At 32.0% G+C, this 144179-nt stretch overlaps 8 protein-coding genes and 2 pseudogenes across 10 annotated transcripts in view; 5 read left to right on the top strand and 5 right to left on the bottom strand.

Moving 5' to 3' along the window:
• The window catches only part of LOC112726712 (replication protein A 70 kDa DNA-binding subunit D-like), a 5854-nt gene extending 1537 nt beyond the window's left edge, over positions 1 to 4317 (bottom strand). Inside the window, exons 1-10 of the mRNA XM_025776211.3 lie at positions 4016 to 4317; positions 3695 to 3823; positions 2545 to 2631; positions 2231 to 2375; positions 1870 to 2137; positions 1193 to 1289; positions 966 to 1093; positions 786 to 870; positions 550 to 682; positions 271 to 428 (exon numbers count right to left, since the gene is read on the bottom strand). Coding sequence (XP_025631996.1) covers positions 271 to 428; positions 550 to 682; positions 786 to 870; positions 966 to 1093; positions 1193 to 1289; positions 1870 to 2137; positions 2231 to 2269 — 908 coding nt within the window. The 5' untranslated portion in view covers positions 2270 to 2375; positions 2545 to 2631; positions 3695 to 3823; positions 4016 to 4317. The remainder of the gene's footprint in view (positions 1 to 270; positions 429 to 549; positions 683 to 785; positions 871 to 965; positions 1094 to 1192; positions 1290 to 1869; positions 2138 to 2230; positions 2376 to 2544; positions 2632 to 3694; positions 3824 to 4015) is intronic.
• Positions 4318 to 7441: 3124 nt separating this feature from the next.
• LOC112726711 (probable protein phosphatase 2C 52) lies at positions 7442 to 9245 on the bottom strand. Its single transcript, XM_072208671.1, has 2 exons — positions 8962 to 9245; positions 7442 to 8015 (listed from the first exon to the last, which is right to left on the bottom strand). The coding sequence occupies exon 2, from the start codon at positions 8004 to 8006 to the stop codon at positions 7710 to 7712; it is 297 nt and encodes a 98-aa protein (XP_072064772.1). The 5' UTR covers positions 8007 to 8015; positions 8962 to 9245; the 3' UTR covers positions 7442 to 7709.
• A 3636-nt stretch (positions 9246 to 12881) lies between these two features.
• On the top strand, positions 12882 to 15246 carry LOC112726710 (hydroquinone glucosyltransferase). Its single transcript, XM_025776209.3, has 2 exons — positions 12882 to 14237; positions 14496 to 15246. Exons 1-2 carry the CDS (start codon positions 13220 to 13222, stop codon positions 14918 to 14920), a joined length of 1443 nt encoding a protein of 480 aa, XP_025631994.1. The 5' UTR covers positions 12882 to 13219; the 3' UTR covers positions 14921 to 15246.
• An 18096-nt stretch (positions 15247 to 33342) lies between these two features.
• Positions 33343 to 35162, top strand: LOC112726709 (hydroquinone glucosyltransferase). Its single transcript, XM_025776208.3, has 2 exons — positions 33343 to 34240; positions 34383 to 35162. Exons 1-2 carry the CDS (start codon positions 33413 to 33415, stop codon positions 35052 to 35054), a joined length of 1500 nt encoding a protein of 499 aa, XP_025631993.1. The 5' UTR covers positions 33343 to 33412; the 3' UTR covers positions 35055 to 35162.
• A 39741-nt stretch (positions 35163 to 74903) lies between these two features.
• LOC112729629 (hydroquinone glucosyltransferase-like) lies at positions 74904 to 84413 on the top strand (annotated as a pseudogene).
• A 23603-nt stretch (positions 84414 to 108016) lies between these two features.
• LOC112726708 (peptidyl-prolyl cis-trans isomerase FKBP20-2, chloroplastic) lies at positions 108017 to 110914 on the top strand. The gene is made up of 7 exons (XM_025776207.3): positions 108017 to 108153; positions 108265 to 108340; positions 108418 to 108629; positions 108887 to 108996; positions 109712 to 109820; positions 109938 to 110014; positions 110551 to 110914. Exons 1-7 carry the CDS (start codon positions 108129 to 108131, stop codon positions 110668 to 110670), a joined length of 729 nt encoding a protein of 242 aa, XP_025631992.1. The 5' UTR covers positions 108017 to 108128; the 3' UTR covers positions 110671 to 110914.
• A 4407-nt stretch (positions 110915 to 115321) lies between these two features.
• Positions 115322 to 117966, top strand: LOC112726705 (uncharacterized). The gene is made up of 5 exons (XM_025776204.3): positions 115322 to 115852; positions 115999 to 116309; positions 116404 to 116460; positions 116624 to 116961; positions 117559 to 117966. Exons 1-5 carry the CDS (start codon positions 115353 to 115355, stop codon positions 117748 to 117750), a joined length of 1398 nt encoding a protein of 465 aa, XP_025631989.1. The 5' UTR covers positions 115322 to 115352; the 3' UTR covers positions 117751 to 117966.
• A 172-nt stretch (positions 117967 to 118138) lies between these two features.
• Positions 118139 to 125541, bottom strand: LOC112726706 (protein PIN-LIKES 3). 3 transcript variants are annotated; one of them, XM_072208669.1, is made up of 12 exons: positions 125370 to 125541; positions 124322 to 124431; positions 121748 to 121916; positions 121367 to 121446; positions 120769 to 120893; positions 120514 to 120635; positions 119591 to 119824; positions 119285 to 119380; positions 119054 to 119154; positions 118870 to 118922; positions 118596 to 118781; positions 118139 to 118508 (listed from the first exon to the last, which is right to left on the bottom strand). In XM_072208669.1, exons 3-12 carry the CDS (start codon positions 121880 to 121882, stop codon positions 118381 to 118383), a joined length of 1260 nt encoding a protein of 419 aa, XP_072064770.1. In that variant the 5' UTR covers positions 121883 to 121916; positions 124322 to 124431; positions 125370 to 125541; the 3' UTR covers positions 118139 to 118380. The 3 variants fall into 3 exon arrangements, with proteins under 3 accessions (XP_072064770.1, XP_025631990.1, XP_072064771.1); XM_025776205.3 differs by lacking the exons at positions 124322 to 124431; positions 125370 to 125541 and adding an exon at positions 122118 to 122283; XM_072208670.1 differs by lacking the exons at positions 121367 to 121446; positions 124322 to 124431; positions 125370 to 125541 and adding an exon at positions 122118 to 122164.
• A 9800-nt stretch (positions 125542 to 135341) lies between these two features.
• Positions 135342 to 138505, bottom strand: LOC112729626 (GDSL esterase/lipase 2-like; annotated as a pseudogene).
• A 924-nt stretch (positions 138506 to 139429) lies between these two features.
• Positions 139430 to 142598, bottom strand: LOC112729128 (GDSL esterase/lipase 1). Its single transcript, XM_025779484.2, has 5 exons — positions 142292 to 142598; positions 141834 to 141955; positions 140964 to 141200; positions 140626 to 140875; positions 139430 to 139881 (listed from the first exon to the last, which is right to left on the bottom strand). The coding sequence occupies exons 1-5, from the start codon at positions 142581 to 142583 to the stop codon at positions 139637 to 139639; spliced, it is 1146 nt and encodes a 381-aa protein (XP_025635269.2). The 5' UTR covers positions 142584 to 142598; the 3' UTR covers positions 139430 to 139636.
• Positions 142599 to 144179: the final 1581 nt, after the last annotated feature.

Raw genomic sequence — 144179 nt, 5'->3', positions numbered from 1 at the left:
ATCAAACTCAAAAACAACACATAAGATTCTATATTCGATCTGAAAACTCAGAAAGGGGAATTATCCAAGAGTCTCCATCCCACAAGTGAGAATAGTTTAAAATAATCCTTATTATATATAATTCATAAAAAATGTTATAAAAATACCTATTAGAATAATAATAATTTAATAGTGTATGAGCAAATAATACAAATGCATAGATTACACCATTATCTTCGAGGACAAAGAGTATATAATGTGTGAATGTTAAAGAAGTATCGTGAGTCATACCTTGGCTCATAGAACCCGTAGTCTCTAATGCAATTGGGACAAAAATATTTTTTATCAAGTTCCTTCAAGCCACGACGACACTTCTTACATCCTTTGTACCACCAACCAAATTCAGTCTCAACTTCTTTAATCGTCCCGGCTGTAACAAATACAGCATCCTAAAATCGATGGATGGGAGGGTACAACACATCAATTGAGATTATGATCCAACAAACATTAGAACTAATACAATAAAAAAATACAATAAAAAAAGGAAAACTAATAAAGAAAGAATTTTACCTGATTATGCTCCTTTATCTCTGCAATTGTTTTGTAAACTGACAGACGCAAAAAATCCTCCTCATCTGAAACAGGTTGACCACAGACCAGCGGCATTATGCCTTGTCCGTCAACAGGATCCAATTTGTTCACCCTTGCATTTTTAAATCAGAAATTATGAAATTTGTCAATAGTTTAATAATCAAAAGCATTGTATAAATAATCTGCTGACCACAATACTGATCTATACACTGTACCTCGCAAAGAAATCCCTGGCAGCTGGAAACTCAACATTGATAAATAGTTTTGAATTGTAGTTTGTGTTAGATACACCCATGACCCCTACAAAAGACATAACAAAACAAAGAAAATACCATAAGCATATGATGACAGAAAACATGCATTTAAATACCAGTAAAATAAACAAATAAACAAACCACTATAAAATTTCATCTTGCCCATTTGGAGAATAACCACATAGGTAAGACACGGGTGTTCCTCTAGATATTTGAGCAATTCAAAAGCAAAAGACTGCCACAACGTTACCCTTAATTTCTGTCCACCCCTATAAGAAATAGCAATTCTTGTAGATTAAAGAGAGACACAAAATTTCAAAATAAGATTTTAAAACAAAAGCCACTATAAAAAAGATATCAAGTATTACTCAAGATCATCAAGTTCTATGGTGATATAACTTGACGGCTTCCCGTCCCGTGTGAATTCGACCAAGTTACCCTTAGAAGCAAGCTGACCTATCACATCTACAAAATAAAAGCACCAATCTATTGATTAACAAAACTCTATATGCCCAAATTTTTCTCTTTGGAATCAACGCATTTTATTCATGTTGAAATCAGATCCCTTTAATTCTCTTAAAAATAAAAATAATAAAAACTGTTAATAAATAGTTAGGGCCTAGAAATCGAAGTTCCTGAAGAAACAAAATTATAGGACATTATAAAGATAATACACAAAATTATATAAATATTTTTATTAAACAAAATTCAAATGAAACAATATTTAACTGAGTTACAAATTATATTATTTCTTAATATAAAATTACAGCAAGGGAATATTTGTTACAGAAAGGGAATAATAAAAAAATTCTTCCTTAATATAATATCTCAATGAAACAAATTTTAGATTAATATTATATGAATCTACAATAGTTGAGACTTGAGAGGAATAGCAACAACCATCAATTGAATCTATATCTGTCCACTATATGCTCATAATAAAAAAAGACAGCAAATGGTGCAAAACAATATATAGGATTAAAAAATTAGACTTTAAAGAATTAAACAACACATGCATCATAGATTAATCTAACAAAGTACTTACCAACTAAATAACCATCTTCTTTAGACTCTGATTGAATTGTTTTGAACGGAACAAAATTAAATCCGTTCAATGGAACTGAAGAATCTTGTACCGGACGCACAATCGTGTCCCTCTTGAAATGGATCCTAAATTCGTGTCTAGTAGGCTTGAACTTGATGGTATTCAAAGCAACTCCAAAATTAGTGACCACGTACACGTTGCCCTCAGCGAGTAAGCCCTCGAAGATAGGAACAAATATGTCTTTTACAGTGCATTGAATTGTATCTCCCTGAATGCATTAATTTTATAGAGTCATAAATAAATGAGGTTTATTGCTCAGTCATTACCAAAATAAATCTGAAATGAAAAGAGAAAATTTTACCTCTTCATCAAGGACAACCATCTCAATAGGTGCCTTCATCCCAGATCTTGCAAATTGAGAAACGGTCCAAAGTCTAATGACACGTACTTTGAGCTTCCACACCTTATGCGCTGGACCAGCATTGATACACTTGATGAGATCATACCTAAAAATCAAAGACCTCATATTTAGTGAAAGATAAAAAAAAAAACTTATTGTGAAACAATCCACATGGCAGTAAACAGTCTCACCTAGCTGCCATTGCTACCTGCCACTACAAAATTACTTAAATAAACTGAATTTCAGTGTAGATAAAGAACAAATGTGGTGATCACCTATGCCAAATTTATAGAGTCACAGCATTGTTCAGCCCCAGTATTGGTAAGGATTGCAAGAATCTTTACGTTCCTATCAAAATCCAGCTAAAAAAAGGGAAAGTGTTTAGACTATTCAGGATTAAAGAATCTGAATCATATCAATAAAATCAATAAATCAATAAATCAATAAATAAAATAAAATTCAAAATTAGGTTAGAAATCAACGGCCAACATTTAATGTGTTCCATTTACATGGCAAACTGGAGTTTAATTCTGAAAAATCAAAATAAGAAGCAATATATGCTGAAGAGGAAATCACCATGTTTACATACATTAGTAATGTAAAAATGAATTTTCTACTTAATATACTAAAACTGAATAAGTAATGTAAAAATGAATTGTTTTTAAATTATATTAAGTAGAAAATTCTGAATAAAATATATTATATATTAGTAATGTAAAAATGAATTTTTTTTAAAATTAATTTTTTATTTAAAATTAATTTGGCTTATTAACCTAAACAAAAATTTTTTTTAATTAAACTTAGATTTATTTTTTTGTTAATCTTAACCATATGTATTCCTACATATTAATAATAAATTTAAAAATAAAATAATTATATTTATAAATTTTATTTTAATATAAATACTAATATATTTTTTTATTAAATTTTTTTGCCTCTTCAAATATTTTTTTCAAGTTCCGTCTGTACTCTTACGTACTCTCATTTTTTATTAAAGTAATTTGTATTTGATATAGAAAATTTGGAATCATAAGCTATTTTAATTTCAAGAGGTACAGACTAAAGGCGTTATGAGAATTAAATTTGATATATAGCACCAATTTTTTGTTTCCTAATCTGATATAATTCCCAAAAGATTTGTTATCAGTACCTTCCATATATGACCAAAGATTGTGTTGAGAGGATAGTATCATATTTTCTATAATTTAAAATCTGAGAAATTGATTTTTATTGACTCCAAAAAAAATATTGCAACATAAGACAAATAAAAAAAAATATATAAGATTTAGACAAAACAAAATAAATTAAGTGAAAAGACGTATTAAAAATAGGATCAATTGTATGATAAAATTAGTTACATATGGGTCGCATGCAATTTGGGATTAGGGTTTTAAATTACATTGATTAATTAGTTTAGAGACTTACCATGATTACAGCCAAGGTTCTGAGAACAGGGAAGGACCCAACCAAGGATTCATTGGGAAGCTGCTGTTAGGACTGGGCATGTTTGTGTGCAAGTGTTCCAAGTAATTGGTTTTTTTTGTTCCGTGTAATCTAAAACACAAAACACAAAACACACAAAGCAGCATCAGTACAACAGAGCCAGAACTCATAAATCAAATAATCGTTCAAAGATTTCAGCAAAACGCAAAACCCTATAATCATTCAATAAATTGTTGATTTCAGAACAGAAATTCAGAGAATAAAATGAAAATCGAAGAACAGGTGCACATCAAAGCCACTGACCTTCGAGATAATGACGCCGAGACGACGGCGACAAAGCGACCACGAGCAACAGGAAGAATCAGACCCAGTATGGGCGCCGAGTGATGAAGAAGACATCAAATAGGGGATCTGACCTGGAAAACACCGACAGTACATAAGAAAGACTCCTCGGACAGCCACGGACGGCGGCAACCAGTCACTCCGTTCGGCGGCGGTGGAGGCTAGCTAGGGTTTTTCCTTTTTGTTTTCTTTGAATGAAGAAATGACTGAAAGTAAGAAAAGAGAAGAGGAAGACCAGCAATCAGTAACGCACTAACGCGTTATTCCTCCCCCCACAAAACGACATCGCATTAGGCAAACCGAATGTATACCGGTCCGGTCCAATTAATGTATTTAAGTCAAAGGATTATAAATTAATGTTAATTGATATGTAGTAGATAAACCAATTTAATTAGAATAAATAACAATTTATTTATTTTATTTTAAACTTTTATTTTACTTTAGACTTTATAAATAAAAAGATTAATTCACTAATAGAACGAATTATAATTAATGTAGTATAATTAATTAAATAATATAAATGATAATAAATTATCTAAATTATATTAATTATAATATTTAAATATATAATTAAATCAAATCAAATCAAATAAATTAAATCGGGAAACACTCTCAGAAGTATGCCACGTCAGCTTCATCATTAAGTGCAGACATCCGATTTTTATATAATAGAATAGATCTTTTTCTTATCTAATGATTTTGCTAGTGTATATATTAATTTTGTGTTGTTTTACTTAAATCATGGATTATTAATTGAGATTCTTAATTACTTTTCTTTAAGAATGAAATCACATAGTTTTTATGTCAAATTTTTCTTTCCTTTTTCTAATGATATCATCAATTTTAACTATATATGAAATGCAAGATATATATAACTTTTCTTTATAAAAAAGACCAATATTCGACTACAAATGAAAATTTTTATTTTAATGTAAGTATAAAATTTTTTGAGATTAAAAAAAAAATTATTGATTAATACAATAATAAAGAACTAAGAATAAAATCATATCATATCTAATACATTAAGAAACAAAATATCGGTATAACTATGTAAATTACATTAATCACGAGATTTTGAAGCATGAATAAAATTTAAAATATTATTCTATTCTCAAAATTCAATCTAAAAATTATGTTTAATAACTTAATTCACTTAATTAGAGTATATTCATTAGAATTATTTTTGTAACAATAGCTAATGAAAATAAATTTATTCAGGATCAAGTTTAAAATAAAATAATAGCAATTAACGTGAATTTAATCAAGTATTAAAATAAAATAATGATAAACTATTGTTGTATTAATATAGTGACATCATGAATTTAATTTGTTTATAGATTTATAACTGAGTCAAGCAAGAACGATAGTCAACTCGAACTTACTTCGTTAACAGTGTGATAAGTTAAAGTGATAATATTGATGGCAGATTTTGAACTTATATATTAATGTGAATTTAATATGGTACTGAAAGAAAATTAAGATTTTTTTTATGACATAACAGATAGCCAAAGTAAGAAAAAGAGAACAAAAATTTCATATCTAGGATGAAGACTGAGAGACTGAGACTCAATATCATGTTTGTTAGTTTAGTACTAAAATTTTAGTATCTGTTCCCAAAATTTTAGAAGTACCTCCAAAAAGTGGGGACAGGAGACTGAAATTTGGTGGGACGAAAACTGAAACTTTAATAACATTTTACACCTAAAATATCATCATTTCAATTAATTAATTTCAAGTTTATTCCGTGTACAAATTAAATTAAAGCTTTATTCTTATTTTAGTCTCTAGCTTTCACTTTACACCAAATACAATACTGAGACTTATTTTAATTTCGGTCTTTCAGTCTCTGTCTCTCAATCTCAGTCTCTTAGTCTCTGTCGCTCTTCCAAACGCTACCTAAAATAAGCGCTGACGAAAACAATGGTGAATATTATCTTATCCGCACTGTCATCGCATTGGATAAGATCCACACTCTAAAAGGATCGGTGTGGTTGTAGGATGCGACAAATTTTCTGTTGGTCTAGGATGGATACCAATCTAGAGACCATTTTATCAATACTCTAAAAATATATTTGTCTCTTGAATATGATAGAAAAATAGAAAAAAAAAAGGTTTAAAATAAAGAAATAAGTAAAAAATAACCTAAAAATATAAGTTTTTTACAAAAAAAGATTAATATATATATAAAAATAAAAATAAAAATAAAAATTAAAAATATGAGATTTTATTAATAGTTATAATATTATATTCTTTTTAAAAAAAGGTAATAGGTCTGGGTTTGGTTTCTATAATTATGATTTTTTACTTGTTAGCATTCTCTATATTATACCTTAATGACATTAATACATGTTCAAAGTATAACTATTCAAGATTTTTATTTCTCTACTGTATGACTGAAGTTAGAGTATTTGTCCATTTCTATCACTGGATTCAAAAATTGTGTAAAATTGAATTTAAAAAAATACGATAAAAGACTATCGATCAGAGATATTTAATTATAAAAAAGACCTTTAATATAAAAATTATTAAGTGAGAATAATTTTTATAATATTTATAAAAATTAATTTTTTAAAATTTCGAATGTATTATTATTATTATTTCTTTGTTATTATAATTATTTATACATATTTTAAGTTAATGTTGCCAATTTTTTTGTAAGGATTTATACATATTTTTAAGTTGATTTGATTATAGGATTTTACAATGTCAGAGAGAATTAGTATGTTATAATTGAATTGAGTTCTTTTCATAATTTTCTAAAAATAATAAATAAAAATATATAATTTAGATGTAAATTTTGAATAAAAAAATACTTATTCATTAATATGTATTCGTTATATTTATTCATTAGTATTTAACTCTAAATTATAATTAAGAAAATATTAATTGCTACGTTTGATTATCTAAACCGATCAGTCGCGGATATGTACCTGTAGATCTGATCTGCTGGTCCACATATTCACACACCTAATAAATGAAGAGTAAATTATTTATACAATTATAGTATAATTTATATTTAGTATAATTAGTAATAAATTAGAATATTATCTTTTTCCGAATAATATAAGAGTTTATCTATCTTGTACTCATATTAAAGTTACAAAATTAAAAAGAAAATCAAAAGAATATCATATCCAATAATTAATTTGTTTAGATATTCAAATATTAAATAATTTAATATTAATATATGAATTGGTAGTATAATTGATAAATAAGACAAGACTATTTAATTTAATTTATTTAATATTAACTATATAATTTGATTTATTTAAAATTATAAGTCTTAAATGTTCTACTATTTTCATTCTATTATCATTATATTTATTTATTAGCATTTAATTTTAAATTATAATAGAGTTGTCTTAATTTAATTTTAAAATAAATGTATAAATAAAAAAACCACTGAAAGATTTTCCTCCTTGAATTCCCTGTTTTGACAAAAGTATTACAATGAAATGTTCTCATCAAACCAATAAATATTCTATGAGGCTTGCTTTTGCTTTTCCTCAGAAAATCTAGGAAATTGGATCAATGAGTTTACTCGGGTGACACCTTCGAAACCCGACCAATTTTGATCTTCAGCTGCTACTGCTGCTGAAGCTCCATCCTCACCATCAACAGATATTCCTCCATAGGTTTGATTTTCTTCCGAGGTTCATACAGTGAAGTTTCTGTGCAAAGAAGGCTCGGCCATTTGACCATCATCGGACTCAACTGGATTACCCGAATGGTTGCTTTGGATTGTTGCAGAAGAATAGCATTGCTCATCACAATCAGATTCCACATCCATTTTACCATCCAAAAAAAGGCATACAACAGCACAATCATCCATCTTTGACGTGGGATACTTGAGTTTCCACTCTCGGGCCGCAGAATCCACCAGAACCCTTGCTGCTGATGCTCGAGTCGGTGTCGTGGATACTATCTCAACCACCTCTTCATTGCTTAACATATCCCAGACCTGCACAAAATACCAAGATGGATATTAAGCATAAGTAGCCTAAAAAGAAACACAGGAACTAGTTAAAATTTTTCAAGTGTTGGATTCAAATTCACCATATCATATGTCTATTCACTTACAAAAGTAAGCATACACATAGATGAGAATGACATGCTTTTCTTGCTTACATGGGTAGAACTATTATGCATAGCAAAATTTTCCTACAGCAAGTTATGCATAGCTTAAGCTAAGTTACTTTGATTTGATGACTTTCACATGGACCAAAACAACAAAACAAGAAAAAACTATGCATCTAGGAAACAGAAAATGCTGCAAATGCTCTATGCTGAGAGACTTTAGCACACAATGCAATTGAGCTTAACCCTTGATATTATTAATTTATTTTATGGTTTCAAGGAACCTAAATAAACCCTTTTATTAGTATAACTTTCTTTTTCTCTGTACATATGTACACACTCAGAAGCTATCCATATTCATACTTCATTTATACACTGCTTTTGATAGAGAATTGAAGGATGGCAAAAAAACATAAGGATCCTGCAGTAGGGATCGATCTTGGAACTTTATTGTTAAAGCTTAAGAATTTTATCTTCTATGGAAACGTCCTAATAGCATTGAACTTGCAGGGAGTCGCTAAGACAGTAATAAAGCAAGAATTTTATATTACTGTTTCCCTTTCATTACTACTTATTTCAAAATCCATTTATTTTAGTTACCAGTTTTTTGCATAACCCATTTAATTCTGTTTGATCCCAATTATACAATTATTAATAAAATAGTAAAAAAACCCCAATTTTGGCTTCAATCATTCATACAGTTCATCTTTTTATGAATACCCATGTGCCCATATTGGTGATCTTCACTCAATGTGATTATTTTTGACAAAAAAATCAAAACAGCAACCAAACACAAAAGAGACGAACAGAAAATTTTTTTGAAAACTCACCAAATTGGGACCAGGTTGTGCGAAGGAAGCCGAGGAGTTGCTGAAGGCGAGGAGGAAGTCGGGGACCTGCTGCTTCTGTGTCGGCGTCGACGGGCGCAATGACGGCGCGCGAGACTGACTGCGAGGCAGTGACAAGACACGGAGCGGCGACGACGTCCAGGTCGGAAAGTTCCGGCTACTGCCGCTAGTGACGACGACGGCAAGGAAGGCACGCGAGATCGGAGACCGGAGGAGACCGACGACGAGCTTCTCGGATGATGCTGATAGAAGGAGAAATCTGGGCTCGCGTCAATGATATATGAGAGATGAGAGAGCTTCTGTGAAAGTGTGAGGTTGAGGGAGGAGAAGGGATTGTGAAATGACGTAGTTTGGTGGATGGAAGAAAAGGGCAAAAAAGAAAAAAAAATCGAACCGGTTTATTTAAACCACCTGAGTCAAATCGGATTTAAAGCATCTGGTTTAAAAATAAATTTTATTAATCGGTTTTATAATTGACCAATTACAAAGTGACACCTCAACAACTTTAAAAAAGTTGTTTTGACCATCTTTATGTGAGTCTCCCCCAATTAAAAATTCTTCTTGCTTTAACTTTTTGACCATATTCCACGAAAAGAATTATTTCTTCTATTTATATACGCACCAAATTTTTTAATTTCAAATTTTAATAATGAGAATTTGAACTTTCTTTCTTTTGAGAATCTGAACTGCTTAAATATTAATGTGCATTCACATTATTTTTATTACAACATTTCTTTTTAAATGACCATTTAAGATTATATCTCGTTAAAATCTTACTAAAGAAAAATTTAATAAAAAAAATTTTAATGAAAAAAAAGAGTACAATATCCCTTGTGATAAACACTGTTATATTACAAATCTTGTCAAGAAAAATCTAATAAGGAGAAAAATATGACTAAGGAAAAAAGAGTACAGCCCCTCCTCTTGTCGACATACATTATTTAATATCTCGAAATCGGCGCATCTCAATTTGATGTACCAATCTTTCAAAGGACGATTTTGGAAAGTGACTTTGTAAATAAATCTGCCAAATTATCGCTTGAGCGGTTTGTTGGACATTAATTGTTCGTTGATTTTGAAGGTCATGAGTGAAGAAAAATTTGGAGCTATCAATTGTTCTATCACCTTTGATCTATCCACCTTTAAGTTGAACAATATATATGCTGTATTATCTTCAAACAGAATAATTTGAGCTATTTTTCTATCAGTCAATCCACATGATGATAGAATATATTGAATTAAATTCTTGAGCAAAAAACACTGGCGACTTGCTTCATATATTACTAGTATTGTAGTATAATTAGAGAAGAGGAGTGCTAGGGGGCAGCAACTTTTGTGATTTGTAGCCATCAAATAATCATCAATAATGGTTTTAACGGTGTGAGATTGGTGTGAGATTTCATCTAATGGCTCACTTTTCTTTGCTGGTTATATGCTGGCCAAAATTTGAAAAAGTTGCTGACTCCCTAGACTTTTCCATTAGAGAATGTTGCTGCTATCGTCTATTTCATGGCCTCCATGATATAGCTGTATCACCATATGTAAATAAATATTCTGTTTGAGATCTTCTTTTGTATGGATCAGACAAATATCCTGCATCTACATAGCCAACTAATTATGACTTGGATTCATATGGATAAAACAGTCCCATATCAACTGTTTCATGAAGATATCAAAAGATTTGTTTGATTCCATTCCAATATTTTCTAGTTGGAGAGGAACTATATCTTGCTAGTAAATTCACGGCAAATGATATGTCAGGTCGTGTATTATTAGCAAGATATATTAGTGTTCCAATGATACTGAAATATGGTACTTCAAAACCAAGGATATCTTCATTTTTTTTCTTTAGGACGGAATTGATCATTTTCCACATCCAAAGACCTTACGATCATTGGAGTACTTAATGGATGTGATTTATCGTATAAAATCTCTTCAAGATCTTTTCTGTATATGTTGTTTGATAAATAAATATCCCATACTTTGTATGTTCGATTTGCAGGCTGAAACAAAATTTAGTCTTTCCAAAATCTTTCATCTCAAATTCTTCTTTTAGAACTTTTATAATTGTTGGAATCTAATGATATTTAAATCATCAACGCACACAACAATTATAATGAATCTAGATACAAATTTTTTTATGAAAATACATGGGCAGATATTATCATTCTTGAATATGTTTTTGGCCATATATTCAATAAGACGATTATACCACATTCTTCTAGATTACTTTAGACCATATAAAGATCATTGCAATTTAACTGAGTATAACTCCTGCGAGTATTTATTGGATAATTTAGATATCTTTAGTCATTCAGGAATTTTCATATAGATATCATGATCTAATGATCCGTATAAATAGGCTGTCACCACATCCATTAGATGTATATGTAGTTTATGATATGCGGATAAAATGACCAAATAATGCAATGTTATTGTATCTACTACAAGGGAATATGTTTTTTCATAATCTATACCGAACCTTTGTGAAAAATCTTGTGCCACAAGTCAAGCTTTGTAGCGTATAAACTTTATTGTTTTCATTTTGTTTTCTTACAAATACCCATTTGTATCCAACAGGTTTTACATATTTTGGTGTACGGACTACATGTTCAAAAACTTCACGCTTTGCAAGTGAGTCTAACTCAACCTTCATAACTTCTTCTCATTTTGGCCAATCATTCTTTTGTCGACATTTTTCGACTGTTATTGGCTCAAAATCCTTACTTTCATGCATGATGTGTAATGCCACATTATATGCAAATATTTCATTGACAGTTGTTTTATTTTGTTTTTATTTTTCTCCTATAAAGACATAATTTATTGAGATCTCATCATTTTCACAATTTTTAGAATTTTCAAGTACTTGAATATTTTTTGGCGTCAAAACTATATAAGAATTCTGGACAACTGCACGTGTCTTTACTATGTCTTTATCCTTTTTAACAGGAATAGTATTTGCATCTTTTCTTTTTCGAAGATTTTTGTCTTTGAAACCAACAGGCCTACCACGCTTCTGAGGTGAATTTGTTTTGGTGGTCATTTCTCCGATTGTCAATTTGAATAGGAACATTTTCAACTGGTATATAGGATGTAGTTATCCTTTTCGTATCAGAAAATGTATCAGGCAATTCATTTGTTATTCTTTGAAAATTTATAATATTTTGAACTTCTAATTCATATTGCCTTGATCGAAGATCTAAATGCATCAATGATGATGCATTCCAATTAAGTTTCTTTTCGAGAAGCTTATTCTCTCCTCTTAATGTTTAAAATTTTGATTCATCAAAATGACAATCTGCAAATCGAGCTTTAAACATATCATCTGTTTGTAATTTGTATCTCAAGATACCTCACTATAGAGAGAGAATCATATTCTACATAATTTTCTAATTTTCTTTGGGGTTCCATTTTGGTACGAGAATATAGAGCAATTTGAACATATATCGCACATTCAAATATCTTTCATATTATTTGAAATGTTCCATTTTTAATAGTTTAGTCCAATTTAAATTATTAATATTTTTTATTATTTTTAAAAAATATATTTTTGTATTTACAAATACATATATCTCTTTTATACGGTAAACGAGATATATAAAAATTGAAAAAATACACATATTTTATTTACACTATAAACAAAATATGTGCAAATTATCTCGTTTACAATGTAAACGAGATAACAGAGGTTGACGTATTTTTGTAAAATTATTTATTTCAATAAATAAAATATTTATTTAATTTATTAAAATAAAAAATCCTAAAATCAGACCTACTAATTTCTGTACTTTATTTGTGTGGTATTCAAAAAAAAAAAATTGCAAGTATAGCCTCCATTTCCATTTTTTATTTGACTCAACAAATTTGACCGTCTAATTTATTTAATAATAATTTAAAAAATTAATACCATATTAAAAAAAACACCAATTATTCCATTGTCATAACACATCATTTTCATTCATATTTAAAAAAAGGAAAAAATAGCCGATTTGCGAATCATTATTATACGCTTAATTAATGGAATGAAGAAAAGAACATACATAATTTGTCATCCTAATTTGGGTCCACTCATGTCATCTTATCTCAGCTCTGATCTTGATGATGAATACATAATGTCTTGAATCTACGCAAGAGCTTACATCATTCACTCTTTTCCCCTAATAATTCATTCACTCACTATAAAATCTCTCTTCATCAAATTAAATTTTCACATACAAGTTCCACATTAATTATATACACAATGGAGAAGAAAAATCCATGCATTGTTATGGTTCCTTCCCCAGGACTTAGCCATTTGATTCCACTGGTTGAGTTCTCAAAGAGATTACTATCATTTCAAAGAGAAAATTTGCATGTGAAGTTCATAGTTCCAACACTTGGTGCTCCTTCTTCCTCCATGAAATCCATCCTCAACAACTCTCTTCCACCAAACTCATCATTCATCATTCTCCCCCAAATCAACATTGAAGACCTCACTGAGAAATCTGATCCTGCAACTCAGATGAAAGAAACAGTGAAACACTCTCTTCCGTTCATCCATCAAGAACTCACCTCACTCAGTTTCACCAATCACCTTGTTGCTATCTTGTTCAGTCTGTTCTCAACTGATGTTATTGATCTTGCAAGTGAATTCAACCTCTTAACTTATCTCTTCTATGCAAGTGGAGCAACACTCTTTTCATTCTGTTTTCATTTTCCACAACTTGATCAGGAAGCTGATGATTCCTCTAAGAACTCCTTGTTGGAGTTAACAGATCCTGTTCATGTTCCTGGTTGTTCTGTTCCATTTCAGGTCAAGGATCTTCCTGATCCAGTTCTTTTTGAAAGATCAAGTGAAGTCTACAAATCATTTCTTGCTGTGGTAAAGAAGTACTCATTGGTTGATGGTGTCATAATGAACACCTTCACAGATTTGGAACCAGATGCAGTAAGAGCTCTACAACAAGAACAAAATAATAATGGAGAAAAGAATGTTCCTTTTGTTTACCCAATTGGACCAATCATTCAAAGTGAGACAAGTAATGAGGTAAACAAGTTAGAGTGTTTAACATGGTTGGATAATCAGCCACCAAGATCAGTGTTGTTTATCTCTTTTGGAAGTGGTGGAACACTTTCTCAAGAGCAACTCAATGAGATTGCGTTTGGATTGGAACTGAGTGGACACAAGTTCTTGTGGGTTGTGAGAGCTCCTAGCAACTTTGGTGGTTCTGCATATCTTAGTCAACAAAAGGAAGATCCATTACACTATTTACCATCCGGTACTTTATTTAAATTTGGTGAAAACTTTTCGTCTAAAATTGATAGTTGAAAGCTGTTACATGACAATTTAGTTAAACATATTAAACCATCTAATGATTATCAATTATCAACTTTATATAAAAATATGCGTGTGAGTCTTTATCTTTAAACTAACATTCATGATTTTATACATTTATTCTAAGACAATTAATAAATACAAAATATGATAATTTTTTATTGATTTGGACTGGTAGTTGAAAAATTTTTGTTACCATCAGGTTTTGTGGAGAGAACCAAAGGACAAGGCTTGGTGATTCCATCATGGGCCCCACAAATTGAGATTCTTGGTCATGGTTCCATTGGTGCTTTCTTGAGCCATTGTGGTTGGAACTCAACTCTAGAGAGTGTGTCACATGGTGTGCCTGTGATTGCATGGCCACTGTTTGCAGAGCAGAGAATGAATGCAGTGTTGCTCAAAGATGTGTTTAAAGTGGCAGTGAGGCCAGAGGCTAATGAAGATGGGATAGTCAAAAGAGAAGAAGTGGCCAGAGTTGTGAAGGGGATCATGAAGGAGAATGAAGAAGGGTTGGAAATGAGAAAGAGAATCAAAGAGTTGAGTGATGCTGCTGCTGCTGCACTTAGTGAAAATGGTTCCTCTATGAAGACACTGTCTAGTCTTGCACTGAAATGGCAAAGCATTTGAGTAACATGTTAGTATCAACAACAATAACATATCATGAATATTTGACTATGTTTTTTGTGTTGACTGTCTCTAATACAATCCTTTTCTTTTATCCGGACTTAGAACCGGCTATGTTAGCATCACGTGAAGATATTTTCGTAGATATTTTTTAGTTACTTTTCTCCGTGTGAACAATAATGATGCATGTAGCTGTCATGCAAACCATCCACTTCTTGAATAGGTAGTGGGATAATGCACATCCTAAGCATTTTTTCTAATAATGAAGTTTTTGTATTATTAGCTTATTAATTATCAATAAAAATAAAAGTTTATTTTCTTATTTCTTTGTAATTATATTCAACAAAGGATTATCGTAAACAAAGATGGCAAGTCTAATCAATTAGGAATACAACAATAAAATTGTAAACATAGGGAGGTTGGTCCAAACCACAAAGTTTTATTATTGTGTAACAAAAAATTAATGTATTTGATAATTATTTTATATAATTACATTTACATTTATATAAAAATGAGATAAAAATTAAATAGACCTCTTTTGCCTATTTTATTAAAGGTCAATTTGGATTGACTTTAAAAAAAAGTACTTTATTTTTTTATTTTTTTAAAAAAAATATTTTTTAACAAACAAAAATTATTTTACATTTAGATAGACTTTTTAAAAAAAATAATATTAAAAACGTGTTTTACTTTTATTTTTTTAAAAGTAAAGTATTGTTAATTTTTAAAAAAATAAATAGTTTATTTTTTAAATAAAAATATTTCTTTTAAAAGACGTATTTAAATAAATTTTAAATTGAATAAAAATATTTTAGTTTAAAAAAAATTTCTATTAAAAAAAAAGTCAATCCAAACAGTTCAGTATCTCTATATTATATACACCTTTTGACTACTGGCTGCTCCTAATAAATGACAAATCTCTCTTCTTCATCTTCAAGTTGCTCACCAGTTATTTCATCCACATTCAGGGACACTTTATTGACTTGAACCTAATCTTATGTATCATTCTAGACAAAGATTCATTCTACCTTATCTTATTATTTTTCTAATTGATTATACACAAACTTTCTTTATTCATGTTAAAGGTTAAAGGTGACCCTTCAACCACTACAAAATGATCATCAATTGGAATTATCGCTTAGCCTTTAAAGGTTAGTGACACTTCAACCACTACAAAAATAATCATCAATTGGAATTATCGTTTAGCCCTTAAAAATTTGTCTCCTCTTTGATAATTTTGTCAGTTCTCTTTCCGCACAATTGAATTGCCCCTCTGTCCCAAAAATATAAGCATATTCTCTTGTTATCACTGATTAACATGGCTAGATACAAAGTATCATTACAATTAGATGATTCATATATTATGATCAACATGAGGATACTTGGTCTAGATGTTATTTTATAGTTTAATTATTTTACTAATTTTTATAATTTTATCAAAATTTTAATTAAATTTTTATTTTTTATTTTTTCAATTGAATTTTTATAATATATCCTAAGTTAATATCTTAAATCCCGGTTTCAGCAGTCTACGTGTCACAACCCCAGCTCATGTTGAATGGATGCATTCTCCTTTTCAACGCCCGTGTTTCACCGGTCTGATTTTTCACTAATTCATCCAACTAATTCATCCTGTTGACTGTAAAAAAAATTATACAACTTATAAGCAAACTAATAAACTATGAAGTACAGTAAATTATTAATGAAATATAATAAATTATTAATTATTAAAAGGATTATATATCTTAATACCTATTATATACCAAATATATCAATATAGCTCAATCTATTAATCTATTAATGTATATCTATTATCTATTTGATATCTTAATATTTTTTATCTTAATATTTTTTGGTGACTCTATTATATATTATATATATAAATATATAATAAAAGTCATCAAATGTGATGAAACTATGAAAGATAAAAGTTCCCAGTCTTACCACTGGTCATGGATGGAAGTTTCAACACCTAATTAAAGTACGTTACCTGTTAGTTCAAAAAAAAAATAATAAATGTAAATTCAAAGTATCAGACAATTAGACAAGTGTGTTTGAAATTTGGTAATATCCTAAATCCCGGTTTCAGCAGTACACGTGTCACAACTCCAGCTCATGATAATTGGTTAAGAAAAATAATTTAATTAATTATAATATATGTAGATTTAATAATTCAAACAACACTAAGCTACACTATTATATTTGACCTCAACATTTAAATGAGCATCTTTTATAATTCACCAATATTTATAATATCTATAGAATATAGGTGATAAATTACATATAAAAAAATGAAAGAGTTCATTAATCAAGAACAAGCTATAGAACAAGCCAGAGTAGTTAGCAAAGTCAATCAAGTTTTTAACATAGTTTTTACAAGGTTAACACAAAAATTAACATCCTTTAACAAAGTTTAACAAAATTTTTAACCCAATTTTTACAAACTCTCACAATGATTAACAACAACAAAAAAAGCCCTAAATGAGGTAATGAGCACAAAATCAAGAAACTTTAACAAAATTTAACAACAGATAAAAAAAAGCCAAGCACAAGCTGGTAACAGTTATCAGTACCAGTTTAGCATCAATCAATGAGCAAATGATTAACAAGCTCACCACAATGAGCAACAACAAAAAAAGAAGAGCACTGAATGAGGTAACGAGCACAAAATCAAGAAACTTAAACAAAATTTAACAACCAACAAAAAAGCCAAGAACAAGCCAGTAACAGTTTATCAGTACCAATTTAGCATCAATCAATAAGCCAGTAACAGAGTTAATTAATCAAGAATAGGCTAGAACAAGCTAGAGTAATGAGCAAAGCCAATCAACCAAGAACAAGCACTAAGCACTGACAGAGCATCCAATTAACTCAAGCACAAAGTAAAAAAACAAAACAGCAACACATCACTTAATCAATAATCATTAATCAATGAAAAACAAAACACCAACAGTGAGTATTAAAAAACGACGATCACTAACCATCGAGGAACAAGCATGAAGAGGGTTTGGTTTCTGAACAGACAATAAAAAAAAATAAAACACCAAGAACAAGTACTAGCAGTGAGCATTAACCTTTGACGGACGACGGAGAGCGGTTGAGCGCAACGGACGACGGAGAGCGGTTGAGCGCAACGGACGACGGCGAACAGGCGACTGATGACAGCGAACAGGGGATAGAGAGCGAACAGGTGACTGATGAGAGCGAACAGGGGATGGTGAGAGCGAAGTAACGAACGCCGATAGCACGAAGGCGGAAGTTCTTGAGTGCGACGGAGGCAGCAGCAGCAGTCTCTCACTCCGACACACGGCGACAAGATTGGTGGAGGCTAGGGTTTGCTTTCTTGGGTGGAGGCTAGGGCGTTTTGCTGATGACTAAGGAAGGAGTTGGAAAACGGAGCCAAACGCGTGCAAACCCTTTTTCCCTTTCAAACTAACAAATTATAAATTTTTATGTATTAGAGTTGTATCTATTAATTTAAATTACATAGTATTTAATACAAAAAATTGATAATATTATAATTTAATATATCTTAAATAATACAAAAATATTTGTTAGTGATTTTTTATTTTTTATTTTGATGCTTTATTTTGTTAGACATTATAAACATTAATTTTTTTTTTGTTGGCCATTATCAATTTTGTGTTTAAGCAATTTTTTTCTTGAGCTCAACCTGATATTTATAAATTTTATTATTTGTATTATAAATTTATCCTTTAAAGTTATGTTTGGATAATTTAGTGTCAACTCAAGGATTTAATATTCACATTAGATAATTGGTTAAGAAAAATAATTTAATTAATTATGATATATGTAGATTTAATAATTCAAACAACACTAAACTACACTATTATATTTGACCTCAACATTTAAATGAGCATCTTTTATAATTTACCAATATTTATAATATCTATAGAATATAGGTGATAAATTACATATAAAAAAATGAAAGAGTCACCATATAAAAAATATTTATGGTAGTTAACTTATTCATGTAAATTTTAGGGTTCACCAATTGAGACGTACAGTTTATAATGAACATAAATATTGCGTTAATTGATCTCAATGTTTAAATCAGCATTATTTTAGAGTGCAGTAACATTCATTATATATATGATTAGTATTTATCATGTGATTAGTATTTATAGTATTTATCATGTGATTAGTATTTATGACCTCAATGTTTAAATCATGTGATTAGTATTTATGGTGGTTTAACTTACTCATAAATTTTAGAATTTATCAATTAAGACGCATAATAATTTTGTTTTTAAGTATTTTTTTTTTCTTAAGCTCCACATGGTGTTCACAAATTTTATTATTTTTATCATAAAATTATCTTTTAAAATTAACTTTGGATAATTTAGCATTCACCTCTAAGATTTAATATTTTAAATTTTGGATTCAGACAATAAAATATTTACATTTGATAATTGGTTAAGAAAAATAATTTAATCAATTAGGATACATGTAGATTTAATAATTCAAATAACACTAAACCACTATCATATTTGACCTTAATGTTTAAATTTGTATTTCTTTATACTTCACCAATACTCATAGTATCTATAAAATATACGTGATGAATTGCGTATAAAAAAATAAAAAAATCACCGTAATAATTAACTTACTCATGTAAATTTTAGGCTTCACCAATTAAGATATAGGGTTTATAATGAACATAAGTGTTGAGTTATTTGACCTCAAATTCGCATTATTTTTTAGTGCACCAATATTCATGATATATATAGAATATAGACTATGAATCGCATATAAAGAAATAAAAGAGTCTTTATATAATTAGTATTTATGATTGTTAATTTACTCAGATAAAATGAACATAATTGATAGGTTAATTGACCTCAATATTTAAATTAGTATCTTTTTAAATTGCACCAATATTCATAATATTTATAGAATATAAGTGATGAATCACATATAAAAAAAAAGTTGCTATATGGTTAATGTTTATTGTGGTTAGCTTAATCATATCAAGTTTAGAGTTCACCAATTGAAATATAAAATTTAAAATGAAAATAAAGAAATTTGCTCACAGGATATCCGAATGTTTAGTTAAAGAAATTTGTTAACTGGATCCTTAAGTTAGGTGACGGGTTATTAGGAGACAGTTTCGATGATGAATCGGTGATTAGGATACCGGAGAAGTTGCTATTTAATTTTGAGTCACCATCTCTTCACGATTTGGTATTGTTCGTTTATCCTGATATCTTACTGTATATTTATAGCGTGGACTAATTTAAGGACAAGAGTATATTGGCACCAATATCTGATGTTGTAACCGAAGTTAACAATCATGTCATATCTTTGCTTCCTGGCAATGAAAAAGGTTTACTTGAGGTCTGACACACTGCTTAATGAAGACGGTCACTTAGAATCTGAATTATACACAATGAGCACAGAGTCGTTGAATGCATCGATTTATTTTGGTATTCCACAACACAAGTTAGTACTTAAGATTGGTGTGCTTGTCATGCTTCTTCATAATATTCTCCAATCCATTGGATTGTGCAACGGTACACGAATGCAAGTTAGGCGACTTGGTGATCATGTTATTGAATGCGTCATCTTAGCAGGACGAAACGTTGGTCAAGTTGTTTTTATTCCAAGGATGAACATGATCCCTGATATTGAAACCTTACTTATCAGGTTTATCCGAAGGCAGTTTCCAATTGTGCTTTGCTTTGCAATGACCATAAATAAGTCCTAAGGACAGACACTCACAACTGTTGGTGTGTATCTTCTAAGGTTTGTTTTTACACATGGTTAGCTTTATGTTGCACTCTCTCGAGTCAATAGTATATTTGGTCTTAAAATCTTGATTGTTAATTCTGATGGAAAAGCCTCAAATCATACTCTTAATGTTGTGTACAGAGAGATTTTTGTCAATTTATTTTCTGTCATTCAACCATTACTGTAATATTCAACGTGGTTGATGCTATGTCTCCGTGCTTGGCACGGGGCGTAAAACTAGTTATAATTTATAACGAAGTCTCTGTCATCACAAAAACATTAAAATTAACTGAATATTCTATTAAATAAAATAGAATATTCAATCAAATCAATAAGTGACAGAAATTATTCTACCTGTTTTTAAATTCAGCTATATATTTCTTTTAAGTCAAAATCCGTATACATCTTGAATATGTAAAAGTAGTTCTAAATCGTTGTCTTGCCATTCCACCTGTTTAACTTGACTTATTGTGGCACTACAATAAGAGGTTCTACCCTACCATCCTCAATATGTAGAAGCAGTTAGTCGATCATATTAGTCGCTATGAAATAATTAGGATATTAATATAAAAGATATTAATGCCTATTATATACTACTTAGTCGCTATAAAATAATTAAGATCATACAACACACATTTTAGTATCAAATTTACTTTAAAATTAACTGTGTGGCTGGTTAATTTTATGTGTTTACTTTTTTTATACCGTTTAAATAATTTTGTTCTTTTTTTTATGCTGAATAATTTTGTATAATACGAACTAACATCTCTGTTAATTTACTTAATTAGATAATAATAAATATAGAACTAATTAAGATAATAAATATTTTATACTTTAATTAAAAAATTTTAAGTTTAAGTTATAAATTATATATAATAATAAAAAATAAAAAAAAAATTAGTATACTGAAACTCTCCTATATATATAGAATATATAGTAGAAGTAGCTGAGTTAACCAAATTGTTTTGTTGCTTATCTTAATTATATTGAGTAGTATTACCTGGAGAAGAGGAGAGTGGATAACATTAACAAAAGAGCAGAAAGCTTCAAGGCCATGGTTCCACTCTCACTCACACTGTAATTGCAACAACCCTTCTCTTCTTTATTACTTCTTCACCATTTATTTCATCCACTTTCATGGATACTTGGTTGACTTGCGGAACCTAATCTTATGTATCATTCTAGCTAGCATATCTTATTATTTTTCTAGTTGATTATACACAAACTTTCTTCATTCATATTAAATGTTAAAGGTGATCTTTCAACCACTACAAAATGATCATCAATTGGAATTATTGCTTAGCCTTTAATAACTTTATTTGAATGTTATGATAATGAATGAATTTTATTTGTCTTTACTTGAAATTCTAAGAAAGCGGTACTAAAAAACAAAAAAATCATTTATATTTTTTCCTTAATTCCTTTACTATTTTTTTTTTTTAGTTGGGCTTTATACCATTAAGAGTTTTGAAATTAAATGTATTTGGATCAAAAATTATTTTTTATCATAAATTGTTTTTTAGTGGGCAGAGTGGGAGGTCCATTACAAGCATGAAGATAACTTTTTATCCATCTTTATCGAAAGAAAGTGCAAAAATCTAAAGATAGAAGAGAGATAAATTCAATCAAATTGGATAGATATAGTGGTTAGCTTATTAGTCTGTTTAACTAAGATGTCATAATTAAATTAACTTGTATATGATTTTTTCTATCTCATTACTCTTCAAGATAATATTTACATACCCTATTAAAAAACTATAACTACTGCTATTTTTCTAAAACTTTCTGCTTAACCATGCAGTAGGAAGTAAATGACAAATTAAATTCACCAGAAGAAATTTCAAATTCAAAATATAACCCTATTATAATAGAGAGATTAATGATAGGACAGTTAAGTGTACAAGTATTTCGAACAAAAAAACACATTTCAATTGCTCCTGCCAATTTTTGTTTGACTAGACTTCAAAATTCATTAAACAAAAAAAACACACCTCAATTACTCAAATTCACTATAATTTAAAATTATATTTTACCACTTTTTCCTACTTTTTTTTTTTTACCACTACCGCCGTGCTCAATGCCACCCTCAAAGAAAAAATTTCCATGCATTTGTTGTTGCTCCAAAATCATAGTTTTAGCAAAAAGTGCTTTTTAGCATTTTTTTAATAATAATTTAGATATTTTCAAATGAAACCAACCATGCTACTATTACTCATGCTATTATAAATTTTGGTGTAAAACTCCTAGATATCCTAGTAAAGAAGGTTCACTAATCCCAATAACTAAAAAAATTAGAAATTGGGATTAAAAGTTTATGATTTAGATTTTAGAGTATAAAATTTAAGATAAATTAATTAATTTAAAAAATATAAAAAATTAATTTTTAGTTAGCCAATATTAAACTTTCCTTTCATATTAGTCCATGATAACAAGAGGGAAACATCATACATTCAGCTCAATCAATCAAATGAAATCCTTATTCATATCACGTTTTCATTCTATTACATTTCAACATATTGCATTCTTTCTAGAAACAAATTTTGTTACGATATCTCACTATTTGATAGCTAATAAGATCAATATAATGATTGTGTAAAGATTCTTCTGTTTTATCCATTTTACACACACAGGCTTCATGTATATATAGGAACCATCATTCTTTGTACTTTTTCAGTGAAAAATATTCAAAATACAACAATTTTTCATCTTTATTTCTTCATTCTTTTGAGTCTTATTATGGTATTAGAACTCTTCTTGAGTTCTATAAATATCCATATTTAAAACAGCCAACACCCTTTCCTTTTTACATACATCCCAATGAGAATCCCATTTCTGTCTCACTTCTGTGCTTACAAGAAACAACTATTATTGCTGGAGTCGTTCTTTAACCATGACCATAATCTCCAAAAGCAAACTTGGCTTCCTTACCGGTTCTATACCATCATCTTTACCTTATGAGCCCCCCTTTTTTTTAGCTTAGGAGCGTTGTAATAATTTTGTCTTGTTTTGGTTATTTCATTCTCTATCTCTATCCATTATTTAGAATGTCATCTACCTTACTACTACTTCCTCTATCTGGACTGATTTGAAAGAACGATTTTTTCAAGTGACTTTCTCAGAGTTGTTGAATTGCAAGAAGAGGTTTATGCACTCAGACAGGGTAACCTCTCTTTCACAGAATTCTACACCACCTTGAAGTCTCTGTGAAAAAAGCTTCATAATTATTGCCCTCTGCCTCTTTGTAACTGTCCTGCAAGAATGCATAAAACACAAGATTTCATCATTCAATTTCTCAAATGTCTCGATGAAAGGTTCTTATTAGTGGTCATATCCTAGGTCCTTCTTGGTCCTCTGCCACTGGTGACTCAAGTTTTTGTGCACCAGCAGCAACATCATGACCTGGGTTGGGGCCTTTCTTTGCTCCAACAACACTCTTTCAAGGCCCTTGTCAAAAAGGCTTAAGCTTCTTCATCAGAATGTAAAAACAAAAAGATCCAGCCTTCTAATGACCTTGGACTCTCAAAGTCCAAGTACACATTGTCTTTGTTCTTTAAATCCATTTGCTATTTTAAATCATTTTTCGCATCAAAATAATTTTTTGGACACTTGAATCATTGATTTTAGTAATATATATCACATTGTATTAAATTTATCTTAGTTTATTTTTATTCTAAAATTTCTCTCATTACTGTTCACTTACTCACTCGTGCACAAGTTATTGCCTTGTACAAAGGTGTTGTAAACTTTTTGTCGTCTTTGATTTTTTGTGATGTTTTTTATTTGCCTTCAATTTTAATATAATTTTAATTTTTAAAATTATTTTCATGTTCAAATGTGAATTCACTTTTTTATCTTTTTTTTGCACATTACAAACCAACAATTCAAAGACGATTGATTTAAGTAGAATAAGAGAGAAATTATATGTTTTTGAAATTAAAACACCTTCATCAATAAATCATCATCTACACACTCTATATATACCATTCATTTCTCACTAATCACTCTTTTAAATTTATGACATTTTCGTTTAGTACATTTTTTTTGGAAAAAAAAAGACTAAATTTTTTACATAGACAATTTTTTTTTTATTTCTATATACTATGATGAAGTTTGTAATATTTGTTATCTCTCTAAGCAAAAGAAATTTTCTTTTATCAAAGCTTCAATAAAGTCAATGCAAGTTTTGATTTATTACATTTTGATATTTGGAGTTTCTTTCGACAAAATTTTATTCACAATTATAAATATTTTTTTAACTATTGTTGATAATTTTAGTCGTTTCACTTAGATTGTTTTATTAAAATCAAAAGGTGAAGTTCAAAATTATGTAAAAAATTCCATTGCTTTGATTGAAACATAATTTAATTTTAAAGTCAAATGTATTCATTTAGATAATGAATCTGAATTCTTTTGCATGATTTTTGTTCTTCTAAAGGCATCATTCAAGACATTCATTAATATACTTGTGTTGAAATATCTCCAACAAAATGAAAGAGTAAAACATAAGTACTAACATATTTTAAATATAATCGGTACTCTAATATTTTAATCCAATTTACCTCTATCTTTTTAGTCTTATGCCATCATTCATGTCGTTTATTTTTTTAATCCAGTGCCGCTCTTCAACAATTAATTTTCAAACACCATTCTAAGTTTTATTTCATCATTCATTGAATTATCATGAAATTTAAAATTTTTAAGTGTATGCCTTATGTTTTTACCTCATAGTAGATAGATCAAAATTTGATTCAAAATTAAAAAAAAAAAAAAAACTATTTTTATCGGTTTTCAAAATGCATTCAAAGGTTACATTATTTATTTTTTAAATAAAAAAATTGAGATTTTCAAAAATATAGTTTTTTATAAATCTATTTTCCCATTAGTTCACAAAAATGCACAGCATACTCATCCTGCCGAACAAACCCGATTGATAGAATCACTTTTTCCTCTCCTATTAATTTTCTAATTGGCCACATCCACCACTTCTCTTAGCCCTTTACAACAATTTGAAACAACCACTCTCCACCTTAACCCAATTAGACTTTCAATTAGACCAATACAACTCATACCTTTTGATTCAACACATCCTCCACCCTCTCTTCCAGAAATACGCCACACACTGCCAGAGTTCTATCACTGACAGTCACAACGACACCATCAACCACTTCCTTACCTTTCAGATTATTTGTGTAATTCCTCTTTTACTTATGTAAATCCTTCTTCCTTCAGGTGCTGTTTTCCTTTAAACACTGTTATGTCTTTTTCTTTCCTTTCACCTTTCGTCATCAATTTATTATCTCTACATTCTGGCCTAAGCTATTAAGGATGCTAATATTCATTCAAATTGGCGCAGTGATATGAAATATGAGTTAGATGTCCTTGAGTTAAACAACATTTGGCTGCAAATGGTATATCGGAACGAGCGTAAGCCATATAGTTTCATTGATCGGTACAAAGCACGTCTTGTAACTAAAGGATTTACAGAAATTGAAGGTGTTAATTTCTTAAAAAACTTTTTTCATGTCGTCAAACATGTAACTTTCAGAATGGTACTTACTTTTGGCATCAATAAAGCACTGATTTATATATTAATTGGATGTTAACAAAATGCCTTTTTATATGGGATCTTTATGTTTAAGTTGTTTACATGTCTTTACCTCATGAAATTGTATCCACTCGTCCAAACCAATGCTGCAAATTGTTGATATCACTCCTAATTGTATGTGGTATCAATTTGGTGTTTGCTACGGTACAATTTTTTATTTTTTTTGATATGTTTTGCTTTGTTTTAGAGGAGAACACTAATGAGTAGGGGAATTGGAAAAGATGAAGAAAGATTGATTTTTAGTTTTTTTTATATGTTTTTGTTTTGTTGTTTAAATTATTTGAAATTATAAAATTAGGATTAATTGAATTTTAAAATTTGATTAATTTAAAAGGGTATTTTTGTCTAACCAAATAAGGTAAGAATATTTAAGATTTTTTATAAAATTAAATAAAAAATATATTTTTATTTTTATTTAATTAAAGGGGTGTATTAGTAAAAGTAGTGATATAATATATATTTAAAAAAGAAAAAATTAAATGGTGATGTGGAAAATAAATTCCATGTGGCTTGTTATTACTTATCTATATTTTAAACGTATCGGTACATATAAATTTATCATCGTACCGTAGCAAACACCTCAAAAATTTTATACACTCTTAATTTTTCATGGATATCAACTGACAATACCATATTATAGTTTATTTGTCAAATTTATTCTTCTAGTTTATGTTAATGATTTAATTTATACAGTAAATTTAATTTAATTTTTTATCTTGCTGCCACTAAATCTATTTTGCACCGGCATTTTAGAATTAAAGTCTTAGGTCCTTTAAAATATTTTTTTGACATTGAAGTCTCAACTAAGGGGATTTCACTATCACAGACAAAATTTTATTTGGATCTTTTTGAAGATGGTAATTTATGAGATGCTAAATCGGTTCTGTTTTTATAGATAGCACCACAAGATTATATTAAGATAATAATTTCTTTTTTTTCAATACTTTTATTTATCATTATTTGATTAGTTGTCTCATCTATTTTACTATGATTCGACCGAACATTATGTATGTCATATAACAATTGAGTCCATTTATGGTAATTCTCACTCAATCCTATTTCTAAGTCACTAAACGTGTATTGAGAGAGAGTGAATTTTCTCAATTTTGTTTTTAATTGTTTGGTAAAATATAATTTTTTATCATTTAATATGTTCTCTCATATATTTTTTCTTAATTCTATTTAAAAATTATAATGTGTTATGTGAGAGATCACACTTTGTTAAATAATTAAAAAAAATTGAGAAAATTTATTCTTGTATTAAGATATTTAAAAAACAACCCTAAAAAAAAAGATTTTTTTTCTCTAAAAATTCTGAACTTCAACCTTTTTATTCTAATGACTCTGATTAGCGGGATATTCTGACACATGAAGATCTTTGATTAATTATTATTTTTTTTTGGACTAACTCTTTAGTTTTTTGGAAAATCAAGAACACCGTTAGGTGTTTCTCCGTTGAGGCTAAATATCTAGAGGTTATTGTCATTTGATCAGACAAAATACTTAAATTAAAATGATAAAACTTCTCCTTGTTTCATCTTTTAGATAATTCACTGACCTTTTCACCAAGACATTATCTCTTCAACTTTTTTATCTCAATATTTTTAATGGTATTATACGGAAACGTATTAAACCTCCATTCCACAATATCCCACAATAACAAGAAGGAAACATCAAAACAAGCTATACGTTAAGCCCAACCAATCACAGAAAATTCTTCTTCACATCACTTTTTCATTCAGTTACATTTCAGCATATTTGCACTCCTTATAAAAATAAAGTTTGTTATGGTGACTCAAAACAGCTAATTAGATCACTACAGTGATTGTGTAAAGATTCTTTTATTTTATCCATTTTACATACACATAGACTTCATGTAATATAGGAACTACTATTCTTTGTAATTTTCCGGTGAAGAATACTCACAATACAATAATTCTTTGTCTCTATTTCTTTCTTCTTTTAATTCTTATTAGTCAATATTAGTCAATTTTAAAATTTATATTTATAATTTAAAAGTTAGAATTTAAAATAAAAAATAATTTTAAAACAATTCACTAATAATATTAATAAAAAAATTAATTTTTTAACATTATATTTTTTAAATTGACTAATATTAATTAAAAAATTAACTTTTTAATATTACTCAGCGTAATTATTAAATCTTAAACAAGTTGCCACGAGGGTAACGAGATATATATTATGGAAAATACTAGTTGTACAATATTAATCAGCATTTAATCAGTTTTTAATCAGATTTAAATAATATTTAATTATTTTTTTAGTGTAACATGTTCCTATTTTATAGATACATATCTATAATTAGATTTTAATTTAAATTTAAATTTTAAGACCCACCCACTTCATTGGTGGTTACTATGACTTTGCTTTACTTTCGTAACTTCACATAACAAATACAGTTTTTTAAATTCCTTATTCTACGGGACATTCACACGCATTAGTGAATCGTAAACCAAAAAGGAAGCTACCAGCTGAATTCTCCATCTCGTCTTCATTGGTGAAGACTATCACCACCTTCCAGCTGAAGCACTATCTCAATTTACATTGGTAAAATGTATCATTATTTTTCACACATGTGTTTATGTAATTTGTTAAGAAATATCATGTTCAACATTTTTAATTATATTTTAATTTAAATATAAAAACACTGCTGATTTAATTGAAACAAGGTTGATCTTATTTAATTTTATTAATAAAGTTGTTGCAAATAAAGTAAATTCTACGTAAGTAATTTGAACAAAGAAGCAAAAAAAAATATGGAGTTTAAGAGAGAAGATGTAGTTGATATGGTCACAAAAATTCTGTTGTTATTTATCAATTATAACACATGTGATAGTATGATATTTTATTCAAAATATTTTTAAAACACATCCAAAATCAGGCTAACCTTAAATATTTAAATTTAAACGTTAATAATACAATTAATCTTTTGATTTTTTATTCGATCAAATGAATATAATATTTATTATTTAAATTATTAGTTGAATTTTTTTCGATACTAATTAGTTTTCAAAATTATTATAATCAACAATTAATTTAAAATTGTGTTGTTATTTTTCGATTATAACACATCTGATAGATTTTTACGATTTTAGATGTGTTTTAAAATATTTTGTATATAATATCATACTATTAGATGTGTTATCATTGAAAAGTAACGAACAAATCCAACCAATAATTTAAATAATAAATATTAGATGCATTTTATCGAATCAAAAATCAAAAGATTTAATTGTATTATGTACGTTTTTATTTAAAAACTAGAATTTAACGATTTTGAAAACGTTTATATCTAAAAACTAGATTTTTATCATTTTAGATGTGTTTTAAGAATATTTTGTATATAATATCATACTATTAGATGTTTTATAATTGAAAAATAAAAACACAATTTTTTATGACTATATCAGCTACATCTTCTCTTGTAAACTCTAGATTATTTTTTGCTTGTTTACTCAAACTAATTAAGTACACGTCCTGAATCGTAATAATCCACGCTAATTACTTGTACAAGTTCTTATTTTTATTCTCATCCCAACAAATAGATGTATTTCTTTTAATCTCAGTGTAACAAGCCCATGCAACCAACCCAACAAGCTAATTGACTATGAAAGCTATGCAACAAAAATAACATCTTTCTTAATCCATTCTAAAAAGTAAAAAACCTTTAGAATTTTAAAAGTTAAATTTTAAATTTTGAGTAATTTGAATTTTAAAAGTGTATTTAAATTATAAAATATTATTATATTAAATATATTAAATTTAAAACAAAAATTTAAGATTTAAATTTTAAGTGTTGGTTTGATTTAATTTGAATTTTAAATATGAATTTAATTCTTAAAGACACTAAATCTATTTATAATTTTTAGATGTGTTAGTTTTATTTTTTTTTGAATTACTGTAAGAAAAAGCTAAAAATTGTACCATATTTAAAGGATACCTAGTTGAACCGATATTTATAATGTTAAATTGAAGAGACAGAAAGTATTATAAAATAGCCAACGAGTAATAGCTCAAATGGCATAGTCTCCTCATACTCAATTAAGAGGTTGGGGGTTCGAGTCTCATATCTTTGGTAAAAAAAAAAAAAAAAGTATATAAAGTAGGGTTAATTTTCTCTTTATAGAGTGGTCATCACTCATCAGTAGCTTTTGCCTATAAGGCCAAAGATAAAAACGTACATTTCAAACTATTTACCGTCCATCAGAGAAGTTGATTGATACAATCACCTTATAATATGTATATTATGTGGAACACCTTAATTGGCCTTTTGGCCAAGATCAAATGCGTATTATTTGGAATTGAAAAGAGATTACACCAATCACTCAATGTTGTATATGTTGATTGATTTATTTATTATATATCTTCTATTATTGATTTTTTTAAGGGCAATTTACGTAAATAAATTGTTACACCTTTAAAATTATGCAAATACATTATTTCTAAAATAAAGACGTAAATATATTGTTTCATGTATCTATAGAAACCGCTACTGGCAGTAGCGGTTTACACAAACACAAAATCCGCTGCTATCAGCCGCGGATTACGTTAAAATGTAGCAGCATGGAAATCGCTGTAGTTTGGCGCGGTTTCTGTTTGATTGGAGTTGGTGATCATAAACCGCTACTGCCAGTAGCAGTTTATGTGCATAGGGGTTCGTGTGTAAACCGCTAGAGGCTATAGCGGTTTACGTGGAGAGTGACTGCCTACCAAATTACTCATTTAGAGAGTGATTTTGAGGTTGGTTAGAGAGAGAAAATTCTAAAGAGAGGTTAGAACAACAAATCTCTTAAACAATTAAAATGATTCCAAATGAAACTACTCATGATTGAACATGCCAAAAAATTGTAAATTATGGTAAAAAATATTATTTTTATGGAAATTATGAAAAATATTTGTTTATGCTAAATTAAGTTACAAGAAGATTAAGAGAAAGAAACGGAGTATGTATTTTTTCAATCATATGATATATATGGATAGAGAAGTAATTTAAAAAAAAAAATGTACGTTTTAGTGAATTTTTTACTAAAAATAAATTATTTTATCATTTATGAATTTTAGAAGGGATGAAGATAAAAAAAAAGAAAATTAGTCTTAGTTTATATATTTTAGTACTCTGTGAGTACTCACTCTTTGATTTGCTATTTTGTCTCATTTTAATAATAAATACAAATAAAAAATTATTACATGCATATTTATATTTTTTATTTTATTCATCAAAATTATGATGCTATCACTATTATTTATCTAATCAATCAATTATAAAATATAAATAGTTTTTATTTTTTGGTATAAGACAACAAAGTTGCACAAATAAAAAAAATTCATTTAGCTAGAATCTCAAATGCAAATCAACAACAAAGAACACAACCCATGTTCCAAACTCTCCGAATCTCTTTTGTATGGTTGATATAAATAAAAGAGAATAAAGTTATTTTGAAAAAGAAAAATATATGCTTTAGTGAACTTTTGGCTAAAAATAAATTATTTTATTATTTATAAATTTTAAAAAAGATGAGAATAAAAAAAATTAGTCTTAGTTTATATAATTTAATACTTTGAGTACTGTATTTTTTATTTATAATTTGGTCTCATTTTTAATAATAAATACAAATAAAAAATTTATTACATGCATATTTATATTTTTTAAATTATATTGTGAAATGATAAATTAAATTTTTTTATTTATGATTTTATTTAAATAGTATATACCATTAATTATTTATTTTGTAATTATTCTTTTAGATAAATATTAGTTTTACTATTTGTTTTCATACTCAACGTAAATGGCTGCGATTTACGTATGTTAACTAATACACATAAATTGCTACTGTCAGGGCCAAGCATTAACAAACAGAAACCGCGACAGTCTCTAGCAATTTCTGTGTTCCCCATGCGCATGTAATCCGCTGCTGGCTATAGCGGATTATGTGTTTTGGTAAACCGCTACTGGCAGTAGCAGTTTCTATAGATGTATAAAACAATGTATTTGTGTCTTTATATTTAAAACAATGCAATTGCGTAAATTTGAGGGACAAACAATTTATTCATGTAAATTGTCCTTTTTTTTAAATGACTGTATCATATTTAGAATTGAAAATATTTCAAATTAATGTTTAGATTTATTAGCTAATATATATTTTTAGAATATATATTAAAATTATTATTAATATATTTTTTAAACTTTTTTTAATAAATACAAAATAAATATATATATTAAATACTTAAATTTCCATATATTTTTTATAAAAGAATTTAAATAAATAATTTTAACATACATTTCTTAAAACACATATTAACTAAATAATATTTTATTTTATTTTATTATAAAATTTCATGAAAAAAAGTATTTTTAATAACCAGATATTAATTCCGAAAATAACAAAAACAAACATTTTAATTCGGATAGGAAAAGGATAGTCAAACATTATAGAGTAAAACGAATTAAATTAAGGGGCCCTCTCCTATCAATAATAATCAATGTAGCGTACAAAACTTATGTTACAATCTTTAATGAATTAAGAAAATATTTAATGTTAGTTTTAACTTTAAGTTTATTTTGGATTTATAAATAATACATTAATATTTATGAAATTATATACCATGAATACTAATAATATTTTAAAATTAAAAATAAAATTTTTCATTATAATATTTTATTTTAATTTAATTAGAATAATTTTATATTATTTTTAATTATTTTATTAAAATTATTATACAAATAATAAAATTTTATTAATTCTCTATAAAAATGATACTATTTTTTAAGATATCACTAATTTTATTTTATCTATTAATTTTAATATAAATTTTTAATTCTAAATTATTTAGCTCTTTAAAAATATAATTGTAGTACGTATATATTAAAATTAATCATTAAAATTAGTTACTAATATAAAATACATATTAGAATATAAATATACGTTCAAATAAATTAAATTATAATTATATAAATACATTGATACTGATTTTAGTAATTAATTGTAATGTATAAACAGTATTTTTTTTTTATACCAAACGTGATACATATTCCTAAAACATTCGATGTGAGGACTCATTCAGCGTCACATATTACAAAACCATCTTGACTCATCACTCTTGAGCATCGTCACACAATTATGGAGAAGAAAAATCCATGCATAGTGATGGTTCCTTCCCCTGGTCTGAGCCATTTGATTCCACTTGTTGAGTTTGCAAAGATTCTTATTCATGACGATGAAGAGTTGCATGTGAAGTTGATGATTCCAACACTTGGTCCTCCTTCTTCTTCCATGAACTCCATCCTCAACAAAAACTCTCTCCCACCAAACATAACCTTCACTCTTCTTCCCCAAGTCAACGTTGAAGACCTCATCATCACTGATGAGGATCCTCCACCTGCAACTCAGATGCAACAAACAGTGAAACATTCTCTTCCTTTCCTCCATCAAGAACTAACATCACTCACTTCCACCAATCACAACATCCTTGCAATTCTCTTCAGCCTCTTCTCAACCGATGTTCTTGATCTTGCCAAGGAATTCAATCTCTTGTCCTATGTTTTCTTTGCCTCTGGAGCTTTATTTCTATCATTCTGTCTTCATCTTCCACACCTTAATGATCAACAACAACAACATGAACATGAACATGAACATGAAGAGTCCTTGTTGTTCCACCACCAGTTAACAGAAAAAACTACTGTTCATGTTCCAGGTTGTCCTGTGCCGTTTCAGGTCCATGATATTCCACAACGAGCTCTCTCTCAAAGATCAACCCAAGCCCACAAATCATTTCTTGGTGTTTGCAGAAAGTGCTCACTGGTTGATGGTGTTTTAGTCAACACTTTCACAGATTTAGAAGCTGATTTAATAAGAGCCATAGAAGAACAAGCCAAAAATAGAGAAAATACTAATAGCCCTTTTGTTTACCCTATTGGACCAATCATTCAGAGTGCCACCAGCAATCAGGTTCATAGAAAATTTTTAAAATATTAAGAGATAAAAAGTATAGTTTATCTTTAATATTTAAGTATATTTATCTCTGTTATTTAAGTATATTTTGTATTTAAGGTATCTGAATATTCAGAGTTTATGATGAATTCTAATACAGGTAAACAGGTTAGAGTGTTTAAGATGGTTGGATAATCAACCACCAAGATCAGTGTTGTATATCTCTTTTGGAAGTGGTGGAACACTTTCTCAAGAGCAACTCAATGAGATTGCATTTGGATTGGAACTGAGTGGACACAAGTTCTTGTGGGTTGTGAGAGATCCTAGCAACTTTGGTGGTTCTGCATATCTTAATCAACAAAAGGAGGATCCTTTACGCTATTTACCATCAGGTTTTGTGGAGAGAACCAAAGAACAAGGCCTAGTGGTTCCATCGTGGGCCCCACAAGTTGAGATCCTTGGTCATGGATCCACCGGTGGGTTCTTGAGTCATTGTGGTTGGAACTCAACGCTTGAGAGCATTGTCCATGGTGTTCCCATGATTGCATGGCCATTGTTTGCTGAGCAGAGAATGAATGCAGTGTTGCTCAAAGAGGTGCTTAAAGTGGCACTCATGCCAGAGAAGGTTGTTGATAATGATGAAGATGGGATAGTGAAAAGAGAGGAAATTGCAGGAGTTATAAAGAAAATGATGGAGGAGAATGAAGAAGGTTTGGAAATTAGAAAGAGAATCAAACACTTGAGTGATGCTGCTGCTGCTGCACTCACCCAAAATGGTTCCTCTCATAAGGCATTGTCTACTCTTACAAAGAAATGGAAATGTAGCATTTGAAATTTTTTTTTTTTTTGAAGTGACAATTTTAATAAGGTGGAAACTCAAATATCGAGAATATATTGAATTATTTAATAGTTTTTAATAAAATTATGTTTGTGTGAAAAATTTAATTAAAAATAATTTAATTAAATATATTAAATTATCTAATAATTTTATTTATTATTTTTACTTGAATTTAATATTTATTTCATGTAAGTAGTGAATTTTTTTATTTTTACCGAAATAAATGACAGCTTTATAACGCTCAATTCTGCAATTTTTGGTCTTATTATATATAGGATCATGATCTTATTAAGCCTTGTTGACATGCATTGTACTTTTAATAATAGAAAAGTATTAAGGGCAACAATTTTTATAATTTATAACTATCAATTAATTATTATTAATATTTTTAATGATATAAAATTATATTTAACAATTTAAGATTACTTATTTTTTTACTAGTTAAATATTGATCAAAATTTAATAATTAATAAAAACTGCTGACCTATACACTTTCTTCTAATGATATAATGGGCTGTGGAAAAGCTACTATATGTTATGCTGCTGGTGGTAACGTATTTGACTTAGTGCGTGATTAATGTTTGATTATACTCAACGATATATTCAATTAAATTTTTGAAACACTACTATAACACTGATATAAATATAGGATACATGACATGACAATGGGGACACAATATTTTAGAAGTATCAAAATTATTCTAAAAAAAAAAAAGTGATATCAACTACTATAACACCGATATAAATATAGGATATATAGATTTTTTTTAAATATTTTAAAATTTATTTATCTAAATAAAATAATATATCTGACTAAAATAAAAATTTATATATCTTATTTTTATAAAGTTTAAAATCTCAACATAATAAACTCTTTTTTGAAAAAATATTCGATACAAAATTTTTTTAAAGCATATTTATATACTCTTAGTTTTTAGTCTAATGAATTACGAGATATAATGAGAAAAAAATTGCTTAAGTAAAACGTGAAAGATTATCTGACCTCATTTCTTCGACAACATGGGTTAGATTATGGTACATGGCAAATTTTTTTTTTTTTTTTATCAAAGATAGGAGACTCGAATTCGCGACCTCTTAATTAGGGCTGTTCATGGATCGGATCATATCGGCAGATCTGCGGTATTTATCCGCATCGGATCGCGAATTTCTGTGCTGTATCCGCGTATCCGATCCGCGGATCCGTAGATTCGCACAAAATAATTAAAAAATAAAAAATAAAATATATATATATATGTTAGTTACTTTGTGTTGCAGCCACCTAACCTAACCCTAATCTCATTTTCACATTTTGCACTTCACGTCTTCACCCTTCATCCCTTCCCTTCCAGCCTTCCTTGTTCCTTCCTTCACGGCGTTGAAATGTGAAAACCAGAAACAAAGTGAAACCCAAATCTCCAGACCCCAATCTCACCCATTCACCCCCAATTTCTGAAACCGTTCACCCTGCCGTTCACTCCCTGACCCCCAATCTCTCAGACTCTCACCTATTCTGCCGTTCACCCTGCCGTTCACCCCCTGACCCCCAATCCCTCAGACTCTCACCTATTCTGCTGTTCATCCAGCCGTTCACCCCCTGACCCCAATCTCTCAGACTCTCACCTATTCTGCCGTTCACCCCTGCCGTTCCTGCTTGCGTTGGTCGGTTTTCTCGTCAACGTTGACCATGATGTTCAGATCCTTGAGCAGGCTGTTATGGCGTTGAATCTTGGATCTGGATCTGGATAAAATCAAAGACAGCGAGCTTTGGTGGAAAACCTTGATGCTCAAGAACCAGAGCAACACTAGCAGCAGCTGCTTGGATTCTCTGGTGGAAAATCCCCAATCTCTCACCCCTAGGCCCTAATCTCTTCACCATGTTCAGGACTTCAGGTAATTTTCATGAGTAACCTGCTGAATCGTTTGAGCAATATACCATATGGAATCCCCGCCCCCTGAAGATACTCAAGATACTAGCTTTTCTTCCGATACTACACAAAATCCTAGTTTAGACATGAGTGACATTGATAGCATTATGATTGAAGACCCTATGAGTAAGTAGAAACAAACACAAAGGATAAAGTTAAGTGAGCTCAAGAAGAATGAGATAGATATGTATTTGGAAGATGAAGTGGCAGAAGATTTTAGTGAATTTGATATATTGAGATGGTGGAGAGGAAAGACTCTGAGGTATCGAATTCTGTCTTGCATGGCTAGAGATATATTAGCCATTCCTATTTCTACTGTGGCGTCTGAGTCAGTTTTTAGCACCGGAGGTCGTGTCCTTGACCCTTATCGTAGTGCTTTGAGTCCCACCACTGTAGAGGCTTTAATTTGTACTCAATATTGGTTAAAACCTGCTAAGATTTTGGTTGAGCTTGATGAAGGAGATGCTGCGGTTGATTCAGGTATATAATGAATTGGTTCATTTATTTTTCGTCATTCTTTATTCTTTATTCTTTATTTTATCTCATTGGCTTTAACATATTTGGTTGTTTAATTGAATAGAATTTTCTGGAGTTACTAGTGCTGGAGATCTTGAAGTTCAAAGTCAATTACATCCTCTTGAACCATCTTAGGTATTATAAGTTTATAACTAAGTACTTGTATTAGTGTATAATAACTTAGACTATTTTTTTGTTCAATTTATTCTAACATGTTTCACTAATTTTTCAATATGTATTATTTTAATAGGAATACACGATTCATGGTTGCTGCTGATGTCTGCTGCCTGCTGATTTAAGAAGGGATGGATCAAGTTGTTTTATTTTTAAGTAGCAAGAAACTTCATTCTTAATGTTCTTTCAACAATCTTAGATTTTAGTGTGTTATAATCTTGGATCAAGTTGTTTTATTTCTGCTGATGGTTGATAAGCATTTGCAGATTGTTTAGATTTTAGTGTGTTATAATGTTGCTGTTTTATTTTAAATGAGGCTTTTAGTATTTTAGTACTTGTTGTTTTCACTTATTGGAAGTGTTTGTTGGAAATATTTGTTATTATATTTACTTATTTGTTAGTTTGTATGTTTTAGTTAATAATTGTTAAACTTGTTATTTATGTATTGTATTATTTTATTTTTGTTATTTAGAAAAAAATTTGATTAAAATTATTTTAGGAACAAATAGATTTAAAAGTGTGAAAGAAACATTTTTTATTGAATTTTTTACTTAAAAAGATAATAAAAAAATGAGCTTAATTATGAGGATATATCCGCAATCCAATCCGACATTCAAAAACGCGGATATTGTATCCGATCCGATCCGATAAGAATTGTGCGGATCGGATCGAATTTTCGGCCATATCCGATCCGATCCGGTCCGTGGACAGCCCTACTCTTAATTGAGTACGAGAAGACTATGCCATTTGAGCTATACCTCATTCTCATTGGCATGGTGTATATCAAATTTACTGAGAGAATATAATGCAAATTTTTATTTTTTTATGTGACGGTAGATGACTAGATGAGAGAGAAATTAGAAAGTGGGCGATAGGTGTCTTTATCAAGCATTATTTGCATGATTGCATCTGTCCTTATTTGAGTAAGGAGATTTGACTATTTGTTCTCTTTCATATCTAATACTAAACTATTAATAGAGGGTTGTTAGGTAGTGAAAATCCAACGTGTCATGCTAGAGAGAACTTGAGAGTTGGACATTTTATGGTATCCTTTAAACAGTTAGTTTATGTGTGGTCTCTCATTCAATCATTTATTTTTTTTCAAGTAAACTTTGCTTCTTAAAATAACTTCTTCCTTCAATTAATTCTCCTTTATCTTCTACTTCAATATTTATTTCCTCTTCACCTAACAGGTATCAAAAACCTAAAATTTTAAATTTGAATGGCAAAAAAAGGTATAATTATTATAACCTAGCATTCATTGTTCAGTTTGTATAGTTATTTCAATGTCTTTAATATTTTCTGACAACTCCTCCTTTTATTCTCTTTCACTCCCAATAATGTTATTCACTCTTTCATTTCAATTAATTTTCTCCTTCTTTTTTTTACCTGTTTTTCTAATTTTTTAATAAATTTCAAATTTTGAATTTAACTGCCATACATCATACGAATCACTCTTACTTATTTATAACCCCTTAATTTTATTATTCACTGCAGTTTTGTGGTTGCTCCTCCATTTTCTTATTTTTCAATTTGTTATCGTGGTGGTGATGGAGGGCGTTGTAAACATGTAGCATATTTAGAAAATTTGAAAGATTCTCCAGTAAGCTTCTCGGTACATTTTTCTCTCTCAAATTCATGGTTTCTTTTCTGTTTTTATAACTGAGTTTATGTCAAATCTTGAAATTTTTTGTTTTTTGTTTTATTTTTCTTTTTGTCTCCTATTATACCGCAACGTGGTTGCAGTTGTTACGCTCGGTGAAGAGCATGGTGGTGGATACAGGGGAGGAGGCAATGGTGGTGGTGCTTACTACAACTGCGGTGGGATGGGTCTGATGATTAGGACTTTTGTGTGGTTTAGAATTCTCAATAAATTCTCGTTGCAATATAGTTTCTAAACCAAGCAATAATTCTTTCATACAAAAATTTGTTTGTCACAAGTACAAACCCCTAAAATCTATAAACCGAAGTATTCAAACATTGGGTCGTTCTCCCTAGGAATTGTAATAAAGTGCCTTGTTATTGGTTATGGAGCTATGTTTGGGATTTTTGAGATATTAGACATGAAAGGTAAATGGCAATAGAAGTAAACTAATAACTAGAAAGCTCTTGGCAAGGTTATGAGAATTAGAGGTCCTATCCTAGTTATCCTCCTCAATTGTGACCACAATCATCCATTGCTACCACTTAGTTAACCTCTAACCATGGAGGAAAGTCAAGTGGATGAATCAACTTGATTCCACAAGTCCTAGCCAACTCCCAAGGGAAAGACTAGTTTTAGTGGTATCCAAATCAATTAGCAACTTCTAATTATCAATCTACAAAGGAATTAGATAACACTTGGGAGGCACAAAAGAAAAGCATAGTAAATTGATAACAAGAATAAAATCTAGCAACAATTGAATGTAGGAAATTAACAACAACAATCAAAGAGAACAAGATCTACATGAATTACCTCAAATTGTATTAAGAAAAAATAGAATGAACAAGAGTAGATCTACAAACAAAATAGAAGAAAGTAATAACAACAATAGAAAAGTGATGAATGTAACAACATAGAATTGAGAGGTAGAAGAAGAAGAAAGCATGAATTGAAACCTAGATCTAGATTATTGAACTAAACCTAATCCTAATTCTAATCCTAGAGAGAAGTGAGAGCTTCTCTTTCTAAAGCTAAAACTAAAACTAATCCTAATGTGTGTTATGATAGATGATCCCCCTTCCTCCTTCAATCTTTGGTCCTTTTGAGTGTTTTGGCGCCAAAGTTGACTTGGATTGGGCCCCACAGGCCTTGAGAATTCGCTGGCCACATTTTCATTAAAAAATCATATATCAGCACCGACGCGTACGCGCACAGCACGCGTACGCGTCCATGGGCAACTTCGCAAGGTGCACATAAGCGCCTGGTGCGCGCGTGCGTCCATGGCCGAGTTTAACTCTTTGGATTTTCATGATCTTCTCCACTTGCATGCTTCCTTCCTTGCTCTCTTGATTCATTCCTAGCCTTTTTCAACCTGAGATTACTAACAAACACATCAAGGCATCTTATAGAATCAAGGGGAAGTTAAAGTTATCTAATCAAAGACCAAAAAGCATGCTTTTTACACTTAAGAACAAATAAGGGAGAGATCACAAAAATCATGCTAATTCATTGGCTAAATGTGAGAAAAGGTTAGCAAAATGCTCTAAATCCAATACAAGATAAACCCTACAAAGGGGGTTTATCAACCTCCCCACACTTAAACCAAGCATGTCCTCATGCTTGACCAAGAATGAAGCGAAGGGGTATGACATTTATTCAATGCAACTAAACTTCCTATATGCAACTATCTAAATGAATGCAACTAACTACATGAATGCTAATGCTTGGTCAAAATAATTCAACTTCCAAGAGAATATATATATAAGCATAAGAGCTAGAGTAATAGAGATCAAGTCCAAACCACAATTGCATTGAATTATCAAAAGGATTTCAAACTTGCAAGAATATAGATAATAGGGGTGAATATATGTAATTGAGCTATTGAACCCTCACCGAATGTGTATCCGCTCTATTCACTCAATTGTTTGGGGGTTTATTCACTCAATTCTCTCCTAATCACATTTTCCAAAATTTGTTCTTCATCTAACAATCAACAATCATTCAATGTATGCATTCATTCATCATGAGGTCTTTCTCATAGGTTGTAATGGGGTTAGGGTCAAGGTAGGATCATATATGGTTAAGTGGACTAGAGATTTGGATCTTTGATTAACCTAGACTTTCCCACCTAACCTATACAATGACCTATACAAATTCTAATCTATCCTAACCAACCATCCTTCACTTTTTACATACTCATGCATTTTCTTTTGGTTTTCCCAACACTTACACATTGACTCTTATTGGCCTTTACTTTGGGGGCATTTTGTTTCCCTTTTTATTCCTTTCTTTTTCTTTGTTTCTTTCTTTTCCTATTTGTTTTCTTTCATTTTCTTTTCTTTTCCTTGCTCTTCTTTTTGTTTCCTTTTTCTATTTCCTTTGTTTTCCTCATTTTTTTTTCAATGCATAAGGTCTATACATTTTAATCAATACATGAGTATGTACTCAATTTCCCAAATACAAATACAAAACACTCTTTTATCCCAACCAATGTTCCTAATCTCCCCAAACTTGAATATAAGACACTCTCACTAGCCTAAGCTAATCAAATATCCAAACAAGGGACTTTATTGTTTTCTGCTTTAGGCTTGTAATGTGCTAAAATAAGAACAATTGGGTCAAGCGTAGGCTCAAAATTGGTTAACAATGGAGGGTAAAAGGTAGGCTATTTGGGTGAGTGAGCTAATTAAAATAATGGCCTCAATCATATAAATACATGAATACAAGGAATAAATGGACATATAGAATCAAGCAAATCAAGGATCATAATCATAGGGAGAGACAATCACACACAAGAATGGAAAATAAGTGGTTATAAAATGTAACCACATCAATAGGCTCAAATCTCACATGCTTGTGTTCTTAGCTCAATACATGCTTCACAAAGTATGAATTCAAGCAAGTTACAAAAAAATTTCAATCAATTGGGTTGTGCTCTATAGATGGATTCCTTTGAAAATTTAATCATTTTGACTAAGCTTATTAATGCAATGTTGTGATTGATAATTTATGAAAATTCCTTAGTTTACCCTTTTCTTTTTCAATCAAAACAAGTTTCATATGAAAAAGAGTTAACTAGGTCTTAACAATTCCAAAATAATTTCTAATTACAACCACAAGCTAAGAAGATAACTATATAAAGAAAAAGATAACTATATAAAGAAAAACCCAACTAAAGTATGAAATCCAACATCCACAATATCTACATCCAAAATGAAAGAGTATGCAACATAGAAGTATCCAAAATATCTAAAGCAACCAATATATACAATAATGTGCAGAATAAGATAGCTAGGAAAATATAACTAGGAAAATAGCCAAGATATTCACCGATCTACCGACGATGCCAACGGTAACCTCCCCACACTTAAGATCAAGCATCGTCCCCGATGCTAATCCTCAGGCTCAGGGAGAGGTACGTCGGTCGGCTCTGGCTCTGGCTGGGGTTGTGGCTGAGGTGTCTCCTGAGTAGCCTGAGTCTGTGGTGCTGTCTCCACGTGAACCGGCTCCTCCTCATGAGTATCCTCATCATGTAAATCCGCATACTCCTCCTCGTGGGTCTCCTCATCTGAACCGGAGGACTCTAGAAGAGGGGGCAGCTCAAGGCCCTAGGCCACGAACATCTGGTCAATCCGGTCCAGGCGACGCATGATCTGGCGCTTGCTGCGCTCTATGAACCGGAAGAGCGCTGAACCAGTAAGTAAGTCGGCTGAGGTACTGGTGGTGGTAAAGGAAGTGCTACAGCTGCTGCTGGTATAGATGTTCCTGCTAGGGCTGATGACGAAGAGGGTCCAGCTCCCTCCTCTGCTGCTCTAGCCCAAGATCTGTGCCGGGAAGGAGGCTTTTTGTTCACCCAGGACCCCTATGGAATGGTCTCCGGCTCCTTCTCAGGGAGCGGTGGGGGCCGTGACACGTCCTCCAGTAGCCACTGGACACCGGCCCGCTGAAGCATCTGGGTGATAAGGACGGGAAATGGAAAGATACCTCTGATATGGGCCCGCCACATGAACCGCCTGATCAGCCGAGGGAAATAGACCTCCTTCCCCTCTAGCACACAGCTGATCAGGATCAACATCGCCATAGGGATCTCTGAGAAGTGGGTAGTCGGCATGAGGTAGTGGGCAAAAATCTGTTGCCATGTCTTGGCCTCCTTGCTCATATAGGTAGAGCGCATGTCCTTGGGTGCCTTGTTTTCGCAATCCATAACCCAAGGAGCCTCCGGGGTAGCTACCACTGCCCTCAAAGCATCAAAATCGAAAACCAGAACCGAGTCAAGGGTGTGGCGGAAGAAGTTGCAATAGAATTCCTGCACCCAAGACCGGTTCACCCGGCTAAGTTCTCGATCCACAAAGTCTAAACCTATCCTTTCAATGCGGTTATTAATCGTTTGCCTCAAATCGAATGGAAGGGCCAACCTCTTTTCAATGTTCAAGTTCTTTGAGTTATAACTTAGGAACCGAAGTTCACAGTAGAGATTCGGGAACTTGACTGAATCCTGGGCAGGCAGGGATTGGTTTGCTCTCTCCCCACAGGCCTTGAGAATTCGCTGGCCACGTTTTCATTAAAAAATTATATATCAGCACCGACGCGTATGTGCACAGCACGCGTACGCGTCCATGGGCGACTTCGCAAGGTGCGCGCGCACGTCCTTGGCCGAGTTCAACTCTTTGACTTTTCATGATCTTCTCCACTTGCATGCTTCCTTCCTTGCTCCCTTGATTCATTCCTAGCCTTTTTCAACCTGAGATTACTAACAAACACATCAAGGCATCTTATGGAATCAAGGAGAAGTTAAAGTTATCTAATCAAAGACCAAAAAGCATGCTTTTTACACTTAGGAACAAATAAGGGAGAGATCACAAAAATCATGCTAATTCATTGGCTAAATGTGAGAAAAGGTTAGCAAAATACTCTAAATCCAACACAAGATAAACCCTACAAAGGGGTTTATTAGGGTCACATGGCCACGGAGGAGAAGACAGTTCATCTTTTCCTCTGCTGGTAAATGCTTTTTCTATGACCTCATAGAGACTAACATTTTGTCTTCCTGGTATGATATCCCATTATCCCTTCTTTCCATCTAATTAAATTGTATTGAGATTAGATTTTGAAGAAGTGGTAGTTGAGTTTGTAGCAATTTCTGACCTAAAAGCTTTTATTTTCCAGCTCTTCTATTTTTTCTCTGATTCCTAGCGCAGTGTTCAGAAAACTCACGGCCAAGTCTAAAAACAAGCTTTGATTACTTTCGATTCCATAAATTTGCTATTTTGAGGTTTTTCGTTTGAGGTTTTTCAATTTTTTTTCCATATTCTGAAATTTTGTGATTTTAATTTGATTTTATTTTTTCGCTTCAGTTGCATTTCCACTGCAATGTGAGGAATCCAACATGGGCATCGATTATGTATAGGGTCTTCATATGCATCATTTTCTCCGCTGTTCGTCGCATCTTCGAAGTGCATATTAGCTTCCTTAGGAAAGTTTCTTTGTTGATTGTTTAAATTGTGATGATTTCATGATAAGTTTTTTCGTGGATGTTGGCATTAGAAATCTGGTAAGACAAGTTAAACAGCTTGCTCTTCTTGCTTGACACTCTGGTAAGTAAGTGGAATGTATTTCAACTGTCTTGAAGAGGAGAGCATGAGGGTTGGGTTCTTTAAGGTGTTATATATGCAATATTTGTTCATCTGAGCTCTGCCTCTTCCATTCAGTCATCATTCATTTATGGTATTGTAAATTTTGCCCTTTGGCTTTAATGACTCTGACAATTCCTTCCTTTAATTTCTCTTTCAATACTAACTATTTTTTATTCATTCTCACCTACATTTATTTTCCACCTCTTCAAACAAGTAAAAAGAATATGAAATTTCAATTTTGAATTAAAAAACAAGTATATTTATAATCTCCTATTTTCAGTCGTTCTTCTGGTGCTTGCTACAGCTGTGGTGGGGATGAGGCATATGGCCAAGGATTGCAACCAAGGAGGACGCAGATGTGGAGGCATGTACGGCGACGGTGGTGGCAGCGGATCCGCTACAACTATGGGGATTTTGGGCATTTTACAAGGGACTTCTAAACAAGCTCTTTGAAAACAAGGTTTGATCACTTCTGATGTCCAGATTTTTAATTTTGAGATTTTTGGTTTGATGTTTTTCAAGTTTTTTTCTGATCTACTATATTTTTACTTTTTTTTATTTTTAAATTCATTTTTTATTTTTTCACTTTAGATGTGTTTCGATTGCAATGTGAAGAATCCAACATGAGCGTCCGTTACGTATGACTTCTTCATATGCATCGATTACTCTGCTGTTCATCGCAGTCTAAGAGTGCATATCAGCTTCTGGGTACATTCCTCTCTCTTAAATTCACGGTTTTCTTTCCATTTTTGTAACTGGTTTACTTCAAATTTGGACTTTTTTATTTTTGTTTTGTTTTTCTTTTTGTCTCATGTTATATGAATTCATGTTCATAATACTGAAAAAAATTCGAGTTTTTAGCTTCTCAAATTTGTTGTTAAAGTATTTTTTGGAAGGAAAATGGATGGGTGGATGAGAGTGTCATTCTGAAGCATAGCAACGGAGAACATTTTTCTAGCTTTATCACTCTGCAGGCTTCCTTCCTCACGAACACCTTTTTAATTTATTTTATTTTTAAATAACTTTGGCTAAAATTGATCAGAGCAGCGAACTATTTGTGTTTGAACATTAGCTCCTGAGGCATTGATATGAACAGAAAGCTTTCAGCTTATTTTGTCTTGGTTAGGTATTTTTTTCAACCGTTGATGTGTGCATGTGCCTTTAAAGTATATGCATACTTCTAGAATTTTTATGTTTAAATCTTAGTAGAAATTATTGTCATAAAGGATGCATTTGTTTGTGATTTTGGGGGTGCAGAAAGTACCTTTCTTTTTTTCACAATTTTAGTATTGTTTAATATGTGATTGTGGTATAGATGTTGTGGATGCATGCAATTTTGGATGTGAACATTTGAAAATGTTACTGTATCTTAAATACTATGCAATGTGCATTCTCTGACTGAACCAGTGAAATTCAAATTCCATATGGACTTTTCTCTTATATGGTACAAATGGGGATGGATTTACAATTAGTAAAGCAGCAGATAAAATTGAAGGCATTCATGGTAAGTCGCTAAATGAAGCTGAGGTGGCAGCAGCTATTGAAGAGAAAGAAACTCATGCTTTTGAAATTAATCCTTCTCAGGTAACTTAGTTGTGAGCTTTACAAAGATATTATTTTGTTCTTTTACTGTTATACCAATTTTTTTTTTTTTAGTTTTCCATCATTATTATTATGATTTGTTGATACTATAAAACAATTTTCACTATATGTAACAGTTATTTGAATTATTTGTGCACTTTCAATCGTTGTTGAAGCTTGAGTTTATATCAATTAGTGAGAAAGACATCTTTAATGAATAAGGTATTCTTTGGTATTTGATTGTCTTCAAAATTATTTATCTTTATTGATTCTTATTGTATTTTTTTGTGATTTATTTTTGTATAGTTTAACGGTATACCAAGGAGGTTCATATTCTTATATTTTCCTAATAAATATAAGAACATAGGATTTTTTATACAAAAAAAATTATTGGAGCAGATTTTTTATCAAAAGAGGTGCAATAAGAACATAAAATTTTCACCTTACATGTTTGTGATTGGTAATTATTTATACTCTTATTTCTTTTTCCTTTCTTGGTGCTTCTATGTGTGTTTGAGTATATCTATATACATCAGTTAGATAATTAGAAAATGTTATGAATTTTAGAGATTTAGTTGACCATTGATAGAAAAATGTTATGTGTTAGATTATCATATGACCATTTGTATTTAGGTCCTCTTTATTAGGCTTTGTGCATTGTGTATACAGTTTTCTAAAAAAAATAATCATTTACGTTTTTAAAATAATTTAGGACTAAGAAGTTCTTGAAAGACTTGTTCATGTAATTGATAAATTTAATATCATTCAGTTCTTAAGTAATTAGGTGGGCAAGAAAATTCTATATATCTACGTGTTTTTTATTATTGGTTTTTTGAAAGAGTTGTGTGCTAATTTTGATTTGCCTATATATATATAGTATTTTCATTCTTTTTATTTGAAGGATATAATTTTGGCTTTAAAGATTTTTTATTATCATATTATTTTAAATTAGTTTATAACAATCTATAGAAATAATCTTCAGTGCTTTTGGTTTGTTATCATATTATTAAAGATTTTTTTTTTTTTGCAGTTTTGGTTTAGTAGCACTTGCCTTTTTCAGACTTTGATGGAGGGAAGAAGTAATCTTCAGTGCTTTTGAACAATTTGCTATACAAGTGATACAATTGATACCCAAAAAAGTACTTTGAGAGGCTTCTCAATTTCAATCCATTAAAAAGTAGTCTATATATACAAATTAAAATTTGTTGTATGATTCGTTTTCATTGTAAATCTAATGAGAGACCAATATTATTTCTAAAGTTTATAGAATATATAAGTACATTGTTGACATATTAAGTAATTATTGACACTAATAAAATAGAATACCATGCCTTTGTATTTATTTTTAGTATGATCAGTGACATTTTGCAGTTTTTCTTGCGAGATTAAAATAAATGAAACAAGTTGAATACATATTTTAGTATTGTAATAATCATGGTTGTAATCTTTAACAAATTGTCTAAAACTTTAATAGAAATACAATATGATTTTTAATATTTTATAATTTATCTTTTTAGTATATAAAAAATTAATACATGTTTAACATTTAATTCTTTTAACTATTATAAAGATAATTAAATTTATAATTCAATATGCATTATGTGTTTTATAATGCATATTATCAATATTACATCGAAGCAATATTTTTTTTATTAGAGACTAATATTAGAGTATAATTAATAAATCATGGTTTTAATGAAATCCTAAATATTTCTATATAATTATTAGAGTACTAACATTTTTCTATGTTTTTTTATTATGTATTTCTAAATAAAATAACCCTTCATTCATTTTATGTTTAATTTCATTTGCTTTCTTATCAACTTTTGTTTGTTTTTTTTTTCATGCTTTTTAGATCCTTTTGTTCCCTAATGCATTTATGGCCTTTGTGTACAAGGAGATTTTTTATAATCTATGACTCGGAATATTAAATTTTTTATGTGTAGAGAAATCTCTATTTGTATCATTCAGTATTATTGATTAGTAAATTGTGCATGACATTTTTTAAGTTGAAGTCTTGATATTTTTTATTAGGTAGTTCAATGTTTAATAGGAGGTTATTAGGTAATTTTATCCAATGTTAAACCTATTTTTTTGTTGATTGTTCAGCAAATATATAAATTGCATTTTTATTATGTAACATGATATGAAGAAATTTTTTTACATTAGTAACAAATATACAAGGAATGATTTTCAGTTTCTTATTTATGTTGAAAAATTTGTATATGTTAATTTAATTCGATTAAGGACAAATATTAAAATTTTTAAGTATAATTTTGTTTGATTATGATACACACTATATTATGCATAGATGATATATTTTGTTAATTCCAGTACTAAACATTTTTCGTGCATCGCACAGGTACGGCTCATTCACTAGTAAATTTCTAAATATTGGATTTTGAATTTTTGTTTTTAGATTTATTATTTTCTTCATGTAAATTGACAAATTCATTTTGCTATTATTAAAAACAAAAAAGTTATTATGGTAATCATTGACTTTTCTTTCATGGATAATATTTTTTTCACTATATTAAATTTGTAAACATTCTATTGTACAATGATTGTAACTTATTTATATTTTAAATTAATATTTTCTTAAATTTTCTAATTCTACTTAATATGTCTAAATTTAAAATTTATTATTTTCATTTTCTACCCTTCTAATATCGAAAATTAATTTTTATCTTAGAAGAATTATGGTATAATTTATCGATGTAGAAGTTTGAAGTGATTTACCTGAACGTGTTGGTATAGAAATGTTTGATAGTTCATATCACACATGACACATGTTAATTATATCGGGATGGCTTCTTAGTTTATGATTAAGTTGCTAATTATTGTTCAATATTTGATCACAAATGACATTAAAAAATAAAGTTGATGTGTATTCACATATAAAAGCAAAGTAGCTCATCAAAAGAACATCGTCTTGTCATTGCTGCTGTTGGAGGGGGAGGTGGTGTTGGCCGCTAGCCACCCCAAGAAGAGAGTGGGGAAGAAAAAGTTCAGGGAGACGCGCCACCCTGTGTGTATTATAGCGTGCGGCAGAAGAATTCTGACAAATGAGTTGGCGAGGTGAGGGAACCAAACAAGAAGATGAAGATATGACTAAGGAAGATGGGTGACGGAAGAGCAAGAAGAAGAGTAAAGGGTGTTAGAGATATGGAGGATCATGGACACCCAATTAACCTTTTGTTTTTTGTAAATTACGATTAAATACATTAAAAATTCTTCTTGCTTTAACTTTTTGACTATATTCCACGAAAAAAATTATTTCTTCTATTTATATACTTACCAAATTTTTTAATTTCAAATTTTAATAATGAGAATTTGAACTTTTTTCGTTGAGAATCTGAACTACTTAAATATTAATGTGCATCCACATTATCTTTATTACAACATTTCTTTTTGAATGACCATTTACAATTATATCTCGTTAAAATCTTATTAAAGAAAAACTCAATAGAAAAAAATTTTAGTAAAGAAAAAAGAGTACAATATCTTTTGTGATGAGCAATGTCACATTAAAAATCTTGTTAAGAAAAACCTAATAGGGAGAAAAATCCGACTAAAGAAAAAAGAGTACAGCCTCCTCCTCTTGTCAACATACATTATTTAATATCTCGAAATCGGCGCATCCCAATTTGATGTACCAATCTTTCAAAGGAGGATTTTGGAAAGTGACTTTGTAAATAAATCTGCCAAATTATCGCTTGAGCGGTTTGTTAGACATCAATTGTTCGTTGATTTTGAAGGTCATGAGTGAAGAAGAATTTGGAGCTATCAATTGTTCTATTACCTTTGATGTATTCACCCTTAAGTTGAGCAATGTATGCTGTATTATCTTCAAACAGAACAATTTGAGCTATTCTTCTATCAGTCAGTCCACATGATGATAAAATATATTGAATTAAATTCTTGAGCCAAAATCACTCGCGACTTGCTTTATATATCGCTAGTATTTCAGTATAATTAGAGAATGTTGCTGCTATCATCTGTTTCGTGGCCTCCATGATATAGCTGTATCACCATATGTAAATAGATATTCTGTTTGAAATCTTCTTTTGTATGGATCAGACAAATATCCTGCATCTGTATAACCAACTAATTATGACTTGGATTCATATGGATAAAAGTATAAAACAGTCACATATCAACTGTTCCATGAAGATATCAAAAAATTTATTTGATTCCATTCCAATATTTTCTAGTTGGAGAGGAACTATATCTTACTAGTAAATTCACGGCAAATGATATGTCAGGTCGTGTATTATTAGCAAGATATATTAGTGTTCCAATGATACTGAAATATGGTACTTCAAGACCAAGGATATCTTCATTTTTCTTTAGGATGGAATTGATCATTTTTCACATCCAAAGACCTTACAATCATTAGAGTACTTAATGGATGTGATTTATCATATAAAATCTCTTCTAGATCTTTTCTGTGTATGTTGTTTGATAAATAAAGATCCCATTTTTTGTATGCTCGATCTGCAGGCTGAAACAAAATTTAGTCTTTCTAAAATTTTTCATCTCAAATTCTTCTTTTAGAGCTTTTATAATTGTTGGAATCTCTTTAGAGATTCCAATTATATTTAAATCATCAACGCACGCAATAATTATAATGAATTTAGATACAAATTTTTTTATGAAAACAGATGGGCAGATATTATCATTCTTGAATCTGTTTTTGGTCAGATATTCAGTAAGACGATTATACCACATTCTTCTAGATTACTTTAGACCATATAAAAGATCATTACAATTTAACTAAGTATAACCCCTGTAAATATTTATTGGATGATTTAGATATCTTTAGTCCTTCAGGACTTTTCATATATATATATATATATATATATCACGATCTAATGATCCGTATAAATAGGCTGTCACCACATCCATTAGATGTATATGTAGTTTATGGTATGCAGATAAAATGACTAAATAACGCAATGCTATTGTATCTACTACAAGGGAATAAGCTTTTTCATAGTTGATGCGTGAGCATCTTCTCTATCTTTTCCTAGTGAAATTGCATTCAAATTGTTGAGTTTAATCAAGATTTAATTAACTTTAGCCACTATGAATGCTACTTTGAGTTGTTTGCAATTTCTGTTTATTTTAGGTAGCATTTGGATGGATTTGACGGAATTTTGTAGCAGAAAAGGAAGAAAGCGAATGATGCTGTCAACCCCGACCTCCTTGCACTCAAACATAAATAACTTGAGCTACAGAGGTCCAATTGATGTGATTTCAGTGGCATTGAAAAGCTAACTTTCAGAACTTTCTAACGATATATAATAGTGCATACTTCTTTTCCACCATTCTCAGCCTCCTCCACGTTGAACTTGAGCTTTTTCAAGTTCAGCGTGGAGTCCAACGCACCAAAGGAGTCCAACGCATATCACCCCACGCTGAACTTGAAAAGGCTCAAGTTCAACGTGGACTCAAGGGGAAAACCAATGGAAGCAACACTGCCTCCTCCATGCTAAACTTGGGAATTTTCAAGTTCAGCGTGGAGTCCACTTACAAAGGAGGAATCGCACATCATCCCACGCTGAACTTGGAAAAATCCAAGTTCAGCGTAGACTCAAGGGAAAGCCAATAAATTAACACTGCCTCATCCACGCTGAATTTGAAATTCCCCAAGTTTAGTGTGGATCCTCAATACTCCAGTGGTCCCCATGTACGTCCAAGGGCTTGTACGAGTAGCTAAATTAATTTTGATTGAATTTGTATTTTATTTTAAAATAGGAAAAGATATTATGTTAGTTTTAGGAAATATATTTTACACTAATTAGGATTAGATATAAAAGAGAAAAGAATCAGCCCTTCGGGTCTCTCTCTTCTCTTCTACCTCATTCCGCAATTTATAGTTTTTCAGAATCCTAATTTTCTCTCTGAACCGTGAGCAACTAAACCTCCACTGTTAAGGTTAGGAGCTCTGTCTATTGTATGGATTGATACTATTATTTTCCTATTTTAATTCATGTCCTGATTTATATTTTAAGAATTGTTTTCGTTCTTTATCTTATGAATTTGGGTGGAATGGAAGTATGACCCTTGTTCTAATTGAGTTCTTGTATAACTTAAAAAAGCTCTTTACTTGAACAACAGTTTGAAAATATATTCTCCTAAATTTCTAATTATATGGACTTGACGGGATACGAGACATATAATTCTCTTATATTTGGGTAATTAGGGTTTTTGTGGCATATAAACTAGAAATTGAACTTCACCCTCTAATTGGAATTAAGTGACCAAGGAATTGGCGGTTGATGAATTTTAGAGGAGACTAAAAAGGTCTAAGGAATTAGGGTTTAGTCATATACAGTTTGCCATGAATTAAATCTTGCATGATTAAAATAGTTAGTAAAAAACGTCAATCCAAAAAATAGATAACTCTGAAGCCTTAACTGTTTCTCCATATATTATTCACAACTTGTTTACTGCTTGCTTTCTGATATTCTAAATTTACTGTTAATACTTTTGAACTCTCAAACACCGTTTTCTGTTAGTCTAACTAAGTAAATCACTTGATCATTGTTTCTTAATTCATCAATCCTCGTGGGATCGACCTCATTCACTTGAGGTACTACTTGGTACGACCCGGTGCACTTACTTGTTAGTTTGTGGGTTATAAATTCCGCACCAAGTTTTTGGCGCCGTTGACGGGGATTGACTGTGATTGACAACTACTGGTTGTTTGATTTCTTAGATTAGGCGTTTTTGCTTTAATTTCATTTAACTTATTTCTTTAAATTTTCAAAAAAAAAATTATTTTGATTTATTTTATTTAAAATTTTTCTTTTTCTTAATTTTTGAATTTAAGTTTGGTGTCCCCTTAGTTGTTTTATTCTTCCTAGTTATTTTATTTATTGAGTTTAAATTTTATACTCCTTTTTTCTTATTAGTTATTTTATTTTCTTAATTATTCAGTTTATTTTTTTTATTTTATTTTATTTTTATTTTTGTTTTATTTTATATTTTATTTTATTTTTCTTTATGTTTTTTTTTCTTTGCTTTCTTATTTACCACATGGTGCGTTTAATTCTTTTTGGTGTTTTGTGCAAATAAAAATAATAGAGAGAGATCACATGGGTTACTACTCACACCCAAGGAGTGATTCTTATTATTGTGGATGGAAGAACTACCCGAATTTTGGTTGGTAAAGTCAAAACCAAAGAAACTTCAGTGCTCCATATTTCAACTATCAAGAGCCACCATCTCCCTATTTATACCAAGAACCATCCTCTTTTTACTCTTATCAAGAACCATCTTCTCCTTCTTATTCATATCAAGAGCCATCATCTCCTTATTCATATCAAGAACCATTAGCTCTTGAGCTTCTCATGAAAGAATTCATACATGATATAAGGACGAGTGTCAAAAATATAGAGAAATATGTGTAGTTGTTTATCAAGCCCCAAGAAGAGGAACAAGCAAATTCCTTCCCAAGAGATATAATGCAAGATCCTATGGAAGAAAGTGAGAAAATCAATCAAAGAAGTTCATACTCCAGTGAATTAGAGAACTTTCCACCCTCACACATGGAAGAAGACAAAGATGCACAAACAAATGAGGTTGTAAGGGATGAAAATAATTATGAAAATTTACACTGCAATGAAGAAGAGAGTGGCATAGAAGGTGAGTTTATTGAACCACCAATTCAAGAAATTCTTGATGAAGGGTACACTCTAACTATCACACAACATCCAAATTTTGAAATCAAAGAAGTGAAGGCAACCAAGAAAAGTACTGAAAAGGGAATTGTGACCAAGAAACAGAAGAAAATATCTATGAAGAAGAAAAGGTCAGCGAAAAATAATCCAACATCTACCCTAACAAGCAAGGTGAATCAAGCTAATCACAATAAAAAAAAGCTTGTTTGGAGGAATTTATATCAAGGGGCACTAATTTTCACCTCTCCCCCCTTGGAGACATTTCTTTTAACCAACTGGAAGAAGAGAAAGAAAATTCAACTATCAAGTGTCAAGCTAGTGACATTAGAAAAAGCGCTTGTTGGGAGGCAACCCAACTACTAGTATGCTTGGTTTTGCAGTTACTTTAGTTTTAATTTTATAGTTATTTTGATTTTAGCATTATAGCTATTTTAGTTTTGGTTTTAAATTACTTTATCTCAATTTTTTTAGAAATTTTCATGATTTACATGTGTTTTGGTCATGCAGAGAGGTTAGAATAAGAACAGGAGCAATTAAAAAGGAATTTTTGATACCCTGGAGTTTTTCTTTGCTTAGGGACAAGTAAACTTTCAAGTTTGGTGTTGTAGAGTGCGCTCTCTATTTAGCTTATCATCAGTGGCACCATGGGAAGATGGATGTTCTTCATGGAGGAGCACAGCCGGAGAAATGAGATGGCCACCAGCATAACTGAGGTGGTTGAGTTCCTTTCATTCTATTTCCTCTTCTGTTCTTATTTTGTTGTCTTCTATTTTCTGTTGCTTTGATTTCTTGCATGATCTTTAGTGCTTTCAGTTCTTAGATTTAGTTGCATTCTGTTATTTGCTTTTAGCAAAAAAAAAAAAATTTGTCTCATGTATCACTTACTGAACTTGAATCTAAAAAGAAAAGAAAAGAAGCGATGTATTACATGAGAAATTGAGTTTATATTTAAGAGTAGTCTTATTTACTTAAATGTGGTGATATTATTTATGATTTTGAATGCATGATATGAACAATGCATTTTTGAATTTGAATCAAGGGATGTTGATGTATAAGGAATATAAATTTTGAGAACTATTATGAATTTTCTTAAATTAGTGAAAGCTTAATCCTTGAAGCAAAAGAAACAGTAAAAGAAAAATAAAAGCATGGTCCAAGGCTCTAAGCATCAATGACTTAGGAGTTCAGACATGATTAAATGCTCAAAAAGTTATTTCCTTAGTCATATGCTTGTGGTATTCTTGTGTCAAGTAATCCTTGAGACAGAACATCTAGAGTCGAGGCCAAATACATTTAGCAGAGTATGCCAAAGGCTTTGAGCACCATTGTTTGGGAGTAACTGAAAGAAAAATCAGAACTTAAAGAGAGTTCCCCAGTCAAGTGCTTGTGGTGTTTTTTGTGTCAAGTAAAGCTTGAGACAAAACATTTAAAGTCACGGCTAGGCCCAAGGTGTAAAGCACCAAGGAAAAGAGAATAAAATGGAATTTGCTGTGTTCAAGGATTAATCCGAAGTAAATAGATTAGAGTATATAAACCCCACTTTGAGAAGAGACAGGAGCTTTATTGAATACTCTTCTCTCATGCAAATTCACATCCTGAGCCTATATTAGTTTGGTTGCTTGAGGACAAGCAACAATTCAAGTTTGGTGTTGTGATGCGTGAGCATCTTCTCTATCTTTTCCTAGTGAAATTACATTCAAATTGTTGAGTTTAATCAAGATTTAATTAAATTTAGCCACTATAAATGCTACTTTGATTTGTTTGCAATTCTGTTTATTTCAGGTAGCATTTGGATGGATTTGACGAAATTTTGTAGCAGAAAAGGAAGAAAGCGAATGATGCTGTCAACCCCGACCTCCTTGCACTCAAATAGAAATAATTTGAGCTACAGAGGTTTAATTAACGTGATTTCAGCGGCATTGGAAAGCTAACTTTTAGATCTTTTTAACGATGTATAATAGTGCATACTTCTTCTCCAGCATTCTCGGCCTCCTCCACGTTGAACTTGAGCTTTTTCAAGTTCAGCGTGGAGTCCAACGCACCAAAGGAGTCCAACGCATATCACCCCACGCTGAACTTGAAATAGCTCAAGTTCAACATGGACTCAAGGGGAAAACCAATGGAAGCAACACTACCTCCTCCACGCTGAATTTGGGAATTTCCAAGTTCAGCGTGGAGTCCACTTACAAAGGAGGAATCGCACATCATCCCACGCTGAACTTGGATTTAAAGCCAATAAATTAACACTGCCTTATCCATGCTGAACTTGAAAACCCCAAGTTCAACGTGGATCCTCAATACTCCAGTGGTCCCCATGTACGTCCAAGGGCTTGTACGAGTAGCTAAATTAATTTTGATTGAATTTGTATTTTATTTTAAAATAGGAAAAGATATTATGTTAGTTTTAGGAAATATATTTTACACTAATTAGGATTAGATATAAAAGAGAAAAGAATCAGCCCTTCGGGTCTCTCTCTTCTCTTCTACCTTATTCCACAATTTACAGTTTTTCAGAATCCTAGTTTTCTCTCTGAACCATGAGCAACTAAACCTCCACTGTCAAGGTTAGGAGCTCTATCTATTGTATGGATTGATACTATTATTTTCCTATTTTAATTCATGTCCTGATTTGTATTTCAAGAATTGTTTTCGTTCTTTATCTTATGAATTTGGGTGGAACGAAAGTATGACCCTTGTTCTAATTGAGTTCTTGTATAACTTGGAAAAGCTCTTTACTTGAACAACAACTTGAAAACATATTCTCCTAAATTTCTAATTATCTGGACTTAACGGAATACATGACATATAATCCTCTTATATTTGGGTAATTAGGATTTTTGTGGCATATAAACTAGAAATTGAACTTCACCCTCTAATTGGAATTAAGTGACCAAGGAATTGGCGGTTGATGAATTTTAGAGGAGACTAAAAAGGTCTAAGGAATTAGGGTTTAGTCATATACAGTTTGCCATGAATTAAATCTTGCATGATTAAAATAGTTAGTAAAAAAAGTCAATCCGGAAAATAGATAACTCTGAAGCCTTAACTATTTCTCCATATATTAATCACAACTTGTTTACTGCTTGCTTTCTGATATTCTGAATTTACTATTAATGCTTTTGAACTCTCAAACACCATTTTCTGTTAGTCTAACTAAGTAAATCACTTGACCATTTTTGCTTAATCCATCAATCCTCGTGGGATTGACCCTCATTCACTTGAGGTACTACTTGGTACAACCTGGTGCACTTGCCGGTTAGTTTGTGGGTTATAAATTTCGCAACAATAGTCTATACCGAACCTTTGTGAAAAATCTTGTGCCACAAGTAAAGCTTTGTACGTACAACTTTATTTTTCTCATTTTGTTTTCTTCAAATACCCATTTGTATCCAACAGGTTTTACATATTTTGGTGTACGGACTACAGGTTCAAAAACTTCACGCTTTGTAAGTGAGTCTAACTCAGCTTTCATAGCTTCTTCTCATTTTGGTCAATCATTCCTTTGTCGACATTCTTCAACTATTATTGGCTCAAGATCCTTATTTTCATGCATGATGTGTAATGCCGCATTATATGTAAATATTTCATTGACAATTCTTTTATTTTTCTTTTATTTTTCTCCTATAAAGACTCAATTTATTGAGATCCTATCATTTTCATAATTTTTAGAATTTTCAGGTACCTGAATATTTTATTGCGTCAAAATTATATAAGAATTATGGACAACTACAAGTGTCTTTACTATGTCTTTATCTTTTTAAACAAGAATAGTAATTGCCTCTTTTCTTTTTCGAAGATTTTTGTCTTTAGAACCAACAGACCTACCACGCTTCCGAGGTGAATTTGTTTCGGTGGCCATTTTTTCGACTGGAATATCAATTCAAATAGGAGCATTTTCAACAGGTATATAGGATGTAGTTATCCTTTTCGTATCAGAAAATGCATCAGGTAATTCATTTGTTATTCTTTGCAAATTTATAATCTTTTAAACTTCTAGTTCACATTGCCTTTATTGAAGATCTAAATGCATCAAGGATGATGCATTTCAATTAAGTTCCTTTTCGAGAAGTTTATTCTCTCCTCTTAATGTTTAAAATTTTGATTTATCAAAATGACAATATGCAAATCGAGCTTTAAACATATCTTCTGTTTGTAATTTGTATCTCAAGATACCTCACTATAGAGGGAGAATCATATTCTACATAATTATCTAATTATTTTGGGGTCCTATTTTGGTACGAGAATGTGGAGCAATTGGAACATATATCGCACATCCAAATATCTTTCATATTATTTGAAATGTTCCATTTTTAAGAGTTTAGTCCAATTTAAATTATTAATATTTTTATTATTTTTAAAAAATATATTTTTTTATTTACAAATACATATATCTCGTTTACACGGTGTTAATCGAAATATTTACTTTCGAAGGATTAAGCTGATTCGAAATGTTGGTAAAGTATCGGAAGGGAAGCAGAGGCCGAGAGATACACGTGCAAGTGTTGGGTGGAAAATATTTGACACGGACTCGATTTTGACACTTTGATAAATTGAACAGTTATTCAAAATGGAGAATCGAGCGGTTTCTCGAATGAGGAATCGAGCGGTTACACGAGTGGGGACTTTGAAGGCTTTCTCTGAGTTAGGAATTTGTTGGTAACGCTCATGGGCAAAGGAGTGGGAACAGTTATTCCAAAATCCGCACGCAAGGCAACATCGTGCAATTGATGGTCGGTTATGGAAGCAAGTTATAAATATGAGTAAGATTTAGGAGATAGAGGTTGGAACTTTGCTTCAGAAAAACACTCAAGCACACTCACATTCCAGCGAATTTCTGAGTCTACGTTCGAGTTTCTTTTCTGTAGGGTTCCTTCCATATTTTTATCTTTTCAATTTAAATTTTTCTGCAAACTTTATTTTTCAAGCAAATTTATCTTTCAAGCATTGTTTAATTTCCATGTCAAATTTACATTTCAGTACCTTTAATTTCCATGTCTAAAGTCCTTTGATTCAATCAAAGGCATCTTAATCGCTTTCTTCAAAATTCAATGCAAACCATTTCGATTTCAGTCAGTTTTACTTTTCGAATCTTTTATTTTACACTTCTTTTAGTCCTTTGCACTTTTTGAATTCATTTCCTATCTTAATGCTCATCTAATTCGAAGACCTTTAATGCACTTATAGAAAAAGTGGTACCTGCAAAAGAGGAGTAGGTTTCGCTCTCAGACTATTAGAATCGAACCACCATCGATTTGCTAAAAATCGACAAAATAAATTAGCACGCCTGGTGGGACAGTTTTAGACTGAAGTGTGTCAAAAGATTTTTTGGTGTCATTTGGTGTATACAATTGAGAAGTGGAAGAATTATTCACATGGCTGATGAAGTGTCAAATGTGAATGGTGGTTCATCCACCGATGACAACATACCAGTAATTGTGTAGTCTTCGGACGGTACTTCACGTTTAGAAGGTTTGGTTGTAAGTGAAAGTACAATACTTACTAGTGTACAAATTGGAAATAATGAGCGTAATATTCGCCCACATGGTAATCTACCACCATTCCAGCCTCCAGTAACTACTGGTTGGCCTCCTTATGGCCTTCCTCCCGGTTACACTCCACCGGTGAGTGGTTTTGTTCCTCTTATTCGTTTTGGGAGTATAAATGGAGTAAATAATTCTCAAAACCTGCAACAGCATTTTGAATTCTCTCGTGGTTATAATGTGGACTCTATGTCGAATGCCTCTAATTCCATGGCGGTATTTCGACAGCATGTAGAGGAAAGTCATCATGATTTGGTCAACTTATTGACTCAACAAATGACTACAATTCTAAATCCTATGATGGCTGATCACGAATCGAAATTCGAACGTCTTGCAAGACAAGTTGAACAGATTGGTCGAATCATTGATTATGATTAAGGTGGAAGGCGTGATGTCAGCGGGACTAATGAGGGATTCGAAAATGTATTCCAAAATGAAATAATGTTTTAAACAGAGAGAATCCTCAGATAATTTCCCACGATCAAAATGCAGATGATGTTCTAGCCCGATTAGGTGCTAATCATGGTGGTGAACGTTATCAAGTCACAAGAATTGTAGAAGATGTACTTAATCGAGTTAGTTTGAACATTGGGTTCATGAACCAACCCCATTTTGTGTCTGCTTTCCCTCAAGTTGTTCAAATGACTGAAGTGCCAAGAGGGGTGAAAAATCCCAAAATAATTACAAAATTTGTAGGGGAAGTGGGAGAGTCGACTACTGAGCATGTCGCTCGATATTTGATCGAGATTGAAAATCTAGCCATTAATGAGAATTTAAAAATGAAGTTTTTTCCTTCTTCATTAACGAAAAATGTGTTTACTTAGTTTTCAAATCTCAGACCAAATTCGATAACGACGTGGAATCAATTGGAAACTGCTTTTCATGCCCAATTTTACCGAGGGGAGTTGATTGTAGCAGTTACTGATCTAGTTGCTTTGAAACAAGAAGATGGTGAAACCATTGATGATTATATGATACGTTTTAAAAATGCTAGAAGTAGATGTTATGTGTCATTACCTGAGAGTGAAGTGGTGAAAATAGCAATTATAGGATTAGGATTCTATATGCGTTGAAAACTGCTTAATGTACATATACCTGACTTAGCCCATTTGGCTGAAAGGGTTCATCAGGTCGAGCTTATGAAGAATGAAAAGGAGAAATATAAGAATGAACAAAGGTAAAAGAGTAAATCTTTTACTCGAAAGGAGAAGGTTGCTTATGTGGCCATGGATTCCTCAGAAGAGGAGTTCAATTTTGAAGCGGAGGTAGATCTGGCTGAACTCATGAAGGGTCCTCTATATGTTTGTTCTTTACTTAAAATGCTCCCTAGTAATGAAAAGTTGAATGATTCAAAACTAAAGAGTGGAAAGAAATATATTTTTGATATCTCAAAATCTGATCAGATTTTTGATGTGTTGCTTAAAGATAAACAGTTAATTTTGCCTGAGGGTAGAACTTTACTTTCGGTGAAAAATTTAAAAGGGAAGCCCTATTGTAAATTTCACCAAGCAACCAGTCATTCGACTAACAATTGTGTTCGTTTTAGGGACTTGATACAGGAGGCCATTATGGAAGGTCGTTTAAAGTTTGATGATGGGAAGAAAAAGATGAAAGTTGATGTTAATTCTTTCGATGCTGAGGCCGGTTTTGTTGAATCATATTTTGGAGTAAATATGGTTGGAATATTTTATGATTTTGACGTGGCTCTAGTTGAGTCACAAGTCCGATCTGAATACCCTAGTGTAGGGGATGGATTATTGGAGTTCCTTATGTAGCAAAAAATTAAAGATCAGGACGTATCTCTGTGTCCTTGATGCAATGCTGTGTTTGATGCTGAAGCTGCAGCAATTTTCGAGAAGGAGAGGATGAAAAAGGAGTTGGCTCATAGAGAGGAGCAGGCTAGTCAAAAGCAACCAATTAGACGAATGAAGGGACAAAGTTCCAAGGCTCCTCAGCAGAATGTTGTCGCACCGATGAGCCGTTCTCAGGCTATAGGAGTTCAATGGATTCGAAATTGTCAAGAATTTCAGAGTCGAGATGCCCAATACCGACGGAACCCACAGTGGGGACATCGGAGGCCTCCTCGAGGTCAATATCCTTACCACCGTTGTCGATTCAGAGGGTATTCAAGGGGTAGAGGAAGACGGGATCTACCACAAAATAAGAAAACTAATTCTGGTAAAGGCAAGGGGGCAACACTTTCGGTGTACTCTCGAATAGTTTTTCCTTCTGATGGGGAAACATGCCCAAAGGATATTCCTTCCCCTGCGAAGTTGGATAAAGGCAAGGTGATAGCTAATACCCCAGGTGTTGACAAAGACAAGGATGTTGACTTGGATGAAGAGTATTTTGAAGAGGGAGATGATGAAATGGTTAGAACTATTTCAATTATTCCAACTAAATAGTTGGGTGAGTATGAAGGCGACCCTGAAGAAGACTACGACATCAACATGGATGCTGAAGAAGCTTTTTCTTTCATTCGTTATGAGGATGAACCAGGGTATTTTTTGAGGCCTTCTGAAAAACAAAAATCTCATCTTCGCCCACTTCATATTACTACTACTTTGAGTGAAATTAAAGTAAATAAAGTTTTAATTGATGGTGGAGCAGCGATAAGTCTCTTACCGGAGATGATGTTAATGAAAGTTGGTAAGCATCCTGATGATTTGGTTCCTACCAACATTGCTGTAACAGACTTTCGTGGTGCTTCTACTCCTGCGAAAGGTCTAGTTACTTTGGGGGTGAAAGTGGGGTCTTCTAAGCGAAACACTATTTTTGTGGTGGTGCATTCGAAGGCAAGTTATAATGCTTTACTAGGTCGGGACTGGATTCACGGAGTTGGAGCTCTACCATCTACTGTGTATCAGAGTTTCCTCCTTTGGACAAAAGATGGAAAACCTGAAATTGTTAAGGCTGATTCGAATTTGTATGTCGAACAGCTACATGTCGATTTTAGGGTATATAGTCCAAAATTAAAGCATTTAAATGTTGACGGGGTGTTAAATTCTTACAACTGTGAGGGCTGCTATTTGTCTTTAGAAGGTCTGACGGTAAAACTGCGCTATCCACATCTCACTGTGCCCCCAACTGGTTGGGATTGTTCGTCTTAGAATGGATTCGAGACGTTGTTCGATGGAACATGCCCAAAGTGTCTCAGATTATCTGGTAATTTTAAATAATTAAATAAGTAATTTCCCTTCAGTAGAAAATAAAGTTGTTTCATCTGATGAAGTTGAATCATTTAGGAACGTAATTTCTTCTTTTAGTAGCAACAATTCGATGTCTTCAATCGAATTTAGTCATGGTTTAAGTTTTTCTTCATTATGTAATTCAAATGATATTTTAAGTCAAACTGCTGATAAAATAGCAGAGGTTCATTGTATCGAAAATGAAGCTATTTTTAATCCAGCAAATGATCAATTTCATTCTATTCCTAATGAATCTATTGATTTATCTTTTGATTGCATCTATGATTTAGAACCTTTGGGTTTTAAAAAATATTCAGTAAAAGATGGGGATCACTTAAAAGGATTTAAGTCCCAAGATCCTTTAGAGGAAATTAATTTGGGATCTATTGATGATGTTCGAATTACTTATATCTGTAAAGATCTAGCGGATCCTTTTCGAGCTGAACTTTTCTATCTTTTACATGAATTTAAAGATTGTTTTGCTTGGAATTATCATAAGATGCCTGGTCTCGATCGTTCTCTCGTAGAATATCGATTAGTATTAAAATTAAATGCTCAACCTGTGAAGCAAACTCCTCGACATTTTGCTCCATAAATCAATCAAAAGATTAAGGAAGAAATAGAACACTTGATTAAAGCGAAATTTATTCGAACCGTGTGTTATGTTGAATGGGTTTTGAATATTGTTCCTCTAATGAAGAAAAATGAAAAGTTAAGGGTGTGTATTGATTTTAGAGATTTGAATAATACCACCCCGAAAGATGAATATTTCATGCCCATAATAGATATGTTAATTGATTCTACAGCAGGGAACGGCATTTTAAGTTTTATGGATGATTATTCAGGATATAACCAAATCTTCATTACGAAAGATGATGTGACCAAAACTGCTTTCCGTTGTCCTGGGGCACTAGGCACTTATGAGTGGGTAGTTATGCCTTTCGGTTTAAAAAATGCTGGTGCAACTTACCAATGTACAATGAATGCCATATTCCATCAGTATATTAGGAGATTTATGGAGGTATATATTGATAAGAGTAAGGTTGACGCAATTTTAGCATTGTCTTCTCCTAAGTCGAAAATAGAAGTGCAATCGTTCCTGGAAAAAGTAAATTATCTTCGAAGGTTTATTTCGAATCTTTCTGATTGAAATCGAGTATTTGCACCTTTAGTAAAGCTAAAGATTGATTCACAGTTTGAATGGACACATGAGCATCAACAGGCATTCGAATCGATAAAGGCTTATCTATCTAAAGCTCCAATAATGGCGAATGTTCGCCCACATAAGCCCTTGAAATTGTACATTGCAGCATCTATAAACATAATTCAGTGTATGTTAGCCCAAGATGATGAGAATGGACATGAACGGGTGATTTATTACCTTAGTCGAGTTTTGACTGATATCGAGGCAAGGTATTCCCCAATAGAAAGATTGTGTTTATCCCTATATTATGCATGCATGAAATTAAAGTGTTATATGGTAGCCAAAACTGTCAAAGTTGTTGCACAAACTGATCTTGTCAAGTACATGTTGAGTTTTCCAATGTTACGAGGTCGTTTGGGGAAATGGATGTTAGCTTTGACAGAATTTGACTTGCAGTATGTCCCAGCAAAAGCTATGAAAGGCCAGGTTATTGCAGATTTTTTAGTTGATAACTCGAATAATCTGAATGACCAGGGGACAAATGTACTCGACGTTAAAGTTGATTATTGGAAGTTATATTTTGATGGATCAAAGCACAAGGATGGTGCAGGGGTAGGAATTCTCATTGTGTCACCGAAAGGAATCCCATCAGAATTTTTGTTCGAACTAAAGTATCCTTGCTCGAATAATATGACAGAGTATGAGACTTTGATTTTAGGCTTGGAAATCTTGATCGGGAAAGGTGCTTTAGAAGTCCAGATCCTAGGGGATTCTCAATTGGTCTTGAAACAATTGTCAAAGGAGTTTAAGTGTAACAATGAGAGGTTGCAGAAATATTTGACAACGGCTTGGTGATGACAAGTCATCTTAGCCTAGTTTCACTAGTCTTTTTCTTTTGTTTTCAATTGTTTTTATGCACTTTCTTGAGCCATAAGCAAGCCAATTGGGTAGAATTTCATGTTTCCTTTGATTCAATCAACCATGAATGAATTAATACAATTTCATGAGGTTTTATGCTATAATTGTCATATATTATGAAAGAATAACAATCTCATGATTTTGAGCATAGCTTTGATGTGTTTGGTTGATTGATGATAGGTGAAAAGAGCTTTGAAGAAGGTTGAAGAAAGAAGGAATGGCTAGGAGCAAGAGAGAACAAAAAGCTTGAGCCAAAGTTTGCCTCAAACTTTAGCTCAAACTTTTGGAAAAGTTGAAATCTCCCTGGAAGAAGCAAAAGCTTGTGCCAACGTTTGCCTCAAGCTTTTTGGCAAACGTTGGCACCACACACCAACACCCTGGAGGAGAAAAGCTTGCGCCAACGTTTGCCTCAAGCTTTTTGGCAAACGTTGGCACCACACACCAACACCCTGGAGGAGAAAAGCTTGCGCCAACGTTTACCTCAAGATTTTTGGCAAACGTTGGCGCCACCATCAACACACCCAGGAGAGCAAAAGTTTGCGCCAACATTTGCCTCAAACTTTTTGGCAAACGTTGGCGCCACAAGGCATGCAAGGAGACTCAACGTTTGGCTAAAAGTTTGACCTCAAACTTTAGCCCAAACGTTGATAGCAGCAAAAGGGGGGCAGCTGATATGAAAAGCTTGAGCCAAAGTTTGCCTCAAACTTTGACTCAAGCTTTTATGATTCATGGCCCGGTTCACAATAGGTTTCTCTCCAACTCCAAGAGCAATCAACAGAGGCTTTTATCAACCCAATTCCATCAAGAGCAAAGGCCCAATTCAAGGCTTGAAGACCATTTGAAGAAAGTGTATAAATAGCTTAGGATTTAAGTTTTCGGGGCTTTTTTTCCGTTTTAGTTTTGCAAGAGTAATTTTGGGAGAGCTTTTGGTTTTGAGTTACTTTGAGTTTCTGAGTCTCGGGGAAGGAGAATTGAATTCTCTTTCTCTTAGTTTTCTTGTTTTCAATTTCATTTACATTTGTCTTGGATCTTGGGTTGGAGAATTGAAGGAATTCTGTTTCATTCTCACTTTGAGATCTCTCTGTTTTATTTACTGCATAATTGAATTTCAATTTCTGTTCATTGCCTCTTCTTCTACTCATTCTGCAATTTACTTTTCTTTATTTCTTGCAATTGAATTCTGAATTTGGATCTAGGAAGGCGTTGAGATCTAGACTTGGTTATCTAGTCTCTTGGGTCCTGAGATCTGGAGTTTTCATTTTAATTTCTCTGTTGGTTACCTTGAGCTCTTTTGTTTGCTTTCTGCATAATTCTAGAATTTAAATTTCAATTCTGTCTACTGCTTCAAGCTCTCTTTTCTTTTGCAATTTACTCTTCCTTGTTTAAATTCTGCAAACCCACTTCCCAACTCCCTTTATAATTCAAGTAATTTACATTTCTTGCACTTTAAGATTCAGCCATTTACATTTCTTGCAATCTAAGTTTCTGCAATTTACATTACTTGTTCTTTAAGATTCAGCTTATTTACTTTCTTTGCTCTTTAATTTTCTGCAATCTACCCCTCTCCCTTTATTTTCCATGCAATTTAAATTCTGTTAATCACAAATCACTCAACCAAATCTTGATTCGCTTGACTAAATCAACCACTAAACTAAAATTGCTCAATCCTTCAATCCCTGTGGGATCGACCTCACTCACGTGAGTTATTATTACTTGATGCGACCCGGTGCACTTGCCGGTTAGATTGTGTGTTTGGAATTCGTTTTCCGAAAATACTCATCACTTGGGAATTGTTAACTTCTTTCCAAAAAGTCTCACTGGTCCATATTCCAAGGATCCAGAATGAAATGGCTAACGAGTTGGCCCAGATTGCTTCGAGGTACAGGATAGGCCCAGAAACATTAAAAAAGTTGGCAAACATCCGCCAAATATTGGTGCCTGTGGATAAAAGAGAGGTTCTGTGTGTGGATGATTGGGAAGATAATGATTGGAGGAAACCTATTACTGAGTACTTAAAGAATCCTAGCATTCGAGTCGATAGAAAGATAAAATTGCAAGTAATGAATTTTGTCTTGATGGTTGATGAGTTGCATAAGAAGGGAATCGACGGGAGTCTTTCGAGATGTCTAAGTCAAGAGGATAAAGACATTGCTCTAGGCAAGGTCCATAAAGGCTTATGTGGTGCTCATCAGGCTGGGATGAAAATGAAATAGGTACTATATCGAAATAATGTCTATTGGCCCTCCATGATCAAAGATTGTATCGAATACGCAAAGGCGTGTCAAGAATGCCAAAGGCATGGGTCGATACAACAGATCCCAGTGTCTGAGTTGCATTCGATTATTAAGCCATGGCCGTTTAGAGGTTGGGCTCTGGATCTAATTGGATTGATTCACCCCTTTATCAAACTTCATAAATTTATTTTGGTAGCAATTGACTATTTTACAAAGTGGGTCAAAGCAATTCCTTTAATAGAAGTTGGGCAAAATGAAATAATAGATTTTATTGAGGAACATATAATCCATCGATTTAGAATTCCTCAAACATTAAGTACTGACCAAGGGATTGTGTTTACTGGTCAGCGAATTAAAAATTTTGCAGCTTTGAGGAATATTAATATGGTTACTTCAACTCCTTATTATGCACAGGCCAATGGCCAAGTTGAGGCAGCAAATAAAGTTCTGATTAGTTTGATCAAAAAACAAATCGAAAGCAGACCCCAAACTTGGCATGAAACTTTAAGTCAAGTACTGTGGGCTTATCAGAATTCACCAAGGGATCAACAGGAACTTTACCTTATAAATTAGTATATGGCCATGATGCAGTGCTACCATTGGAAATCAATCTTAACACTTTGAGAGTGTCCAAGCAAGATGATTTTCCAGTTGATGATTATTGGAATGCAATGTTTGATGAGTTGAATGAGTTAGACTCAGAGATGAACTTAGGATAGCAGATAGAGTTGAGTTTAAGGTTGCATCATTTATCCATTCAGCAGGTGAATGATCCAGAAGCTTGAGAAGGGCCAAAAGTTGTTCCCGATCACCAGTATTGGGTTCAAGTGGAAAATTGGAGGTAGAAGGGCCTGTGAGTGCAGTGGTAGAAAGAGACACCCTATCTTCCCGAACAGCCTGATTCAGGATGGTAACTAATGTAATCAGGTCAGCATCTGTGGATTCAGAAACTATGCCCAGATCTCCAGATCCTAAACTAGGAGGAGTCAAAAGTTCAGCATCCTTGAGTGGACTGGAAGTTCTTTGTGGTGAAGGGATGGTTTCCAGGACTCGGGATGGAGAATCTGAATCAGGGACAATAGTTTCAGGGACTTAAGAAGGAGAGTCAGAATCAAGAGCCACCTGGAATCCAGTCGAGGCTTCAATTTGGTTTAATGGAGAAGAATGTTCAACATTTAAAACTTGTGTTGGAGAATGATGAGCATGTTCCTCTGTTAAATCAACTATTTAGGTCTCGATTGAAGTTGGAAGAGCTACCTGGAGGGGTTTAGCAGATTCAATAGTTTGAATTGATGAATGAGACGCTTGCTGCCCTAAATCTTATTGATGTGTTTGTTGTGGTTGGTCAAGTGCAAGAGATGAGGTGATTGATTGAGCAGCAGTAACAGGCTGACAATATACATCAGTCAGGGTTCACTTTAATTGAATCAATATATACTCAAAAGATAATATAATGTTACCGGAACAGGTCTTCTTCTTCGAATTAAAGGAGAGCCCGAATCTAAATCAATTGTATCATCTGACTTCGAGGATGCAGCAAGGAGATTTTGAATGGATGGTTCACTATTAGCGAAAGAACTATCGCTTGATGGTGGCAATTGTAGCTAAAGAAAGATTGAAATCAAGAAGAGTGCAAGTAAATATAGTATTCGAAGAATGTTGATTTAAATATATATATATACAAGTAAAAAATAGTTACCTTTCTGGAGGTCCTTGAAGGAGTCCGTCGAATTTTCTTTGCCGGCTGTCGTGAAGAAGATGTGGCTTCAGTTTTCCTTTTTGGAGGCCTCTTAGGAGAGCCTTCAGTAACAGGGACCGCTCGAACAACAGAATTCTTGATTTCTTCTAAGGTACGACTGTACTTAGAATAGTAAGTAGTCCACCAGTCAAAACAAGATTTGGTAATGAAAGAGCTACGATCATAAACAAGATGATTATAGCCCTCTCTATGTTGTTGGTTTTTTGAGAGACAAACATCAAGCTCTTTCTTTGAAGCCAAAGTAATGTGGCAAAAGGGTTTACTGTTCTTGGGGAGTGGAGTTGGGATAGCTTGGGAAAAGCCTAGCTGTCTAGCTGTATAATGAGGGACATACAGAGTTGCTTTGAAATGTTCTTTTTTGTGTTGAGGTAGCCCTGTTGGAATCATTTGCACAGCTAGTAGGCTTGCCCAACTCCTGTTGACAAGTTCATTTTCTTCAGTGTCATGGGGGAAGATGAGACGATCAAGCCAGGCAGGACCACAATTTCGACGCAAAAAAGGGGTGAAATTGAGGTCCTCATTATGGAAGTTTTTACGAGAGTGGAAAAGGGAGAAAACAGCCCAAAATTGGTCTTCATCCGATTGAGCCTCTGTAAAATTTGGTTTGAAATTAGCCAATCGAAAGCCTTCAATGTGCAGTTTGTCCGAAATGCCACCTCCAGGCTTTATCATGTGCTTCTCAAAAATGGCATTGAGCCAAAGCTGGAGAAGCCAGAGAGGACCTCCCGTACTAATCAAGTAATTGTTCCGAAGACAATTGACGAACTGGCCAAGTTCTTCAAAAATATGTTCTAGAAGCAACTTGGCCAAATTGAGGTTGTTTTCCTCATGAAGGAGGACAGCAAGAGGGAGGAAAAGTTTCTGCATTTGAACACTTTGAGAGTAGAAGATTATTGCATTCAACCAGTAGAATAAAAAGGCCACGTGTTCATCATCTGTAACATGGTCATTTTCTGTGCCCATATGGTGAGCAATGAAGTCACTGTAGGAAGTCATGGGGGGAATGTTGTACTGTTGCTTAGGTTGCATGTCAGAAGTAAAATCTGGAGAGCTAACTAGGGAGCCCTATGATGGCAGCTACATTGAGAATTGACATACCAATCATCCCACAAGGAAGGTGGAAATTATTAGTAGTTCTGTTCCAGAAAGGAGTTACAGCCCCAATCATCCAAGGAAGCGTTGAAGGAGAAAAGTGAGAAAGTGTCAGAAGATCTTGAATCCCAAGAGCTCCCCAAGCAGAGTTCTTCACTGGTGCGAAACGCTCATGCTAGACCGTAAAATCAGTTCCACGAGGGGTGATTTTAGGGTTATTCCTGAAAGGTTTTTGATTGGTAAAAAAGGAGATGTCAATGTCTTGATTAATCAATAAGTCTTCCCCTTGAGCATTGGGAAGTAAGGGAGCCTTTTGTTCGCCCTTTCTAAATTTTCAATGGGACCAACAAAACAATGGGTGTCATCACCCACAGTGAAGGGGATAAGGATTCTGGGGTCATCAAGTTGGAGCTGTGGGTCATCGATAATTTCATCATTGACCTGGTTTAGCACGTGTAAGGCCGGAGGATCCAGTGGTTGCACCATAGGATGCTTGCCTTTATCTTGAGCAGCAATGTGAGATGAAGAAGCAATTATTGATGAGCAATGGAAAGTAAAGGACAAAAAATAGAAGTTATATAAGAAAGAGGAATGCAAGAGAAGTTGAGAGAATAGGAATTCGAGAAAGTTGAGCAAAGATGGAAGTGTTGAATTTAAAGGGTGCTTTGACTTAGCCGTTATTGTGGAGAGAATTCAAAAAGAAAGGAGATAACTTTGCGAAGAAGACGAAGTGGTGGAGAGAGAGGGAGAGAAAGTGTGAATTGTGGGAGACATGTCAAACGGGCCAGAATTAATGGAGAAGGTAAATGGCAATTATGATAAGTTAAAGTGACTGAAGACTGGATTAGGATTAAGTGTTTCATCTTCCAAAAAATTACTTCGAAAGCAAACACATTAATCCTAGGGGGGCAATTTGTTAATCGAAATATTTACTTTCGAAGGATTAAGCTAATTCAAAATATTGGTAAAGTATCAGAAGGGAAGTAGAGGCTGAAAGATACACGTACAATTATTAAGTGGAAAATATTTGACACGGACTTGATTTTGACACTTTGATAAATCGAACAGTTATTCGAAATGGAGAATCGAGCGGTTTCTCGAACAAGGAATCGAGCGGTTACACGAGTGGGGACTTTGAAGGCTTTCTCTGAGTTAGGAATTTGTTGGTAACGCTCATGGGCAAAGGAGCGGGAACGGTTTCCTGGAAATCCGCACGCAAGGCAACATTATGCAATTGATGGTCGGTTATGGAAGCAAGTTATAAATATGAGTAAGATTTAGGAGATAGAGGTTGGAACTTTGCTTCAGAAAAACACTCAAGCACACTCACATCCCAAGAATTTCTGAGTCTGCGTTCGAGTTTCTTTTCTGTAGGGTTCCTTCCATATTTTTATCTTTTCAATTTAACTATTTTGCAAACTTTTTTTTCAAGCAAATTTATCTTTCAAGCATTGTTTAATTTCCATGTCAAATTTACATTTCAGTACCTTTAATTTCCATGTCTAAAGTCCTTCAATTCAATCAAAGGCATCTTAATCGCTTTCTTTAAAATTCAATGCAAACTATTTCGATTTCAGTCAGTTTTACTTTTTGAATCTTTTATTTTACACTTCTTTCAGTCATTTGCACTTTTTGAATTTATTTCCTATCTTAATGCTCGTCTAATTCGAGAACTTTTGATGCACTTATAGAAAAATTGGTACCTGCAAAAGAGGAATAGGTTTCGCTCCCAGACTATTAGAATCGAACTACTATCAATTTACTAAAAATCGACAAAACACACGGTAAACGAGATATATGAAAATTAAAAAAGTACACATATTTTATTTTCACTATAAACAAAATATGTACAAAATTATCTCGTTTACAGTGTAAACGAGATAAGAAAGGTTAACGTATTTTTATAAAATTATTTATTTCAATAAATAAATTATTTATTTAATTTATTAAAATAAAAAATCCTAAAATCAGACCTACTAATTTCTGTACTTTATTTGTGTGGTATTCAAAAAAAATTGCAAGTATAGCCTCCATTTTCATTTTTTATTTGAGTCAACAAATTTGACCGTCTAATTTATTTAATAATAATTTAAAAAATTAATACCATATTAAAAAAAACACCAATTATTCCATTGTCATAACACATCATTTTCATTCATATTTGATCCGTCACCTTATAACTCGATCTTTATTGTTATGCATTATGAGTTATAACTCGGTCTTAATTATCATTCATTCTATAACCAACACCTTCATTACCGACTTAATGACCATTATTCTGACTTAATGATCAACGGTCATACCATCAACTCTATTCATCAACTCTATGCCTATAAAAGGCACCAATTTCTATATACATCATATATTCTAGATATATTTTAGATACATTCTAGAGACATTCTAGATATATTCTATATTCATAGAATTATTATAATATACAACACATGATGACTTCTATTTCATGTCTTACATTCTATATTCATAGAATTATTCTTATACCTCTTAAACGCTTACTGACTTAAGCTTCGGAGTGTCTTTTGCAGGTATCCACCCCCTTGTTCTCTCTTTACCGACGTATACCTCATCTTGACGGAGAGCTTACAATTATTCACCGGCGGACGAGTTATATACCGGCCAATCTCAGCAAGAACAATTGGTGCCGTCTGTGGGGATCGAGTAAAATAATTCCTACTCCCCTCAGGTTCATAAAACTTGAATTACATTCAAATTTTTGAACCAATTTCAACAATCTCGTTTAAGATTTTATTTAATACATTTTATCAAATTTTAATCTAACGTATCATAATATTTCACATGTCATAATCAATCCGAGAACAAACTCGGCTTTCAACCAATCCGACAAAAAAAACAAAAAAAAAAACAAAAACTCAGTTTTCAATCAATCTAAGTACAAACTCACCTATCAATTTTGCTAACTTTTTCAAAGTTCTCTACTTACACAAGTAAAATTATATATTTTATTCAACATACTTTTGCATTTATATTTTGTGTAACTAATATTTACTGATTTATTAGTTATATTCAAATCTCAATATATGTTCTATACAATAATGACATATAACAACCATGTCAATTACATTTTTATTTCATTATGTATTATATTCTTATTGCTTAATGATTTCATTTATACAATTAAATGACGGTAATGATGAGTTCAAATCTTAAAATTGGATTCCATAAAAAATTAATTGTATATCAATTGTATATAACTGTTACACTATTCATTTTATGCTATTAACTTTTATGTTACTATTTGTTTAATACAAAAAGTTAAGCAAAAACACATGCAAACATTCAAAATTTACTATTATTGCACGAGGAATATTCTTCGTCATACTGTAACTGCTAGAAGCATTATACTAAATGTATAATTCAATAACTGTTATCTTATTGTTTTATTATCAAATTAAAGCATGTCCTACAAAACAAAATTCAGATATTCGCATTTGACATACATGTATGACATTCATATATGTCGTCTTCTTCTCTACAATTATCAACTTTCAAGGTATATTTTTTTTACTTTGAACTATTTTACTTTTATAATATACATTATTCAATATATGTTACGACTTTATACCTATTCATTTTCTCAATGTATCTTATTCATGTCAGACCTTCACTATAAATTGTAAATATTCAATAACTAATTGCTTTGAGCGAGAAATTTATCAATAAGTTGTTGTGGGCCGAAAAAATTTCCAAGACAATTAACCATTATATCCCCGGATCATACAATCGATTCCATCAATGGATATCTATCTCTGAACTTTTCAGTTCACATACAATCAAATGCTAAAATTGTTCTTAAGCGGAAAAGTATTCCCCCACACAACTATCTTGATCGAATGACTCTTATCACTCAATTATTTTTTGAATAAGTGCTGACATAATAACCCGACTAAGCTTGGGGGCTCACCATATCATTATTCACTTATCTTTTAACCGAGTTATAAATCACTTTATTTTCTAAGCTTAGCCTGGATCATATGATTGGCAGACAAAGCTTGGGGGCTATGATCCGTCACCTTATAACTCGATCTTTATTGTTGTGCATTATGAGTTATAACTCGGTCTTAATTATCATTCATTCTATAACTGACACCTTCATTACCGACTTAATGACCATTATTCTAACTTAATGATCAACGGCCATACCATCAACTCTATTCATCAACTCTATGCCTATAAAAGGCACCAATTTCTATATACATCATACATTTTAGATATATTTTAGATACATTCTAGAGACATTCTAGATATATTCTATATTCATAGAATTATTATAATATACAACACATGATGACTTCTATTTCATGTCTTACATTCTATATTCATAGAATTATTCTTATACCTCTTAAACACTTACTGACTTGAGCGTCGGAGTGTCTTTTGCAGGTACCCCTTGTTCTCTCCTTACCGATGTATACCTCATCTTGACGGAGCACAAATATTTACCGGCGGACGAGTTATACACCGGCCAATCTCAGCAAGAACAATATTAAAAAAAATAGCCGATTTGCGAATTATTATTATACGTTTAATTAATGGAATGAATAAAAGAACATACATAATTTATCATCTTAATTTGGGTCTACTCATGTCATCTTATCTCAGCTCTGATCTTGATGATGAATATATAATGTCTTGAATCTGCGCAAGAGCTTACATTATGCACTCTTTTCCCCTAATAATTCATTCACTCACTATAAAATCTCTCTTCATGAAATTAAATCTTCACATACAAGCTCCACATTAATTATTAATCACCATATTATATACGCAATAATGGAGAAGAAAAATCCATGCATTGTTATGGTTCCTTCCCCAGGACTTAGCCATTTGATTGCACTGGTTGAGTTCTCAAAGAGATTACTATCATTTCAAAGAGAAAATTTGCATGTGAAGTTCATAGTTCCAACACTTGGTGCTCCTTCTTCTTCCATGAAATCCATCCTCAACAACTCTCTTCCACCAAACTCATCATTCATCATTCTCCCCCAAATCAACATTGAAGACCTCACTGAGAAATCTGATCCTGCAACTCAGATGAAAGAAACAGTGAAACACTCTCTTCCATTCATCCCTCAAGAACTCACCTCACTCAGTTTCACCAATCACCTTGTTGCTATCTTGTTCAGTGTGTTCTCAACTGATGTTATTGATCTTGCAAGTGAATTCAACCTCTTAACTTATCTCTTCTTTGCAAGTGGAGCAACACTCTTTTCATTCTGTTTTCATTTTCCACAACTTGATCAGGAAGCTGATGATTCCTCTAAGAACTCCTTGTTGGAGTTAATAGATCCTGTTCATGTTCTTGGTTGTTCTGTTCCATTTCAGGTCAACGATCTTCCTAATCCAGTTCTTTTTGAAAGATCAAGTGAAGTCTACAAATCATTTCTTGCTGTGGTAAAGAACTACTCATTGGTTGATGGTGTCATAAATAACACCTTCACAGATTTGGAACCAGATGCAGTAAAAGCTTGGTGCGGTATTTGTAACCCACTAACTTACTGGCAAGTGCACCGGGTCGTACCAAGTAATACCTTACGTGAGTAAAGGTCGATCCCACGAGGATTGATGGATTAAGCAACAATAGTGTTTGATAGGATTAGTTAGACAAATAGAAAATGGTATTGAGATGCAATATAAAAGACATTAAACAATATAAAGAATATTGAAGAAAGGCAAGTAAATACTTTGGAAAAAAAATATGGAGAAGATAGTTAAGGCTTCAGAGTTATCTATTCTTCCGGATTAACTTTTCTTACTAACTATTTTAATTATATAGGATTTAATTTATGGCAAACTATATGTGACTAGACCCTAATTCCTTAGACCTTCCTAGTCTCCTCTAAAATTCATCAACAGCCAATTCCTTGGTCAATTAATTCCAATTAGAGGGTGATGATCAAATTCCAGTTTGTATGCCACAAAAACTCTAATTACCCAAAAATAAAGGGGTTATATGTCACGTATCTCGTTAAATCCAGATAATTAAAATTTAGGAGAATATGTTTTCAAGCTATTGTTCAAGTAAAGAGCTTTTCCAAGTTTTACAAGAACTCAAGTAGAAAGAGGGTCATACTTCCGTTCCACCCAAATTCATAAGATAAAGAGCGAAAACAATTCTTAAATTATAAATCCATACATGAATTAAAATAGAAAAAGTAATTAAATTAATCCATAGAAATAGACAGAGCTCCTAACCTTAACAATGGAGGATTAGTCGCTCATGATTGAGAGGGAAAATAAGGATTCAGGTAAAATGTACTGAGTTCCAATCTGATGGATCTCCTAGGGAAGGAAAGTTTCTCCCTTTTTATAACTAATCCTAATAAAATTTAAAATCAAAATATCTAAAACTAAAAATAATATCTTTTCCTAAAAATAATATTTGAATTTAAATTTAAATTAATTAACAAGTCTTCAGCTGATGGGTGGGGACCACTTGGCTTCACTAGGATCCACACCTAACTTGGGCTTGGCAGCATGAATTGGAGTTTAGTTGAGTGAAGTTGCGCCTAACTTGGGCTTTAGTGCGTCTAACTTGAAGTGGGCAGGACCAATCTCGCGTATTGTTGTTGTGTCTTGCGCCTAACTTGAGAAATCTCAAGTTAGGCGCAGCCTTGGCAGCGAGTTCGGAGAAGAAGTATAGACTATTATATATCGTTGGAAATCTATAGAAGTTAGCTTTCCAATGCCACTGAAATCACGTCCATTGAACCTCTGTAGCTTGAGTTATTCAGGTTTGAGTGCAGAGAGGTCCGGGTTGACAGCATCATTCGCCTTCATCTCTTCTTCTGCAGAAACGCCATCAAATCCAGCCAAATACTACCTAAAATAAACAGAATTGTACAAGACTCAAAGTAGCATCTATAGTGGCTAAAAGATAATTAATTCTTGATTAAACTCAACAATTTAAATGCAAATTCACTAGAAAAAGATAGAAAAGATGCTCACGTGTCACAACACCAAACTTGAATTGTTGCTTGTCCTCAAGCAACCAAAACTAATATAAGCTTAGGATGTGAATTTGCATGAGAATGAGAGTTCGCTTAAGCTCATGTCTCTTCTTATAGTGGGGTTTACAACTGCAATCCTGAATAGTTTTGGCATCTCACTTTATCCTTTGAAGTTCAGAATGATTGGCATCTATAGGAACTCATAATTCAGATAGTGTTATTGATTCTCCTAGTTCAATATGTTGATTCTTGAACACAGCTACTTTATGAGTCTTGGCTGTGACCCTAAGCATTTTGTTTTTGAGTATTACCACTGGATACATAAATACCACAGACACATAGCTGGGTGAACCTTTTCAGATTGTGACTCAGCTTTGCTAGAGTCCCCAGTCAGAGGTGCCCAGAGCTCTTAAGCACACTCTTTTTGCTTTGGACCACGACTTTAACCACTCAGTCTCAAGCTTTTCACTTGACACCTTCACGCCACAAGCACATGGTTAGGGACAGCTTGGTTCAGCCGCTTAGGCCAGGATTTTATTCCTTTGGGCCCTCCTATCCATTAATGCTCAAAGCCTTGGATCCTTTTGACCCTTTGCCTTTTAGTTTAAAGGATTATTGGCTTTTTTTTTTTTGCTTGCTTTTTTTATTTTTTTTTCTTTATTTTATATTTTTTTTCGCAAGCTTTGTGTTTTTCACTACTTTTTCTTGCTTCAAGAATCAATTTTATGATTTTTCAGATTATCAATAACATTTCTCTTTTTCATCATTCTTTCAAGAGCCAACAATTTTAACATTCATAAACTTCACTATCAAAAATATGCACTGTTCAAGTCATGCATTCAGAATCACAGAAAGTACCACCACATCTAAGTAAATAAGACTATTCTTCAATATAAACTCACTTTCTCATGCAATACATCACTTCTGTATTTTTTTTATTTGAATTTCAAGCTCAGTGAGTAATACATGAGACATGTTTTTGGAATTAAAGCAATTAAGAGAAAACTAAACTAGACCTAGGATTCTAACTAATAAAAGATCATGCAACAAACAAAGCAAAATAGCAGGAAACCGGAACATAACATAATAAAAGCAGAAAGGAATAAAAAATGAAAGGAACTCAACCACCTTAGTTATCCGAGCGGTCATTTTATTCTTCAGGTTGTGCTTCTTTGTGAAGATGATTCACCTCCCTTAGTGCAATAAAAATAAACAGAAAACCCTTAAGCGAAGTGTCAACACCAAACTTAAAGGTTTGCTTTTCCTCAAGCAAAGAATAATTGAAAATAAAAATAAATAGTAAGAGGAATCTCCGCTTTCTGTTCTAAAATAGCTGCATGATCAGAAAAATAATAAAAACTCAATAAAAATCAAATAAGTAAGAAAGCTACTACTACGAAGAATAACTAAGGATACGAAATTATCGGGTTGCCTCTCGACAAGCGCTTCTTTAACGTCACTAGCTTGACGATCAGCTCCTCTAAGGAGGGGGATCATAGGGGCTCAGCTATTCACCCCTTACTTTGAACTTCTTTCCTGTGTCTTCATAAATTAGCTCAATATGCTCCAGAGAGAGGATTCTGTTTACTGTATAAATCCATGCTGGAGTCTGAGTCAACACCACCTTCATTCCTGGGGAGAAACCTTCAGTGGGGATCTTTTTGTTTCTCCATCCCCTTGGTATTTTCTTCTTTTTGAGAACCTCCTCCTTGGTGGATGATGCATTTCCAACACCAAACTTAAGTTTGATGTCAGGAGTAATTTTTCTGATTCTCACCAAAGGAGGTTTGAGTTGCAGACTCTGCTGTGCATCATTAGGGGGTTCTTGAAGGTTTGGATCAATAAGCTCAGCCTGCATGCACCTCTCTTCTTCACCTATTGAATGTATATCTTTGAAGACATGAAAGACCAGTTGCTCATTATGCACTCTAAGCACTAATTCACCTACTTCTACATCAATTAGAGCTCTTCCAGTGGCTAGGAATGGTCTTCCTAGAATTATAGAGGCATTCTCATCTTCCCCTATATCAAGAATTACAAAATCTACTGGGAGGAAGAACTTACCCACTTTGACCAAGATATTCTCCACTAATCCGTATGCAGGCTTCATAGATTTGTCTGCCATCTGTAATGCTATCTTTGTGGGTTGTGCCTCTTGGATATGCAGCTTCTTCATCACAGACAAGGGCATTAAATTGATGCTTGCTCCCAAATCACATAATGCTTTCTCAAAGGTTGTGCTCCCAATGGTGCATGGAATTTGAAAGCTCCCTGGATCTGGCATCTTCTTTGGTAAGTTATTCTGAATGATGGCACTGCATTCTTTAGTTAGGACCACTGTCTCATTTCCCTTTAAAGGCTTCTTCTTTGACAACAGCTCCTTCATGAACTTGGCATAGAGAGGCATTTGTTCCAAAACATCAACAAAAGGAATATTGATTTGTAACTTTCTGAAGACTTCCAAGAACTTTGAAAACTGCTTGTCCTTGGTCTCCTTTTGAAGTCTCTGAGGATATGGCATTTTTGGTTTGTACTCAGGAGCCTTTGGCAATGTAGGATAAGTGTCAATAGAGTCTGGGAATGGGTTGTTCGCACGCTTTGGAGGGGCGTGCTCTACTTCTTCCTTCTTCTCCTCTGGAGCTTCCTTTTCAACTAGCTCTTCATTGGCCTTGGTCTCAGAGCCAGCTACTTTACCACTTCTCAATTGAATAACCTTGCAATCTTCTCCTGGGTTCACCACTGTATCACCTTGAAATGTACTTGCCGACCTCTCAAGTATTTGCTTGCTCAGTTGGCCCACTAGCACCTCTAAGTTTCTAATAAAGGCTATGGTTTCCTGCATAACTTGTGCTTCCGTACTTGCCACTTGTTCACTTATTACGGTGATAGCCTTACATTCCTCTCTTGGATTTGGAATTATGTTACCAGGAAGGCTATTAGTGGTCCTCTGATCAATTTCATTAACTTTTGTGGCTAATTGACCCATTTGAATCTCCAGGTTCTTGATGGATGCTCTGGTTTCCTGTCTAAAACCTGTCAATATTGCTTCCAAATCATTGTTCTGCTGGAAACTGCCCTGAAAACTATTGTTGAAGTTCTGAGGTCTCTGAGGTTGATCTCTCCATCCAAAATTTGGGTGATTCCTCCACCCCTGATTGTATGTCTTAGAATATGGATCATTGTTGGGATTTCTAGGATCACTCCCCATGTAATTGACCTGTTCAGAAGAAGATTGAGCATAATTATAATTATTATTTTGCATAAAGTTACCTGCCGTGTCATAGGAGACTTCCTATGGTGGATTTTGGGTGTTGATAATTGAGACTTGCATGCCACCCATCTATTGAGTAAGTAGATTTATTTGCTGAGACATCAGCTTGTTTTGAGCAAGAAGAGCATTAACAGCTTCTACTTCTAACACACCTCTCTTTTGAGGGGTCTCAGAGTTCACAGGATTCCTGTTAGATGAGTATAAATATTGGTTGCTTGCAACCAATTCAATCAGCTCAATAGTCTCCTCTGGTGTCTTCTTCTTGTGCAGTGAACCGCCTGCAGAAGTATCTAAGCTCATCTTGGACATCTCACCCAAGCCTTCATAAAAAATATCTAGTTGGGTCCACTTGGAGAACATGTCCGGAGGGCATTGCCTAGTCAGCAACTTATACCTCTCCCAAGACTCATAAAGAGTTTCACCCTCCTTTTGCCTGAAGGTCTGAACTTCCAACCTAAGCTTAGTCAGCTTCTTTGGTGGGAAAAATTTAGTGAGAAATTTTGTAACAACCTTTTCCCAAGTATTCAGACTCTCCTTTGGTTGTGAATCTAGCCATAGCTTTGCTTTATCCCTCAGAGCAAACGAAAAAAGCATGAGTCTATACACATCTGGGTTCACTCCATTTGTCTTCACAGTATCACATATCTGCAGAAAATCATATATAAATTGATTTGGGTCTTCGTGAGGAAGACCATGATACTGGCAATTTTGTTGCACCAGGGTGACCAATTGTGGCTTCAACTCAAAGTTGTTTGCAGTTATAGGAGGCACCACAATGCTCTTTCCATAAAGATCTGCAGTAAGAGCAGAATAAGAGCCAAGCACTCTCCTTTGTTGATCATCCCCCATTCGGATTTGCCACATTGGCATTAGCATTATTATTAGGATCCATAGTGGATTATGTAGCCTTGCAAATTCTTGCTTGTTGTAAACGCCGCCTGAAAGTTCTTTCAGGTTCAGGATCAAAGTCTAAGAGATGTTCTTTGTCTCTATTCCTGCGCATAAACAAACAGAAGACAAGAAAAGATGGGACTCTCTACGTCAGAGTGCAGAGAAGTTCCCGTGAGGTAACCTGTGTAAAATAATAAAATAAAAGTACTAAATAAAATAAATAAATAATTTTCAAAAATTATAGGTAGAATTAAGACAAAAAAAAAGTTGAAAAGAACCAGAAAAATAAACAAAAAATAAATAAATAAATAAATAAATTAACAGGACATCAAACTTAAATTCAGAAATTAAGAAAAAGTATTAATGTTAATTATTTATTTATTTATATATTTTTTTATTTTTTTTAATTAAATAAAAAATAAAAAAAAAAGATACGGTATAAAGAGGAGGGGGAAAGTAAACGAAAGAAAGAAAGTGTAAGGAAAAAAAAAAGAAAAATATGACGTAAAGTTTTTTTTTTAAAGGAAAAGAAAAAAAATAAAAAGAAGTAAAATAAAAAAAAAGGAAACAGGGAAACGAAAACAAAAGAACGGAAGAAAGAAAAAAAAATAGCAAAATCAAGAAAATTAATATTAATAAAATAAAAATTATCTAATCTAAGAAATCAAACAACGAGTAGTTGTCAATTACAATCAATCTCCGGCAACGGCGCCAAAAACTTGGTGCAGTATTTGTAACACACTAACTTATCGGCAAGTGCACCGGGTCGTACCAAGTAATACCTTACGTGAGTAAGGTCGATCCCACGAGAATGGATGGATTAAGCAACAATAGTGCTTGATAGGATTAATTAGACAAACAGAAAATGATATTGAGATGCAATAAAAAAGACATTAAATAATATAAAGAATATTGAAGAAAGGCAAGTAAATACTTTGGAAAAAAAATATGGAGAAGATAGTTAAGGCTTCAGAGTTATCTATTCTTCCGGATTAACTTTTCTTACTAACAATTTTAATTATGTAGGATTTAATTTATGGCAAACTATATGTGAGTAGACCCTAATTCCTTAGACCTTCCTAGTCTCCTCTAACATTCATCAACAGCCAATTCTTTGGTCAATTAATTCCAATTAGAGGGTGATGATCAAATTCCACTTTGTATGCCACAAAAACTCTAATTACCCAAAAATAAAGGGGTTATATGTCACGTATCCCATTAAATCTAGATAATTAAAATTTAGGAGAATATGTTTTCAAGCTGTTGTTCAAGTAAAGAGCTTTTCCAAGTTTTATAAGAACTCAAGTAGAAAGAGGGTCATATTTCCGTTCCATCCAAATTCATAAGATAAAGAGCGAAAAAAATTCTTAAATTATAAATCCATACATGAATTAAAATATAAAAAGTAATTAAATTAATCCATAGAAATAGACAGAGCTCCTAACCTTAACAATGGAGGATTAGTTGCCCATGATTGAAAGGGAAAATAAGGATTCAGGTAAAATGTACTGAGTTCCAATATGATGGATCTCCTAGGGAAGGAAAGTTTCTCCCTTTTTATAACTAATCCTAATAAAATTTAAAATCAAAATATCTAAAACTAAAAATAATATCTTTTCCTAAAAATAATATTTGAATTTAAATTTGAATTAATTAACAAGTCTTCAGCTGATGGGTAGGGACCACTTGGCTTCACTAGGATCTACACCTAACTTGGGCTTGGCAGCATGAATTGGAGTTTGGTTGAGTGAAGCTGCGCCTAACTTGGGCTTTAGTGCGTCTAACTTGAAGTGGGCAGGAGCAATCTCGCGTATTGTTGTTGTGTCTTGCGCCTAACTTGAGAAATCTCAAGTTAGGCGCAGCCTTGGCAGCGAGTTCAGAGAAGAAGTATGGACTATTATATATCGTTGGAAAGCTATGAAAGTTAGCTTTCCAACGCCACTGAAATCACGTCCATTGGACCTCTGTAGCTCGAGTTATTCAGGTTTGAGTGCAGAGAGGTCCGGGTTGACAGCATCATTCGCCTTCATCTCTTCTTCTGCAGAAACTCCATCAAATTCAGCCAAATGCTACCTAAAATAAACAGAATTGCACAAGACTCAAAGTAGCATCCATATTGGCTAAAATATAATTAATTTTTAATTAAACTCAACAATTTAAATGCAAATTCACTAGGAAAAGATAGGAAAGATGCTCACGCATCAGAGCTCTACAACAAGAACAAAATAATAATGGAGAAAAGAATGTTCCTTTTGTTTACCCAATTGGACCAATCATTCAAAGTGAGACAAGTAATGAGGTAAACAAGTTAGAGTGTTTAACATGGTTGGATAATCAGCCACCAAGATCAGTGTTGTATATCTCTTTTGGAAGTGGTGGAACACTTTCTCAAGAACAACTCAATGAGATTGCATTTGGATTAGAACTGAGTGGATACAAGTTCTTGTGGGTTGTGAGAGCTCCTAGCAACTTTGGTGGTTATGTATATCTTAGTCAACAAAAGGAAGATCCATTACACTATTTACCATCCGGTACTTTATTTAAATTTAGTGAAAACTTTTCGTCTAAAATTGATAGTTGAAAACTGTTAGATAACAATTTAGTTAAACATATTAAACCATCTTTAAACTAACATTCATGATTTTATACATTTATTCTAAGACAATTAAATAAATACAAAATATGATAATTTTTTATTGATTTGGACTGTTTTTGAAAAAATTTTGTTACCATCAGGTTTTGTGGAGAGAACCAAAGGACAAGGCTTGGTGATTCCATCATTTTGCCCCACAAATTGAGATTCTTGATCATGGTTCCATTGGTGCTTTCTTGAGCCATTGTGGTTGGAACTCAACTCTAGAGAGTGTGTCACATGATATGCCTGTGATTGCATGGCCACTGTTTGCAGAGCAGAGAATGAATGCAGTGTTGCTCAAAGATGTGCTTAAAGTGGCAGTGAGGCCAAGCTAATGAAGATGGGATAGTTAAAAGAGAAGAAGTGGCCAGAGTTGTGAAGAGGATCATGGAGGAGAATGAAGAAGAGTTGGAAATGAGAAAGAGAATCAAAGAGTTGAGTGATGCTGTTGCTGCTGCACTTAGTGAAAATGGTTCCTCTACGAAGGCATTGTCTAGTCTTGCACTGAAATGGCAAAGCATTTGAGTAACATGTCAGTATCATTGAGATATTTTCATAGATATTTTTTAGTTACTTTTCTCTGTGTGAACAATAATAATGCATGTAGCTGTCATGCAAACCATCCACTTCTTGAATAGGTAGTGGGATAATGCACATCCTATGCATTTTTTCTAAGATGAATTATAGCATACAGATGTAAATTCATACAGAGACATACAGATATTTATTTTAAACCATATAAATTATTATTTAATAATGTTAGTGTCACTGTTGATATACATGTGTAGTTATTTTTAGGTTTAATTACTCTATTGGTCCCTATAGTTTCGTGAAATTTTTAATTAGGTCCCTATACTTTTTTTCTTTTTAATGGAGTCCCTGCACTAAATTTTTTTTCAATTAAGTCCTTCTTAGTAGTAATCGGCTTAATTTTATAGGGACCCAACTAAACAAAAAAGAATTGGTATAGGGACCTAAATAAAACAAAAAAAAAGTATAAGGACCCAATTAAAAAAAAAAATTTGGTACAAGGACTCAATTAAAAGGAAAAAAAGTATAGGGACCTAATTAAAAATTTCGTGAAATTATAAGGACCAATAGAGTAATTAAACCTTATTTTTAACCACAAAAACTTAATCTGTACAAAATAAATCTTTACAGTAGTGCTTCCCTTTTTCTAATAATGAAGTTTTTGTATTATTAGTTTTTTTTCCTAAGTTAGGAGTGAGATTCGAATTCGAGAATGGAGGCTAGAAGAAAGGCTCTAGTGACTTGCTGTGCGAAGTGGTATGTCAGAAAAGAGATCCATTGGAAGCAGATGTCCCGATCTCAACATGCTCGAGAAATGGACAAGAACACTAGGTACTTCCACAACATAGCATCAGCAAGAAGGAGGAACAACCGAATCGATTCTTTAGTAATTAATGGAAGACTGATACGGAATCAGGCCAGAATAAAGACTGCGATTATGGGCTTTTAGAAATTACTGTATAGGCAGGAGCATGCTCCTTTGGTTGGGATCCGTGAGGGGCTGGTCAAGAAGATTGATGAAGACAAGGCAGCAGTGTTAGAGGAAATGCCATCAGTCGAGGAAGTACGAGAGGCAGTTTGGGATTGTGAGTCCAGTAAAGCACCGGGTGGTGATGGTTATAATATGAACTTCATAAAGAAGTGTTGGGGTGAGATTGGACAGGAGTTTACTGCAGTTGTATTGGGCTTTTTCTAGACTGCTATGCTACCAACAGATGCTAATGTTACTTGGGTGGTGCTAGCTCCAAAATTTATGGGGGCTAAGGAAATCAAAGACCTTAGACCAATTAGTATGGTTGGCTGTGTTTATAAGGTGATATCCAAAGTCCTGGTAAGAAGAATGCGGTTAGTGATGCCACAGTTAGTGGGGGAGACTCAGTCTGTGTTTGTTAAGGGCCACAAGATACATGATGGTGCGCTCATTGCTTGTGAAACGGTCCAATGGCTGAAGTTGAGAAAGAAGCAGGTGGCTATTGTTAAATTAGACTTTCAGAAAGCGTACGACAGAGTGAGATGGAGTTTCGTGGATATAGTGCTACAGAAGATGGGGTTTGGTATTACATGGAGGACTTGGGTGAAAGAATGTGTGACTACAACGTCTATATCGGTGTTGATCAATGGTTCACCATCCAAGCCATTCAAGATGGAGAGAGGACTCAGACAAGGAGACCTCCTCTCACCTTTCCTATTTGTTCTTGTTGTTGATGTGCTGCACAGGATGGTGGGAGAGACGGTAAGAAATAAAAGAATTTCTCCACTGCTGGTGGGAAGGGACAATATAGAACTATCGCATCTTCAGTTTGCAGATGATACGATATTGTTTTGTCCACAGGAAATGGAGACGCTTGTGAATTATAAGAGGCTCTTGAGGTGCTTTAAGTTAATGTCTGGCCTGAGTATCAAACTTTGATAATTCGAGCATAATTCCAATCAACTGTAAGAAGGATTGGGTGACGAATATGTGTGGTTTGTTGGGATGTGCCGAAGCTATGTTACCTGTCAGATACCTAGGAATTTCTCTTGGTGCTAATCTTCGGCTGGTAAGGACTTGGAAACCAATCATAGACAAGGTTGAAGAGAAGCTAAGCTTATGGAAAGCTAGATCTCTTAATAAAGCGGGTAAGTTGGTCCTCATAAAATCTGTTCTCAATAGCCTGCCGATTTACTACTTAAACTTGTATAAGATGCCAAAGGCAATTGCAGAAAAGATAATTCGACTGTAGAGAAGATTCTTGTGGTGTAAAGAGGATGGGAATAATGGTATACCACTAATAAAGTGGGAGGTAGTTCAAGCTCCAAAAAAGCTAGGTGGCTTGGGGGTGGGAGATGCTTTACTTAGAAATGTGGCGCTTCTGTTTAAGTGATGGTGGCGCTTCTCAAAGGAGGAATGCCCACTGTGGAAGAAAGTTGTATGCTCTTGTAATCAGTTGGACCCAACTGTAGTGCTGTCAAACCAAACTTTGCCATCAAGAGGGGGCCCATGGAAAGATATTTGCCAGCTTAATATAAAGGAGCAGCAGGTAAGAGATATGATGATCAGTGGTTTGTCTATGGAGGTGGGAAATGGTAGAAGAACTCGTTTTTGGGAGGATGCTTGGTTACAAGGTGGACCTTTGAGAGCTAGTTTTTCGAGACTCTTCTCTGTTTCAAATCAACAAGGGTTCGTAATAGGGGACTGTGGGTTATGGGATGGGGTAAAGTGGGTATGGAACTTCCAGTGGAGAAGAGAATTGTTCCAATGGGAGTTAGAGTTGCTTAACCAGCTTCATGACCGGCTTCGGGTTGTGAGATTGTCGAGTGATAAAGAGGATTCAGTTATTTGGAAATTTGACAAAAAATATATTTTTTCTACTAATTCCTTTGTGCAGGTGTTGCAGTGAGAGACTCTCTCACAGGACATCACGGGTTACAGCTTCACTAGCTCTATTTGGAGAGACTTGGTGCCTCCAAGAATTGAACTATTTGCATGGTTTGTCCTAATAGGCAAGGTCAACACGAAGGAGAGGCTAAGTAGGCTCGGCATTATTAATCATAATGACAATATATGTGTTTTGTGTAAAAAGGATATAGAATTTGTACATCACCTCTTTTTTGCCTGTGAGTTTACGTGGCAGGTGTGGTGTGCTTGGTTGAAGTATGCTGATAGAGCATGGGCCATTCCGGGGACCGTTAAAGAGTTCTTTGAGAGTTGGACTGGTGTACCAAAATGCAAGTCTGAGCGAAAGAAATGGCTGTTAGGTTTCTTTGCGGTTATTTGGAACCATAGTTGTAAGAACCGGACCGGACTGGCCGGTTCGACCGGAAAATCGGTGAACCGGTGGTCTGGCCGATTCGATTTATAGTTTGAACCGAACACGCAATTAAACCGGCAAGAACCGGACGATTTGTCAGAAATCGGCTAAAATCGGCCGGTTCGATACAAATGTACGAACCAGCCGGTCCTATGGTGCTCCCAGCATTTCACAGGTCTACGGTGCTCCAGCCGTCCAGCGCCTCATGGTAGGCTCGAACATTACTCGTATGCTCCTTTCCCTCGCAGATCTTCGATGCTCCAGCAGTTGAATATTGATTTCAATATTAAAAAATGCATGCTACAGGACTCAAACTCATGTCTCTCTTGTTGCACTCAACAAGGTATGCCACCAAGCGGGAGTGGATCCTCTCCAGTGAATAAAAAACTGGATGGTGTGCAGTGTTTAATCTAACCATTCACCACATTCTCTCTCTTATTTATTTCTGGTCCCACTATTAAAATCAAAGGTGAGAGATTGCACTGTATTTTGTCAAGTGTTAAAAAAACTGGAGATGATCCATTTCGCTGCTTTGTCACTTTTATACTTTATGTGCTAGTTAATATATATATATATATATATATATATATATATATATATATATATATATATATATATAATTGAATTGTTTTATATTTATTTAATTTAATTTTAGTTTTATACTCACCTTTTTTTTAATATATAATTCTTTAGGATTTATACTATTATTAAAATGTTAGTTAATATATTTATTTTAAATTTTTTAAAATATTAAGTTAAGTAGTATGTCTTCGAAGATTTTGACTTAGGATTAATTAGTAGAGATATATAAGCATCACTATTAAATTTCACATAATAAATTGATAGATGGACATAACGTATCCATGGTTTACTGTCGTGAAGGACCAAATTGATACTTTATTTTTTTCAAGGACTAATTAATCCAAAGTAAAAAATTTCAAGAACCTAATTATCACTTTACTAATTTTTTTTTACTATTTTATATTTTTTATTCATGTGAAATCGGTTTTATCGGTTCAACCAGCGGTTTATGATTGAACCAATAAACCAATGAACCAGTAACTTGACCGGTTCGATCACTGGTCCGGTTCTTACAACTATGTTTGGAACATTTGGTTGGAGCGGAATAGCAAAGTGTTTCAGAACTCAGAGACAAGTGTTGAAAGAGTAAAGATTAGGTCGTTTTTGAGTTACAAGGAATGGTGTGGAGTTGATCCGTTTGGTTGTTGATGGCAATGCCGGAGATGACAACGGATTATACCGTTTTATTTGTGCTTATGTTGTCTTTTTTGTTATACTTTCTTTTGCTCCACTTTACTGTGTTGAGCTCCAATTGTTCAAAAAAAAAGTGAAGATGGAGAGACTATATCATTTGAGTTACATTTCGTTATCATGTATTATTAGTTTATTAATTATAAATAAAAATAAAAGTTTATTTTCTTATTTCTTTTCTAATTATATTCAACAAGGGATTATGGTAGACAAAGATGGCAAGTCTATTCAATTAGGAATAGAGTAAAGTATCGTTTTTGTCCCTAACGTTTGGGGTAAATTCTATTTGTGTTCCTAACGTTTAAATCGTCCTATTTGTATCCCTAACGTTTGTAAAAGTGATTCAATGTTATCCTGCCCTCAATTACACATAATGAGCGCTTTAGTTTGAGTTTTAAAAATCTCTTCTTGAAGTTAGAATACAAATGTCTGGGATAGAATCGATGATCTACTCCGAAAAATAGCTCATCAAATGTTGAAATTAATTCCTACAACATTTACATAATTCACTTTTCTAGGACATAATTGAATCTAAACACAAATAATGGGTATAATATTAAAATCGACCACACCCAAGTGAGACCTAATTGAGAATGAATATATCCAAGTGAGAATAATTGAAAAATATAATCTGATTTGTTAGTATAATTGATAGTAGGATAACATTGAATCACTTTTATAAACGTTAAGGATATAAATAGGACGATTTAAACGTTAGGGACACAAATAGGGCTTACCCCAAACGTTGGAGACAAAAACGATACTTTACTCTTAGGAATACAACAATAAAATTGAAACATAGGGAGGTTGGTCCAAACCACAAAGTTTTATTATTGTATTTAACAAAAAATTAATGTATTTGATAATTATTTTATATAATTACATTTACATTTATATAAAAATGAGATAAAAATTAAATAGACCTCTTTTGTCTATTTTATTAAAGGTCAATTGACTTTTAAAAAAATACTTATTTTTTATCTTTTTTAAAAAAATATTTTTTAACAAACAAAAATTATTTTATATTTAGATAGATTTTTTAAAAAAAATTTAAATACTCTTACTTTTTTAAAAGTAAAGTATTGTTAGTTTTTAGAAAAATAAATAATTTATTTTTTTAAATAATTTTTTTTAAAAGATGTATTTAAATAAATTTCAAATTGAATAAAAGTACTTTATTTCTTAAAAAAAATCATTTTTTTATTAAAAAAAAGTCAATCCAAACAATTCAGTATCTCTATATTATATACACTTTTAACTACTGGCTGCTCCTAATAAATGACAAATCTCTTTTCTTCATCTTCAAGTTGCTCACCAGTAATTTTATTGACTTGAACCTAATCTTATGTATCATTCTACCTTATCTTATCATTTTTCTAATTGATTATACACAAACTTTCTTTATTCATGTTAAAGGTTAAAGGTTAAAGGTGACCCTTCAACCACTACAAAATGATCATCAATTGGAATTATCGCTTAGCCTTTAATAAAACTTATATTATTAATTATTGCTTAGCCTTTAAAGTTTAAAGGTTAGTGACCCTTCAACCACTACAAAAATAATCATCAATTGGAATTATCGTTTAGCCCTTAAAAATTTGTCTCCTCTTGTTATCACTGATTAACATGGCTAGATACAAAGTATCATTACAATTAGATGATTCATATATTATGATCAACATATACCATGAGGATACTTGGTCTTGATGTTATTTTATAGTTTAATTATTTTATTATTTTTTATAATTTTATTAAATTTTTAATTAATTTTTTATTTTTTATTTTTTTAATTAAATTCCTATAATATATTATAATTTGTAATTAAATTTCTCTCATCACAAAAATATTAAAATTAACTGAATATTCTATTAAACAAAATAGAATATTTAATCAAATTAATAAGTGATAGAAATTATTCTACCTATTTTTAAATCTAGCTATTTTTTTAAGTCAAAATCTGTATACATCTTGAATATGTAAAAGTAGTTCTAAATCATTGTCTTGTCATTTCACCTGTTTAACTTGACTTATTATGGCACTACAATAAGAGGTTCTACCCTACCATCCTCAATATGTAGCAGTTAGCCGATCATATTAGTCGCTATCAAATAATTAAGATATTAATATAAAAGATATTAATGCGTATTATGGGCTTGTTTGGGTGAGCTTCTAAGAAAAAATCTTTTTTTGAGTTATCTTTTTTTAAAAGATCTTATAGAGAAGTAAAAGTAATTTTATGTTTGGATATCTCATGTAAAAAGGTCTTTTTATCAATCAATTATGTTTGGGTATAACAATATAAAAGTACTTTTTTGTTTATTTATTACATGAAAAACATCTTTTTTTATTTTACTAGTGCTTTTATTTTTACTACTAGAAATTTACCAAACACGTTAAAAAATAAAAAAAGATCTTTTTTTATTAAAAAAAAGATCTTTTTTTAATAAAATAATAGCGCCCAAACATGCACTATATACTACTTAGTCGCTATAAAATAATTAAGATCATACAATACACATTTTAGTATCAAAATTACTTCTTCACCATTTATTTCATCCACTTTCATGGATACTTTGTTGACTTGCGGAACCTAATCTTATGTATCATTCTAGCCAGCATATCTTATTATTTTTCTAGTTGATTATACACAAACTTTCTTCATTCATATTAAATGCTAAAGGTGATCTTTCAACCACTACAAAATGATCATCAATTGGAATTATTGCTTAGCCTTTAATAATTTTTTTTTGGTTTACCCAAACGATATTTCCCAACTCGACAAGTTAAGGACTAATTCGTTGTGGATCTGAGCTCCATTTAAGGGTTTGCCGCTGGCTAATGAATTGCTACATGCACAAGGTAGGGTTCGAACTCACGACACTTGCTTAAACGGACGAGTGAGTTGACCACTCGACCAACCCAAGTTAGTTACCTTTAATAACTTTATTTGAATGTTATGATAATGGATGAATTTTATTTGTCTTTACTTGAAATTCTAAGAAAGCAGTCCTAAAAAACAAAAAAAATCATTTATATTCCTTTAGTTGGGCTTTATACCATTAGGAATTAGGAGTTTTGAAATTAAATGTATTTGGATCAAAAACTATTTTTTATCATAAATGTTTTTTTAGTGGGCAGAGTGGGAGGTCCGTTACAAGCATGAAGATAACTTTTTATCCATGACCAAAAAAAAAAAAATTTTTTTATCCATCTTCATCAAAAGAAAGTGCAAAAAGCTAAAGATAAAAGAGAGATATATAAATTCAACTAAATTGAATTGGTCTAGTAGTTAATTTATTAGTCTACTTAACTAAGATGTCATAATTAAATTAACTTGTATATGATTTTTTCTCATTACTCTTCAACATAAGATTTACATACCCTATCAAAAAACTATAACTACTGCTATTTTTCTAAAACTTTCTGCTTAACCATGCAGCAGGAAGTAAAGGACAAATTAAATTCACCAGAAGAAATTTCAAATTCAAAATATAACCCTATTATAATAGAGAGATTAATGATAGGACAGTTAAGTGTACAAGTATTTCGAACAAAAAAACACATTTTAATTGCTCCGGTCAATTTTTGTTGGGTTAGACTTCAAAATTCATTAAAGAAAAAAAAACACACCTTAATTATTTAAATTTACTATAATTTAGAATTACATTTTACCATTTTTTCCTACTTTTTTTTACCATTGCCGTGCTCAGCGCCACCGTTGCCGTTCCACACGAATGTTACCATCGTCACTGCTCGACTTCCACACACGCTGCATTGGACTTCTAATAGAAATATTTTTTAATTGGACTGTATTTTTTTTTAATGACTGTGTCTAATGGAAGTGTCTATTACATGTATCTTCTTATACATATATCTTCTAGTGGAAGTGTTTTTGATCGAATTGAGAAGGTGGAAAAGAGATAGAGAGAGCACGCTGCGGTGGACGGCGGCGATGCAGATCGTGAGGGGGATGGTCCTGCGGTGGTCCTGAGGGGCAAAGTGCACGTTACGGCCACAGGGATTGGTTGCGGAGGGCACCGTCACTGCCCAGAGGATAGTCGGGGTGGAGGCCGTGACGGCGCAGGCGCGGGCTTGGCCTGGAAATGCGAGCGGCGAGGATACCATAGGCAAGTATTGTGCGTGCGAGTGCGGTGCGGATCAGAAGGCGGTACGACGAGAGAGAGGCGATGTGTGCGGTGCACTGTGGAGGCGGCGATGCGGCGGTCTGCGCGACGGGAGCCGGGGCACTTCGGAAGCTGCGATGTGGAGATCTCGTGATCGATGAGAGAGATGAAGACGTTTAGAAGAGGTTGCTGTTGCCTTATTTGCCTGATTCTTATTATTTGAATTGAAATATGTTTAACGTTGTTGAATATTCAAATTTTAATTTTTAAAAATTTAAAATTAATAATTATTAATTAAATTTGTTATAACTTTTTTTTTCAAAGGTAAAAAGATATTCATTAAAATATCAAAATGAATACAAGGAGTTATTCGGTCCTATCTTGGACATCAAAAGCCACTTTCTGAACTGGGGGCTTTCCAAAAAATCCTTATAACTAAGGAAAGATTTTAATAAAACAACTGAAGAGAAAGAAAGGGAAAGAGAAAGAGAAGAGAGAAAGAAAAAGGCACGCTAAAGCCTTGTTCTTGTTTGGACCTCTTGTGACAATTTCATGGCTTGTTCCAGAACTTGTTGAAGAGAAATAATATTGTTCTCAAAGATCTTTAAGTTTCTGGCTCTCCAGTTCACCCAGCATAAAACTGCCACGAACACCACATTCTTCATCCCCTGTGTCGTTTGGTTCGACTGGTGTACCCATGCGACCACCACTTCCAGAACGCTTGAGTTCCCAATGCTTGGACCAAGTGGCTAACCGGTGAAAGCTGCCATGTTTGGTTTGCGAGGTGGCACTGGATTAAGCAGTGATTGACTGATTCTTCCTCTTCCTCACACCTAGGGCAGACATTTGGGATGCGGTGGAACCTTTTATTCAGTCTTCCTCTCACAGAAAGTCCATCATGGCAAGCCTTCCAAATGAACACTTTTATTTTTGGGGCGCATCGCAAGCTCCAGAAGGCTTTCCACATCTTCTTATCTCTGCACACTTCTGGTAATTGCTCCATGGGTGGGTGAAAAAAGTGGTACGCAATTTTGTAACCCGTGGCTATTGAGTATGTCCCAGATGCTTCTCTGGCTCAGGTTAGTCTATCATCCCCTTCTTCGATTTCTGTCTGTAATATTCTAGTTGCAATATCTGGATCAAAGTTTGCTGTTATTGTGTGTTCATCCCATTGCCTGTTGTTGTTAATGAGTTGATTGACCCATTCGAGTTGAGTATTAGGGATCTGATTTTGCATAGTAGCAATAGGTAATGAGTTTTGATCCAAGGGTCTTCAAGAATTCGCACTGAGTTCCCCCGACCAATTTTCCATAGCAGACCTTTCTCCAAAACCTTCCTCCCTTCAAGTAGGCTCCTCCAAGCCCAGGATGAATTGTGACCTGTCTCAACTTTCAGGAAAGTAGAATACCTAAAATATCTTTCTTTGTAAAGCTTAATAACTAGTGAATCGGGTTTAGTGGCTATTCTCCATCCTTGTTTGGCTAGCATGACTAATTTAAATGCTTTTAGATCCTTGAATCCCAGGCCTCCTTGGTTCTTCTCTCTACTAATAACATCCCATTTAATCCACCACTATTTCCTTTCCGAACCCTTTTGCCCCCACCAAAAATTCATTATCTTCCTTTGAACTTCCTCTAATAAGGAATCAGGTAATCTGAAACAACTCAGAGTATAAAGTGGACAGCTGTTGCTACTGCCTTGACAAGCACTTCTCTTCCGCTTACCGAGAGCAAGGATCTTTTCCAGTTTTGCAATCTTTTTTCTACTTTATCTTTGATATAGTTGAAGGTGTTCTTCTTAGATCGCTGTATAACCGCAAGCAATCCCAAATATTTGTCTTGGGCACCAACATGGGGAATATCCATTCTTTGCGCTAGATCGTCTCTGACTTGCGGGGGGGTGTTTTTGCTGAAAAACAGGATGATTTATTAAGATTTATTTGCTGTCCACTTAGCTCATTATAATTTTGTAGCACTTGAATCGGATTTTGGCATGCATTCTCGTTTGCTTTGCAAAATAGAATCGAATCATCCGTGAATAACAGGTGGCTGATTTCCGGGAATCTACTGTTAATCCTCAATCTTGAGATTTCTAATCTCTGTTCTCCTCTGTGGAGCAGATGGGAGAGCCCTTCTGCACAAATAAGAAAAAGATAGAGAGAAAGAGGGTCGCCTTGTCGCAACCCCTTGCATGGTTTGAAAAAACCATGTGGTTGACCATCCACAATAACAGAGTAGGATACAATAGTTACACACTCCTTCATCCACCTAATCCACTGATTGCAGAAACCCAACTTCTTCATTACTTCCCAAACAAAGCACCACTCTACCCTATCGTACGCTTTGCTCAGATCAATCTTCAAAGCTACTTCATAATCACCTCTTCTCTTATTTTTCAAAAAATGCATCAGCTCATGAGCAATTAAGATATTATCACTAATTAGTCGACCTTTAATAAAAGTACTTTGATTTTCACTAATCACCCTATTTAAAACTCCCTGCATACGGTGAACCAGTACTTTCGAAATAATTTTATAAAAAATACTACTCAAACTGATTGGTCTAATCTATGACATAGTGTCGGCATGTGAAACCTTAGGAATTAAACAAATATGGGTATGATTGAAACTCCTTAACATTCTCCCACCACAAAAGAAACTTGAAACCGCATCTACCACATCTTTTTTATGATATTCCAAAAGAATTGGAAGAATTTACCTGTGAAACCATCATCACCCGGAGCTGAAAAAGGGTTGATGGAGAAGGTAGCTTTCTTGATTTCCTCCTCTGTGACCCTCTTTGTAAGCCTCCTGTTAGTCTCCTCTTCCACTCTCATTTTCATCTCTTCCAAATCCTCCATAGCCCTTCTTGGATTAGAAGTGGAGAAAAGCTCACTGAAGTATACTTGAGCAATGTGTGCCATGCCTTTCGGATCAGCTGTGTAGGAACCTGAATTGTCTTGGAGTCTATGTATCTTATTTTTTCGGTTTCTGCTCTGAAATTTTGCATGAAAAAATTTTGTATTCTGGTCCCCCATTGTAGCCATTGCACCCTAGATTTCTCCTTCCAGTATATCTCCTCTAGTTCGTAGGCATCTGTTAATTCGGCCTCTAAAAGTTAAATTCTTCTCTTCTCTGCCAACTCCCCTTTAGCCTTCTCCACTTCCAGCTTTTCTCTTATCTCAGTAATTCTTTTTTGCGAATTGTGATTATTACTCCGCTGCCACTCAACAAGCAAATGTCTGCATTTTTTTAGTTTGCAGCATAACTTATACATTGGTGAGCCATCCGTTTACAGCTGCCATGTTTCCTTTACAATCCTTATAACTTCTTCCTGCTCACACCATCTTTCTTGAAAACGAAGCCTTCTTTTAGCTCTTCTCTCTTCACTGTCTGACTGAAGCAAAAGAGGGCGGTGATCTGATCCTGTATCTTCTAGATGGATGATTTGTGCATTTGGGTAGTCTAGTCTCAGTTGCGTTGAAGTTAAGCATTTATCTAATCTTTCTCTAATAAGTTCTCCATCATATTGCTTATTGCTCCAAGTGAATTTGCTCCCCACATATCCTAAATCCACCAAATTTTCACCACTAATAAAGTTGTTAAACGCCTCAATAGAAGATGTCGATTTTATTCTCCCACCCTCTTTTTCATGATGAGCAATTATTGCATTAAAGTCACCTATGACCATGAAATAAGGGCTTCCTCTTCTGACCATCTCCATAATCACTTCGTACTGAGCAGTCCTACGGTTGTCATCACTGTGAAGGTGAACTGCAGCCACTTCCCATTGTTTTTGAAGTGACCGGTCAGTCTAAATACTTTTCCTTCGCCTTAACATGAGATATAGAGAAGGATTTGGATGTAATACAGACAACCAAACCTAATAATTGTATTAGTAATTAATTTCACGGATTGAGAAATCACAGAAAAATAATTCAACAGTTACTCCAAAACTTCTAGTCAGCCGATGCCACAGAATGAAAAACTAAAAACAAAAGGAAACACCTCCTCTGTCCTTGTGAATTCCTTTGCAGCATCAAGAGCATGTGTTGACAATAAGCTAAAGAGAATATCAACAAGATGATTGGTGGAGCTCAGTGATGTTAGTTCTTCATGGAGGAATGGAAGAGTGTTTCACTAATAACCTCTGTATTAATCCATACTTAATTAGATAATAATAATAATAATAATAATAATAATAATAATAATAATAATAATAATAATAATAATAATAAGAGACTAATCTAATAAGTATTTTGTACTTTAATTAAGAAATTTTAGATTTAAGTCATATAAATAATCAAATATATTTTTTTATAAACTATATATGATAAAAAATATTTTATAAAAGAAAATTATGTACTAGAATTTTTTTATATTTCTATTATATATAGTAGAAGTAACTAATCATTATTGAGTACTCTCTTTTAGTGTTTTGTCAGGGTTTTACCAGTGCTCTGCTAGGATTTTATTAGTGCTCTATTTAGAGCTTTGATCTCGTGGAGACTCTTTACAGATAAGGTGTTTTCGATTGGCATAATTGACAATGTCCTAAGGATGATATGGGGTAAACCGGAGGGATTCCAATCGATTGAGAGAAGTCCTAATCAATTCCAATTCTTCTTTGAGAATGATCTTGATATTCTCATAATTGAAAAAGGATCTCCTTGTCTCTTTAAGAATTATATCTTGCATGTGAGAAGATGGGTTGAATCGGATGAATAGGACCAGAAAAGCATTACTTGTTTTCCAATCTGGATCCAATTTTGGAGTCTGTCTGAGCAGTTTAAAACTATTCATGTTGGAAAAAGACTTGGAGAGAAAATTTAAGAGGTGATAGACATTGGTTTTTTCTCTGTTCGTGGAAGAGAATCTCGAATTCTCAAGACCAAAGTCTGGCTGGATGGTGATAAAAGCGTGAAAAACAACATTCGTATGGCTGAACTGAATGGTAAGGTGCTGAAAATTAGATTGCGATACGAGAGGATTAGAATTTTCTGTACCTACTATGCTCATTTAGGACATGATTACAAACACTGTTCTAAATTCATGGAGGATTCATTAGTGGGCGCTATTAAACAGGATCGTATTGGTGAGCGGGTCAAAGCAGATCAAGTGGGCAAGAGGATCGAATATGGAGGAACTGGTGATAACTTTAGCTTCAATAACTCAAACTCAAGCACTCCCCAAAGAGACAAAAAATAACTCTATGGAGACATCTGGAGGTAGTAAGGAGGATGATAATTTTTCGGAAGTGGTTTGGCAGTCAATTGAGAAGACTAGTGAGGCATTAGTCCTGCAAGATATTGCTAGTACTATAAACACTGATGAATTTGCCCCACAGAACTTACCTAATGAAGGAATGACTAGCAGGAGTTCTAAGTAGAAACAACTTGCTAGATAAGAGACGGATTCAAGTAAGCTGATCGGAAAAACAAAAAGAAGAAATCAAAGGAAGGAAAATGAAAAATGAGGCTAAGAAGATCTGTATGGTTGATGATATGATTGCTGAAACGAGGGTGGAGAGTGCTAGCCGTTCAATGGCACCCGAAGAGATATGAAGCTCATTACGTGGAATTGTTGGGGTTTGAGGAGACCCCTAACAATCCACAATCTCAAAGGGATGTCATAATCCCATTCTCTCGAGATGGTTTTTCTATGCGAAACTAAAAAACAATCTCGACAAGTTGAAATGAAGTTGAGGTCATGTGGTTTTATAAATTGGAAGACTATTGATCCAGTGGGTATCGCCGGAGGCTTGGCACTAGCTTGGATGGACAATGTGGTAGTGCAAATAATTGATAGTTCAGATTTTTTCATCGTGGCTTTGGTGAAATATACAGCCGTTAATGTGGAATAGAATCTCGTTGGTGTTCATTTTAGTAGCCATGAACAGATCCATTCAACACAATTTCAAGAGGTGTTAGCAATCTTACAGCATCAACAAGGTAACTCATGTATTTTAGGAGACTTTAATACTATTGTTGATTAAAGTGAAAAAAGTGGAGCTAGTCTTAAATTACAGTTTTCTATAGCAGATTTTAATTATTTTATTCGTGATAATGCTTTACTTGACTTGGGAATGATTGGTAGACCTTTTACTTGGAGTAATAGATAGAGAGTAGGGGAATTGATTCAAGAATGACTAGATAGAATCTTAGTGGGAGAAACATGGCTGCAATTGTTTCCTATTCCAGCAATTCTTAGATTGTCCAAGACAGGTTCAGACTATGCCCCTCTCCTTTTTTACACTAATCCACAAACTGAACGTTCAAAAAGAAGATTTAAATTCCAGACCCGATGGTGTGAGGAGGATTCAGTCCAAATTTTGATTAGTGAGGTTTGGAACACAGAAATTGAAGGCTCCCCCATGTTTTGACTAGCTCAAAAGCTTAAACTTGTTCGACATCGACTGGTCAGAGGAGTAGTCTTTCAAACTCTAAAAAATAAATTGATGAAATTATAGGACAGCTAGAAGAAATGAGGACATCAGGTTTAATGGGAGGTTCTGAAATCATGGAACTTGAGCAAAAATTAGAGAAGACCTACTTGAATGAAGAGCTCTATTAGAAGGATAAATCTAGAATTAAATGGCTAAAAGAAGGAGACAAAAACACTAGCTTCTTCCATCGAAAATTTAAGGCTAGATCTAGGAAGAACAAGATTTGGAGACTCAAGGCTGAGAATGGAGAGTAGGCTACTTCTAATGCAGCCATCGCAGGGGTGACAGAGGAGTATTTCAAGGACATCTTTACTTCCACCAATCAGGCAGATCCTGGGCATTTTTTCTTAGACTTTAAGCCTAAGGTTACAGTTAGCATGAACCGTAGGCTATAACGTCCGGTCTATTTTAAGGAAGTAAAGAAAGCTACCTTTAGTGTACACCCGCAGAGTGCTCCAGGGGAAGATAGGATAACAGCTAAGTTCTTCCAATTTTACTGGGATACTGTGGGCGAGGATGTATTCAAGGTAGTTAGAAGTTTCTTTCGAGGAGGGTGCATTTTAAGGAGTTTCAACCACACTAACATCTGTCTCATTCCTAAGATTCCTGATGCTTGTGACATGTCCCAGGTACGACCCATTAGTTTATCCTCTATATTCTACAAAATCATCTATAAGATACTGGTTCATAGATTACGAGGGTGTATGAATAAAATTATTAGCCCTAATCAGAGCGCATTCCTAAAGGGGAGACTCATTTCAGATAATATCCTGATAGCACATGAGTGTATGCACTATCTCAAGTAGAAAAAGAGAGATTTAGAGTATGAGATGACCCTTAAATTTTACATGAGTAAAGCATATGACAAGATTGAGTGGCAATTTTTATGGTTTATCATGAAGAAGATGGGATTTGATTCTACATGGATAGGTTGGATTCATGAATTGGTAATGACGGTTTCTTACTCTGTGGTTGTGGAAGGCCAACCATATGATTTTTTTAAACCAAATAGAGGCATCCGTTACGGTGACCCTCTATCTCCTTTTCTTTTTCTATTTTGTGCAGAAGGTCTCTCCTTCTTGCTACAAAAAGCAAAGCAAAATTAACACATTCAAGGGATCCAAATTACAAGAAGATGTCCTAAAGTTAATCATTTACTTTTTGCAGATGATTCTATATTATTCTGTAAGGCATCAGAAGACAATTATGGGAGGATGTTAGATTTATTAGGGGACTTTGAAAGCTTCAGCAGCCAAAAAGTTAACCTTAATAAATATGCAATCTTCTTCAGCAATAACACTCCTCATGATATACGCACATCACTTGCTATTAGCATGAATATTTCACACATTGGAACTCAAGACAAGTATTTGGAACTGCCTTCTTTAGTAAATAAATCGAAAAAGGCCACATTTTCTACTGTCAGAAAAAGGGTTATAAAAAAGGTTCAAGGCTGAAAATGATGTCTTTTATCTAATGGAGGAAGACAAGTATTACTAAGGGCAGTAGGAGAAGCAATCCCAATATATACCCTGTCTTGTTTCAGACTTCCAGATAATCTAATCAAGAAAATCCATGGCATTCTTAATCAATTCTGGTGGGGTCAACAAGCTGCGGAACATCGTATAGTTTGAATTAGTTGGGATACAATGACAAGGGCTAAAAAAGAAGGAGGGCTTGGTTTTAAAGATCTACGTGCACAAAATTTGGCTCTCTTAGGTAAACAATGTTGGAGAATTGCCACTAATCCTGATTCTTTATTATCTAGAATCTTAAAAGAAAAATATTTCAGATATAATTATATTCTAGATGCAGAATTGGGGTCCTTACCTTCTTGGGGATGGAGGAGTATCCTTGCAAGTAGAAGTGTCGTTGAAAAGGGGTTAAACTGGAGAGTTGGTTCTGGAACAGCAATCCAAATCTTTAGAGATCCATGGCTCCCACCTCCATATCCATTTTCAGTACCAGCTCTTACAAGTCAGTCCCAAACTAGACATTCAATCTTCTTAGTTTGTGATTTGTTCTCTGTACATAAGCAATGGAATCAGTCCCTAATTAATTTAATATTCTCTCAAGATGTTGCCCAGAGAATTCTATATCAGTCCCTAATTAATTCAATATTCTCTCAAGATATTGCCCAGAGAATTCTATCTACAGTACCAGGAGAAGGGGAGGATGAAATTCAATGGACACTCAACAGATCCAAGCTATATGATATAGCTTTAGAATATAGAGTTGCTTACCTTTTCCACCATGTTTCTCTAGAATTTTGTCCAAATATCATGCAACAACCGAAAATCTGGAATTTCTTTTGGAGTCTGACAGTCCCACACAAGTTTTAGGTATTCGGGTGGAAGTCCCTCCATGAAAAACTCTCCATCATGCAGCTCATAAATCAGCGATTCCCAAGTACTTCATGATATGGAAAAATTTAATTCCGTAGTAACTGCCGGCAAGTATACCGGGTCGTATCAAGTAATAAAACTCACTTAGAGTGAGGTCGATCCCATGAGGATTAAAGGATTAAGTAATCAATAGTTAGTTGATTATTCTTGTTAGACGGTTCAATTTGGAGTTATGAGAAACAAGGAATGTAAATTACTAGAAATTAAAATAAAGCAATAAAGTGTGTAACATCCTCACTATCAGAAGTCACGTTTCCGGCTGCGCTACTCTGATAGCAAGGAGTATTACGACTACTTTACATACTAAATACTAAAATAGGAGCCTGTGACTCGATACTGTATCGCTGATTTCCTTGAAAACCGAAAATAAACACTTTATCTTAAGAAAAATACAAACATGCATAGATTCATATACAAGTCTCCTTACATAATAACTCATAATATAATATACATATAAAACATACAATTCCTATCCCTCTTACAAACTTGTAATAACAAAGACGAGGGAACAAAATAATCTAATTAATACAACAACATATCAACCAAACGTAGTATAACTCTTCTTAACGCTTCTTCATCCGGTTCCTGAAAAGGTAAAGCTGTAGGGGGGGTGAGAACCTAACCACACGGTCTCACCACGCAGTTTCAAAGTTGTCATAAGAAGATATTCAATAAAAAAACTGTTTTCAGATTCTGTGATTATCATTGTCTTATAAATACTTCTAAAAAATCCAATAGCTAATCGTTTAAAACCTTTTCAAAGAGGCAGTGTTTAACATTTTCAGAAATTCAAAGTCTTTCCTTTCTCGTAAGCAAATCTCAATCAGAAACCAACCACACAATCAAACAACACAGTTATTAATTCAGCACCAAGGTTCATTCTCAAATGTAGCACGCCAGGACAAACACAGGCAAGACAGACAAGGAAAGCACAAGTAGGTAGCAGTTACAGCAAATAGTTTAAGTAGCAGTTAAGAACAGTTTAGCAATTAGGCAAACCAAAACAAGTTCAAACCCAAGCAAAGCATACAAATGCATATGATGCATGCCTGTCCTATGGCTGATGAGGCTCATCTGTCGGTTATCCAGCCAACCCGACAAGTCTGAATTGTACTTAGACTGTCCCCCGATGTGCATCCCCAAGAGTCTATGCATAGCTTTTTCTCAAATAATCAATATTACTCAATGGGGGTAACATTCTCGGGAATTTATATAGTGCCCAGTCACACACTTACATCGTAGGGTCAACAGAGTATCGAGTTTTCAACCTGGTACACGTGGTGGCAAGCCACGACACTTAATCCAGGGAACCTCGTATCTCAGATATTTCAAATTCATAAGCCACATAAATAATTCATTCATTATTCATCAATATCTAAGCAATTCTCAATATCATCATCATTCGTCAATCCATATCCCATTTTCCAAATTCATTCAAAAATCATATTTCAAATCAATCCTCATCATCCTTCTTTCCGTTTCGTTCACTAACAATTCTCAATCCAAAACATAACTTTATCTTTGATAAATGTAGTCTTAAATCGTATAATGCTCAAAATTAAACCTTTTAAAATAACTACTTCAAATGAAACTTCTAATTATATAAAATTTCGGCAGCATCTCCTCTAAAACTCGGATTCTGCCACCCTTTTCGGGTCCCATCCAAACATTTCTCAAACCTTTCCAAAACCTCAATCATTTTCCAAGATTCGGCTAGTTCCAATATCAAATAAGTTTCAAAGCGAATCAGTGCCCATAATAAATCTCTTTTTAAAATCAAACCAGCTCAAATACTAAATCATTTATAAAGTCACTAACTCAAAATTAAACCATTTCCAAAGCCAATTCCTTTACATCATCAAAAATAGCTTCAAAACCAAGAAAAGCCATTTTTCATAATAATCAACTAAATAACCTTTCAAACTAATTTCTTTTCAGCAATCACAAACTACTCAAGCAGTCAAGCAATCAGTCATTCAGTCCAACAAACAACCACATTTAGAAGACAATTATAATCACAGGCATATGTTCTCTCACATTAATATCTATTTATCACAACTCTGTAATATAAATTAGATTTTAAGAAAAACCCTACCTCATTCGCGATTCAATTACGCGACAAACTGCATTTCTATTCTTATCCCACAACAACAGCATCAATACCGACCGTTCCAGCAGCAGCCACAGCCTCTAAACACAACCTTAGCTCAATCCTAAAACATTAATGTCGCGTAAAACTCAATAATCTATAACAGAACATCAGCTAAAAGAGTTTGGAACAAGGAACGACTTACTGGGCTCACGAATGATCGAGAAAATGGAGCAACAGCAGCCCCGATGACAACGCAGCACCTTGATGCTATATGCAGCAGCCATAGAACTCAGCAATCAAGACCCGTAACTCGATCCTATGACACCAAGACCTCAGATCCTCAAACAATTTAAAACAGAAATACTAATTTAAAGATTTCAGAACGCATCGCTTACCCAAACAGACTTAGGCCTCAGTGGTGGTTTTTGGTGGCAGTGGCGGTGGCGTGGAGCTCCAGCGACGCAGAGGCGCGGCCAGAAGCTTCAGCAGCGGCGGATCTGGCGACGGTTCAGACGGAGACGGTGCCGGCAACGTGAGCGGCGACTGGGCACGGCGGCTGGACAGGTCGCGGCCTTCCCTGGTTTCTCTCTCTCTCACCTGGGGATCCTCTCTCTGCCCGTCGTTCTGCTTGACGGCGATGGACTCCGAGGCGGCGACGGTGGCGACACGTGCAGCAGCAATCCATGATGATGACGTTGGCGGCGCTGGCTTCATGGCGAGAAGGACGGCGGCGACGGGCTTCACGGCAGAGACGACGATGACGACCGGAACCCGCGAAGACGACGACAGACCCAGCTTCGACGACGACAGCTCCTTCGCGAGCTCCTTCCCTCTCTCCTCGCGTTCGCCTCTTTCTCTCTCCTCCATTGTTGGCTATGACAGCAGTGACTAGCGGTGGGCTGGGCGCAGCTGGGCGGTGGCGGGATGAGCTCGACGGCGAGGCGTGGTGGCGCGGCGGCGATGCTCCTCCTTATACTCTTCTCCCTCACCGATCTCTCTTCCCCTCTGCTCTCCCGTTCCCTCTTTCCCCGTTTCTTTCTCTTTTTTTTTTTCATTTCTTTCTTGGTTAGTGGCTGAGGTTTGGCTGAAGGGTTTGGGGGGTGTGGCGGTGGTGACTAAGGGTTAGGGTGATATTTTGGGGATTTAGGGTTTTGGTAAAAATTAGGTATAAAGATAATTTGGTAATTTTAATAAAATTAGAGCATAAGATATTAATATTGAAAAACTAATTTAATCTCTAAAGTTACTTTAAAATATTATTTGTAGTATAAAAATACTAATTGATTTTCAATAAATTACTCTAATTGAAAATTCATGATAATATAATTAATTTCTCTTTATCTTTAACTTAAAGTATTAAATGATATAAATTAAATTGTCTAAAATCAAATCTTATAAAATTCTTATTATTTCATAACCACTAATTTTATAATTTAAATATAGAAAATAATTCAATAATTATAAAATTAGACAAAATTCTAATTTAAATAGCCAAACCTCATTATTTTTAAATTTCTAGAACTTTAAATCATAAGTAGAAAAATAATCCTTAGGAATAGAGTTTAGATAAAAACCTTAATTTATTTCAAATCCAATTAATTGCCTTTAATTATTTTTCAATAAAAATAATTTCTGAAATTAAAACTATAAATAAATATATATAATTTGAGATTAGTTCAAAATAGGACTTTTCAAAAGTCTTGGGTCTTACAAAGTGCAATAAAGTAAATAACATAAATGTAAAGTATAATAAAGTAAAGTACTGAAATATAAAGTGCAGGAAAGTAAATGTGCTAGAAATTAAAGATAAAAAATATTGGGGATTGGAGATGTTGATTCCTCTTGAATCAATAGGTCTCAACTCCTTCTCAATCATGTAAAGTAGATCTATAGTGGATTATGAGTAATTAAACCACAATCTCTTGGTGATTTAATTTCTCTTCACATAATCAATTGTCAATCTCTTGATCTAATTGCTCATGAGAAGAAGTGAAGTTCAATTTCTAATTCAAAGGCCACACGACCCTCAAGACCTCAATTCAAAGTGGTTACATGTCACATACCGGACTATGAGAGAAGAGCCTCAAACTGAATTTCATGACTCCTTTCTCAAGTTTATCATGTAATTCAAGTAGATCCAATCCCTCTCTCGATAGTAATTAGATCTATGAAACACAAAGACTCTTTCTTAGATCAACAAACATGATTTCTAATCTCATACTACATAATTCCAATGACCCCAATATTAGAGCGGTTACATGTCATAATATCAACTCTAAATCAAGATCAATTTCATTATGCAAAGAGAGTTCAAAATGAATTCTATGATTTCTTCTCAAGGTTCACATAGAATTCTAATAGATCCAAGTTGATCTTTGAAGAACGAAACTCTCTTCTATGTATGAAGATAGAATTAAAAAAAGAAGAAGAAATAAACATCAATTCAATTAAAATTGAAACAGAGCTCCTTTCCCAAATATAGAAATTAAAGACTCATAATATTTACAAAGTGATATGGAAGAAATAGAGAAGAGAAATGTGGAAGGGAGGGGTCCGAAGACCTAATCCTAAGGGGAGTGTGCCAATTCTCAGAATATCGAATTGCTCCCCCCCCCCTGCGGCGGAATTTTCCCATTTTCTACAACATAAATCAAATTAAAGAGGTGAAAGCAATATACAATTTAAACACAAAAATACTCAATAATTAAGTATGATTAATTAAATTTTAATATGAAAAAGTATAGAAAAATACAACATGATGCGCAGTCATCACTTCACCAATTTGTCCCATTTGCAATGCTAAACCAGAATCCTTGTTACATTGCATCTTCAACTGTCCAGATGCTTCAGAAACTTTGAGCAAGAGTCCAACAGCGAACCTGACTCCAAATTCGAACTGCATCTCCTTTTTCGATTGGTGGAGATTCCAAATTGTTGCCCCAGGTTACCGATCTGTGAGTAAGAACTCAGTCCGTTTTACTTTGATTATGGCCCGGCATATATGGAAAGAAAGGTGTAGGAGGGTGTTCGAACGCCAATCTATAAATCCTGAAAAATTTCTGACAATTACTACCAAACAAAATTAGGAACTTGTAAACTTACCCACTGAAATCCCAACTTAATTCCAACTTTGCTTTCTTCTTAGTTTCATTTTTTTATTGTGCTTCGCTAATGTTTAAGCAAAAAATTAAAAGAATTCCACTTTTTTTTAATATAGTCCTAAATTTTGTACAAAATATTTTCTTTCATTTAAAAGAAAATAACTTACTGTCTTTTGAAAAAAAAAATAATCATTATTTAGTTGATATATAATCTTGAATTACTAAAAGTATAAAACTGAGATCATATAAAATTATCTACAGGTTTAACTAGTTGAATTAACCAAATTCTTTTGGTGCTTAATCACATGATAATCATTATTTATTGGTTTTTAGAAAAACAATTTTTTTAAAAAAAACACTTTATTTCTCAAATTATATATCTAAATACTTCAAAATTTAATAAAAAAAATATATATATTTTTAAATACTTTTTAACTGAAGAAAGACAATTCAATCAAAATACTGTAAATTAACCAAATTCTTCATAATTGAACACGCGATAAACTGATCGCCTTGGTAAAAAAAATTCACTAAATTGAGTCAATGTTAATAGGAATATTGTATACTATCATCAAGAGAAAAATATTTTTTTTAATTATTTTATTCTTAAAATAGGAATTTAATTTATATGACTATCGTGTGTTTAGTTAATTTTTAAATAATAAATCTAAAATTAGTTATATATATATACTTGGTTGTTTATATAATTTTTTTACAGACAAATATAAAAATTAAATTTCTTAAATAATTATCTAAAAAATTGTATTATAAATTATAATTATAATAATATATTTGAAGGTGAATGTAATATCTTTACATAAAAATAATAATTAAAATTATTATGTAATTTAATATATCTAATGTACTTAATATATGAATATTTTAACTATATATGTGTTTCGGTAAATAGTTATGGAGAGTGGATAACATTAACAAAAAGAGCAGAGCGCAGCACTTGAACTCTGGTCGGAGAAGACAAGGCAAGTGAAGGCCATGGTTCCACTCTCACTCACACACTGTAATTGCAACAACCCTTCTCTCCTTCTCTTTCTTTCTTTCTTCTTCTTCTTCTTCTTCTTCTTCTTCTTCTTCTTCTTCTTCACACTTTATTCCTTTTCTTTTGTGGCAGTTACAGCCCCCCTCCCTTGTGCTCTTCATGGAGCTAAACAATTAACTCTCCAATGCACAAATCATGAGCAGGACATGTAAGACTGACCCTTCACATTCTCCTGCGATTTATTGCTTATTATCCTTCTGTTTTTTGTTTATGATTCTGTGACAGATTACAGGGTAGTTGCATATCTGAGAAAATAACATTAAGGAGGACACTTGTTCTTTCTGCTTTTGTATCAACTTGTGTTTTTCCAACCTTATCTTCTTATGCCAAGACTAAGACTAAGAATCCATATGATGAAAAACGCCTCCTACAACAAAATAAACGGATACAGCAAGAAAACAATGCACCTGAGGATTTCCCAAATTTCATCAGAGAAGGTAATTAACAATGTGATTCTGCAAATTTTAAGTAAAATATGTTACTTTTTGAGTCAAATAAGGAAACAAAAATGCTATGTAAGTACATGTGTAGTTTAACTTATTTTTAGTGTGTATTTTGTATTTCAATGTGTATTCTATATTGATGGCTGATCTTGGCGTACACCTAGCATGATTGACAAGGAAAATTTGTTTGTTGTGAACCTCTTGTGTATGATTTTTTAAGTAATGATCTGATTTATTGATGTACATTTCAGGTTTTGAAGTTAAAGTAGTAGCACCGGATAACTATACCAAGAGTGATTCAGGGCTCATATACCGGGATTTCGAAGTTGGTAAAGGTGATTGCCCAAAGGATGGTCAGCAGGTTTTTCTTTTGTTTTTCTTCCCAATCTGCTACTTCCTAGATTGTTCTTTGTGATTCAATCTTAAGTTCATTGTTGGGGCAATTGTTCTTCAATTGCATACTTATTTGTTTCTAGGAAATAGGAATAATTTGTGCTGGTTTGAGCTAGGGGAAAATGGATATTGATGTTTGAGTAGTCTCAACTCCAATGGAGTGTTTTTGGAGTTTCAAATCTGATGTGAACATGAAGTGAAAACGATTCGAAATTTCACTTTGCATTGGTGGAAAACCAATTAAATTTTGCCACCTTCTATAAAGTTTAAAATGAATTGGAACCAAACATTAGAGTGATAGATTTTATATTTAGTCTCAAATCACTATTTATGACATGTGGTCTCAAAATGAAATTGAACTGAGACCAAGTGTTGGAGATGCTTATGTTGTTGGTTTGTAGCTAAACCTGGTTTTTGGCTCAAGTGAAATCAATAGATGATGCTATACTCTTTCTGTCATTTATGTCTTCTCAAGTGTGATTGAATGAAAAAGGATGAGGTGAATAGTGAAAGTTGCCAATATTATAGCTTTGAAGATACTTAAAAAGTATCATTTTCACTTTTCGGCATTGCGAAATTGCAACTTCTAGGCCGTTAGGCACTAACATTTTTAAGTTGATTTCAGTGCACAAAATATATTGATCAGTTTGTTCATTACCTGATTACTTGTTCATGTTTGGCAGGTAACGTTTCACTATGTCGGCTATAACGAATCTGGCCGTCGTATAGACAGCACTTACTTACAGGGTTCTCCTGCCAGAATCCGTATGGGGACTAAAGCATTGGTTCCTGGTAAAACTTCAAATCTTAGTGCCATTTTTTCCCTTGAGAAATGGATGTGAAAGATTATTCATTTTGTTCTTGAGAAAATTTTTTATTACTTTTTCATTTTTTTTTCTTCTGATGCAGGATTTGAGGAAGGAATTAGAGACATGAGACCAGGTGGGAAGAGAAGAATCATTATTCCCCCTGAACTTGGGCCACCAGTGAGTTCTAACATGTCTCATTTTCTTGTTCTAGAAACTACTAGATAAATATAATATATAGCAATAGCAGTTGCATAATAGTTCTAGATTTCTCTTCATTTATGTTAGAACTGAAATCTTTTACTGATGCACACTCCTTAGCCGAAATCTCCCCCGAACTGTCACAGTCACAGCACCAAACGCATCGGAAGCTTTTCGAGTCCACCTTTAGTCTTATACTGAAGAAATTTGACCGGATATTGAAGTCTATAAGTTGGATCCAGAACTTAGAATCCTGCCATTCTAAACAAGATTGAACTATGTTAAAACAACTTTCTTCCTAACAACTAATTAATCAACCTATAATAAAATGAAATAATGTACTATTTTTGGGACTTGTCAATTGTCATTGATCAGAACTATGTTGGGATTGCATTAGCATATAGTTTTCAATACTATGCAGCTCTTAACAACAGTACATCAATCTTAGTTCTTCTCTATTTTATGCTTCCAAAGCAAGTAATTTCTATGATCTGATTGTTTTTTGTGTTATGCAGGTTGGACCTTCAACCTTTTTCAGCTCAAAACAATTTGAAGTTTTTGATGTTGAATTATTAAGCATACAGAACTGTGAAAGGAGGACCATAGCTTTCTACTCTGATGTTGTATGCAACTGAAGTTCCTTACTTTATTTGTTACCTATACCTTCATAATTTCTTACCAAAATGGTTAACTATGGAAGATTTATTAAGGATGAGTTGGAACTTGGAGACATAATTGATTATTTGTAATTTATTTTCTTCTTGTAGAAAGTTAAGATAAAACCATGTTTCTCTAGAAATAGGAAATCATGCACATTATTGAAAGAACAAAAATGTAATGTAAATTATGCATACATTAATAAAATTGTTATAATTAGAAGGGATAATTGTTATAAAAATGAATTTCTTTTACCACCAAAATCTGTCATTAAATATGTTCCTATTTTGACTCCTCAAATTGCAAAATGTATTCTGGATCCATAGACTTCTTCACTTGCCTATTCTTGCTCCGCAAATTCTTGTGCTATGCACACGTGTTTTTTATGAGATATCCTCTTACATATTATTATTCTAATCATTGTTTTAATTTTTAAATAAAGCAAAAAGGTAAATATAAGAATTATTTTTTATAACATACATATTAAGGAAAGAAAAAATATGACAAAGTTTAGTGATTTTTATTAAAAAAGAAAATGTAGTTAAAAAATGTCAAACAGCCTATTAATTTAAATTAATAAATATTTTAAATAACATAAAAATTCATTATTAAATCCAAATTATCAGTTGAAGAAATCTCTTATTTTAAACCGAGTTTAGCTAATGAGTACTCAAATAACATTTAAAAAAAGGTGCAGAAAAAAGAAACATTCATAAAGAAAAGTAAACATTTTTTTTTAATTTCAAATACACCTTTTTTTTTTATTTAATTTTAAGAAATATTTGATTTGATGCGCGACGGTTCTGAATTTTGGCTTGGCGAAAAAGAATCAGAACAGAGAAAGGTTTCAATTCATTGAATTAAATAGAATTAATTTATTATTGCTGAGGAGTACGACAGAATTAATGTTTCCAATTCCGAAGGAGAAACAAACACTAAACCAAAAATTTAGTTAAAAAAGTTTGTTCCTTTTTCTTCTTTTCTTGGAATTCATAAGGGAGCATTCTGTAATTTTATTCTTCTTTTAGGCCACCTTGGCCATGACAACAATAAAGACGTCTTATGGTTTAATAGAATACACAAATTCAATTATAATTTTAGTCTTTATTTTATTTTATTTTATCTTTATCTTTATCTTATCTTTTATTTTTCATAGGCCAATGTTCTATATATACTTAGTTTTACCTTCATAGTTTACAATCTTCAATCGATCAACAATCAATAAAATTTCTTCATCTTTTCTTTTCTTTCATTATTCTTTCACAATTTTATTATCTTTGCCTAGTACTCTTTTCGTTTTATTAGGATAGTCTTTATCTTATCTTATCTTTATCTTATCTTTTATCTTTATCTTATCTTTTATCTTTCATAGGTTAATGCTCTATGTATACTTAGTTTTACTTTCATAGTTTACAATCTTTAATCAATCAACAATTAATAAAATTTTTTCATCTTTTCTTTTTTTTTCTTCATTATTCTTTCACAATTTTATTATCTTTACCTACTCTTTATGTACTCTTTTCGTTTTATTACAAGTGTTGCAAAAATCTCGACTTTTCTTCAATTCTTGATGTTTTGCTTTAGATTTTGGTTTTTGGGTAAATTTTTTTTCTCATTTCTTTTGGTAATTGAATTTCTGTCTTTCTTTTGAATTCTGTTGATATTGTACTTGTAACTAACGGAAAATGAAGGTTAGAAGATTGTGTGTGTAACTGAAATTTTGTGCCTTGAACTTGAATTTGGTTTATTGAATTAGTTTAGAGTCTAGACTTTTTTCTAGGAGCTTGTTGATTCTAATTTAGGGATAATAAATGTTTTAATTCTAAAAATCATTCTTTTCAGATTGTATTTGACAAATTACTTGGTATGTAACTAATTGATATATATAGATATTAGATCATGACATGCAAAGTGAAACCAAATACATATAGGTATAATATGGTGTGTCATTCATTGAGGTTTTTCCTAATGTTTTTGTTTTGTGGTTAAGTACTAAGTGTTTGTTTGGGCATCATTATTTTGATAAAAAATGATCTTTTTTTAATGAAAAGAGATTTTTTTTTTATTTTTTAGTGTGTTTGGCAAATTTCTAGTAGTAAAAATAAAAGCACTAGAAAAATAAAAAAAAAATATCTTTTTTGAGAAGATATAATTTACATATTTTTTTAAAAATATTTTTTTTTCTTAAAGAAAGATGTTTTTCTTGTAATATGTAACAACCACCCCTTTTAGAAACAAAATTAAATTCAAAATTTGAAAATCAGGAGATCGCCTCCGTTTGAATTTAAAATTATCCCAACCACACTATCACCAAATGTATATAAATAGGGGTGCACCTATAGGTAGAAAATCACTCATCTCAAATACTAATCCTCTCCCTTCTACACAAGAGGCAAGCTCAAAGAAGCGTTAGAAAAAGAGTAGGGAATTATGTTTTTTCTTATTTTTACGTTGGCATGTAGTATGCTCTATTTAATTTCTTTCCATCCATGCATGGCTACTATCTTTCATGTGTCTTATGTCATTAATTATCCTTTACTCATCTTTTATCCACATTGATCATGATTATCTATTATGTCATTCATGCCCTATTGATCCATTAATATATATCCCATATTTTCTATGTGCATTTACATGACCTTTTATACCATTATATTATTATTATTCCTTTAATGTTGAGAGTACGTACTCCTTTATAATGTTTTTATTTAACCTACAATAATTTTACTATGTGCATTTACATGTCTTTTTATATCATTATATTATTATTATCCCTTTAATGTTGAGAGTACATGCCTTTTTATGTCTTGTTCAATGTACCCTATTCTATTATGTGCATCTAAATGACCTCTTATATCATTATGTTATTATTACTCCTTTAATTTAAGGTCAAGGGTACATGCTTTCTTATAATATTTTATCCAAGTATTTAAAATACCCCATTCATATTATGTGCACTTAGATTATATTTTATACATTATATTATTAATATTTTCTTAGGATAAAAAGTACATGTTTTCTTATAATTATTTTATTCAACTAATTAATATCTCCTATTTTATTACGTAAAATTATATGAACTTTTATACTATTGGATTAATAATATTTCTTTTGAGTGAAGAGTACATATCCTCTTATAACTATTTTATCCAACTATTTAAAAGTATCTATTAAACGATGATTGAGAGAGTGACAGCTGTCCTAAATAGTTTTGTTTTTTCCTCCTCATAATAGGAGATATTGGTAGCATTTGATTGACTGTTAACACATCACACGAATTGCCTTTCGTTGATCAGCCAAATGCTTTGATTTCAAATACTAAGCAAAACTCATTAGTAGGAATTTTTCCGAAAAAATTTTCGAATGCGTGCAGCGGTTCACTCCACCCGCAAATATATCATATAGGTAGAGTAAGAGGGTATAAGAGTTGGATAAAATAGTTATAAGAGGCATGTACTCTTGACTCAAAAGAAATATTATTAATCCAATGGTATAAAAGTTCATATAATTCCACATTATAAAATAGAGGATATTAGTTAGTTGAATAAAACAATTATAAGGAAACATGTACTCTTGATCATAAGGAAATATTAATAATATAATGTATAAAATATAATCTAAGTGCACATAATAAGAATGGAGTATTTTAAATACTTTGATAAAATATTATAAGAAAGCATGTCTTAACCTTAAATTAAAGGAGTAATAATAACATAATGATATAAGAGGTCATTTAGATGCACAATAGAATAGGGTACATTGAACAAGACATAAAAAGGCATGTACTCTCAACATTAAAAGGATAAAAATATAATGGTATAAAAGGACATGTAAATGCACATAGTAAAATTATTGTAGATTAAATAAAAACATTATAAAGGAGTATGTACTCTTAACATTAAAGGAATAATAATAATATAATGGTATAAAAGGTAATGTAAATGCACATAGAAAATATGGGATATATATTAATGGATGAGCATGAATGACATAATAGATAATCATGATCAATGTGGATAAAAGATGAGTAAAGGATAATTAATGCCATAAGACACATAAAAGATAGTAGCCATGCATGGATGGAAAGAAATTAAATAGAACATATTACATGCCAACGTAAAAGTAAGAAAAGCATAATTTCCTACTCTTTTTCTAATGCTTCTTTGAGCTTGCCTCTTGTGTTTGCACACAGAATATATTTTTTGTAGAGAGAAAAGGGAGAAGATTAGTATTTGAGAAGTGTGATTTTCTACCTATAGGTGCACCCCTATTTATATACATTTGGTGGTTGGGATAATTTTAAATTCAAACGGAGGGCCGTTACTAGATTCCTATCTATAAATTCAAAATTCTAAGTTCTCTCTTAACTGATTTTCAAATTTTGAATTTAATTTTGTTTCTAGAAGAGGTGGTTGTTATATAATAAATAAACAAAAAAATACTTTTATATTGTTATACCCAAATATAATTGATAAATAAAAATATCATTTTATATAAGATATCCAAACATAAAATTACTTTTATTTTTGTATAAAATCTTTTAAAAAAAGATAATTAAAAAAAAAATCTTTTTTTAAAAGCTCACCCTAAAACATGAGTTTATATTGATTGAATAATGAGTAAGGATATGTGAACATTATAGATTGTGTGATGCACAAGAATGGGGCCTGACTTGGATTTGAAGAAGTCAGGGAGTATACACTCCCCTGCATTTTCTCGACAGAAGGTTCCGGAGCCTAGAACCGACTACATTGGTGATGCTTGTGGCATGGAAACATCAGCAATTGAACAAATTCATTTTTCTAGTGAGAATGAGAATGTAGAAGTTAATATCACTGGACAGAAGAAGGTTCCAGAGCCTAGAGTCGACTACATTGGTGATGGTTGCGCGATGGTTCCATCGCGAATTGAACAAACTCATTTCTCCAATGAGAATGAGAATGTAGAGGTTAATATCACTGGATCCACAAATTCTGGACAAGCCTTGGTGGTGGAAGATTCTCGTGAGGATGCCACTGAGAGTTCTAGTTCTTTTGGTCATACAGAATCTGACACAGAGAACGTCCCATCCTTCAGTGACCCTGAAGTCGAATCGTGTCTTTGTGCTGACAATGCATCCTCATCCATGTCCAATGATTATTTTGAATCACCTCCAAGAAGGTATAGTTCACTTTGAATCGTTGTTGCATCAGTCTGAAAAATGTAATAAATGACGGAATTCACATCTGTCTGCATATTTATCTATTTTCCTATACATGCATATACATGTGTATTTAAAAATGGATCAAATTGCATTAACCATTCAGAAAGAAAGGGGTTACAAGTCATTGGAGAAAGTTCATACACCCTCTAATGTGGCGTTGTAAGTGGATCGAACTGCGTCTGAAGCAACTTCAGTCTCAAGAGCTTAAGTATGAAAAAGAGCTTGAAGCGTACAATTATAGAAAGCAGCTTGATTTTGCACACCTAACATTAGATGGCTCTGATATCAAATCGGTACCTATATCTGGTCGGAGGCATAGGAATAAAATTATGAAGAGGAAAAAAAGGAATAGAGTTGAAGAGAAGTATGATTTAGCATCGTACATGTCTAATCATAGTTTATTCTCTTACTATGGTATGGGATTTCTTCATTTGTTATAGTATATTAGTGTATTTCTCTATGTTTTTGTTCTTAGTTCTGATGTCTTCTTTTACTTGTCATTTTCCAGAACAAAAAGATCGCACTGTTGATACTTGTTTGAAAGATGTTCATGGTGCTGCTAATGGTGAGTACAAGTAAAACTATGAATCAAGGTCAAACAAACCCAACTAATTACATATGTGCCTTTCTTCTTTATCGTTATGTATTGACTTATAAGCATGTGATTTCTTTCTTTATCTTTTGATTCCATGAGATTCTACATTTCTTACCTTGCTTTCTTATTTTAGGTGGTAACATTGATGATATTGAGTTCAAGTTGGATGATCTGTGGTCTTATGTTGACTATGAAAATAGTGATAAGTCATTGGATGACATCATTCAAAAGATTGAAGCAGTACAATCACAAGTTCACAAATTGAAAACTCGAATTGATAAGGTAATTAAAGAAAATTCAGGAAAATTTGATTCCGGAACTCAATTGGACAAGCCTGGGACACCTCAGCATGAACCCGGGTATCAGACGGTAGATCCACTTATCCCTGGAAATGCATCATTAACTGATGAAGGGTTTAATCTTCTTGTTGAGATGACTGATAAGCCTCGGATTGAGGACTTGCGAGAAGAGGTAAGCTTTATATGCTAAAGCAATTTCAAGATTTAGATTTGCATTTTTTCCTTTTAACATTTTAAGATACTTATGCTCTATGAATCAAGTGAATATGGTTCGTTCATTTATGCGGCTTGCAGTCATGCTTCAAAATGTCACTCTTCCATTGTAACTTTTCCATGAATCATCAATATGGCTAGATAATGCCATATTCCTTGATTAGAAAATAATTGGTATGTGCATATGTGTAGTTAAATTTGCATTTGTGGATTCTTTCGACCTGTTGTTTTCCTGCGGTGTTCGGATTTAGTTTTAAAGCCAGATGGAGTCCTATTCTCCTAAACCTTATTCATATGTACTTCTTGGAAGAACTCTTTGGCATGAAATTTCCACCCTCATTTCCTATGGCAGCATTAGATTTGTTAATAGTATGTGTTACAATGTTTACTTTATAGTTGTTTGGAATTTTGAAGTAATAAAATGTTTGTTGTAGGATCAATTATCCAACTAGTATAATGGTGTATGTTGGAAGGACCAATTCTAAACAATCTTTTTGCATAAATTTTAGAATCATTACATACATTTTAGTTATACTAGCCTTTTCTTAAGGTGCAGATCAAAGATGGGACCCTTATACAAAATCAAGAAGCTAAGAAAGAGTTGCAAGTTTCTGAATCTGACTTTTCTGTTGAGGATGTTGTGCCTAATATTCATTCTACTTTAAAAGTATGCTCCACATCAAAGTCAAATGTTCCTAAGAACAAAAGGAAAAGAAGGAACAAATCTGCCTCTTGGAACCGGATGTAATTTGGGTAAGCTGAATCTAAGATAGTTGTTAGGCATCTGAAAGGAACTGAGAATTTCTCAAACATGTTGCAACTGATGTGCTTCTGGTTTTATGTGTAAATAGTAAATACTTACCATATCATCTATATTTTCATACTCTTACACCTATGGAATTGTTTGTTCAATTGTACATGATTGTGAATATGATAACAGGATTCAGCTCCATAGTCCATACCTTCATATTGATTTTTTTGTCATTTTGCTTTGGTTTTTGGGTTTTAATTCGTCTTAGTTTGGTTCTAAACAGTCCTTTCTAATTTTGTGGTCAAATTCATTAATTAAAATTGAAGGCCAAATTATACTTATACTTATTTTTGTCATAGTTAGAGTTTAGCAGCTAACATCTGTCTTAAAAACGCATGTTAAGATTACTCATTGAAAAAGATTTTACAAACATATAAAGTGTAACTTTTCAATGTATTTGTTGTGTATTTATTAAAGTAAAATATTTAAAAACCTTTACTAATACTAATTACATTAAGTTAACTCTTTAAAAGCATGTATACTAATTTAATCAAAACTCTCTACATAGAGCTTTGACTTTTACAACAATGGAGAATTTGTAACTATAACTAAGGCATGGAGAAACAATTATGATAATACAAGCCACACAAAGAATGTGCACCAAAGAGTAAGGGAAACTGCAGCACAAGAATAAGTTGCTAACATGATAACTGAGCATTCACCTTCACCACCTCCAAATAATTGAACCATTGTACCTGACATATATATATACAGAATTCAATTATTTGATAAATACATATATATGGCATGGCATGACTGGAATGTTCAATTATCATACTTACTCATGGCTACTGCAGGAGGAAGAGCAAATTGAAGTAGTAAAAGAAATTGATATAATGGATCATGGTGGATCAAGCCAAAATGAGTAGCACCTTTAACAATTCCTATACCTATTGCTGGCAAGGCAATAAATCTAACTATAGTAATCCCAATAACAAGTGGAAGTTGCTTTCTTACTCCCTCTAAACCTGAAAATTAAAACATCAAATTATTTTAGTTTATACATATCATAACATTTATCTGCAATAAAGATGAAATGACATTATTCTTGCTTACCCTTAACAAGATTTGCACCAACCAACAAGGTCATTGCTGGAATTGCTGCATCCCTGCAAACCAACAAGAGATTACAACCGAATCATTAGTTCAACCGGTAAATTACTAGTTGAACCGACTAACCTGGTCATAATTAAATAAATATAAAGAGTCTCGAATACTTTGTATATATATATATACTTACCCCAACATGACTAAAGAGTCTTGAATCACAAAAAGAGGTGCATTTTCATCAACTAATACTTTTCGAAATTGAGGAACAATTCCAATTATTAAACCAATTATCTGCATAATGAGGAATTGTATATGTCTTTGTTTAGGTAGTAGAACTAAAAATATACTAATTATATATATTATATGCTTTATTTAGGCATAGTTGAGACAATGAAAGAACAAATAGACACCAGTGACATACCGTTCCAATTGTTGCTGGTGCAAATAGTACCTTCAAATTGATCTTTTCTGCTAATACCTTTATCTGATTCCTAATTTTTTCCTTTGTTGATGATATCTGTAAAATTAAACTCTTCAATATGTAAGATCATAATTTCTATCACATTTATTTCAACAATCCATACCAGATTTTATTAAAGTAGTAGCATTATGTGATGTATATCATCCGTGAGCGTATTAAATAGTCGTTAATCACTGTCAGTGCATGCAAATTAAACTCGTATAAGTATATATAACTATTATGTAAGAACTTATGTTAATAAAGTACCTTTGCTATTTGTTGGTGAGACACTACAGATTCAATTTCAAGTTGCTTCACATGATCATTAGTTTGTGATTTGTCATCAACAGTGACCAATTTTGAAGGGTTTTCTGAATCAATATCATCATTTTCTGTTGCAATGATCACTGCTTTTACTTTTGAATCATCAACTGATGAAACCTTGCTTGAATATATGCGGACTATGTTGTATACATAAGACCAAATGTAAATGCTTCCTAGCTGGGGAAAAAAAATAAAAGAAAAGAAAAAGAAATAAACTTGGTGAAAAAGGTTCAAAACAACTTAGAATTGCATAATGAGGCATAGTTATACGAGGTTAATTTTGATGCATTGATATGTAAAATATTTTACACAGTCAATGTAAAAGATATTTATTTTTATTAATATGATATTACGTATTTGAATGTACGTGTAAAATAGTTTTATACACTAATAATATATTAAAATTAAGAGAAAAAGATAAATAGGTTCTGATTTTTTAATTTAAAGACACATACGTTTCTGACTAATTGAAAAACAAAAATGTCATTCATCTTCTAAAATGCGAGACATTTAAGCCTATTCATCCAAAATATATAAGGTCAAATAGGTCTTGGAAAGGACTTAGATATCTCGCTTTTTAGAAATTGAATAACGTTTTTGTATTTTCAATTAGTTGAAGACTTATTTGTTTTCGAGATAAAAGGTCAATGACTTATTTATCATTTTATCATATAATATAGAAAGAATTTTAAGTGTATCAATTAGTACACCGATGTTCCAATAATTTTAACTATTAATTACAATTATAAAAAATATATAATATATATTGATTAAAATCAAATTATTTAAATACCAGTATTTTGGATATATTTAAAAGCTTTCCTATGATATATACATTTGAATTATTTATTGAGCTAGTGACATACTGCCATTGAGAGAGAAGCATATGCTAATGCATTCTTTTTGCAAACATCCACATCTCCAAAAGAGTTGTTTCTTTTTTTACAGACAGCTGGAACTATAATAAGAGGTAAATTTCCCAGATTCCCTGCACACAAATAAAATTGCTGTACTTTTAGGTAATTATTCCAGTCTTGAATGATTTTTTTTTGTTGGTATATGATTTTATTTATTTATTTATTGGTTGTTTCTTTAAAAGAAAATCATTTGAATTTTCCTACCTGCAGCACAACAACCTAAGACAAGGCCATGAAGATGAAGAGGAACTCTGATTATTTTAATAAGTAACCATCCAAGAGCTGTTCCAATAAGAAATGTGAGAAGAACATTCACCGGCATGAACCACCTACATACATAATTCAAGAAAATATCAAAAGCTTGTTCAACCTAAACAAAACTTTAATTTTTTTTAATGCTGTATAAAAAAGGTGTACATGTATATCTAATTATATATTGTTAGGTCAGAAAAAATATTTTTCTTTTCATTAAAGAAATAACAATAAAAATTAACAAATATAATTTAATAATTATATAAAATATTTTATACAATTGATGTATTAAAATTAAATTCACTGCCACTCTTTCTGTTTTTTTTTTTTTACCAAAAATAACATAAATTTTAAAATATTTATTCAGATGTCACCGTTTTATCATGTTATTACCACATGTTACAAAAAAAAAAATAATAACCACTGCTGCCATAACGAAACAGTAACAAATAGATAAAAAATGAAAAAAAAAAATAAAAAATAATGTCATCTAAAACAACAACAAAAAAAGCCAAAAAAAAAAAAGATGGGGGAAGGAAAAAAGACTTACAAAATAACGACGTTCCTTAGAGTTATGGTTTTTGCGAGGCTGCTACAAACAATAGCAGGCCCAAACACATAAAATACCATCTGTGATTATCCACAAAATTTTATTCAATTATTTGTAAGTTTGAACTTAAAATAAAAAAAAAATGATGTTTAATTAAGTTAAGAAAAATAAGCAAGTGTCAGCAGAATTTATTGTTTTTGACCATTATATTTAACCATTAATCTAATTTTTTTAGTCTAATAATTCAATGACATTTTTAACCTACACTTTAAATATTGATAACTAACTGCGCGCCACAAAATAATAAATTTTGTTGGTGTTTTAGCATTTTTCTTAAGTTAAAATAATAATTAATAAGAAGAGAAAAGAAAGAAAGATCACATGATTCAAGTTTTTCCTGGCAGTGTCCCCAAGTATACCAAAACGCCGAATGGCAAGAATTGTCCCAAGAGCAGTGATCAAAAGCACCTTTACAACTGGCATTAATGCAACCATGAAAAGGTTCCAGAACTCCATTTCTTCTTCTTCTTCTTCTTCTTCTTCTTCTTGGCTGATCCAAATGAAGTTTCAACTTCTCATATATATTAACATCACATATGACACAATATATAATGCACACATAATGCCTAAGCTACGAAGAAACTAAGAACAACTAATTTAATTAATTAGCTGCAGTAGTACAGTAGTGAAAACTGAAAAAAATCAAAGAAATGAAGAATAAAACAGAACTCCATTATTATTATTATTATACCTGATATACTTTGTTTTCGGCCTGCACTTCAGTCTATAATTTAAAACGACTTGCTTAGCTTAGCTTTTATATATATATAGTGTGTGGGTGAACATCGGAAAAAGTTACACACACACTTATACCCCACTATATCTAAAAAAGTACATGACAAAACCAAATTGGCTCTTGTTACATACACAAAATTGGCCAACTTTCATATATACAGCGAACACAAAAAAAATAAAAATTAAATAATCAATTATGGTGTCTGATCATACAAGGGTCTAAATAAAGTCATTTTCAAAAAAGTTACACGCATTAACCTACTCGATCTACTTGAGAAACAGGTATCACGAATTGTGTTTAATGGGACTTGCCCGACTTAACTTTTTTTCTGATATTATCTATAAATCAGTAATTACCTTTATGTGGAGTAACTTTTCATATTATAAGAAAAGAAATATTCATTACCTACCGATAAAGATTTTAAAGTGATGATCAAATCATCATAACTCTCCTATAAATATCATGTCGAGCTCAAGTATTTTTTAACTTTATTCTACATATAACTTGCTTAAATTCTTGTTAATTTAAGCATCGAAATTTCTTATATATATATATATATTTTAATTGCCATTCTAGAATTATCGTAAAGTTATCTTAGACGTCTTTACCACCATCTTCAACCTCATCGTTATTTAAGACCCAATTACTTACAGTCAATTTTAAGTACATTCAAAATACTCTCTTTAATTAATTTTTTATGAAAGAGTGGGAATAAAAGTGATATAAAATTATTAGAATGTTGACTACAAAATATTTTTGAAAATTAAATTAAGTTCACTAGATTATTCTAATAGTTAAAGAATTACTAGTAGATATTTATTCAGACTTCTTACCATAAATGTATAATCCTTAATTAGGTTTAATCATTTCAATTCTAATAGATATTGATGAGACCATAAGTACCAATTAGTTAGGGTGACTTATTTAATATCAACAGTAATAATAATGAATGGAAGTATTAATATCTAAAGGAAAAGTATATGTAACAAGAGGTAATCAACCAAAAAATAAATAATTTAATTAATTTATAATTATATTTAATTAATTTTATTTGTTTTTAATTTATAATATTTGATATTAATTGCTTCTCATCCCAAATTAAAATTCTGAATGATATGTCGGAGAAATAGGGGCGGGGATCACGGAACTTTCAACAATCCCAATTCTTAGTATATAAAAAAATTTATAAAATATATAAAAGAACATTCATTTAGTATGAAAAAGAAACATTCTAATACTTAGTAGAAGAAATATCCTAATACCTAGCATAAACACCATTCACGTAGAGATTTTGAATTCACACAGAGGCATTTGGCTGATACCCTCTTAGTTCCTACCATTCTTGATATCTAAATAATTAAAAGTAATTAATGAAGAGGAAGAGATAACTTGAGAATCAAAGTTAACGCGAAAAAAAAAAAAAAAGAACCGGGTACGTGGAAATGACAATTTAGTTGGCGTTTGCGTTAGACTACATGCACTTGCTAATGGAATTCCATAGCGGATAGAATAAAATAAATTAAGTAAAGGAAACACAACAATCAAAAACTATATACAAGGTAAGTGTTAATTTCGTACATTATGTGCTACAAAAGATAGAGTAATGTTTTCCACTATTTACTCTTTCAATTCTAACCATTGTTTCCCTTCTTTCATTTTTCACCCCACACGTTACATCAAAAGGTTGATCCCTTCTTCATTCTTCTTTCTTCTCCACTACTAACAATTACCACTCAAATATCAAATATCTTCTTAGTTTCTTCCATATCATGCATATATATATGTCTCTTTTAATTTGTTATGTTTTGCAATGAATATTTCCGGAAATTTTTTAATATATAATGCAAAAATAAATGCATAATTATTATAGTTCAAGTTAAAATAAATTATGAGCTACTAAAAAGGTAAAATAGAGGTGGCTTGTGGTGTTGGTGTCTAATATCAAGATCGATGCCCTTTGTCTACATTATTATTTAAGACATTTATTTTTATTTTTATTTTTATTTTCCTGTGAAAAGGATTTCATTTGACAATGATGGTTGATGATGACTTAATCAATTGTCTTATCTCTTATTTATAAATAGAAAACGGTGGGGACTAGTTAGCAAGATACACTACTTCGGTTAAATATGGCTAAGAAGAAGCTAAGGATATCTTACCTGAAATTATATTAAAGACTTAAATCCCTAAAATACTTGCAAATGTGATATGGTAGGAATTATTGAAGAGATCATCGTTTATATGTGTCTGGAAAGGAGAAGTACTCCACCTAGAAAACACATTTATTCAATTATAAATTATAATAAAATCACTTATTTGAAAATTTATTAAATAATAAAAAATACATAAATAATTATATATATACAGATATATTTTTTGTTGTAAGAGTTTTTTTTTTTTCAATTTTGCATGAATTTTTGAATAAATATTTTTTTATTTTGTCTTATACTAATTTTTTTTATAAAAAAATCAAAATATTAAAATTTTAGATTATAAAAATTCTGAAAATATATAAAAATTTCACTTATTCCAAAATTTTTATTTGATAAATAGAGGTATGTAAATAATTATATTTTTATTGAAAATAAAGTTACTACACTTAATAGATGAAGTATTTCCTAACTAATAATTATTATCTTCTATAATAAGGAGTGCGATCTACTTTATCTTTCTTATTTTTTAGATATAATTTAGTAAAATTTTTAAATTTTGAAAGTAACTTATCAAAATTGACTTTTAAAAGATAATTTTAAAAAAGTTTAGCCATCTATGTTTGATAAGTTAAACTAAAAAATAATTTTTAATAATTAACACAAACAATAATAATTATATTTAATAAAATAATTTTTTAAATTTAAAAGGATCATAATAGACACAAATAAATTTAGATATTTATTAATATATAAATTTATATTAGATTTTTTTATTTTGATAAAACACAAATTAACTTTAAAAATTCATCTTTAAGTACTTAAAAAATATCTCTAATTTTTAAAAACTACAAATATAAATATATAATCTTTTTTATTTATTAAACACAAAATAAAATACTTATATTTTTAAAAATACAAATATTTTTTTCACAAAATTTTACCAAACCAAATCTTATTCTTTTACCAAGAATTCAAGAAGCAAAAAAATATATTATTGTTGTTGTATGCTATATATCCAAAGAAATTATAATGGAAGAAGGGGGTAACATCTTACGTATAAGCTTCTTATGATTTCTGAGCTTCCCTCCTATGCTTTTTCTCTGTCCCTTCACCTTCCTTTTTTTTTTCTAGCCTCTTTTGCTTCCTTTATTTTCCATAGTTAACTATATATAGTTTGTATGTGTTGTAGCATTATTTAGGAGTACTTGGGACAAAAAAGAACTTGTTGTCTTATATCAATGATTTAGTGGAAGTTCTGAAAATTATCTATGAAATATAATTCAATTTCTTCATTTATTATAGGAATATTATTAGACACGAATGATTAATGTTGTTATGACTTATGGTGCATCTATCTCATGGTTGGTTAAGATGTGCATCACATAGCCTAATTATAATAACTTCAATATATTTCAGTTATTTGTAAAATTCATGTAAATTTTTTGAAGATAATTTATCTACCAATTTAAAATAGATTTAGTTACTTTGTTAATTTCTATATATAATTTTTTAAAATTTATAATTAAATTTTTATTTTTTTTATTTTTAGATTTCTATACTATTTTTAATTTTATAATTAGATCTTTATTATCAGTGTAAAAAATAGGGCAATCTACCTAATTAAATAAAATGAGTGAATCCTTTATCGATATACACAAAACAGAAACTTCTTACGTGCATGTACAAAACTCATTTTTATGTAAACCGTGGAAGCTAATTACGGTTTCTAGTTTCTAAGTAAACCGTTGGAGGCTAGGAGGGTTTATAGTTGGAAGAGATTGGGCATAATCCGTGGCTGCCTCCCACGGATTAGTAACAAAAAAAAGGTAGCATAAACCGTGGTTGCTTCCTACGGTTTATGAAGAGGAAGCATTGAACGTAAACCATCCTTGGCTATCACGGTTTACATGTTAAGTAGTATAAATATATAATCCGTTGATGGTCATAACGGATCATTTGTGCTTCACAAAAATTGTTGGAGCTTGGGGGTTGAGAGAGTTTGAGGGAGAGGTTTGAAGGTTTTGGTGAGATTTGGGTGGTGGAGTCATGGAGGACGAAGCTTGTTTGTACCGACTAAATAGCGTTGCTCACGTGGCTGGATACATCGACGAAGATGTTAGTTATTATTATTATTATTATTATTATTATTATTATTATTATTATTATTATTATTAATATCATTTTATTACTTTTATTTTTAATTTTTATTATGACTTGATAGTAGTAGTAGTAGTTGTATCATTATTACTATTATTATTTTTGTTACTATTATGATAATGGTAGTTATTATTATTACTTTTATTTTTACTAGTATTGGGAGCTGTTAGTATTATGATTATTGTTATTGTTAGTGGAATTATTCCTGTTGGTATTGTTATTATTCCTATTGTTTCGTTGTTGTTGTTATTATTTATTAGAGAAAATAGAAAACCAAAGTCGGTATCTAATAATTTTTTTTAAACTATGTTTGATGTTATTAGTATTGGTCGTATGTTGAGGAATTTTGTTACCCACATTTTGCAGCCTACTAGGGTTATTAGTGGCGTTAGGAGACAACAGAATATGCCTTTACACAACTGGATTATACCGTATTTGGAGACCGCGGGCTTGTATCATTTGGCTAGGCTGAACAGTCACTGGTTCTGGGTTGATGAGCCTCTACTTAGCGCATTTATTGAGCGGTGGCGTCCTGAGACCCACACCTTTCATATGCCATTTGGGGAGTGCACTATCACTTTGCAAGATGTGGCATATCAGCTCGGTTTGTCGATCGATGGGGAGCCCGTCAGTGGGTGCCTGACTGAGTTTGAGAATCTGATGGAAAACGAAAGACCGGCATGGGTGTGGTTTCGCGAGTTGTTTGGGGAATTACCTCCGCAGAGTAAAGTCAAGTAGATGACAGTGTGCTACACATGGTTCCATGAGAGGTTCCGGGTTCTCCTAGCAGATGCTAGTGAGGAGACCGTGCGTATATACGCGCGTGCTTATATTCTGATGTTGTTGTCCTCTCAGCTGTTTGCGGACAAGAACACAAACCGGGTCCACCTTCGCTGGTTGCCTTATTTGGCATCGTTGGACGAGTTGGGCAGATATAGCTGGGGCTCGACGGCACTGGCCTGGTTGTATAGATGTCTTTGTCGTGGGACAAACAGAAATATTGTTAACTTGGCCGAGCCACTACAGCTTCTACAGTCTTGGATTTTCTGGAGGTTTCCCACTTTGAGGCCTAGTGGGTTTGATGGATTCGGGTTTCCGCTTGCATCCAGGTACGGTTTAATATTTTCGGTTCATAACTTATTCAACATCATGTGTTCTTGTTGGTTATGACATGATTTCAATGAAAATTGCAGGTGGGCTACATATCTACCGAGGAATGATGCAGGGGATCAAAGAGTGGTGTCTCCACGCCTTTCTTTGGATCGATTGTGTGTCCATGATGTGAGTCATGTAGTTATTGCTCTTACTTGGACTGGTTTATGTTAAATCTGATGGTCTTACCTAACTGTGTATGTGGATTGGCACCTGTGTCATCATCGCTGTCCCCAATGATATCTACAGGCTCCTGGTCAGAGTCATTGTCACACATTGCATTCTCTATTCGATCAGGTTCTCCAAAATCTTGAACATCATGAATCATGCCACCAGGTGCCCACCTCATATGCCTGCTCACCAATGTTCTGAAAACCAGACCGGACCGGTCAGTCAGACCGGTTTAACTGGAAACCGACGTGAAAAACGGTCCGGTCCTGCTCCTAAAACCGTCATTTTCAAAATCGTTGAAAAACCGTTGAACCGGACTGAAAACCGACCGGTTCTTAAGAAACGACGTCATTTTCATTTTTTTTAAAAAAAATTAAAAAACCCCACCCCCCACATGAGTCCCTCACCCGCATACCCCCCCCCCCACCCGCACAGACACCAAACACCCACACACTCAAGCCCTAAGGTCCCCAGACGGCCAAACCTAAAATCCAGCTTCGTCAATGGAACTGCCGTCGCCGTCCGTGGTTGTCGGCATCTCCACGGCCTCCTCCTTCCCCTGTCCTAAATCCATACGGCTAGACCTTCTCTTCTAGGCTTTCTAGTTCGGCACGTCGTCCTGTCTTCGTCGGTAACTTCGCTGTTCAAGGCTTCCAGCTGCTGCGTCGTCGTGTCGCCGTTGTTGTCCTGCTGTCACTGGAAGGTTAGTGAATTTGTTTTTTATTTTGAGCTGTCAAACCCAAAAAACCCTTAAGCTGCTTGAGGTTTTTTGGTTGTTTCCATTCCAACACAGCCTTGGATGAGAGAGCGAAAGTGAACCTTGGATTTCTTTTTCCCCTGTTTTAATAAGCTTTTCATTTTTTTTTAAATTTGTGTATTGGTCTTTTGTTATTCAGCTTGTGAAGTTGTGATTGCTTTTAAGCATTTATCATAAATTCAAAGTTGTAGTACTTTGATGGAAATTCTGAATGGATATCAAAAGCTTATTACAAGGGACTCATAATTGCGAATCGTGATGGTGACTATTTGAATATTAGTTCATCCTTTATCATACCCTATATTTGTGATAATAATTATATTTGATTCGATTATTCGGTTGTAGCTCATTTTCGTCGACATGTTTCTCATATTTTCATTTTATTAAAGAAATTTGAGCTAATTTGATTGTAATCTTCACATTATCGGAATAATAACGAAATGAAGGATGATGGGAAGAGTGTTGTTTCCGCTATGGCCAATAATGAAAATCAATTTTATAAGAAGATTCTTATTTTTTGTTCCTGAAATTTTAATTGAATTAAATCCATTTAGTCAAATATTCAAGTTGTAGCAGCACTTCATTGCTTCAAAGTTCAAACAAAACTGAAATTTCTGAAATTTTTGTTCAAATTTTCTTGTAATATTTTGTAATATTTTGTATGTTTGTTGCTGTTTTGTAATTGCTGGTTGCTGGGTGCAGGTTTAGTGTCATCACTGATTTGGAATGTTCTATAATGTACAATGTTTGTTGCTGTTTTGTAGTTGCTGTTTTGTAATTGCTGGTTGCAGGTTTAGTGTGATTATTAGTTAATGTTTTGTAATGTTTGGTGCTGAAGGCTGATTGTTGAGTTCAGATATAGTTGTTTATTTTGACTTGGGTAAAGAGACTTATGGTCATTTATAGTTGCTGGTTTTGCTGGTTTTGGAATGTTGAATGCTGATTTTGCTGAAATATTTTGGCCACTAGAGCTTCTTTGATCAACTTCTGCTGAGAATATGCTATACACAGGTCTATGATCACTTGATCAGAGAATCTTGACTCCCCACAAACGTAAGATAATTGGTGAAGGCCTCTCCCATGCCATAAGATTCTATCACACCTTGAGAAAAAAAGCATGCATTATTTTGATTGTTTTGTATTTCCATTAACCACTTCTCTGATTGATAAATCTTTATGTTGACATTTAATATTTGATATTTCTTTATACTATTTAACTTGAGTTTGTATATTAATAAGAGTATATGAATTTGATTGATGACATTTAAGGTAGTTTTTTAAATTTAAAAATTATTTTAATATTTATATTATACTATAATTATATTTTAGGATGTTTATTTATAATTTATTTATTATTTTATTTTAAAACGGTTTTTTCGGTTGAACCACCGATTAAACCGGTTAGACCAGTAAACCAGTGAACCAGTAGCTAGAGCGATTTGATGACCGGTCCGGTTTTTCGAACCTTGCTGCTCACAGACCCCTGGATTCTCCAAAGGTACAGAACCAACAACTTCTGTTCGATCTAAATCAACCGCGAATGAAGGAGATGCAACCAGCGGAATAGATGGTCTGACCGCAGGCATCAAACTAGACGCACCTCCCGCGGTAGTCAAGCTATGAACTGGAGCTGATGCCCCAGAACTATCGACACCAACCTCCAACTTCGCGAACAACTCGTGTATTCTGACCTCCGAAAAACTCCTAGCACAATGAAATAGAACCCTAATATCTTCATCAGCCGCTAGCACAAAGGTATCATACTTAACACCGGTCGAGACAACTGCGATGGGAATCTTGTAGAATAGCTTCTTCACCCACTTGCTACCAAATACCTCAAGCTTCTGCAAGATGCTGTTCTTTAAATCTGACAAAGTGCTTGATGAACTGATGAAAACACTCAGTGGTTCTCTGTCAGTGAACTTCACACCAGATTTTTTGCTTCTTTGGATTTTTCCAGAACAATGCACTAAGACAAGAAAAACTCTCTTCCTCACTTGCCATTGTGACAATAATCTCTTCACCAGCTTGAATCTCACTCACATATATATAGAATTTCTCTCTTCATAAACCATTGTAGCTAACAAAGGTTTATGCCTATTCAAACTCCTTCATAAACCGTTGCTGCTTACAAGGTTTTACATTTGCCTCCCTTAGTAAACCGTGGTAGCTTGCCACGGTTTATGACATATTTCATTCACAAGTAAACCGTGCCTAGTAGCCACGGTTTATGTATTAATTTGAAACCGTAGTTGACTCCAACAGTTTACATAAAAATCAAAATACACATACACGTAAGAAGTTTCTGGTTTATGTATATACGTAAAGCATTCACTCAATTTATTTAATTAAGTACATTGCCCTAAAAATATTAGAATTAATAGAATATTTTTTTCACAAATTAACGATACCCATAATTAAGAACCTAATAATTAGATATTTGACCACATATTTTTTAAAAAGAATATTTTGTTAATTTTAACGTTTTTGATATAAAAATACCTAATCACAAAATTAAAAATAATATAAGAATTCAATTAAAAAAATATATAAAAATCTAATTACAAATTTAATAAACCTATAAAAATTACCAAAATAATTAAACCTTAAAAATAAACACTTATTTAATATCAGAAAGAGTAATTAGAATTGTTATATATACACCACTAATATACTTATTTTTTTATCTTTAAAAAATAATATAAATTTTAAAAACACTTCTATATATATTATTCCTGTGCCTTTTAATTTTTACTCATCTTATTCTAACTTGTATTGTCAATTTGTTAGTGTTGTCACTGACACAGCCTAGTGCCATGAAATTTATGAGTGCAACTTCAACTCCAATCCTTATCTTTGTGACGGCGGTGTCTCACCCACCCTCACAGCCGCCGCAATTCTAAAAACATCTTTTTCATTACATATCATCACAACTCATTATTTTAGTTATCTAATATGTATAATTGGTGATATAGAAGAATCTAATGTATAAATTGTTGTTCTTAAAACTTGTTTTATATATGTATTTTAAAGAAGTTATTTGCAATTTCTAGAGTTGAATTTAAAATCTCTTTGTTATAATGTAAAGTAATTCTTATATTGATTATAATTTTATTAAGGACTTAATTAGCTGGACACACATGATCAACTTACTAATTAAAAATAAATTTATTTAATTTATGTCTTAAGAATATATGTTAAGAATATAATAATAGAAAGTTTTTAAGTTTTTAATGAATTTAATATATTAGAAATATATTTTTTTTTCAATAATTATTAGTTAAATATTTTTTTATGGTTAAATGTTTTCAATAAATATATTTATTATATTATTTGTTTAAATATAATATAGGGTAAAATATATTTTTTGTCCCTGAAGTTTAGCAAAAATTTTAAAAATACCCTTAAGTTTTATTTTGTTTCAATTTTGTCCTAGAAGTTTTCGATTTGCATCAAATATACCATTAACGGCTAAATTTTCAAAAAAATTAAGACCAATCTAACAATAATGCATGAAAACTATGCTTGATTTGCTTGTGTTGATGGTTGTTCTTATGAAATTGTTGTTGAATTGGTCTTAAATTTTTTGAAAAATTAGCCGTTCGGGTATATTTGATACAAATCGAAAATTTTTATGACAAAATTAAAACAAAATAAAACTTTGGGGTATTTTTGAAACTTTTGTCAAACTTTAGGGACAAAAGATATACTTTACCCTATAATATATTAGTTAATCGAAACGGTTTGAATTCTGCAACATCAAATTCGATACCAGAACCAATTAAAGTTAGGTATAATCGGATTTATTTTATTAAATTTAAGGTGGAAACTCAACTGCAGTCGACTTCACGTGAAGTTGATAGGCGACACCTGTTAGATGGAAATTTAGTCAAATCATCTAACGGCTCTCACTTATCAACTTCACATAAAGTCGACTGCACCTGAGTTTTCATCTAAACTTAATTATTCATTGAATTGATGAATAGATTTAATCGGATTATCCGTAGTTGCTTACCCTCCTAAAAAATAAATAAATACTAATACACTAGTAATAATACATAGGGTTTGAAATGTATGTTTATTAACCTTTTAGATGAAGAATAATGCATGAGGTTCAAGAGATGCAACTTTGATTGCGAAGGAACGAAGAAGAAGTAGCTGTAATGGGTTGTTTGATTAATAAAGCACGTGCGTAATTGTTGGTGCGTGTTTGGTGCATGTATTGTCTCGTTCGGTATTATTGGCGCAAATACGTTTTTTGCACTTTCACGTATACTAGCATTTATTAAGATTATTGTAATGTTGTTCATACACGTAACATGTCTTCCAATGAAATTCCAATCAGATAGAAAAAGAAATAGAGCATAATAATGTTTGTATTTGAACAAAAAGAAGATACTATCAAAGATCAGATAGAGTTGTTTAGTTTTGGCTTAAGAGAAAGCTTATTTAATTCAAAATGTTATATAAATACTAAAAATAAGTTATTATATATTTATGTTTAAATCCATGTATTGTTTAAATCAATTTTAGCTTATATTTTATATTTTAATATATATTTTATATTAACAATTAACTTTTTAATGACACATAGCACAATTGTGTTTAATTATATAGAATATTAGGGCTCTCTTACTCTTGTTAAAGCGTGACAATACAGAGACTAATTGAATTAATTTGGGTTGGTCAAATAATCAATTTATTCGTTCGTTTAAGTAAGTATTAGGATTCAAATCACATCTTTTGCATGCAGTAATTTATTTACTAATGACATACTCTTAAATAAAATTTGGATTAATCTTTAATTTATTAAACTGAAAAATACCGTGGACAAACAACCGAAAAAAAAAAATAGAGAGGCCAATTGAGATGGCGTAGATTTTTAGAAAAAGCATTACAATAGAGATAGAGAGAGTTTTCATTCACATTATTAGGGTGGCAATTGGCAAAGGGTAAATTCGTGTAACTTGCTAACAAAAACAACGACGACAATAATAATAATAATAATTATTATTATTACAAAATATTTTGTCAATTATTAAGAGCTTTTTTAGTTCTCAAATTTTTTAAAATTTGTTTTCTTAAAGAAATGATTTTGTTTTTATTTGTCGAATGTTACTAAATAGTATTTAAATATTTGTTAGAATGGGTATATTTAAATACTTGAATTCATATTTTTATTTAAATTAAAATTAATTTTCTGTTTTTTTTATTTATTTAACATTTATAAATAAATTATATCTTGTATTATATTATACGGCGTAAATACACACTATTTTTCCTAATTTTTTTTTTAGTTTCTAACAACTTGCCAGAGTTTTTTTTTTTTTCTATAGAACAACTTGCCAGTTAATCTACCAAACATTGTAAAAAACCGGCATATTGGCCCTTTTTTTGGTCAAAGCCCATTTTGGGCTCTCTTTTTTGTCAAGGTTATTATATTGGGTTAACTGTGAATTTTTGTGCGTGGATTAGGCCTTCGAATCGAATGTGGATGTGGATAAAAGTTGACGGAAACCCAACCAAAAAGGAAAAAAAAAAGGTTGACGGAAAAATTAATCATGAATATTTTTGAAAAATGCAATTAAAATTAAACGGTGGACTATTTAGGCCCAATTTGGATAAACATACTTTTGAAAAAATAGTTTAAATAATAAATACTTATATTAAAAGTAGCTTATAAATAAGTTATTTTGTGTTTGATTTTTTAGTTCTAAAAATGTTTATTTTAAGAAAAAAGTGATAAAAAGCTTTTTATTATGAGAGAAGTCATTTTTTTTAACTTCTCCTTAAATACCGAAATAGTTTTTTAGAAAGTTGCAATTTTAGTTTGAAAATTGTACTATCCATTAATACTACATCTTTTCATAAGTTAAAAGTTAAAAAAAGTCACTTATGAACCTATCCAAACGGCCCTTAGTCTGGTTACTGATTCGTTGAACTCTATTTTTCCAAGACTAATGATACAGACTAATGATATCAAGTATGTTTAACGTCTCATTTTCATAGAATTAATTTTAAAAATAAAAATCCATCCATTTAAAGCGAAGAAAGGGGTTGATCCGACAAATTTGACCCGTTTAAACAATCTTACATAAAAATTATTTATTCAATGAAAATAAAATATTTAGACAAAAACGAATCCACATAAAAAGAACAAACGTGACCATATTACATCGCCCTGAGTTAATGGAGGGCCTTATGTTTATTGATCAAAAACACATAATATATATCGTGATAACAAATAAAGATATAGTACATAATTATATTGAAGAGATTCTGCTTACCTTGCACTTCAAGGCACTGAATATATGCAGAGCACTCTTGGAGATTTAACACTAACAGCAATGGATGAGTTGCAAGAGAGAAAATGAACAAATGGAAACTGAATTGCATTGACAATTACAAAAGATAAGTCTGGTAGAGATATAATTATTTATATTGTCTCCTTCTATCAATTCAAAATTTTGGGATGAGTGGTGTCATAACATGATATTATGATATCAGAGCTTTATGTCGGAAAAGTCTATAGTTAGATTTTTGGTGAACTTCAAAAGATAAAAATAAATAGCATAAGACAAATAAAAGAAGAAAAGAAGGCTTATGTAAAAAAATAAGTAAACATATTATTACTTAAAAGAATAGGTTAAAAATATAACTATTCATGTTGCCTCTTTTTATCAGCTTAAATTTTTAGGAGAACTACTTTTTTTCTAGCTGATACTCAAAAATTAATCTTTATTAACTACTTCTCTCACTGAATTTTGTACATCCATGACACTCTTAACACGTATAAGCTTTACTAGTATTTAAATAAATGACTGACATTGTTATTTATAAATAAATACATGATGACTGATTTAGTGACAATTTTTTTTTGTATGTAGCATTTTTGATAAAACAATATATAAAATAGCTGATTGCATTTTTTCAAGTTTGATGAAGCTCTCTGAGATTGTAAGGTCCTGCAAAGTTGTGATCTCCATTCCACATTTGCTCAGCAATTTGATGATAAGCTTTCTCTGTTGGATGAGCAGCATCAAAGATCAAGTATTCTTTAACATTCTCACATAATTCATACTCTTTCACACTTCTTTTCCCTCCACAGCTTTAAAATCCCCCTATAAGGACCAGCACCACAACATTCTTCTTGCTTTCCTTGAATCCTATTAAATGTTTCAAATAGTTAAAAAAAATGCGTATATTAGTTATATTATCTTTAATTGCATGTTTAGTTTATTTATCATAAGCAAACAGTTAAGCCTGATTATCAAAGGGATGAAATTTAAAAACAAATACCATATTTTGAAGGATCTTTTATCCTCTCACTAATGGCAGTGTGGAAATCAAGATATGAATACTTGAATCCTTGTAGCTGAGTTTCTAGCTTTTGAAGGAGTTCCTTAAGTGCAACATTGTGTAGCTGAGTAATTTCCATAATCTCTTCAACGCAGCCATCTTTATTGATTTCTAGATTAAGTGCTTTTGCTACGGGTAAACACCCTAATGGAAAAAGGTTTAGAAAACCAAACTTTCTTCCTCCTTTCTTATATATTTCCTCAAAAATAAAAAATCCCAATAAACATATTATTAACTATAATCCAATAATCAAAGTATTAAGTAAATAAATATTAAAATTACTACTCACGTAAATATATCTTTATGTAAAGATGATAACTAAAAATTGTTATACAATTTGACATATTTAATTAAATTACGTAATATAATATATGTTAACATCTTAACTATTATGCCAATAAATTATAACTCAAATGATATAATCTTTTTTTTTTTTCGTCTAGAAGTATCGAGTTCGAATCTCACTCCTACCTTTAACAACAAAAACATCTTAACTATCATCCTCGTACGAAAACATATAATTAATTTGGGGTCAGTTAATTAACTAATTAAATAAATAAATAATTATTAGGTGCTTACTTTGATGACAATGGTCAAGTTGCCTAGAATCATATCCACATGGACTTGTGGAGGGTACTTTTGTAAAATGATTGAATAAATATTTGGAATGAAAGGAACAAGATAATCATTGGTCCCTATACTAAACAAGTAGATAGCTTTAGATATCAATAATGTCCTAGCTTCTTCATCTCTCAATTTCTGCTTCAGCAATGTTTCAACTTCAATGAAGTATTTGAGTTGGCTACTAAGGTCAATCACCTGAAGAATATAATATAATCACATATATACATATATGAAATTCATCACTAGAGAGCACAATTTTAATATATATATATATATATATATATATATATATATATATTAGGGTAAAGTATATTTTTTGTTCTTAAAGTTTATTAAAAATTTTTAAAATATTCATAAATTTTATTTTATTTTAATTTTGTCCTTGAAATTTTTAATTATAATCAAATATACCATTGACAATAAAATTTTCAAAAAATTCAGGACGAATTTAGCAATAATGTATAACAACTATGTTTGATTTGTTTATGTTAAAGGTTATTCTTATGAAATTGTTGCTGAATTGATCCTAAATTTTTTTAAAAAATTAGCTGCTAAAAGGATATTTAATGCAAATCGAAATTTTTTGGGGATAAAATTAAAACAATAAAATGTAAGAATATTTTTAAAATTTTTAACAAATTTTAAAGATAAAAAATATACTTTATTCTATATATTATTGCATACCAAGCCTTGATTCGTTTCCAGAAAGAGCTCCAGAGAGAGGGGAGAGAGAGAGAATTGATAAATTCAAAATTTCATTTGAAGAAGAGTAAAAGTTTAAAACGCATTCGAAAATTTTTTCGGGAAAATTTCCGCTAATGAGTTTTGCTTAGTATTTGAAATCAAAGCATTTAGTATTTGAAATCAAAGCATTTGGTTGATCAACGAAAGGCAATCCGTGTGATGTGTTAACAGCCAATCAAATGCTACCAATATCTCCTATTATGAGGAGGAAAAAAACAAAACTACCTAGGACAGCTGTCACTCTCTCAGTCATCATTTAACAGTGCTAAATAATGTGTGAATTTACTGTGTGGCTAGTTAACTATTATATATTAATAGATACTTGTATAAAACATATAAGTCACATTGTGTATTAGCCCTCGGATAAATGTTTTAAAAATAAAAAAAATAAATAAACAAATATATAGAAATAAGACTAAAAAAATTCGTTTATTTTTATCATTTCTAATTCTTAAATGAATAGAAAAATTGACAAATTTTATCATGGAATGAAAAGTTTTTATTTGTATTTTTTATTGTAATCACTCTCTTTTTCAAAAATTATATTTTTATTTAAAATATTTTTATTTTTCAAAAGGATTATTAAATGAATTTAGCTAATATGATGTTAAAATTATTAATTAAAATTTTTTAATAAAAATATAAAATTTAAATTATTAAAAATTAAAAAAATTATTATCATTATCTTAAAAATTTAGCTAACATGTATTCTAAGAAAGTAAGAATACATATTAAAATTATCAATTAAAAAATAAATTTATAAAAAAATGCAAAATTTAATTTTCAATGTAGTTTTTGCACATTTATTTAATTAAAAATTTAAAAAATTCTACTAATAAGATTATTAGCATATATCTTTAAAACACATTATTGCTAACTACATCCATAAAACTTTGAATGTATGTTTAGAACATGTATTAACCAAATCCTAATTATTATATTACCAATTAAATCTGGGATCAAGCGTCCATCAGAAACTCTTCCAGAGGGGTCCTTAAAGGAAGTGAGGCCATAAGGCCAGAAATTAGCCTGCATGTCTGTTGTGGTATTAATGTAGTTGTACTGTTGTTCCCAACATCAAACAATGAATCTCCAAATATGAATAATGGAACATGCTCTTCTTCTAATTCTGCCACACAAATTTGGCCATGGCTTATGGCCAGGTTTATTGCATAGCCAACCACCAAAGGTAGTAGTAGTTGAATCCTTGATGAACTAATTGCCATGCTCATTTATTATTATTATTTTTGGTTCATGTTATTAATGTTGCAGGTGTGAGGAGTGTATCAAGTTAGTCCCACATCAAAGAAAACAAGAAAGAGTGAGGAGTTTATAAAATGAGAGACTCATTAACTTACTATCCTAAGATTTTGAGTTGGATGTAGTGTCATCTCATCTTATCTTACTAGTTGTTTATATAGGCAAGGGTATTTTAAAATTGAACCTCCCAAAACTTGATTTGATACATAATCTACTTGCTGATTTTATATAAATACGTAACTGTATTCTGAGTCCCATGTTTTAATCCACTTTTTGTCAATGTTCTTTGCCATGTGTACTTTTCAAAATTTAAATTGTATATGAGAAAATAATTACATTGGAAGTAGTGTTCTATATGTATTGTGCTACTTGGTTATATATATATAAAACAGAATATGGTTAGCTAACTATATTCACTAACTAACTAACCAATAAAACCAACAATTAATCTCCTAATGTCTTATAGGAATAGCATTAGATGGACTAGTAGTTGAAGTTGGGGGTGAATGATGAATTTGAACAATGCTGCATAAGAGGGATAGTAAGAACACTTCAAATGGTGACATTGATTCAAGAACATCAGTAAGAAGTGTATTAATTAGAAAAACATGTGGTAAATGCATCTTCTCAAAGTTCTTAAGGGAGGGATGTTGTAGTTAAAAGGAAAGTTTATGCATTTTGGTCATATAGATTAAACAAGTGTAAATCACTCGTACTAAAAGTTTAATTTTTGCATAGGCATCATTATTTTTTATTTCTTTTTAATACCATGTTATGAAACTATTTATTTCAAAAATTTATGATAAAAAAAATAATATAAATAATTATATCTCTAATAAATAGCACACAAATACATATTATGAGACTAAGGATTAAAAGGTGATAATAAATTGCACGGTAAAAGCCAAAACCGTTTTTATTTCATTCAGTATATGGAATTACAGGGTTAAACAGCACACGAAACATATGTACGTATATAGCGGATGAGTAATACATACATTTTATTTAATTAACCAAAAGACAATGCAAGAATAACAAAATAAGTTGGTAAATCAAATAATGATGAGATATATATATATATCTCTTGAAGATTATTATTATTGAGATGAGAGTTGAAAGAGTGTGTTGAGATTGTAAGGCTTATTGAGAGTGTAGTTGGCATCCCAAATGAGCTGAGCAAAGTACTGGCTAGCTTTATCCGTAAAATGACGAGCATCAAAGAAGATATAATCATTTGGATTGTCACATAATTCATATTCTTTGATCCCTTTGTTCCCACCACACGCATCTAATCCTCTTAATGCTCCACTTCCACAACATCCCCCACTTCCTCCTTTGAAACCTTCATTTTAATTATTCCAACATGCATTTCAATTAAGGGCATATACTAATAATAATTATTGTATTTTAAGATTTTAGCATTTTGCATAAGTGGTGCTGTACTTGCTTTATAATTATTATTATGTCTACGTAATTTAAAAGTTTGTACTTGAATTTTTATATTATTTTAAATTTTATAATTAAATTTTTGTTGTATCAAAAATTTTAGAATTAACAAAATATTTTAAAAATGAAAGGACATTCAGGTTTACAAATTTAATACTTAAATGTGGGTGTCCTTAATTTGAAAAAATAAAATTTGTTAATTCTAACGTTTTTTTACGATAAAAAACTAATTACAAAATTTAAAACAAAATCTAATTGAAAAATTTTAAACTATAAGAACTTAATTATAAGTTTAATAAAACTATAGAAACTAGTAAAATCAATAATTTAACATAAACTAATTCTAACTTTGATCCAACTAATCTGCTCAAGTCACTACAAAAAAAAAACTATTTTGAAAGTCATTAAACAGTTATTTTAGTGGGATATTTTTGTCATTATTAATTATAAAAAATATTTAATAATTAAAAAATATATTTGACTGTCATTTAATTATTAAAAGAATTTTATTATAATAATTTTATTAATATTTTTTTTATAATCAGTAATAATAAATGTCAATTTTAAGAATTTTTTAAATATAATTGTGCATTATTCAATTGAATCAAGTTAAAAGAACCGCATGGCTGAATAATAATACCATATTTTGAAGGATCTTTGATAACTGGAGAAAGTGAAGCATAGAAATCATGGACTGAATATTTGAATCCACTGAGCTGTTTCTTAAGCTTCAGAATCATCTTTGAGAGTTGAATATTATGTAACCTTGCAACCGCTGAAATCTCATCAAAGCATTTGCTTCCATTGTTCTGAGCCCTTATGCTTGGAGAACACCCTATAGGACCCACATTTAAAAAACCAAACTTTCTTCCACCTTGCTCATAAATTTCCTATATATCAAATAAAGTTTATAATTATGAACAAGTTTATAATAAAGATATATCTACCTAGCAATAATGAAAATATATGTTTACATACTTTAATGGCATTTGTAAGGTTTCCAATGACAAAACCAACAAATTGTTGTTTATCAACCGGCAATAGGCTCACAGTGGAGTTTGTAACATTCAAAAGGCCACCATAATCATTGCTTCCAACATTGAGAAAGTACACAGATCTTTTGAGCAGTGCCTCTACTTCTTCATTTCCTATTTTCTCCCTTAATATTTTCTTTACATTTTTGAAATATTTCACCTGGGTGTGAAGGTCTATCACCTATATATATATCAACAAAGAAAATAATTAAAACCTTAGCTTCATTAATATAATATTCTATTCCAATCATTCATGGTATGTGGTCCATATCACCACTTGTACTTTACATTCTATATTTCTATGCTTGATAGCTTGAATATTTAATATCAGTAAGGTTTAATTACTTTGTTGCTTCCCATAATTTAGTAAAATTTTTAATTAGGTTTCTATATTTTTTTTTAATTGAGTTCCTACACTAAATTTTTTTTTTCAATTAAGTCCTTCTTAGTAGTAATTAGCTTAATTTTATAGAGACCAAACTAAAAAAAAAGAATTGGTATAGAGACCTAAATTTAAAAGAAAAAAAAATGTAGAGACCCAATTAAAAAAAAATTTGGTGCAAGGACTCAATTAAAAAAAAAAGTATAAGGATCTAATTAAAAATTTTGCGAAACTATAGAGACCAACAGAATAATTAAACCTATCAGTAATTATATATATATATATATATATATATATATATATAACTGATTTGTTTACTGATTTTTCGTATATATAAAATAATTGTTACAATAAACATAATATTTTAAGAAAATATATCAAAGTACCCTTTAAAAAAAATATGATTTTATTACGGGAATATGAGATTATTACATATCCTTGAGCAGTTTGAAGCAGAGCACCAGATCCCCCAGAGGCAAAATTGACTCCATAGGTGAAATCAGGATTTCCAGGATGAAGATATGGTGGAACCAGAGGCAACTTTGCAAGCTCAGCTACACACACATTATTAACTCTTCATTAGTCAAACTATTTATGTTGTTTTCTTCTGTCAGTTTAAATTTTTGAAAAAAAAATGATATTATAATAAAATATTAAAATTTTAAGTTCAAAATGTTTAGAATTTAATTTTTTCTAAATTTTAAAAACAAAAATAAATAAAAAAAATTTATGTAAAATTAAAAAAAATTAAAAAAATTATTTAAAAATATATGTAAAAATATAATAATTTATATTATTTTTTTGTCAATTTAAATTTTTAGAAGAAATAATTTCGTAATAAATAATATGTGAAATAATAAAAATCCGTTAATAATAATTAGAATTCTCACCAATGACATCTGGAATCATACGTCCATCAGAAAATCTTCCACTTGGATACTTGAAGAGGGTTATTCCATAGGGAGGATAATTTGCCTGAAAAGGAATTGTTGTATTGATATAATTGTTGTTTCCAATGTCAAACAATGAATCTCCAAATACAAATAAGGATGCATGTTTCTTGGGTAAGCATATCTGAGCCTCACTTGTGTGGATAATAAGAACACTACTCAAAGACAGCACCAACAAAAACATTAAACCACCCATATTATCTTTTGTATGCTTTATGCTTGGTGTATACATATGTATATATCAATCCCTATCTAAGTGGGTTTATATAGATAGATGAATATAGAAGCATTAATCATTGCAAGGTTATTACTTGTAATAAAAAATGAAAGTACATGCTGAGAATCTTTCAAAGGCTGCCAGCATATATGTATGGTACCAGGTAAATACTAGCGAAAATAATGTTTATTGAAAAAATTTTAAGTGTATCGAGAACACCGATATTCTAATTATTTTAACCGTTGATTTTAATTAATATATATTATATATTTTTTATAATTTAAACCAAACAGTTAAAATAACTAAAATATTAGTGTTTCAGATACACTTAAAATTCTTCCTATGTTATATACTTTATGTGTGGTAATCAAGTCCAAGTATATTTTAAATCGTTCTAAACTAATATATATAACTTTAGAAAAATTAAGTACGTGGATCGAAATTCTTAACACTTAAAACTAGTGAGTTAATTCCTCAATTAACTTAATGTAATTTTTTTTTGTAATTAAATACGTGGATTTCAGCAAAAAAAATTAAGAATTCAAATATTTTTTGCATCATCTTTTTCTCATAGTTATGAAGAAGGTGTATAATATTAGGAAACGTTTTAAATGTACTATGATTTTTGGCTAATTTTCTTTGGTTACTAAATATTTCCGTTTCAGATGTTACAGTAATTTGACTAATTTTAATAATTGATCTTAATTATATATATAATTATTTATTGAGAAAAGTTGTATCATAACTAGATTAATCATTAAAATTAATTTCACTATTGAACGCAATAACTAAAAACACTAGAAGAACAGGTAGAACTTTAGTATACTTAAAATGCATCTTGTAATTTTATCCAAAAAAAAAAAAATGCATCTTGTAATATTTTTAAAATTAAGCACATCTTCCAATGAGATAGTGACATTAACAACATTTTTAGTCAGTGTGTATATGGTACCATGCATAACTGTACGCTTTGAATTTAAAATCATAAATGCTCAATTTCCTTAGCTTCTCAGAACTTTCATTTTTTTTTTTTTGCAGAAATTAAATTAATTAATGTGCAGCTTGCATATTTATTTATCTAACATTGGGGAAGTAGTCATATATATGTCGCAACTTCTAGAATATTATTATGTACCTTTTCAACAAATAGTGATTTATGCATCAGATTTATAATTATTTAAAAAATTCATGTGAAATTCTAATAAATTAATTCAATTTCTAGAATTTTTCGTTATTCTTAAATTAAAATTTCCGATCTTTCACGTAAAAAAAAAGCACTTTGTATAAAATTATCAAATTAGAAGAACGGAGATATTATTTTTCTAAGCATGAAATTTATAAAAATGTCTTAAATTTTTATACTAAATAGTTTTTTTTTTTCAATTGAATCGTCGACATCCTAATCTTATAACTAGAAATTTAACTGAGTTTAATCCGACTAAAGTTTCAAAGAAAAAGAGTACAGATCTTCTGAAAAAACTTTTTCATATCATTACATTTCATAATTATATTCATGGCCACAGAAGAATTGCTTTATTTTTTGCTTAGTAGAGAGTTGACATTGCTAAATGTTGGGAATAAGACACAATTCCCCCTTGAGAAAACACCTTT

This window comes from Arachis hypogaea, chromosome 12, assembly GCF_003086295.3.
Source record: "Arachis hypogaea cultivar Tifrunner chromosome 12, arahy.Tifrunner.gnm2.J5K5, whole genome shotgun sequence".
Taxonomy (NCBI): Eukaryota; Viridiplantae; Streptophyta; class Magnoliopsida; order Fabales; family Fabaceae; genus Arachis; species Arachis hypogaea.
The sequence above is the reverse complement of the archived record's forward strand: the minus strand, read 5'-3'. Positions and strand labels throughout refer to the sequence as shown.

Coding starts and splice junctions, on each gene's coding strand:
- LOC112726706 (XM_072208669.1), bottom strand. CDS start 121,882: ATGGAGTTCTGGAACCTTTTCATGGTTGCATTAATGCCAGTTGTAAAG. Junction 121,447..121,747: donor CCAGGAAAAACTTGAATCAT/GTGATCTTTCTT, acceptor GGATAATCACAG/ATGGTATTTTATGTGTTTGG. Junction 120,894..121,366: donor CTAAGGAACGTCGTTATTTT/GTAAGTCTTTTT, acceptor TTATGTATGTAG/GTGGTTCATGCCGGTGAATG.
- LOC112726708 (XM_025776207.3), top strand. CDS start 108,129: ATGGTTCCACTCTCACTCACACACT. Junction 108,154..108,264: donor TCCACTCTCACTCACACACT/GTAATTGCAACA, acceptor CTTTTGTGGCAG/TTACAGCCCCCCTCCCTTGT. Junction 108,341..108,417: donor ACAAATCATGAGCAGGACAT/GTAAGACTGACC, acceptor ATTCTGTGACAG/ATTACAGGGTAGTTGCATAT.
- LOC112729128 (XM_025779484.2), bottom strand. CDS start 142,583: ATGTATACACCAAGCATAAAGCATACAAAAGATAATATGGGTGGTTTA. Junction 141,201..141,833: donor TTCAAACTGCTCAAGGATAT/GTAATAATCTCA, acceptor ATATATATATAG/GTGATAGACCTTCACACCCA. Junction 140,876..140,963: donor ACCTTACAAATGCCATTAAA/GTATGTAAACAT, acceptor TTTGATATATAG/GAAATTTATGAGCAAGGTGG.
- LOC112726711 (XM_072208671.1), bottom strand. CDS start 8,006: ATGTTAAGCAATGAAGAGGTGGTTGAGATAGTATCCACGACACCGACT.
- LOC112726709 (XM_025776208.3), top strand. CDS start 33,413: ATGGAGAAGAAAAATCCATGCATAGTGATGGTTCCTTCCCCTGGTCTG. Junction 34,241..34,382: donor AGAGTGCCACCAGCAATCAG/GTTCATAGAAAA, acceptor ATTCTAATACAG/GTAAACAGGTTAGAGTGTTT.
- LOC112726710 (XM_025776209.3), top strand. CDS start 13,220: ATGGAGAAGAAAAATCCATGCATTGTTATGGTTCCTTCCCCAGGACTT. Junction 14,238..14,495: donor ATTACACTATTTACCATCCG/GTACTTTATTTA, acceptor TGTTACCATCAG/GTTTTGTGGAGAGAACCAAA.
- LOC112726705 (XM_025776204.3), top strand. CDS start 115,353: ATGGGGCCTGACTTGGATTTGAAGAAGTCAGGGAGTATACACTCCCCT. Junction 116,310..116,403: donor TAGTTTATTCTCTTACTATG/GTATGGGATTTC, acceptor GTCATTTTCCAG/AACAAAAAGATCGCACTGTT. Junction 116,962..117,558: donor TTGAGGACTTGCGAGAAGAG/GTAAGCTTTATA, acceptor CTTAAGGTGCAG/ATCAAAGATGGGACCCTTAT.